General features: G+C 46.6%; 1 protein-coding gene across 1 annotated transcript in view; it reads right to left on the bottom strand.

The window, feature by feature from the left end:
• Nucleotides 1-142,492: 142,492 nt before the first annotated feature.
• Nucleotides 142,493-144,179, bottom strand: part of LOC119955110 (pleckstrin homology-like domain family A member 1) — a 26,082-nt gene continuing 24,395 nt past the window's right edge. The window contains exon 2 of the mRNA XM_038780993.1: nt 142,493-143,985. The gene's annotated coding sequence lies outside the window, so the exon portion shown is untranslated. The remainder of the gene's footprint in view (nt 143,986-144,179) is intronic.

Here is a 144,179-nt window from a genome sequence, read left to right as displayed (position 1 = left end):
CACTTAAGAAATATGAAAGCCGACATAATCTTCCTCCAAGAGACGCACCTGAGAGAGCAGGACTGAATGCGGGTAAGGAAGGGCTGGGTGGGACAAACCTACCATTCCTGCTATGGGACGAGGGCCAGGGGGGTGGCGATCCTGATCAGCAAATGGACGATGTTTAGGGCGACAAAGACGGTTACGGACCCGGGGGGACGGTACGTCATGGTCAGCGGGGCCCTGGATGGGGCACCGGTAGTACTAGTTAACGTGTACGCGCCCAACTGGGACGACACGAGCTTCACCAAGAAGACCATGGCAGAAATCCCGGACATAGCAACGCACCGACTAATCATGGGGGGGGACTTCAACTGTGTACAGGATCCAACGACAGACAGATCAAACCCCAAAACGGGGAAAACCTCAAGCATGGCAAGGGAACTCGGTCACTTTATGGAACAGATGGGAGCAGTGGACCCCTGGAGGTTCACCCACCCAGAGGAGAAGGAATTCTCCTTCTTCTCCCCAGTACACAACATATACACCAGAATTGACTTCTTTGTGGTGGGGAAAACGGTGCTTCCGGGGATAGACAAAATGGAATACTCCACAATGGTGATATCAGACCACGCCCCACATTACATGGACGTGCGGCTAGAGATGGGCAGGGCCCAACGCCCCACAAGGAGGTTGGACGTTGCCCTACTAGCAGACAAGGCCTTCAACGAAAGGGTAGCGCGGGCCATAGCGGAGTACACGGAGAACAACCAGAACGGGGAGGTCTCACCCTTCACGTTCTGGGAAGCACTAAAGGTCATAATAAGAGGGGAAATCATTGCTTTCAAAGCGCGAAGAGATAGGGAGGAAAGGGTGGCTAGGCAGCAGCTGGTCGACTCCATACTGGAGTTAGACCGTAAATACTCCGAGGCCCCGACCGTAGAGCTCCTGGCAGAGAGGAAAGAGCTACAAAGGAACTTCAATTTGCTCTCCACCAGGAAAGCAGTGCATCAACTCCGCCAGACACGTGGGACACTATACGAACACGGAGACAAAGCCAGCCGCCTGCTGCACACCAGCTGAGAAAGCAGGCGGCCACCAGAAAAATTGGGCAAATCAGGGACACTCGGGGCACATTAGAAACGGAACCAGAAAAGATCAACAAAGCATTCAGGGGCTTTTACCAAGGGCTGTACACCTCAGAGCCCCCAAGGGGGAGTCCGGGATGATACAGTTTCTTGATGGACTGGACATACCAGTCGTGGGAGAGGGCAGAAAACGGGGCCTGGAAGCACCACTAGCACTGGGAGAGATCATGGACAGCATTAGCTCCATGCAGGCGGGGAAGGCGCCGGGACCAGACGGATTCCCGGCGGACTTCTACAAAACATTCGCGACAGCGCTGGCCCCGCACCTGTGGGAGATGTTCACAGGCTCGCTAGCTAGGGGCACACTGCCACCCACGTTAGCACAGGCCTCAATCTCGCTGATACCTACGAAGGACAAAGACCCAACGGAATGTGGGTCATACAGACCAATCTCACTTCTTTTTTTTTTTTAAATAATTTTTATTGAAAGAGTTTTTCCATACAAACATTTACCCCTACTAATTTTTAAATTATTTACAACACAATCCCTCTAGGCAAATATCCCTCCCTCGCCCGCCCTCTCGCGCGCACCATTCCTCCCCCCCACCCCCCCCAAGCAACAACTTAACAAACAAGGCAGCCTACAGTTTCAGACATGAGCAGCGAGCAGACTTGCCCGCGTTACAGTCGTGCATGTCCCCCCACGACCATTGCTGCCCCCCCCCTCCCTCCCCCCCCCTCCCCTCCCCTCCCCCCCCCCCCCCCCCCCCCCCGGGTTGCTGCTGTCACGACCCCGAACGCCTATCTCTGATCCAAAAAGTCAAGGAAAGGTTGCCACCGCCTGGAGAATCCCTGTACCGACCCTCTCAGGGCAAATTTGATCCTTTCTAGCTGAATATAGCTAGCCATATCGTTAATCCAAGTTTCAATGCTTGGAGGCCTCGCGTCCTTCCATTGAATTAATATCCTTCGTCGAGCCACTAGGGACGCAAAGGCCAGTATTCCGGCCTCCCTAGCCTCCTGTACCCCCGGTTCTACCCCGACCCCAAAGATCGCAAGCCCCCATCCTGGTTTGACCCTGGACCCCACCACCTTCGACACCGTCCTTGCCACCCCCTTCCAGAACCCTTCCAGCACCGGACCAATCTCACTTCTGAACGCGGATGCCAAAATACTGGCCAAGATCCTTGCCAAAAGGCTGGAAGACTGCGTGCCAGAGATGGTAGCAGAAGACCAGACGGGCTTTGTCAAAGGTAGACAGCTTACTTCGAACATCAGGCGCCTGCTGAACGTGATAATGACCCCCTCCGGGGAGAGAACACAAGAAGTGATCGTCTCCCTAGATGCAGAAAAGGCCTTCGACAGAATTGAATGGAAATACCTCATAGAGGTACTGGAGCGGTTCGGGCTTGGAACAGGATTCACCTCTTGGGTAACGCTCCTATACAACGCTCCCATGGCGAGTGTACGGACCAACAATACCAACTCCCAATACTTCCAGCTGCACAGGGGCACCAGACAAGGATGCCCACTGTCCCCACTGCTGTTCGCTCTAGAGATCGAGCCACTAGCAATTGCGCTCAGAGCGGCAAAAAGCTGGAGGGGGATCCGAAGGGGAGGCAGAGAGCACAGAGCCTCACTCTATGCAGATGACCTGCTCCTGTATATTTCGGACCCACAAAGCAGCATGGACGGAATCATCGCGCTCCTGAAAGAATTTGGTGCCTTCTCGGGCTACAAACTCAACATGAGCAAAAGCGAGATCGTCCCGGTACACCCACAAGTAGGTGGGGCAGCACTAACGGGACTGCCGTTTAAACAAGCCCGACACAAATTCCGCTCCCTGGGGATCCAAATAGCCCATGACTGGAAAGGGATCCACAAATGGAACCTCACCAGCCTGACGGAGGAAGTTAAAAAGGACCTGCAAAGATGGAACACACTCCCGCTCTCCCTCGCGGGGAGGGTCCAGACGATCAAAATGAACGTGCTGCCCAGGTACCTCTTCCTATTCAGATCCATCCCGATCTACATCCCCAAGGCCTTCTTCAAAGCGCTGGACAAACTTATCATGGCGTTAGTATGGCGGGGGGGAAGAATGCTAGGATCCCAAAGAAGGTCTTGCAAAAAAAAAAATCCAGGGGGGGCTAGCCCTCCCAAACCTACAACTCTGCCACTAGGCGACGGCTGAGCGTGTAAGGGGATGGATCCAGGAGCCAGAAGCCGAGTGGGTGCGTGCGGAGGAGGCCTCCTGCGTGGGGACCTCCCTCCGGGGCCCTCGCCACGGCAGCACTCCCATCCCCACCCAAACAACACTCCAGCAGCCCAGTGGTGACAGCCACCCTCCAATCCTGGAACCAACTGCGGCAGCAATTTGGCCTGACCAAAATGTCGGACAAGGCTCCCATCTGCAACAACCATAGGTTCACACCAGCACTGACTGACGCCACCTTCAAAAGGTGGAGGCAGGACGGAGGGTCACTGACAGTCAGGGACCTATACACGGACGGCAGGATCGCAACACTGGACGAACTGACAGAGAAATTTCAGCTAGCTGGGGGGAACGAGCTACGGTACCTGCAATTAAAAAACTTCCTACGAAAGGAGACAAGGACATACCCACAAGCACCATGACAGACACTACTGGAAGAGTTACTAGACACAAGCATATTAGATAAAGGAAACTGTAGCGACATGTACGACCGACTGGTAGAAGGGGCCGACACTGTACTGGACACAACAAGAAGGAAGTGGGAGGAGGACCTGTGGATCAAAATAGGGTGGGGACTCTGGAGTGAAGCACTGCATAGGGTCAACTTCACCTCCACGTACGCAAGGCTCAGCCTGACGCAACTAAAAGTGGTACATAGAGCCCACTTCACAAGAAACCGTATGAGTAGGTTCTTCCCAGAGGTGGGGGACAGATGTGAATGGTGCCAAAGAGGCCTGGCCAACCACGCCCACATGTTCTGGTCTTGCCCCAGACTTGTGGAGTACTGGACAGCCTTCTTCGAGGCTATGTCCAAAGTGGTGGGGGTGAGGGTGAAGCCATGCCCGAAAGTGGCGGTCTTCGGGGTTTCAGACCAGCCAGATCTATTCCTGGGGAGGAGGGCGGACGCCCTTGCCTTTGCCTCCCTGATCGCCCGCCGTAGAATCCTGTTCGGCTGGCGGTCAGCAGCACCGCCCAGAGCTGCAGACTGGCTGTCCGACCTCTCTGAATCTCTTCAAATGGAGAAAGTCAAATTCGCCATCCGAGGGTCAGACGACGGCTTCCACAGAACGTGGGAGCCATTCACGCAAATGTGAGTGCCCCGATGGGAAGGGGTGGGAGGATTGCTGATGTATACTCTATGCGCTATGTTAATGTTCACTAATTTGCTGTGTTAAGATTATTACTATTTAATATGGAAAATTTTGCAAAACCTTCATTTAAAAAAAAACAGCAGCAGCAACCCGGGGGAGGGGGAGTGGGCGATTTCTTTTCTTTTTTGTAAGGGGCGCATGCTCTATCCTGTTTTGAATTGGGTATTAATTTACTAAACTGTTTATCGTTTAGAGGGTTACGTTGTTCTGTTCTGTTGGCATGTTGCCCTTCTTTCTTTGTACTATTTTCCTTTTTGGAGGGTTTTGTAAACTTATTGAAAACTTTGAATAAATACATTTTTTTTTTAAAAGTTAATTATCGAAACTCTATGGGATCTTCACCCTGTGGCCACACAAATGAGGAGATTTGGCCATCCTCCCAAAATGCTTTTACTCCCAATGCACATGATGGACAAGTGTCTCCACCTATTGTGGGCATCAAGAAAAACATTTTACTCTCTTTATGCTGAATGAATGGTCCTAGTTTTTCCTTAATAAAGGATTCCTGGATCATACGTGGCTGTCCTTCAGTATTTTCTTTGAAATCAAAGTGGGTTCTGCTATTCTGACATGACCATCGGGGGAGACTAGAACAAGAGAACAATTAAACCCAGGCCACTAAGGCGTGACATGAGAAAGTACTTCCTCACACAAAGGGCAGTGGAAATCTGGGACTCTATCCTTTGAAAAACTGTTCTATTTGATTATCAATTGAAAATGATCCAACCTGAAATGGATATATATTTGGCAGTAAAAGATATTAAGGGCTACAAATCAAGGTGGGCTTACGGTACCAATCATCCTTGACCTAATTGAATGAAAGGACAGGCTCGAGGGCTAAATGGCACCCTCCTGTTCCTACGTTCCTATGTTCTCCTAAATGCTGCACACGGTGTGCAGTATCCTGCTCAGCAATCCATTGGGCTACATTTTCATTTTCTCGACAGCGATATGAAAAACAGCCCCTATGGCAATCAAGGAAAATTATACAGTTGCAAAGACAAGTAAAATTATAATGTACCCGGGATCAAATAATATTAATAGAAGTAAATCCTTAAAACATATTCTCATAATTATGTGAGTTGATGTTCAAGTGAATGAGATAGGCTATTAACCATCTGCGTAGTTACATTAGATTGCACAGCAAGTGTTTTCAATAGCATTTTCGTAACATAGGAATAGTGATACAAAGACGAGGGTCCACCCTATTCACTTTCTACCATCTTTGTAGTCACATGATATAATGATAATGGAGTTATTGACCAATCATAGTGACCAATCACAGTGATCAATCTCTATCAATGAGTTTACAACACACCAGATATGAGGGGTGGAATCTTCCTTTCAGGAATATAAGTTGAGTAGCAGGAGTGTAAATGAGAGTGACGTCCACTCGAGAGCGAGATAGTTGACCAAATGTAATCTCATGCTGCTCAGCTTGTTACATGTGCAGGTATGAGGAGAATGGCAGGCAGGAACTCGCCATCCCCGCCCTTACCTCATTGGGTCAAAGGTCCTGGCACCATATTTAAAGTGCACCCAGACAACCATCCACCCACTATAGACCAGGAGCTTCAGATTCTGCATCCGTCAGAATGTCACAGAGAAGACAAGGTGTGGCCTCACGGTCCAGTGATGCCTCCCTGCAGGTTCCCCTCCAGGCCACCCAGGAAAGATGGCATAAGGCCCTCCCACCTATTCAAGGTGGCCTGGATGGAGGTCACAGTGAAGATTAATGCCTGTGGACCCCACAAAAGCACTGCCCAACAATACAGGAAAAAGGGTGAATGCCAGGGTAAGTGGCTCCATATACGCACTGAAAAGTGGCACTCATAAGGGTGCTTTGTGTAAATGTATGAGTGCACAGGGATGTTAGTCCTGAGTTAGGGTTGCAGGACTCAGCAGCAGATGGGCCACATGCACTGAATGTGTGACAGCTACTTAATGCTCTATCAGTTGTAGGATATCCATTTATTGGGGTGCGCTTAGGAGATGGCAGAGACATGTATGCTCATGTACCCTTGGGATGGCAATCAATCCTTGGTTCTGCCTGCAGGACAAGGCCATGCACAATGAGAGAGTGAACCCAGACCAGCGGCTGCATGCTTGATATCCGCGTACTCACCACCTTCTGTAAGGGGCTTGACAAACTTGCCAGTGTGGGCCAGGACTGTGCCTGTGCCAAAGGGAGACAGGAATCTACCTGGAAACCAACGAGGGTGCTCCAGGTTGCAGTTGGCAGATGCGTTGTCAGTGAATCACAGAATTGTTATGACACAGAGGGAAGACATTTGCCCCATTGTGTCTGCACTGGCTCTCCAAATGAGCATCATGGATTAGTCTTTTCCACATACTACTGCACATTTTTCCTGTTCAAGTAATCATCCAATGCCTTCTTGAATGCCTCGAGTGTTTCAACAGGAGAACCTACATCAGAATCCAGTAAGTATAGGTGGTCTTCATCCCAGGTACCAGCAAGAAAAGGTGGAGGAAAAGAAGGCAACCAACCCACAGCTCCAGCCCTACCTCTGAGTTCCACAGCTGGTGGAGGAAGTGATGGCCAAGGTCTCTGACACTTGGAAGACGGCTGATCCTCATGCAGATGACGAGCCTCTGGACTAGGCCCTAAGAAACCTGATGAGGATGCAGAAACGGGAAAGGGGCACACAGATAGCCAGCACTGCTGCCTCATGGTACTGAAGACCCGTGTTTCATTCTGGCCCTGGGTCACTGTCCATGTAGAATTAGCAAATTCTCCCTGTGTCTGCGTGGGTCTCACCTCCACAACCCAAAGATGTGCATTGTAGGTGGATTGGCCATGCTAAAGTTGCCCCTTAATAAAAAAGCAAACAGGCAAGGGTCAATCAGGCAGAAATGCCAGAGACCATGTGCAGAATGGACCGTAAGCTAGAGCAGTGTTTCTCAAACGTTTTTTTGCCGGAACCCACTTTTACCAACCAGTCGAACTTCGGGACCCATTCCTGCTGGCCTTCCCAACCCACACCATTTTGCCTTGGTGATCAATGCCTGCCGACCTTCGTAACGTACCATTTTCATGTATCTTTAATGTGACAGGTGAGCCTGCTTAGACCTCACAATCTCACTCCAATCAGGTTCACAGGAGGGAAGGGCAATATCAGGTGTAGCGTTCAGCCAGTTCCTTTCTGCTGTCTTCATCTTTGTGAGGACAGAAAATTGAATTTCACACATTTCGGTCACTGTGAAGGGCAATAGCAACAAAATGCTCATTTTACTCAGCATTGGATACTCCTCGGAAATGGTACTCCAGAATGCTGACAGCCTCATGGACTTGTGGAGTGTCTTTAATGTGCTGTCACAGGTGAGGCACAGACATTCAATCTCTTAATTTGGAGTCAGCTGTAAGATAATAATTGACTCTGGGGCCTCAAACTCAAAAGGATTTTTCATCCACATCTTCTCTCACAAAATCTGAAATTTCTCCTCTGGAAAGTATTTAAAAAATTGTTGATCAATGCAGCTAGATGCGATTGAATAAGGCCTGCCAGTGTATTGACAATTTCCTTTCTAACACTGTTTTCTTCAATGTGTCATAGCAGTGTGGGGAACATGTAGTTGTTTTGGCTTTGTAATTGTACTTGCCAAAATTTTTGAAGGTACCTATTCTTCAAATGCCAAAAGCAATCATCATCCTTCCTTCCTTTGCAGTTGAGGTTCAGTTTGTTTACAATTGAAAAGGTGTCTGCAAGGTAAGACATAGTTAGCATCAAACTTTCATTTGCCAGTACTTCCCTGCATATGACACACATGGGTTTTGCATCCTGATTTGCATTGGCACAATTGACAAAGCCATACCACAAGAAATCAACGTTATACTTCTTTATTCCCGATTTCAGTTTCTTCCGAGTAGGCTTCAGCAGAGGCCCTGGAGCTCTGTATACAGCTCACACTAGCACTGCTTTGTCCTGCCATGGGCTCTCCTGAGCAGCTCGCTCCAGCAGATTTGGTTGCGAGATCCTAGGGATATGGGTACATTAAAGCAAACTTTACTAACACATTATTAATTTCTTTAACATCACACAAGAAAATAGCTTACAATTACGCCAGGCTCAAACCTTGGAGGGTAAAACTGGCACCTGGATACCGTGACGCTGCCAACATGGCATCGTGGGTCTCAGGGGTCTCCGCAATGTTGGTAGGGTTGAGGAGAGTTCGAAAGAGCAGGAGGGGCCTGAAGGGTGGGTGGTGTAAGAATTGGGGCTGACAGACAAATTGGTAGGGTTTCAGCCGGCCAGCAGGACATTCGTCTAAGTGTAGCCTTGGTGGGGAGAAACCCCAAGGCCAATGAAACAGCAAAGTGATGTTAGATTGCAGGATGGTTATCAGCACTGCAGCCACCAAGAAACACCTCGCTAAATGTGTAATTCAGCGGACTTTAACTCGAGTCTGCTGAATTCGCACCCATTGTGTTTCCGCTGGGTGCGACGACGTAACTAATGGGAGGAGATGGAGTACCAGGTATTTTGCAAAAAAGCAGTTTAGTTTTAGATTGGGATGTGAACAGAAGCCAAGTATCTGCTCTCGATACAGTTCAGTTGACGATCTGCCAGTAGCTGGACTAACAGTTTCTTTCCAAGCAGTTCAGTTAGAGTGGGGAGATGGAAGTCAAACTATGGAGTCAAGTTTCTGAAGACTTCAGCTCCAGGTACTGCATTGTTCTGACAGGGTCAGGTCTCTTTCTTTAAAGCAGACTCAAAAGATTTGTCTTTTTCAAAGCGGAATTTCCGCTCATGGCTCTTTGGGTCGCAGGCATTTAAGGGTATGGAACTTGTTCGCCCATCAGAATTCAACAGTGTCTTCTTAAAGATCAACTTCTCTCACCTTATCAACATTGTTATTACTGAATATTTTGACATGAGAAACACTGGCCATCATTTGTAAGTGTGGTGGCCTAGGCATGTGTCATACAATCCATTACTTACTGCTCACTAGGTCGGGAGCTCTGAGATTGATGTGTGTGTTGAATGTGCAGTGAATTCATTGCATCTCCTGCTGCTGTTGCCCTGATGTGAGGTGGACGTAAAGAGTCCTCAAGGGGAGTTAATGAGGCTATGTGAGTGACAAGGAACACTGTAGATGCAATTTGAGAGTTTAAGGACCGAAGCTGTCTACTGTGATCTGCAAAAAGAAAACCAGAGGCTTCCCGTGATGTCAGGAAAGTGTTGGGGGGGGGGGGGGGGGGGGGGGGTGCAGGTCCAAACATTCCTGGCTATAGCTCAAATGCAATATTGAGCTAACATGAAGGTTGCAAGTAAGGAGGCAATGGGCTAATTGGCCTTGATTGCAGAAGCAAGTGAGTGTAGGATTAAAAGGTGTGTTTGCGACTTCGGGTGGCGGCGATGACGTAGGAAGCCGCACATTTGGGAGCTCCCGTTTTAAACTGACTTTTCGGCTCTTTTTAGAGCCCAAAACGGAAATTTTTCGACGTCTCCCGGTGGGAGAGGGTGTGCTGATCGACTTTCCCCGAAGTCCATGACTCGAAGTCGGAGTGGAAAGGGGGAAAAATTGGCAGCAGCTCCCCCAAAAAAACGGGGGAAGGAATTCAAGATGGCGGCCGGCGGAGCTCCAGAGGAGTGGAAGCAGTGGGCCCTGGAGCAACAAGCAGCTCTCCTGCGCTGTTTTGCAGACTTCAAGGCTGAGGTACTGAGCTCTCTGCAGGAAACGAACAGAAGGCTGTCGGAGATTCAGATGACCCAGGGTGCTGCCATCAAGGAGTTGCAGACGCAGGCCACTGAACGAGAGGAGGAGGCCGTGGTCCTCGTGAGTAAGGTGGAGGGACACGAGGCACTCCACAAGAAGTGGCAGGAACGCTTCGAGGAGCTTGATCACCACATGAGGCGGAAGAATCTGACAACCTACGTGGCCACGATGCTGAACTCGCTAGTGGGGGCCGGGTCTTTCCATCTGCGCTTGGAGCTGGAGGGAGCACACAGAGTACTGGCCAGGAGGCCTAAGGAGAATGAACCCCCGCGTTTGGTGCTGGTGAGGTTCCACCGGTTCAGTGATCGGGAGTGTGTGCTGCGCTGGGCCAAGAAGGTGAAGAGCAGCAATTGGAAGAATGGGGTAGTACGGATCTACCAGGATTGGAGAGCGGAGGTGGCTAAGCGGCGGTCCGGATTTAATCGGACGAAAGAGGTGCTTTACAGGAAAAAGATAAAGTTCGGAATGTTGCAGCCCGCGCGCCTGTGGGTAACTTATTCGGACCGGCATTATTATTTTGATTCCCTGGAGGAGGCGTGGGCCTTCGTGCGGACGGAGAAACTGGACTTGAACTAGGGGTTGGGGGTTGCGGGGTCGGTTGTAATACTTTATTGCTGAATTCTGCTGTTGCTGTGTTCTTTTTTTTTGTACTTTTGCAATTTTGATATGGTTATTTATGGGTTGTTCTGTTATTTTTTTTGCTGTGGGGCATTGTTTGAGTTTTGTATCTTGCGGGGAGGGTTGGGGGGGTCTGTTGTATTCTATGTTGGGTTGGAGGTATGGAATGGGGCTGGTATTTGGGAGCTGCGTCAGAAGGGTGTGGTGGGGCAGTGCGAAAGCGTGGGCTCTCCTCTGGTTTCCCGCGCTGCGGGGCTGGGAGGTGGAGACGATAACGGGGGGAGGCGGGGCCTTAACTGGTTCTTCCCCGCGCTGGAGCGGTGCCTGGAGGAGGGATAGATTGGGGGATGATCCCACTTCGGGAGGGGTCGGGCTATTGGCGGGAGTTTCCGGGGTCAGCAGAAGTTAGCTGACCCACGGAAGTACAATGGAGGATGGTTCACGGCTAGGAGGGTTCCTAGCCTGGGGGGGAAGGGAGGGGGGGAAAGGGGAATACCGGGTTGCTGCTGGTAGGGTCAGGAAGGAGCTGGTGGGGGCTGGGGGGACAGAGGTGAGGTGTTGTCGCTGTGGGGACTGGGTCGGGCAGGGGGTGCTGGCCTGGGGCGGGCAGTCGACGGGCTATGGCTAGTCGACGGGGGAGGGGGGGCGGGACGCCCTCTGATCCGGTTGGTCACCTGGAATGCGAGAGGATTGAATGGGCCGATGACGCGGTCGAGGGTACTTGCTCATCTGAAGGGGCTAAAGGCAGATGTGGCAATGCTTCAGGAGACCCACCTGAAGGTGGCGGACCAGGTCCATCTGAGGAAGGGATGGGTGGGGCAGATTTTCCACTCTGGGTTGGATGTAAAGAACCGGGGAGTGGCGATTCTGGTGGGGAAAAATGTGTTGTTTGAGGCATCTGAGGTGGTGGCGGATAAGGGGGGCTAGGTATGTTATGGTTAGGGGCAGGCTACAAGGAGAGAAGGTGGTACTTGCTAGTGTGTATGCCCCAAATTGGGACGATGCGGGCTTTATGAGGAGTATGTTGGGACGGGTCCCAGATCTGGAGGCGGGAGGTCTGATCATGGGGGGGGGACTTCAATACGGTGTTGGATCCTTCACTGGATCGGTCCAGCTCCAGGACGGGTAGGAGGCCGGCGGCGGCCAAGGTACTGAGAGGGTTTATGGACCAGATGGGTGGGGTGGATCCATGGAGATTTGTGAGGCCGAGGGCACACGAGTACTCTTTCTTCTCCCACGTAAATAGAGTCTACTCTCGGATAGACTTCTTCATGGTGAGTAGGGGACTGATTCCGAGAGTGGAGGAGGCCGAGTATTCGGCCATTGCAATCTCCGACCACGCTCCGCATTGGATAGAGTTGGAGATGGGGGAGGTGCAGGACCAGCGCCTGTTGTGGCGGTTGGATGTGGGGTTGTTGGCGGAGGAGGAGGTGTGCAGGAGGTTCCGGGCAAGTATTGAGGGGTACCTCGAGGTGAATGATACGGGGGAGGTTCAGGTGGGGGTGGTCTGGGAAGCCCTGAAGGCAGTGATTCGTGGGGAGCTGATATCCATCCGGGCACACAGGGAGAGGAGCGAGAGGAGTGAGAGGGATAGACTGGTGGGAAAGATGCTGGAGGTGGACAGGAGGTACGCAGAGGCACCAGAGGAGGGACTGTTGGGGGAGAGGCGCAGCCTGCAGGCTAAATTTGATTTGCTGACCACTAGAAAGGCGGAGGCACAGTGGAGGAAGGCACAAGGGGCAGTGTATGAACATGGTGAAAAGGCGAGTAGGATGCTGGCTCATCAGCTGCGTAAGCGGGATGCGGCTAAGGAAATTGCTGGAGTGAGAGACAAGAGTGGGAATGTGGTGCGGAAGGGGGTAGAGGTGACTGAGGTCTTCAAGGACTTTTACGGGGAACTGTACCGGTCGGAGCCAACAGGGGAGAGGAGGGGAATGGAGAGGTTCCTCGATGGGCTTTCTTTCCCGAAGGTGCAGGAGGAGTAGGTGGAGGGGTTGGGTGCGCCGATTGAGCTGGAGGAGCTAGTAAAGGGGATCGGGCAGATGCAGTCAGGAAAGGCACCGGGGCCGGATGGGTTCCCGGTGGAATTTTATGAAAAGTTTGTGGACCTAGTGAGCCCCTTGCTGGTGCGGACACTTAATGAAGCGTGGGAAGGGGGGACGTTGCCCCCGACGATGTCGCGGGCGCTGATCTCGTTAATTTTAAAGAGGGATAAGGACCCCCAGCAGTGTGGTTCATACAGGCCCATATCTCTCCTCAACGTAGATGCCAAGGTGCTGGCAAAAATCCTGGCCACCAGGATAGAGGACTGTGTGCCAGGGGTTGTGCACGAGGACCAGACAGGTTTTGTGAAGGGAAGGCAGCTGAACACGAATGTGCGGAGATTGTTGAATGTCATCATGATGCCGGCGATTGAGGGGGAGGCAGAGATAGTGGTGGCGCTGGATGCGGAGAAGTCCTTCGATAGAGTGGAGTGGGTGTACTTATGGGAGGTGTTGGGGAGGTTTGGATTTGGTGAAGGGTTCATTAGATGGGTAAGGCTGCTATATGAGGCCCCGATGGCGTGCGTGGCCATGAATGGGAGGAGGTCGGAGTACTTCCGGCTTTACCGAGGGACCAGGCAGGGTTGCCCCGTCCCCCTTGTTGTTTGCACTGGCAATCGAGCCGCTGGCGATGGCGTTGAGGGATTCAGAGAGGTGGAGAGGCTTGGTGCGAGGTGGAGAGGGACATAGGGTGTCGTTGTATGCCGATGGGGTCCAATGTGTCAATGGTGTGTAAATGGGTGATGGAGGGGGGAGGGGCAGCATGGAAAAGAATGGAAATGGCGTCATGTAGAGGTACGAGCCTGGGTGCCATGGTAACGGCGCCGTTGCCGCTCTCCCCTAAGAGGTTTACCACGAGCCCGGTGGTGGCGGTGACCCTAAGAATCTGGGGACAGTGGAGACGGCATAGGGGGGAAACAGGGGGCTCGATGGAGGCTCCATTGGGTGGCAATCATCGGTTCATCCCAGGGAACAGGGATGGGGGATTTAGGGGGTGGCAAAGGGTGGGCATCAGTAAATTGAGGGACCTGTTTATTGGCGGGAGGTTTGCGGGCCTGGGGGAACTGGAAGATAAATTTGAGCATCCCCAAGGGAACATGTTCAGATACTTGCAGGTAAAGGCGTTTGCTAGGCGACAGGTAGAGGGATTCCCTTTGCTGCCCTCGCGGGGGACGATGGACAGAGTGCTTTCGGGGGTGTGGGTCGGAGAGGGGAAGGTGTCTGACATCTATAAGGTAATGCAGGAGGTGGAGGAGTCGTCAGTGGAGGAGCTGAAGGCTAAATGGGAGGAGGAGCTCGGGGAGCAGATAGAGGACGGAACTTGGGCGGATGCCTTGGAGAGAGTCAACTCTTCTTCCTCATGTGCGAGGCTTAGTCTCATCCAATTTAAGGTGCTGCACAGTGCCCACATGTCCGGGACTAGGATGAGTAGGTTCTTTGGGGGTGAGGACAGGTGCACCAGATGTTCGGGGAGTCCAACGAACCACGCCCATATGTTCTGGGCATGCCCAGCACTGGAAGAATTCTGGAAGGGGGTGGCGGGGACGGTGTCGAGGGTGGTTGGATCCAGGGTCAAACCAGGGTGGGGACTCGCGATTTTTAGAGTTGTGGTAGAGCCGGGAGTGCAGGAGGCGAAAGAGGCCGGTGTCCCGGCCTTTACGTCCCTAGTAGCCCAACGAAGGATTCTGCTACAGTGGAAGGATGCGAGGCCCCCAAGTGTGGAGACCTGGATCAGTGACATGGTGGGATTTATAAAATTGGAAAGGGTCAAATTTGCCCTGAGAGGATCAATACAAGGGTTCTATAAACGATGGCAGCCTTTTCTGGACTTCCTGGCTCAAAGATAGGTATCTTGGTCAATAGCAGCAGCAACCCGGGGGGTGGGGGGGGGGGGGGGGGGTGTAAGGGGGGGGTGTTCCTTATTGTAGTTTCTATATGTAACTTAATATTGTGTTAATTTGCGTTGTTGTTAAAATGCTGTGTTGTTCATGGAGGTGGGGCAAATGTTTATGATTACTAATATTGTTATTTTTGGTATTTTATTATGGTTCGTTGTTGTTGTATAAATTCAAAATTTTTTAATTAAAATTATTTTTTTTAAAAAAGGTGTGTTTGCAGTTGACTGCAGCCTTTGTGATCTCTCACATGGCGAATTGTTTGCTTGTTCACCTCAGGACCTCACATTAAGAGATTGCTCCCAAAGTGCACCGGATTTGATTAACAACTGGGGGGATGTATTCTCCGATCGCCGGCGCCGGAATTGCGTTCGGCAATCGGCCAAAGAATCCTCGTTTACGCCGGAATCGAGGGTGATGCCCTTTTTGCGATTCTCCGCCCCCTCAGAAGCGGCATACTCCCGACGCTGCACGCCATATGGACGGCCTCAGGACGTCACCTGAGGGCCTCTCCCGAAGCTCCACCCCGATGGGCCGAGTCCCTGACGGCGTCGCTCGCGTGTGCTCACACTGTTCGGGGACTTCGCGTGGCGGCTGTGGACTGAGTCCAGCTCCGCCTCAGTCGGGGAAGGGTGCGCTGGCAGGGGGGAGCTTCGGTGGGGGCTGGACGGACTGGTGGGGGGAGGTCTGGGGGTGGCGAGGATGGTTACAGGAAGGCAGCTTTTGGTAGGCCAGGTCCGCGTGTGGCCGGCGCCATGTTGCACGCAGGTAAAGCCGCTATGCTGCACGGCTGCTAGCCCCCCACTGGACGGAGATTCGGTGCGGGTGCGGCACCGACTTTCTACTCATAAGACCAGACGGATCCTGTGGATCAGAGAATCCAGCCCTGGGTTGTTATCCCTTGAGGTGAGAGTGAGTAGAATGGTCCTAAGTGCTGGACGATGCCAAGGGCTGAGAGGCTATTTATGTGAAACATCAATTTGCAGAGGCTGCAGGGTCCGTGCAGGATAATGTTTAACTTGGCTGTGTCCAGAATGACACATCACAGTCTTGCAGTAATACTAAGGTTATCTAGGACTGGGATGTGTTGGTCTCTCTGCAATTGGAGAGTTGAGAATGGTTAGTCCTCCAGGCCCCCGAGAACATTAAGACATTGTTATTGGGTCGTCTCCAAAGTTACTTTGATACTTTTCGAGTTGATAAAGTTGTCAAGGGATGTGGGGTTACTGAGGGCGATGGGTGATTGCAAATTCGTCACCAGAACTTCTCTGATCAAGGTGCATGGCGAAGCAAACCTGAGGGACCAAATGGTTCCTCCTGGTGCACTCATGTTGTTGTTCCGCCTCAAAGAGCTCTCTGCAAGATCTAACCCCATTGGTGTAGGGGTGACATGAGTGCCGATCTGTCAAGAAAACTAATCATGTTGCTTTCAATGTGCAGTTCATAGACTTTGTGAGGACTTGTGCAAGCCAAGGCAGACAACAATGATCTGGGGCACTCTCTGTGGAGTGCCCTGTTGTGGTGAATGTAACATGGTAATTCACACTGTATCTTTGTAAGCGCAGTAGCGTTATCCGGCCACTAGGGGGAGTAGCTCTGGGAATGCTCAGAAGCTTGGGCAGGGCTCCACCCTTGGCTCCGCCCACAACTCCTCCCCCTTGTGCTGCTGTATAAATCCCCTTGTCCAGAGTCAGGCTGCAGTTCACCGAGAGTTCATCAACGGGTAACAGGCTGGCTCTGTAGTAAGTAGATTAAAGCCTATATTCATATCGGAAAATGCGTGTCTGGTGAATTGATGGTTCCATCACCTGTTCCAACTCTTCTTGATCTCTTCCTAGTCTAGTGCTACATATAGAAGATTATCTAGGATGGGCGTCAGAGGTGGAAGCAGCCTGTTTCTTTCATGCCCTGTGGCCTTTGATGCCATTGGCTGCATTGCCGCGCCACCCTGAACTGCCCACTGCCCTTGAGATGTACCGGTGACCGGAGGGGGGTGTTCTGAAGAGCTGGAGACCGCCGTACTCTTGTTCGTGGCAGGCCCGAGGTTGGCCTCCAGCGCTTCCTCTTCCCTGATAGTGTCTGTAGGGTCCTGGCGAACACGATGGGATGGAGGGGCAGCTGGAGTGAGCTCCAGAGGCCTCTGATTCATCTGGCTGCCAGTCCTGGAGGCCCCCCCGATTGTTTCCACCATGGTGGCGACACCCTCAGCGATGGTCCTCAGTGACTGGGTCATTCTCTGCGGTATCTCAGCAATGTCAACCTGTGTCTGGAGCATGTCCCTCAGCGACTGGGCCATGATGTTGGGGTCCTTAGCCATGGTCGTCACAGATAGAAGCATATCTTAGATACCCACTGCGCAACACAGATGTTGTGCTCCAGGTTTGCACTGCAGTTGCCACCATACCAGTGTTGGACTGGGTGTCATGCATTATCGGCATAATCTCCTGCAGCTGCAGCCTTTGGGATTCCTCCAATCGACCTTGCAGTCGCTGGAATGTTGCATGACACACCTCCTGAATCTCATGGCCTGACCTATCATCTGTATCAGCTGGGAGAACCACGTCCAGAGGCTCAGCACCTGGTTTGGACCCAGCTCAGTCCTGGCATCCAGGCGACCTCCAACTGCTGTCTCCCTTGGATGTTCCATTCTCTCTGAGAAGTTCACCAGATTGTGCACCAAAGCCTGTCCGCTAATCTCGCCCACCAAGGCGTCTGTCTCAGTGCTGGTTGAAGTTGTGCATGCAGCTGTGACGCCTTACTGGTGGTACAATGAAAATATGACCAGTGAGAGGGAACGTGCGATACAATGGAAATGTGGTCAGTGAGAGGGAACGTGCGATACAATGGAAATGTGGGCAGAGAGGAGGAACCTGTGATAAAATGGAAATGTGGTCAGTTAGAGGGAACCTGCGATACAATGGAAATGTGGGCAGTGAGAAGGAATGTGCGATACAATGGAAATGTGGTCAGTGAGTGGGAACCTGTGATACAATGGAAATGTGGTCAGTGAGGGGGAACCTGTGATACAATGGAAATGTGGTCAGTGAGAGGGAACGTGCGATACAATGGAAATGTGGGCAGTGAGGGGGAACCTGTGATACCATGGAAATGTGGTCAGTGAGAGGCAACCTGCGATACAATGGAAATGTGGTCAGTTAGAGGGAACCTGTGATACAATGGAAATGTGGTCAGTGAGAGGGAACCTGTGATACAATGGAAATGTGGTCAGTGAGAGGGAACCTGTGATACAATGGAAATGTGGTCAGTGAGGGGGAACCTGCGATACAATGGAAATGTGGTCAGTTAGAGGGAACCTGCGATACAATGGAAATGTGGTCAGTTAGAGGGAACCTGCGATACAATGGAAATGTGGGCAGTGAGAGGGAACCTGTGATACAATGGAAATGCGGTCAGTGAGGGAACCTGAGATACAATGGAAATGCGGTCAGTGAGGGGGAACCTGTGATACAATGGAAATGTGGGCAGTGAGGGGGAACCTGTGATACAATGGAAATGTGGTCAGTGAGGGGGAACCTGTGATACAATGGAAATGTGGGCAGTGAGGGGGAACCTGTGATACAATGGAAATGTGGTCAGTGAGAGTGAACCTGTGATACAATGGAAATGTGGTCAGTGAGGGGGAACCTGCGATACAATGGAAATGTGGTCAGTGAGAGGGAACCTGTGATACAATGGAAATGTGGTCAGTGAGGGGGAACCTGCGATACAATGGAAATGTGGTCAGTGAGAGGGAACCTGTGATACAATGGAAATGTGGTCAGTGAGGGGGAACCTGTGATACAATGGAAATGTGGTCAGTGAGGGGGAACCTGCGATACAATGGAAATGTGGTCAGTGAGGGGGAACCTGTGATACAATGGAAATGTGGGCAGTGAGAGGGAACCTGTGATACAATGGAAATGTGGTCAGTGAGAGGGAACCTGTGATACAATGGAAATGTGGTCAGAGAGGAGGAACCTGCGATACAATGGAAATGTGGTCAGTTAGAGGGGGAACCTGTGATACAATGGAAATGTGGTCAGTTAGAGGGGGAACCTGCGATACAATGGAAATGTGGTCAGTGAGGGGGAACCTGCGATACAATGGAAATGTGGTCAGTGAGAGGGAACCTGAGATACAATGGAAATGTGGTCAGTGAGGGGGAACCTGCGATACAATGGAAATGTGGTCAGTGAGAGGGAACCTGAGATACAATGGAAATGTGGTCAGTGAGGGGGAATCTGCGATACAATGGAAATGTGGTCAGTGAGGGGGAACCTGTGATACAATGGAAATGTGGTCAGTGAGAGGGAACGTGCGATACAATGGAAATGTGGTCAGTTAGAGGGAACCTGTGATACAATGGAAATGTGGTCAGTGAGAGGGAACCTGCGATACAATGGAAATGTGGTCAGTGAGAGGGAACCTGTGATACAATGGAAATGTGGTCAGTGAGGGGGAACCTGTGATACAATGGAAATGTGGTCAGTGAGGGGGAACCTGCGATACAATGGAAATGTGGTCAGTGAGGGGGAACCTGTGATACAATGGAAATGTGGGCAGTGAGAGGGAACCTGTGATACAATGGAAATGTGGTCAGTGAGAGGGAACCTGTGATACAATGGAAATGTGGTCAGAGAGGAGGAACCTGCGATACAATGGAAATGTGGTCAGTTAGAGGGGGAACCTGTGATACAATGGAAATGTGGTCAGTTAGAGGGGGAACCTGCGATACAATGGAAATGTGGTCAGTGAGGGGGAACCTGCGATACAATGGAAATGTGGTCAGTGAGAGGGAACCTGAGATACAATGGAAATGTGGTCAGTGAGGGGGAACCTGCGATACAATGGAAATGTGGTCAGTGAGAGGGAACCTGAGATACAATGGAAATGTGGTCAGTGAGGGGGAATCTGCGATACAATGGAAATGTGGTCAGTGAGGGGGAACCTGTGATACAATGGAAATGTGGTCAGTGAGAGGGAACGTGCGATACAATGGAAATGTGGTCAGTTAGAGGGAACCTGTGATACAATGGAAATGTGGTCAGTGAGAGGGAACCTGTGATACAATGGAAATGTGGTCAGTGAGAGGGAACCTGTGATACAATGGAAATGTGGTCAGTGAGGGGGAACCTGCGATACAATGGAAATGTGGTCAGTTAGAGGGAACCTGCGATACAATGGAAATGTGGTCAGTTAGAGGGAACCTGCGATACAATGGAAATGTGGGCAGTGAGAGGGAACCTGTGATACAATGGAAATGCGGTCAGTGAGGGAACCTGAGATACAATGGAAATGCGGTCAGTGAGGGGGAACCTGTGATACAATGGAAATGTGGGCAGTGAGGGGGAACCTGTGATACAATGGAAATGTGGTCAGTGAGGGGGAACCTGTGATACAATGGAAATGTGGGCAGTGAGGGGGAACCTGTGATACAATGGAAATGTGGTCAGTGAGAGTGAACCTGTGATACAATGGAAATGTGGGCAGTGAGGGGGAACCTGCGATACAATGGAAATGTGGTCAGTGAGAGGGAACCTGTGATACAATGGAAATGTGGTCAGTGAGGGGGAACCTGCGATACAATGGAAATGTGGTCAGTGAGAGGGAACCTGTGATACAATGGAAATGTGGTCAGTGAGGGGGAACCTGTGATACAATGGAAATGTGGTCAGTGAGGGGGAACCTGCGATACAATGGAAATGTGGTCAGTGAGGGGGAACCTGTGATACAATGGAAATGTGGGCAGTGAGAGGGAACCTGTGATACAATGGAAATGTGGTCAGTGAGAGGGAACCTGTGATACAATGGAAATGTGGTCAGAGAGGAGGAACCTGCGATACAATGGAAATGTGGTCAGTTAGAGGGGGAACCTGTGATACAATGGAAATGTGGTCAGTTAGAGGGGGAACCTGCGATACAATGGAAATGTGGTCAGTGAGGGGGAACCTGTGATACAATGGAAATGTGGTCAGTGAGAGGGAACCTGAGATACAATGGAAATGTGGTCAGTGAGGGGGAACCTGCGATACAATGGAAATGTGGTCAGTGAGAGGGAACCTGAGATACAATGGAAATGTGGTCAGTTAGAGGGAACCTGTGATACAATGGAAATGTGGGCAGTGAGGGGGAACCTGTGATACAATGGAAATGTGGTCAGTGAGGGGGAATCTGCGATACAATGGAAATGTGGCAGTTAGAGGGAACCTGTGATACAATGGAAATGTGGGCAGTGAGGGGGAACCTGTGATACAATGGAAATGTGGTCAGTGAGGGGGAACCTGCGATACAATGGAAATGTGGTCAGTTAGAGGGAACCTGTGATACAATGGAAATGTGGTCAGTGAGGGGGAACCTGTGATACAATGGAAATGTGGGCAGTGAGGGGGAACCTGTGATACAATGGAAATGTGGTCAGTGAGGGGGAACCTGTGATACAATGGAAATGTGGTCAGTGAGAGGGAACGTGCGATACAATGGAAATGTGGTCAGTGAGAGGGAATCTGCGATACAATGGAAATGTGGTCAGTGAGAGGGAACCTGCGATACAATGGAAATGTGGTCAGTGAGAGGGAACGTGTGATACAATGGAAATGTGGTCAGTGAGAGGGAACGTGTGATATAATGGAAATGTGGTCAGTGAGAGGGAACGTGTGATATAATGGAAATGTGGGCAGTGAGTGGGAACCTGTGATACAATGGAAATGTGAGCAGTGAGAGGGAACGTGTGATATAATGGAAATGTGGGCAGTGAGTGGGAACCTGTGATACAATGGAAATGTGGTCAGTGAGTGGGAACCTGCGATACAATGGAAATGTGGTCAGTGAGAGGGAATCTGCGATACATTGGAAATGTGGTCAGTGAGAGGGAACGTGTGATATAATGGAAATGTGGTCAGTGAGAGGGAACGTGTGATACAATGGAAATGTGGTCAGTGAGAGGGAATCTGCGATACAATGGAAATGTGGGCAGTGAGAGAGAATCTGCGATACAATGGAAATGTGGGCAGTTAGAGGGAACCTGCGAGACACTGTAAATGTGATCAGTGAGGGGGAAACTGCGATACAATGGAAATGTGGTCAGTGAGTGGGAACCTGCGATACAATGGAAATGTAGTCAGTGAGGGGGAACCTGTGATACAATGGAAATGTGACCAGTGTGGGGGAACTGTGATACAATAGAAATGCGGTCAGTTAGGGGGAACCTGTGATACAATGGAAATGCGGTCAGTTAGGGGGAACCTGTGATACAATGGAAATGTGGCCAGTTAGAGGGAATCTGCGAGTGGTGGTTGATGGGAAATGCTCTGACTGGTGTCCAGTTACTAGTGGTGTACCACAAGGATCTGTTTTGGGGCCGTTGCTGTTTGTCATTTTTATAAATGACCTGGAGGAGGGCGTAGAAGGATGGGTGAGTAAATTTGCAGATGACACTAAAGTCGGTGGAGTTGTGGACAGTGCAGAAGGATGTTACAAGTTACAGAGGGATATAGATAAGCTGCAGAGCTGGGCTGACATGTGGCAAATGGAGTTTAATGCAGAAAAGTGTGAGGTGATTCATTTTGGAAGGAATAACAGGAAGACAGAGTACTGGGCTAATGGTAAGATTCTTGGTAGTGTGGACGAACAGAGAGATCTCGGTGTCCATGTCCATAGATCCCTGAAATTTGCCACCCAGCTTGAGAGGGTTGTTAAGAAGGCGTACGGTGTGTTAGCTTTTATTGGTAGAGGAATTGAGTTTCGGAGCCATGAGGTCATGTTGCAGTTTTACAAAACTCTGGTGCGGCCGCATTTGGAATATTGCGTGCAGTTCTGGTTGCCGCCATATAGGAAGGATGTGGAAGCATTGGAAAGGGTACAGAGGACATTTACAAGAATGTTGCCTGGTATGGAGGGAAGATCATATGAGGAAAGGCTGAAGGACTTGAGGCTGTTTTCGTTAGAGAGAAGAAGGTTAAGAGGGGACTTAATTGAGGCATACAAAATGATCAGAGGATTAGGTAGGGTAGACATCGAGAGCCTTTTTCCTCAGATGGTGATGTCCAGCACGAGGGGACATAGCTTTAAATTGAGGGGAGATAGATATAGGACAGATGTCAGAGATAGGTTCTTTACTCAGAGAGTAGTAAGAGCGTGGAATGCCCTGCCTGCAACAGTAGTGGACTCGTCAACACTAAACGCATTCAAATGGTCATTGGATAGGCATATGGACGATAAGGGAATAGTGTAGAGGGACTTTAGAAGGGTTTCACAGGATGGTGCAACATCGTGGGCCGAAGGGGCTTGTACTGCGCCGTAATGTTCTATGTTCTATGACTCTTACTATCTCTGTCCTCTTCAATTATGTCTACCACCTGACACAATGGTACCTTTCTATCTTCTTCCCCACAGTGCTATTTCCTCAACATATTTATGTGACATAATTGGTCCTTCTTCCTGCGGTCTGGAGTATCTATTAGTTAAGTCACCTTACTCACCCTCTACATTATAGTGGCCACTGAATTTTGATTTCAGAGGTTCACCCTGCAAAGGCAACAACACCACTACGTCATCTCCAGCTTAGAATGTTCTAGATCTGGCATGTTTATCTGCCCACGTTTTCATTCTTGCTTCTGAAACCTTTCAATGCCCTTGGGCTAGCTGACAAGCTCCTGTGAGTCTTTCCAGAAACGTGGACACATAATCCAACTCTGAGGACCGGTCTTTGTGTTTTAGCAACTTCTCTTTCATCAACTTTAATGACCATTGACCAATTAAAATGGGCTAAATCCAGTAGATTCATTTGGAGAATCCCTGGTGGTGTCAAATAGTAAAAAATGTAATCCATTGTCCCAATCGCTTGGATATTCATGGCAATAGGCTCTAATCATGGTTTGGAGAGTCTGGTGAGATCTCTCCAAAGCTCCCTGAGTTTGCTGTCATAGGCAGGTCGACTTCAGTTGCTTGATACCTAAATTACTAATTATGTCCTGGAAATTATTCCCTGGATCTGTACTCCATCCCACGTAGGGCCAAGGAGGAGCCCCAAGACCAGAGGGGAACCAGGGCTTCATCCACCCATTCTACATCCTGTTGAACGTCAAGACGCCATGGGACCTGTGGCGTACGTGAACCCGGCCAGTGATGGCCAAGACAACAACACGGATTCTGATATGTACATTGGACCACCCGGCGATGATCTGCCAGCACCGATTATACCAGCAGCCTTACCGGTTAGTCCATGCCAGCTACGATATCCTTCGTGGAAGTGATGATCCCCGGTGCTACCCACCTCCTGGGCCAGCTATACCCCTCCTGGAGCTCCGCCCACCACCCAAGTGGCCACAGGGCCCTCCACTTGAGGAGATGGACATTTCTCCAGACCTGGAGGGTGGGGATGGTATTATAACCCCCTACAGGGATGAAACTTGTGCAGCATTCGATTCCCCTCCTGCACCTCAAAGTATGAGCTATTCAGGTGACTAAGGGGCAGAGCTTCCTCCCAACTGAAGGAGCTTTCCACAGGATAAAACCCCCGACCTGGAAGCAGTTCGGCGAAGGAGTCCCTGCGGGAAGTGGAGAGGAGCTGTGGGAAGTGGAGAGGAGTGATTATTATGAAATATCAGTGTCAGCCTGGCCATGTGTGGAGTCTTTGCCGCTGTCTACAACAGGCACCATCTTGGTAAAGGAGCTGTAGCTTGTGTTGGCTTTGTTTCAGTGGGAATCTTTCTGACTAGATGTTAAAGTGAGCCAGAGATTTTGTCCTTAAGACTTTATAGTGTGACTTGAAGTGTCTTTCTCAGAGGCGAGAAAGCTACACACTGAGCCATGACAATCAGTGGTCATACAACCTGCTATTGCAACAGTGATTTGTAACTCAAACTCACTACTCAAGCAGCCACTGTAGAAACTGTCTTGTTTCTCATACAGATCCTTGAAATATGGTTGGACGGCAACATTGTCATTATTTAATCTAAAGCAAGTTTACATCAGACCATATCATTAAGGTTAGTTCAGGATCAGTTGAATCCAGATCAAATTCTGATGAGAATCCATTTACTTGTGTAAAGTGAAAATAAAATGAATTGAACTGGAAAAAGTTCAAAACAAAATCAATCCAGTAAATCTTGGTTTAGGTAAACACTTTGCTATTATGTAAAGCCAAAAGCTGTCACGCAAAATTAATATCCAACTCCGAAACAATATAATCTCCAGGGAGAAGAGTGTGCTGAGATGGATTAATGAATGCAAAGTAAAGCTAAATATCTTGTAACAAAGAGCTGAGAGAACCTGTGCGACAATCAATCTTCATTAACGCACTAGCTCTGTTATGCCTACTTCGATTAAGACCAAGTGTGTTTTTACTGTTAGAACACCCAGGGCCAATGTGCGGTCAATTCTAGCCCACTTGTCTCAGAGTCGCAACACAGTTCGAATTAACTCTTAATTTTAAAAGTACCCAATGACTACAGTGACCAAGTTTGTAAATTTAAACATAATTAACTTTAATTAATAACAATAACTATATTTAAATAGGCAGCAAAAACAACTAGCTAACTATCATTTAATTTCTAACCCCCCCCTTTAACTTCCCCCATTCTCTACATACATACAAGACAGACAAACACAGAGGGAAAAGAGGGGTGAAAAAATAATACTAAAAGTAAAAGTATAAAAGTCCCAGTTTCAGATGGACGTTTTCTAGTTAGATCCTTTCTGTCTAGGCCTCCAGTTGGATGTCTTTGCTTTCACTCTGTAATGGTTTTTGCTGTAGATTCATCAGGATCTCGAGACTTCCCTGCAGACTCGGAAACAGCAGGCAGCAAACATTTGGGAGAAAGAGAGAGAGAGGGCATCATGCAACCTCCCCTCTCAACGTCCAGGAGTTTTCTGCTGGGTCCTCTGAAAGAAAACACTTGGCCAGACCAATCACTGTCTGTTGCCAGGCCGAACGTGATCCTTGACCAATCCCTCAGCCACAAACCAACCAATCTAACCAAATCCCCCCAATCTCCCGGGTGGCATAAAGTCTGAGTCCTTCTTTTCAAAATCCAAATCTTCATAGCACAGTGTACGATTTTGTAACTTTTGAGTTCCTCATTTCCGCCTGCTTGACTTAAAGGTATGTCTCCATTAAAGGTCCATGGACCAAAATCAATAACGGCAAAGTAAAAGAAATAGGAAATAAGGGAATCAACAGGAAGGGCCTTTACATTACTTTTTCTTCCCTTCTTTGCTGCTCCTTTCTGACCTTGTTCATAATTCCAACCTCTCACACATAATGAATGAGTGCTGCATTGTCAAAGGTACCACCTTTTAGATGAGATGTTAATGTCCCATCCTACCTCTCAGGTGGATCTCACAGTTACTATTTCAAAGAGGAGCAGAGGAGCTCCCTCCCCCCCCCCCCCCCCCACCCCCCCAACCCTCAACCAGTATCTCTCAACCAACAGCGCTAAAAAGTAGATTATCTGGCCTTTATCACGTTGCAGTGCGCAAGCTGGCAGCCGTGTTCCCTATGTTACGTTAGTGACTACACTTCAGAAGCATTTCATTAGCTGAAAAACTCTATGGGTCACTCTAAGGTTGTTAAAGGGGCTATATAAATGTAAATCTTGCTTGTCTCCTCTACCCACCTCCCACCTTTCTCTCCTGGCATCATTTTATTGAATCATTTCTGCACCCCTCCCATTACTTCATAGTAGAATGACCAAAACTAGACATAAATGGGGAGAATCAATGTCCACAGGTGTGTCAGAAATTTCTACCAGGGTGGCAGGATTCCTAAAAATGTATAAGCAAAATTCCGCATTTGTTGGAAATCTGAAATAAAAATGGGAAATGCTGGATAAACTCAGCAGGTCTCTCAGCATCCGTGCAGAGAAACAGAGTTATTGTTTTGAATCCAAATGACCGTCTGCAGAGCTGAGGAAAAGTGGGAATGTAATGAACTATCTAACAGGGGAGGATGGTGGAGGAGATGGGGCAGAATCGACCATCAGGGATAGGTCGGGGCAAAGGAGCGATTGACAAATGTGTGATGAACATAAGACAAAGGGGAGTGTTACTGGCGCCACTAAGGCATGAAGAATGTCAATAGTGGCAAAAGGTACGGTAACAGAATATGTTAACGGGAGCAAGACTGAACAACAAGAGACAGTTTGTCTTGAGGGGGAGGGGTGAGGTTATGTTGCAGCAAGCCAAGGGAACTGAAAAATAACAAACTACAAAAAGGTCGGGGTGGGGGCTCAATACTGAAAGAAAATCTCATTTTTTTTAAAATTAAGTGTTTTTATTGGTTTTTCACATTTTGTACTCCACAATACATGTTATTTGTTATACTTTACACGACCGCGTCGGCCAGAGAGAAAAACAAACAAGACAACCGAACAAAAACGAGCAAGAAATAAGAGGAGGTAAATGACAGGCCAATGTCATTATAGAAAAGGCGGCACGGTGGTGCTTTGGTTAGCACTGCTGCCTCATGCTGCTGAGGACCCAGGTTCAATCGGGCCTCCCTGGCACTGTTCACACTTGTCCTCCATCTCTGGAAAGAACCTACTCATTCAGGCTCTGGTTAGGTGTGCTCTGTGCAGTACCTTTAGCTGCGTTAAGCTGAGCCCTGCGCATGTGGAGGTAGAGTTCACCCTGTGCAGTGCTTTGATCCAGAGTCCTCCCCCTATATCTATGCCTAGTTCCTCTTCCCACCTTTCCCTTGTCTCATCTAGCGTACCTCCTCCAACAGTCACAGGTCCCCACAGTTTCCCTTCCCTAGGTCACCCGTGTCCAGCAGTTCTTCAACTAACGAATGTCCTGGTATCTGGGGGATACGTCATCATTTCCTTAAGGAGGAGGTTTTGACCTGTATGTGTCTTAGTTCATTTCCTTTTGGCAATTGGAACATTCCCAACACCAGAAGTCAACACCTTATTTTCTGATTAGATGTTACAGCCTTCTGGATTCAACATTGAGTTGAGCAAATTGAGACTATGAACCTTCCCTTCCATCTTGACCCCGCCTTTTGTAATTTGTTTGCCTCCCCTTTGCCTTATGTCCATGTCACCTTTGACAATCTCTCCTTTTCCCTGACCTACCCCTGTTCTTGTCTTCTGCCCCACCTCCTCCACTCGCCTCTCCTACTATATAATTTATAAAATTTTTATTTTTCTTCAATACTGTAGAAGGATCATTTGCGGCCATACAGACTTACAGCACAGAAAGAGGCCATTCAGCCCATCATGTCTGCTGGCTGTCCAGCACCTATCTATCCCAATCCCATTTTTCAGCACTTGGTCCGTAGTCTTGTATGCTTTGGCTTTTCAAGTGCTCACCTACATGCTTCTTGAATGTTGTGAGGGTTCCCACCTCTAACATTAACCTTCGAAACATTAACTCTGTTTCTGTTCACAGATTGCCAGCCCCCCCCCCCCCCCCCCCCCCCCCCCCCGAGCTTATCCAGCATTTTCAGTTTTTATCCTAGAAAAATATGTTGGGGCATTTCTCCAGGGTTCTCATGATTCCTAGGTTATGTTGGACAAGTGGATTATCCTTGGAAAAATAACATGTCAACCTTTCCAACAATTTGTTTCTCTAAAAGCAAATTATTGCGGATGCTGGAATCTGAAACCAAAGGGTCATCTGCACTCGAAACGTTAGCTCTTTCCTCTCCCTACAGATGCTGCCAGACCTGCTGAGGTTTTCCAGCATTTTCTCTTTGCTCTCTGTTTTTCTGTTCGATATTCATATTTATAAAAACATTTTAACAGCAAAAAGAAACATTTCCACATCTTTAGGGATGCCGGACAGGAGGATATATAAGATCACACATATCACTGTTTTGAAGAATAGAAGAGGAGGTCTCCAGGTTGGTTTGGGCAAATATTTGTCCCTCAAACAACATCATTAACCTGTCATTATCGCATTGCTGTTTGTGGGAGCTTGCTGTGCAACAAATTAGTTGCCATGTTTCCCTACATTACACTTCATTGCAAGCACTTAATTGTTTGTCGAGCACGTGGTACATCCTGACATTGTGAAAGGCCATAGATTCCCTCCAGTGCAGAAGGTGGCTATTTGGCCCAACGAGTCTGCACCAACCCTCAAAAAGAGCACCCCACCCAGATCCACTCTGTCGCACACCCCGCCATAACGCTGTGGACATCCTTGGACACCAAGGGGCAATTTTAGCATAGCCAATCCACCTAACCTTCACATCTTTGGAATGTGGGGGGAAACCGGAGCAGCCTGAGGAAGCCGACACACACACGGGGAGAAAGTGCAAACTCCACACAGAAGTCACCCGAGGTTGGAATTGACGCTGTGAGGCAGCAGTGCTAACCACTGTGCTGCTGTGCTGTATAAATGCAAATCCTTTTTTGAGCTGCTTCTCCCACGTCCACAATTTTGGCAACTGCTTAGATTGTTTTTGCTTCAGTGCAATTCAGTGCAATTGATACACCAATGTCCAACCTAGCTAGAGGTGTGGAAACTCCTGCCCTGGGAATGCCAGCTCTCCAAGCCATGCCTCTCTGTTCACCACAACTCATGTCAATGGTTCAGTTTTGAGGTAGGCAATTGCTCAACTCCTTTCAAGGCCCCAAGGACACATTGGATCTCTTTCCTGTTATATTCTCAGTCCTTAAGGCAATGTGTGGAGGAATTGTTGTGGATTTACAGCTCTTGGTTAGAACAGCTATTCCTTCAGAAGTTATTTCTAATTCCTTTTTTAAGCCAGAAGCGGAAAGGCACAAGATCAAAGGTTAAATCTAATGAAATGATTGTACTAAATAAATATAGCAAAAGAATCAGAGGGCAGGTGAGGGGGAATGTTTTTGCAAAGCCTGAAAGGGCAGACGAAGCAGATTCAGTTGTAATTTTCAAAAGGAATTGGATAAATAATTGGAAAGGAAATAGTTTCAGGACTTGGGGAAAGAGCAGTGGAAATGGGATTCATTGGTTATTGTTCTTCAAAGAACCAGTACAATCTTTGCTGTAAGATTCAATAGGGCAGAGTTTTACAGGCTACCTCTGGTGGATTTGCGGGTGGGGGGGGGCTATGAAATTCTCCAGATGGGTTTCCATCAGCTTCCTCCTCACCCCCAAACTCACCACACTTTTACCGGGAGCAGGCAAGGTCTGGGGCGGCTCTCTGAGATGGGGCCTTCTCCCAAATAAGAAGCGGAAGTCATGCCTTCAGCAAATTAACCTTCCATGGAGCACTAGCTGTGAAATCATTCCATGACAAAGTGGGAAACATCACCATCCAAAAATCCCACCCATTATTATTTTAAAAGAGACAACTGTAGGTGGATAAGGAGATGTTTGCATCGTCCAAGCTTGTTTTACTGATTTTAAACCTCTAGATGGAGCTAGAAGTTTTGGCTTTCCTATCTCATTGAAAGTATGGAGTGTCTGTTGGTCATGACCATATCGGAGGTGAGAATAACATAGAGGGATCATTACTATTTGCTAGACTATTTGCAAAAATGGAGGAGGAGAAGATCAATCATACAGTTACGATGCTGTGAAATTCACTTCCAAGATTAGAAAGATCTGCCAATGTGTAGAGTCCTGATTTTAACCTAACCCACTGATGGACCATAATATTAGGTGGGGCGTAAATTAGGCATCTTGTTTGTACTCACCCCACTGTAATTGGGGCAACAGCCAATGGATGGATGAATGAAGGACATGGAACAGTGCGAGGTTTAAAACCAATAGAACAGGACAAACTGGAAGAAGGCAAACATTCCTTACATAATATGAGTAACTGTGATTACAACAATAACAATTTATGGTGTCATGTGAACAAAACATGGAAATAAATCAAAACTGCATGTATCGAAACTTTATTTTTTTGTCTATTTAAAATGTGTAGACCGAGTGATCACGAGAACACGACGATGTGGCAACAAAAGAGGTTCCATGGCGAGAGCGCAGGAATTATCTGCTGGAGCGCGGACAGGGTGCAGTGTTTAAGTAGTTGCTAAGCTGTTTGTTGAAAGTCCTTGCTGCCAGTTATTCAGGAACCCATTACATTTACATGGTGTCAGGAGTTGGCAGTACGGCACAAGGATTTTGCCACATGGAACCAATCAACGAGTGGTTTCATCAACGATATTGATGAAAATATTGCAGATAGTTGGGAAAAGTTTGAGAAGAAGTGGCATATTTACTGTGGCAAGTCAAAAAGGTACAGTCTTTTACCCGATTAATCCTCGCAGGCCCCAAGGCCATCGATAAATTTGAGTCGTTGTTTTTCAGACAGAGGGGGCAAAAGAGGACCCTGAGATAATCCTAAAAAAATTTGAAAATATCCATCTCCCGGTAAAAAACATAATACTGAGGGATAGGGTTTGTGAACAGCAGCTTTTCCACAGGCTCTGCCGCTACTCATGTTTTAATCCTTCTTTTATCCTGTTTGCATGGCGCATGCTTGTCTACTCCAGGTGTTAATACTCCGCAGGTGATCCCTGGGAACGTTTTGGTTGAGTGTTGGAGAAAAACTGCCGAGGAATCCTCAGAAAGCTGGCAATAAAAGGGAGCAGTCGGATGCAATGGGGGTAGAGCCGTCTTCTCAATATGGCGACATGATCCTCGATCGGGCTCTCCACCTGGTGCTTTCGAAGTCCCTGCAGATGACTGAGAACATCATTAAGTGATAGAGGCCAAACACACCTTGTTGACGTCAAATGTTACTGCTCATGAGGCCGAGCTGCAGAATACTAACAGAAGGCTCAATGAAATGGAGGAAAGAGACCCGATTGTCAAAACGTTTTGCTTCCTCGGCTGAAGCTTACATTCAATCCTTGGAAAACCAGCGGTGTGGTATGTCTGAAATGGGAATGGAGTGTGTGAGGTGGGGCTAAGGGAGTGGGTCAGATGGGGGCGAGTGGTAACAGGGTTCGGGGTAACAATAGATAAGGAGTAAGGATGGGTGGAGTTGCTGAAATTTTCTTTAATTCTTCGTTAAAATGTGGGTGTCACTGGCAAGGCCAAGATTTGTTGCTCAAGCCTAATTGCCTTTTAACAGAATGGCTTGTTAGGTCATTGCAGAGGGCAGATCAGCCACATTGCTCGAATAAAGATGATAAATTTCCTTCACTATAGGGCAGCAGTGAACCGCAGAGGTTTTTTTTTATGACACTCAGTGATGGTTGTTACGGTTACCGTTCAAGCTTTATTTTATTAATTGAATTTACCTGATCCCCTCGTCCCCCTCGACCAAACATTAGCCAGGGCCTCTGGTTTACTATTTACTAGTGCAATGACCTTCACCCCACCATCTTCCTGCTGCTGCCTCCATTCGGGTCGATGTAGGATAGGCGTAACGATGTTATGACCACAGCAGATGTTAATTGCTGAGCAAATTAAATCCCAGAGGGAAACCTGGCTTCCAGACTGTAACCCTTTTTCATATTCAGAAAACAAGAAGAAACCAGGCTGATCTCAGTAACAAAGAACACCTCTGGGATTTTAAAAATTGAAAGTTAGAGATTTATTGACCAGGAGAAAAAAAAGCTTAAGCACACAGATTGCAGTTACACAGTTAAAAATAGTCTTACAAAACATTCCCTCCAAAGACTCCCTACTTGATTGGACTCACAAGTAAACACCCTCCAGCAAACTCTCTCTTATAGATGTTTAACTATAGAAATCTGGTAATATTACCCAAGGCAATACTGCTGCCACTGTAGTCAAGACATACCACATGACTTCTCACTCACTTTCACCCTGTTGTGGAAATTCAAGAAACGTTAGAAGCAAGACTGCTTTCTTTAACGGCAGGCTTTTCTGGCTTGACTGGATGGCTGATTCAAACTTTGCACTTTCTCCTAGTGCAGAGCTGTTCCCAGGATGCCTTTCCTGTATAACCAAAACAATTCAGCTCAACATCGTTTCTTAAGTATCCTTTTACCCTTTCATCTTCAATTCAATCATCCTCAGCACCCCTTTAAACTTACGTTTTCCAAACTATGAAAATCTTTCATGTGTTTCCTTTTGCTTCCCCTTTTGGGTCAAATAAAATGTAATAACCTTCCCTTGTTAATTATGAAACCTTTGCAAGTTGTAAAAGTTCCTTACTCCCCTTTGAAATTTACATCCTGAGTACATCAAAAGTACATCCCTCTCTATCTCCTAATGTAAATTTCTAAACTATACTTATAAACCCACTTTATCATAGCCTCATTACAAATGCATGCATTTAGCACCTCTGCTCCTTTTTATCTCTCAACTCTCCAGACAAATTGTCGTCATTAACCTTTCACCAGCTAAATTAAATCAGTTACGCACACACACATATTGACTTCTTTACAGAAAATTCCTCAAAAATATTTTTTTAAACATCCAACCTTACAAGAAATAAACTCAAAAGGCCCTACAAATTGGGAGATAAGGGACGGTGGAGACTAGGATTTATTGTTTTCATGTTTCAGTCAATCGTGTTCAATTATAAATTGATTCAATTATTCCACTTTCACTTTCTTTTAAATTTTTCCAATTAAGGGGCAATTTAGCGTGGCCATCCACCTACCCTGCACACCTTTGAGTTGTGGGGGTGAGACCCCTGCAGACATGTGGAGAATTGATCCCATCGGTACCCCGACAGAGGGGTCCATCTCCTAAAATTCGACAATTCAAGATCCGTTTATTACAGAGTATATTATACCAAATAAAACCAAGCTTTGGTTTGCTTCACTTGGCACCTGCTTTTTTTTTCATTTTCTTTTGTAAACTTTAATTTGCACATTTTGCTTTGAAATAATGTGTAAACTGCACATGGACAGAGATCCGGGGCCTCGGCGTCTTGAGGCAGCAGTGCTAACAACTACACCCCGTGCTGCCTCCCATTTTCACTTTTTATAGTTGCCTTGTCACAATAATAATTTGGATATTTTTAATAACTAAAACTGTTAAACCAAAATCTTTCTTGTATGATGGTCTTGACTTCCAGTTAGTTTCCGCATTACTTTTAGTATCTTATTCAAGGGTTCAGGAGTCTGATCTCCTTCAGATTAGGTATTGTTTAATTTTGCATTAACTTAGGTTTCTTTCATGCTGTTGGCTAAAAAACAGAATAGAATCAAAGCATGAAGCACAGAAGAAAGTCATTCAGGTCACCGAGTGCACATCAGCTCTCTGCAGGAGCAGTTTTGTGAGTACCATTCTGTGGTCCTTTCCCCGTGGCCTTGCATTGTGCTCCGACCTTTATTTCTATACACACTCACACGTGATACCGGGGCCCATTAATTGCATTGTTAAACTCTCCCGTCATAAACACCCCCAACTCTCTCTCTTCTTTAGTCGTTTTATAATTGTACCATTTAGCACATTGATGGATGAGAATGAAGAGGGGATGGGGGAAGCTTGTGTGAAGCACAAATGCTGGAGTTAATCTGTCAGACTGAAAGCTCTCTTTCTGTGCTGGAGGTGATTGTAAGGCCATGTAAACGGCTTTGATGGCCGCCATGTGACAACTTTCATGACTTTGTGCTGATTATGTAAAATGCATTTCTTCAGCACCCTTCTTGACATCCCAAAGTGCTTCATAACCACTGAAGTGTTTTCTATGAAATGTAAACATTGTTATAATGTCGGGAATCATGGCAGCCAATTAGCACACAACAAAATCCTACAAACAGCAATGAGACAGCGATTTGTGTATTTTCTGGTGTTGTAGTGTTTTTAGTCGAGAAATAAATATTGGCCGGATAAATACCAGGAAGAAAAAACCCTGCACGTCTTTGAAATAGTGACTGTGGGGATATTATGTGACCACAAAGGAGAGCAGATTGGGCTCGGTTTAATGTCTCATCCAGAAGTATCTACAGGAATTCTATTATAATATTGGGGCCCAGAACGAATCCTGAAGTTTTCTGAATGGAATTTCACATACTCCTGGATCTGTAGATGCTGCAGCCAAGTCAATCAGGTAGCAATTACCTTAATAATATTCTATGAGAAAAAAGATAGAAGGAAAATAAACTGCCAGGGAGACTAACATTCACAGAAATTCAGCTGATTAGTCTATCCTGGGCAAATTGCCAGCTAACCTCTGTCTGAGCCCTGCAAAGTTTGCATTGTGTAGGAGTTATTACTATAAAGCTCTACGCAAATATTTATCTCAAAATCTGGCACGGTTGACATTTAAGCATAGAATCAAATCATACTGTATTTCTAGATTTATATTCCAGGCTTGACAGAAATTGTGTTTATTTTTTAGTCCAATTAGGAAAACGCCCACTATTAATTTTGGTCCTCTCTTTTTGTGTGACAGAATGAACAAGGTTTAAAAATGTCTTCTTCACAAAGACCTCTTCCTACTTGCACAGAAATCCACAGGGTGTACAGTACATAAACAGGCCATTCTGCCCGATGGGCACATGCCCACACTACATGAGCCTCCTCCCACCCCTCTTCATCGCATTCTGTAGCAAATCCTTCTATTCTTTCCCTCCACCATGCGTTTATCTATACTGTTCACCTGAACCACTCCCTGTGGTAGTGGGTTCCACATTCTCACAACTCTTCAGGTAAAGAGGTTTCTTCTGAGTTCTCTATTGGATTTACTAGTGACTATCTTACTTATATTTATGGTCCTTATTCTACAAAGGGGAGCTGGTGGTGTGGTAGTAATGTCACTGGATTGGTAATATAGAGGCCCAAACTAATACTGTGGAGTCATGGGTTCAAATCCTAATGCCTGCATCCCATGGGGAAAAAATGGAAACATCAAGCCTGTGCATCAGCACAACCTTGATTAGATCACCCCCTCGGCTTTCTATGTTCTACAGAAAAAAGCTTCAGTTTTTCCGGATATCTGTAACATCTTGGTTTTGCTGATAGTGTCATATGTTCCTGATAATTTAGAGGCAAGCTCTTTCTATCCTGCGTTAGATGTTCCTTTGTATCTCACAATGACCAGTGACCTTGGGTTGGATTGAACTGCACTGGAATCCCAAAAGGCAGGATTGCCCCACACATTAAGGTGTGCGTGTGACACCACTGACAGGTTAACCCACAAAAGGCAAGTCTCCCCAAGGTTGGCCTAGGGGGAGGTTTGTCCTCCAGTTAGGTGGGAGCTGGTTGATAAATACCTAAGCACCAGGCAGGTAGAGGCAGGAATCAATCATTGGGGTGGGGATTGAGAGAAAACATTGAGAGAGGACTGTTGTGACAGGAAAAGGCTGTATCTGTACAAAGAACGCCACCCGAAAAATGCAGAATGCCATTTTTGTAAGAGAAGACATTTTAAATCTCTATGCCATGGTGCAAAAATTCCTAACTCAGAAATTTAAGGAAAAAAACAATTAAAACATATAACATTCAAGAAATTGAAGACGTAAAAGACAATGGCCGGAATCCTCCAGTTGTTGCAATTCACTTTTCCTGGCGGTAATGCCCCGGGAAACCCCGTCTGTGGGTTTCCTAGTGGCATGAGTTGGTGACAGTGGGAAATTCTGGATACTAATGACATCAATGAGGATAGCGCGGGAAGATGGCTTTGAGATAGATGATCAGTCATGATCTAAATGAATAACAGATTAGAATCGATGGGCCAAATGGCCTATTCCCCCTCCTATGCTCCAATGTTCATAGCCTCAAGCGGTAGAATAAGAATGACGTTCAGCCTTGTTGCCGTGTGGGTGGGTTGCTGGTTGTATTTTACGGCTCTAAACATTCCACCCAATCCAAACCTGCCCTGTTTAGCGGTTAAAATCCTCTACTTGTCATTAATATTGTTTAAAATGGTTTTCCGTTGGATGAGAGCAGATATCTTTTAGCGTTGCAGGAGGTTACAGAGATAGTGAGGGGTGAGAGCATTAAGGGACTTAAAAGCAAGGTTGAGAGCACAGGGGCAATAGGGAACAGGTCTTGATATGTGTGGAGGTAAAGGGGCAGGCATTACACCTCCTACAATTGGATGGAAAGGTGCTGCAGGAAGGAGTTGAAGTGTTGGAGGATGATAGTGGAGTTGACCAATAGGTCGCTGAGGGAACGGTCCCTGTTGAATGCTGGCAGGGGAGGTGAGGGGAAGATTGCCAGAAGTTTCTGCTCCAGAGATTAAGTACAGTGGCGGGAAAGATGAACAGCGTGGTTTCCACTAGGCTGCACCCAATTTTACTCTTGGAAACTCATTATTCATGCATCGGTGAGGAGCACTCCAAGTCACATGACACAGCGACCACTGATTCACCTGCCCCACCATCACCTAGTGAGGTCGAAGGTCATATTTAAATGCCACTTGAATACAGATATCCATTGTCTGCAGCCCAGTTGTGTTCTCCACCGACCCTGAGAAGGCCCACAGGACAAAGAGTAGCCCCAATGTTTAGCCATGGCTCTATGGAGGTTTTAATATGAAGTGTCTGGGATGTCCTTTTCCTGAGCAATGGTTCAGAGAGGTCCACCAATCTCACCTCACCAGCCTGGGAAGCAGCCGCAGCGGATCTGCTGAGCAGGCAACTGTCAATCAAATACTATTCAGTGCAGGAAGAGAATTAATTACCTCATCTGCTCCAGTAGGGTAAGTTACCCTTCAGCTCATTTCATTCTCACACTCTCATAGAGGCATCATTCACTCAAAAGCTCAGGGACCTCACACAATAATAGCGGGGGGAGACATCAGCACTGAATGCCTCACAAAAACGTTAACATCACCGGTACTTCGTCTACCATGCTACACAAACTCCATCCTGAGCCCTCACCCAGGAGAGCTCAGCACACTCAGTGGGCATGCATGCTTTCAACCTCGGCTCCGCCCTTTCTCATCACATTCCATCCCTTTGTCTTCATGCAGGGCAAGCTTGCCCACAACAAAGAGGTGGGATCCCAGACCAAGGAAGGGGGCTGACACCCTGGAGCTGAGTAAATTTAAGGAGGCTACCACCAAGTTGGCTGGGCAGGACAGGGATTGGTCCGATGGCAAAGACAAAAGGGACCTTTCCAGCAAGCCAGATGGATGAGCCCTCCTGAGGCATGATATTCTCAATGAGAGACACGCAAAGCTGCATTCTGCCTGATCATGAACTAAATCCATATTTTCTCTCGTACAGCAGCATGCCCAGGTCAACCATCAGGGCTACCATAAGCACTAGCCCCCAGACCAGCTCACAGGAGGATGCTGAGGATGAAGACATGTCACTGCATTCACCTGCACCATCCACCAGGTCAGAGACCCTTCAGGGTAATGAAGTTCAGAGCGTGTCAGGAAGGGGCAGAGAGATAAAACCCAAGAATACATCAACAGTCAAGACTAGATGTTACAAAGATAACAAAACAAACAAAACTTAAGGCTCTGTATCTGAAAGCACGTAGCATTCATAACAGAGTAAATGAATTGATTGTGCACATTGGAAGTAAATGAATATGATCTGATAGCCATTGCGGAGACATGGCTGTTGGATGCCAAGGAATGCATCCTGAATATTGAGGAGTATATGATGTTCAAGAACAGTAGGGAGCTAGGTATAGGTGGAGGGATAGCGCTGTTAACCAAGGGTGACATTGAGCAAACTGATGGATCTGCAGGCTGACAGGTCTTCGGGTCCTGATGGACTTCATCCTAGGGTCATAAAAAAAGTGGCTCATGATGCATTTGAGTTATTTTTCCAAAATTCACTAGATTCTGGAAAGGTTCCATCAGAGTGGAAAGTAGCAAATATAATCCCTTAATTAAAAAGGGCGGGTGACAGAAAGCAAACAACCATAAACCGCTTACGCTTAATATTTATCGTGGGGAAGGATCTAGAATTGGTCATTAAGGAGGTTATAGCTGGGCACTTACAAAAACTCAAGGTGTTTGGGAAGAGTCAGTATGGTTTTGTGAAAAAGAACTCATGCTTAATCAATTTAGACTTGTTTAAAAATTCATTTTTATGTAATGTGGGCTAGGATAGCATTTATTGCCCATCCCTAATTGCCCCTTGAGTAGGTGATTGTGAGCTGCCTTCTTAAACCGCTGTAGTCCATGTGATGTAGGTACACCCACTGTGTTATTAGGGAGGGAGTGCCAGGATTTTGACCCAGCAACAGTGAAGGAACGGTGATATATTTCCAAGTCAGGATGGTGGGTGACTTGGAGGAGAACTGACAGTAAGATCAGCCATGATCTTATTGAATGGCAGAGCAGGCTCACAGGGGTTAAATGGCCTACTCCTGCACCTAAGTTGTATGTTTGTGTGTTCATAAAACCAATCAAATATTGTCAAGTGCTAACACTGTTGCAATGTAAGCAACATGGCAGTCAATTTGTGCACGCTCCCAAGAACATCAGTGAGGTACATGGCCACTTAATCTGTTTTAGTCAGTGATGATTCAGAGAGAGATGTTGGCGAAGACACCTGAATAACCTTTCTGCTCCTCTTCGAATATTGCTATGGTTTAAGAACAGGCAGGCAGGGCCCTCAGTTTGAAAGATGGCACCTCTGCTGGGTACCATACTCCCACAGTGCTATAGTGAAGTTTAGATTATATGCCCATATCTCTGGAATGTAGTTTTAATGCAGGATTTGCTGACTTTGATACAGGACTGCTACCCACTGAGCCATGGTTGACAACTTGTAATTATTCCCCCTTTTTCTGTTATATTAAACATTTAACATTCCGGATCGGCCAAATAAATAAGTAAGATGGATCCAGAATCTAACGATTTTATGGCATATAACTATCTGGAATTTTCTGAGCAGATGATGTGTGAGGAAATCTGGCGCCTGTCTAGTCTCTCAAGAAGTTGAGTAAAACATTGCTCTGTTAGCACTGTCACATCAACGTCAATCTGAAGAGCACAGCTATTTATCATCATTCTGAGAAGTAAACCTCTTCAGAACCTAATGGTTGTTTTCTGTGGCAGTTTTCTTCCTAGCCTGTGTAATGAAGCTATGGTAGCAATGAAATATAGACATGGGGTGAAATTATCCGTTTCAGAGACTAAGCATTGACGCTGGGACTGAATCGGAGGACTTTCTACGACAACAAAATTTACGCCGATCCCGGATCAATTCATGAACCAATAATGGGCTAGCACAGGCGACATGTGGAACACGAGAAATTCCAATGAAAAAGGATGTCAGATTCATCAGGGTCAGGATTGACACTCGAGAGGCTGATAAGCTGCAGCTGCATATTAGCAGCGGAGCGGCAGACACTGGTTGGTAGGCTCAGAGAGAGGGCAGACGCGGAGGTCAGCATCAGGCAAGCAAATGATACCTCGCTGAGTTGCGGTTTCCCATGGCATGTCCATCAACACCCTCACTATTCCCACACCACCATCCAACATGCGATCAGGTCAGGGCGACCGTCACCTTGACGGCCACCGGGAGCAGGTGTCCTCCCACATACCCCACGGTTCCAGGTGTGCCATGATACGGCAGGTCCCCCTGATCAGCCAGAGTCTTCAATGGTACGTCCAGTCCGGCAGGTCCTCAAATGACAGACGCTGTCAGTACACATGAGGCCTGATGCGTCGCCACCTTCCCACCTCTTCCTCTGTCTGTTGGTTGGCCGGCTCTCCATTCCCACCAGCTAGTTTCTCTGGAGCAGGCTCTGTCGCTACAGGGTCCCCCTCGAGCACCTCTTGCTCATTTAGCCTTAGTGCATCCCCAGGGCTGCAGCGGCCAGAATGAAGGTCACCATTGCTGGTTGGATTCCAATAGCCATTGTCTTCAGGGGGTGAAAGGCAGATATGTTAGCATGGTGCAAACCCCTATGCCCAAACAGGTCCAATGGGCTACACAATGGCCACAGCCTGCACTGCAGCCCCTGCCCCCACATGTCCCCCCGTCCCCTCCTTCCCATCCCCACGCCCACCAACAGCTGTTTCCCCTGGCACTCTGTCCTCCACCCTGTATCCCTGGCCCCCATGGTGCCAGCACCACAGGGGCTCTGACCCCGGCATCTGTCCCTGTTGCCAAGCACCCGTCCCTGCCAGCAGAGGTACCAGTGGCTGTCCCTACCCATGCCGGCGGTATGCCCCTTGGCCACATCCGCCGCCCTCCTGTCGGGGCTACTGTGGACATTGCAATTAGGTGGCAGTGTGATGCCCTGCCGGTGGCACCTGGGGGTTGAGGTACAAACCTCCATTGCTGCGGCCTGCAAGGCAGCCATCTTGCTGCACATCCCACTGACCACCCACCGTGGTCCGTTGCGCAGAGTGACACCGCGGTATGAGAGCCCCAATGTTGGAGCCCGAGTGGTGGTGTGCTGGGCTGGCGACTGGGGGGGGGGTGTAGGTGTGGGAGTCCTCAACGCTTATAATGGAGAGGGGGAGGAGGGGGCGGGACTCCCCGATACTGATGGTGCTGGTGAGAGCCTCAATGCTGGGGCTCCAATGGTGGTGGTGGGGTGGAGCCCCCGATGCTGATGGTGGGAGGGGGGGTGGGGGGGGAGGGGGGGGTTGGGGGGGGAAGAGTGCCCAATGCTGATGGTATGGGCGAGGGAGGCTGAGAGAGTCCCCGATGCTGATGGTGGGAGGAGGAGGGGGGGGGGGGGGGGGGGGGGGGGGGGGGGGGGAAGAGTGCCCAATGCTGATGGTATGGGCGAGGGAGGCTGAGAGAGTCCCGATGCTGATGGTGGAGGCAGGGGGCGCTGAGGGAGTCCCGATGCTGATGGTGGGAGGGGGGTAGGGGGAGTGCCCAATGCTGATGGTATGGGCGAGGGAGGCTGAGAGAGTCCCGATGCTGATGGTGGAGGCAGGGGGCGCTGAGGGAGTCCCGATGCTGATGGTGGGAGGGGGGTAGGGGGAGTGCCCAATGCTGATGGTATGGGCGAGGGAGGCTGAGGGAGTCTCCGATGCTGATGGTGGGAGGGGGGGAGGGGGGGGAGTGCCCAATGCTGATGGTATGGCCGAGGGAGGCTGAGAGAGTCCCCGATGCTCATGGCGGGGGGGTCCTCCATGTCCATGTTGAGGGCTAGTGTTGGGGGGGGTGTTGCGGTTATTTTCTGAGCTGATCCGGGTGCTCTTTTTAGAGTCTCTGTGGAGCCGAATTTGCCACGTCTATTTGATGTGTTATGCTGCTACGGATAACACAGGCTGCTACTTGATGCTGCTACTTGATGCAATCTTAACTAAAGGGTGCTCCAGACTCTGAAATGAGTTCAACGTGTTTATTGAACTATTAACACAGTTCTCAAATGAGTTTGACTCTCTGCTAATCTAACTGTAGTAACTCAGTCTAACTGTACCAGCTTGCTCTCAGCCACATGCTGGGATATGATGCAGCTGATCAACCCTGTCTAACTCTCAAGATGTCTGTCTGTGGAAAGAGGCAGGGTGTGAGTGCCTCATCCCTTTCATAGTGTTTATGTCATGCCCCCTTGTGGTGATGCCACCTCTGAGTGTCCTGACTGCCCATAGGTTGGGTCCTATTCTGAGTGTTCATTGGTTGCATGTTTGCATATCATGACATATTAGGCCCTGTCCCACCACAGTAAAATGCACCTGCTGAATTTTATTTTTCAGGAAGGCTCGAAATCTGGACAAAAACCCGGCTGTGTAGCTGGATTTCCGGGTTTCAGTCAGTGCCTGACACACTGAAAAAAAATGGGAAAATTCTACCTCTGTTTCTCTCTCCATTGAGACCTGCTGCATCTTTCCCGAATTTTCTGTTTTTATAGTTCCTGAATGTTTTGGGGATAGTTTCTTAGAATAGCACATTACTGGGCCAACCAGAGAGCAGACTACATTTGACCTAATATTAGTCAATGACCTCATAGTGAAGGCTGGGTCAAAGTCCTGGAATTCCATTCCTAACAGCACTGTGGGTGTACCTACACAATATGGACCGCATGGTAGGGGTGGGGGGCAAGGGAGTTCAAGAAGGCAACTCATCACCACCTTCTCAATTATTAAGAGAGAATAAATGCCGGCCTAGCCAGCGATGCCCACACCATACAAATGAATTGTCCTCTTTCAGTGGGTCGGTGCAGACGCGATGGGCCAATTGGCCTCCTTTTGCACTGTAGGAATTCTCTGATCTATTCTACTTGAAAAAGAAGCAGCATAGACCTAATGGCCTGTTTCTTTGCTGTAAGCTCCATACCTATGCTAGTCAATGATTTGTACCATTGCTCTGTATTGAACGTGAGTACAAATGGAGAACAGAAAGTAAACTTTCTCTCCAGGAACTGCAGGTTGCTGCAGTTTGCATCTGTTTCTATTTCAGTAGTTGATAGCATCTGAAGAAAATGACAAGGATAAATTGTTTCTTTCATGTGTGGAGTGATAGATGTAAGTATGGATGTGGGGGAAGGGAGTGATTTCACTGGATTCCTAATGAACCATGTTTAGCATCAACCGTGGTGACATGTTTGACTTCCTAACAAATCTCAGAAGGCAGATTGTATCAATTTGAAATCTGTCCTGCGTTACTTTCAACATCGTTTTCTTGTAGTCCTGTTTATAATTTTTGTTTTTAATTGAAAACGCTCTTGTATTTAAATTAGTTACTATATGTGCCTTATTCAAATTGGAAAGATTACTGTTCCCAGAATTGAAGGCGGGCCATGTTTGAATTTATAAGATAGGAACTGTCTACTTATTCCATCATTGATGAAAGGTTAATTTTCCCTTTCACAACCTGAGCAGTATCTAACGGATGGGATTACACAGGATTTAAAACCGGGCAGATTCTTCAAAAGGAAGATAATTTTCCCTGGTTACAAAGGTGCAAATTATCTGCTCCAATCGGAAATTCCATGTGGAGTCAAAAGATAATACAGTGGGGCGACATGGTAGCATGGGTGTTAGCACTGCTGCCTCACAGCGCCTGGGACACGGGTTTGATTCCAGCCTCGGGTGACTGTGTGGAGTTTGTATGTTCTCCCCGTGTCTGCGTGGGTTTCCTCCGGGTGCTCCGGTTTCCTCCCACAGTCCAAAGATGTTCAGGTTAGGTAGATTGGTCATGATAATTTGCCACTTAGTGTCCAGCGGTTTGCAGGTTAGGTTAGGGGGAGCGGGCCTAGGTAGACCACTCTTTCGGAGGATCGGTGTAGACTCGATGGGCAGAATGGCCTCTTTCTGCACTGTAGGGATTTTATGATGGTTCATAGTGGGGCAACATTTGGCCCACCATGCCTGTGCTTTCTCTTATAGCTAGCCAATTAATCTGCTCTTTATCCCAGTAATCATTTTTCTTTTTAAATATTTACCCAAATCCCTTTGAAACGTTACTGTTTTATCCACTTCTATCTGCGCTTTCAGACAGCAGATCTTCCCCACAGTTCTTTCACCAATTACCTTCCTGTTCTTCTTCCAGGCTGTCAGGTAGAGTCGCAATGCTGACACCATCTTTGACATTCATAGGCACCTGCCTATATCAAGCAAATGACTCCAATTATTAACCAAGGAAATGAAAATCGCTTATTGTCACGAGTAGGCTTCAAATGAAGTTACTGTGAAAAGCCCCTAGTCGCCACATTCCGGCGTCTGTTCGGGGAGGCTGTTACGGGAATCGAACTGTGCTGCTGGCTTGCCTTGGTCTGCTGTCAAAGCCAGCGATTTAGCCTAGTGAGCTAAACAGCCCCTGGCTGACATCAACAAAGGCAGCATGCATAATGTAAAATACAAACAGGAGGTGCTGGAAACGCTCAGCAGGTCTGGCAGCATCTGTGGAGAGAAAGAAAAACAGAGTTAACGTTTTGGGTCACGAGGACACAAGAAATAGGAGCAGGAAGAGATCAGATGGCTCGTCGAGCCAGCTCCGCCATTCAATATGAGCATGGCTTAGCCTTGGCTTCAAATCTACTTCCCCGCCCACTCCTCATGTCCCCTGATACCCTGAGAGAACAAAAATCTATCTATCCCAACTTGAAATATATTCAGCGATGGAGCATTCACAACCTTCTGGGTATAGAACCCCAAAGATTCACAACCCTTTGAGTGAAGTAACTTCTCATTTTCTTAATGTTTAAAATTAATTTATAGGATGTGGGTGTCGCTGGTTAGGCCAGCATTTATTGCCCATCCCTAGATACCCTTCAGAAGGTGGTGGTGAGTTGCCTTTTTGAACTGCTGCAGTCCCTGAAGTGTAGGTACACTGCTGTTAGGGAGGAAGTTCCAGGATTTTGACCCAGTGAAAGTGATGGAACAGCGACAGATTTCCAAGTTGGACCAGTGAGTGACGTGGAGGGGAACCTCCAAGTGGTGGAGTTCCCCGATATCTGCTGCTCTTGTCCTTCTAGATGGTAATGGTCGTGGGTTTGGATGGGGCTGCGTAAGGAACCTTGGCGAGTTACTGCAGTGCATCTTGTAGATGGTACACCGGGCTGCCTCTGTTCATCGGTGGTGGAGGGTTTGAATGTTTGTGGAAGGAGGAGCAATCAAGCGGCTGCTTTGTCCTGGATAGTGTCGGGCTTCTTGAGTGTTGTTGGAGCTGCACTCATCCAGGCAAGTGGAAAATATTCCATTGCACGCCTGACGTGTGCCTTGTAGATGATGGACAGGCTTTGGGTCAGGAGGTGACTTACTTGCTGTAAGATTCCAAGCCTCTGACCTGCCCTGGTAGCCACAGTGTTAATATGGCTAGTCCAGTTCAGGTTCTGATCAATGGTAACCCCCAGGGTGTTGATTGTGAAGAATTCAGCGATGGTAATGCCATCGAACATCAAGGGGCGATGGTTAGATCCTCTCTTGTAGGAGATGTCATTGCCTGGCACGTGTGTGGCGCGAATGTAACTTTCCACTTGAGAGCCCAAGCCTGGATATGGACATGGACTGCTTCATTATCTGAGGAGTCGAGAATGGTGCTGAACATTGTGCAGTCATCCGTAAACATCCCCACTTCTGACCTTATGATCGAAGGGTGGTCATTATTGAAGCAGCTGAAGGTGGTTGGGCCTAGGGCACTACCCTGAGGAACTTCTGATGCCCTGGAGCTGAGATGATTGACCTCCAACCACCACAATCATCTTCCTTTGTGCCAGGTATGACTCCAACCAGCGGAGAGTTTCCCCCCCTGATTCCCATTGACTCCAGTCTAGATCGTGCTCCTTGATGCCATACTCAGTCAAATGCTGCCTTGATGTCAAGGGAAGTCATTCTCACCTCACTTTTGACATTCAGTTCATTTGTCCATGTTTGAACTAAGGCTGTAAGGAGGTCAGGAGTTAAGTGATCCTGGAGGAACCCAAACCGAGCGTCTGTGACCAGGTTATTGCTGAGTAAGTGCCGTTTGATAGCACAGTTGGTGACTCCTTCCATCATTTTGCTGATGATGGAGAGTAGGCTGATAGGGCAGTAATTGGCTGGATTGGATTTGTCCTGTTTCTTGTGTACAGGACACGACTAGGCAATTATCCACATTGTTGGGGAGATGCCAGTGTTACAGCTGTACTGGAACAGCTTGGCTAGGGGTGCAGCAAGTTCTGGAGCACGTCATCAGTACTTTTGCCAGAATATTGTCAGGGTAAAAAGCCTTTGCAGTATCCAGTGCCTTCAGCCCTTTCTTGATACACATGAAACGAATTGTATTGACTGAAGACTGACATCTGTGATGCTGGGGACTGCCGGGGGAGGCCAAGATGGATCATCCACTCAAAACTTCTGGCTGAAGATCATTGCAAATGCTTCAGCCTTGTCTTTTGCACTGGACTCCTCCATCATTGAGGATGGGGATATTTATGGAGCCTCCTCCTCCAGTGAGTTGTTTAATGTCCACCACCATTCATGGCTGGATGTGGCAGGACTGCAGAGCTTAGACGTGTTTGTTGTGGAATCACTTAGCTCTGTCCATTGCTTGCTGCTTATGCTGTTTGACACACTAGCAGTCCTGTGTTCTAGCTTCCAGCAACCAGGTTGACACCTCATTTTTTAAGTATGCCATGTGTTGCTCCTGGCATGCCCTCCAACACTCTTCATTGAACCAAGGTTGATTCACTGGCTTGGTGGTAATGGTCGAGAGGGGAATATGCCGGGTCATGAGGTTGCAGATTGTAGTTGAATACAATACTGCTGCTGCAGATGGCCCACAGCAGCTTATGGATGCCCAGTCTTGAGTTGCTGGATCTGTTCGAACTTTATCCCATTTAGCAGATGCCTCACAACACAATGGAGGGTATCCTCAATGTGGAGATGGGATTTTGTTTCCACAGGGACTGTGAGGTGGTCACTTCTACCGGTACTGTCATGGACAGCAGGCAGGTTGGTGAGGATGAGGTAAAGTATGTTTTTCCCTCTTGTTGGTTCCCTCACCACCTGCTGTAGACCCAGTCTAGGGTTCTTTAGGACCCGGCCAGCTCGGTCTGTGATGGTACTGCTGAGCCACTCTTGGTGAGGCACATTAAAGTCACCCTCCCAGAGTATGTTTAACCTGAAACTATGAGACTTAATGGGGTCCTGAGTTGATGTTGAGTACTCCCAGGGCAACTCCCTCCTGACTGTATACCACTGTCTTAGGTCTGTGTTGCCAGTGAGACAGGACATACTCAGGAATGGTGATAGTGGTGTCTGGGACATTGTCCGTAAAATATGATTCTGTGAGTATGACTATATCAGGCTGTTGTTTGACTAGTCTGTGAGATAGCTAGTCTATGAGCCAGCTCCCCCAAAATTGGCACAAGCTCCCACATGTTAGTAAGGAGGACTTTGCAGGGTCAATAGCGATAGTTTTGCCATTGTCGTTTCCGGTGCCTGGATTGATGCCAGGCTGTCTGTCCGATTTCATTCCTTTTTCGTGTTTTTCTAGAGGTTGAATACAACTGAGTGGCCTGTTCTCGTTTTCAGAGGACATTTAAGAGTCAACCACATTACTGTGTGTCTGGAGTCACATGTAGGACAGTCCAGGTAAGAATCTCAGTCCTAAATAATTATCCCATTATCCTGACACCGTGTTTTCGACTGCCCAGCTGGTCAAAATAATCTCCCAGTGTCTGCCCGATGAAGTCCACTCAGAATTTTGCAGCTTTCAATGAGATCGTACCTCCTTCTTCTCATGTAGAAACATAGAAAATAGTAGCAGCAGGAGGCCATTCAGCCATTCGAGCCTGTTCCATCATTCAGAGATCATCCAACTCAGCAACCTGTTCCCACTTTCCCCCCAAACCCTTTGATCCCTTTAGCCCCTAGAGCTATATCCAGCTCCTTCTTCGGGGCAGCACGGTAGCATGGTGGTTAGCATAAATGCTTCACAGCTCCAGGGTCCCAGGTTCGGTTCCCGGCTGGGTCACTGTCTGTGCGGAGTCTGCACGTCCTCCCCGTGTGTGCGTGGGTTTCCTCCGGGTGCTCCGGTTTCCTCCCACAGTCCAAAGATGTGCGGGTTAGGTAGATTGGCCATGCTAAATTGCCCGTAGTGCCCTTAAAAGTAAGGTTAAGGGGGGGGGGTTGTTGGGTTACGGGTATAGGGTGGATACGTGGGTTTGAGTAGGGTGATCATTGCTCGGCACAACATCGAGGGCCGAAGGGCCTGTTCTGTGCTGTACTGTTCTATGTTCTATGTTCTTGAGAACATACAGGGCTGGATACTCCATTTGGGAAACTATCTTGTCCCTTCAGAGCTGAATCGCTTGTGGTTTGCACTCGTGCAAGGAGCAGCACCCACAAATTATTCACTCTCTACAGCCATGCAAATTTATGCATTGTGGGGTTCACAAAGGATTCTGTCCTGAATCACACTATCGGGCTGCCATTTTGAGCAGGAAGCCTGATAGTGAGGTTTGGCATCTGGCCTCGTTCCACAGCGCAAATCCCGCCCCTCCCCAACCCTCCCAGTGACAAGTAGGGATATCCTCTCCCAGCACCACCACAGGAATTGCTGGGTCTCCCCCTCCCACCCTCCCCACAGTACACGCACAGTCCAGAGGGTGACCTGACCACCCTCTGGACACCCCAATCAGAGACCCTGCAACAGACCCCCCACCAGAGACCCCACCAGATACCCTCATCAGACCCTAATAAGAGAACCCCCCATAACATCCAACCCCTGCCCCTCACATAACAGAGACCCCTCCATCACTGCTCTCCAATCACTATTTGTTGATGTACCATTTCTCAATGTACTCTGTCAATACTTTTTTTATTTGTCTACTACGTACGTACTGTGTACATTCTCTTGGCCGCAGAAGAATACTTTTCACTGTACTTCGGTACATGTGAGAATAAAATATCAATCAATCCATCCATCAGTCAACCCTTTTTGAAAGGTAAAAAGCAAACAGAACAGAAACATCTACCATGTCTTAGTCCATGTTATAATTTTATAGGTTTCTATGAGATTCCCCCCTGATTCTTCCAAACGCCAGACAATATAATTTTAACCAATCAATCTCTCCTCACACGTCAGTCCCACCATCCAGGAATCAGTCCAGTGAACCTTTGCTGCACTCCCTTCATAGCAATGAACATCCTTCCTCAGATAAGGACACCAAAACTGCACACAATTATCCAGGTGTAGCCTCAACAATGCATTTTACAATTGCAGTAAAATATCTCTATTCCAATACTCAAGTCCTCTTGCGATAAAGGCCAACATACCACTTGCCTTCTTCACTGCCTGTGAGCTTAATTTCAGCGACTGATGCACAAGGACACCAAGGTCTTGCCGAGTATCCACCTCGCTTAATTTACACCTATTCAAATAATAATCTGCCTTCCTATTTTTTCTTCCGATGCAGATAAGCAAACATTTATCCACATTATACGGCATCTGCCATGCATATTCCCATTTACTCAGCCTGTCCAATCCCAGTGAACATCTCTGCATCCTCCTCACAGCTCACCCTCCCACCCAGCTTTGTGTCATCTGCAAATTTGGAGATTTCACATTTAGTTCCCTCATCTAAATTGTGAATATGAATTGCTCGCATGGATCCCCACTGGTCACTGCCTGCCATTTGGAAAAAGACCCTTTATTCATATTCTTTGTTTCCTGTCTGCCAACATGTTTTCTATCCATTTCAATACACTACCCCTAATCCCATGTACTTTAGTTTTACATGCTAATCTCTTTTGTTCTGAAAATCCAAATATCCACATCCACTGGTTCCCCCTCATCCACTTTTAATAGTTCCATCCTCAAAGAATTTCAGTAGATATGCAAAGCATGATTTCCTTTTCATAAATCCACACTGACTCCGTCCGATCCCGCCAATGGTTTCCAAGTGCTCTGCTATTAAATCTTTTATAGTGGATTCGAGCATTTGTTCCCACTGCCGACGTCAGGCTGACTGGTCTATAATTCCCTGTTTTCTCTCTACCTTCCTTTGAAATAGTGGGGTCATATTAGTTACCCTCCAATCTGTAGGACAGTTCCAGGGTCTGTAGAATCTTGGATGGTGACCACTAATACATCCAATATTTGTAAGGACACTTCCTTAAGTATCTGGAATGTAGATTATCAGGCCCCTGGGGATTTAACGGCCTTCAATCCCATCAATTTTCCCAATACCATTTCCATACTAATATTGATTTTTTTTCAGTTCCTCCTCTCACTAAACTCTGTGTTTATTTGTGTCTTCCTTTGTGAAAGTAGAACTAAAGTATGTATTTAGTTACAAGTTCTCCTGTTTCTGACTGTAAGGGACCTACATTTGTCTTCACCAATCTTTTTCTCTTCAGATGCCTATAGAAGCTTTTACAGTCAGTTTTCTTTCCTCAATAACTTACTCTCATATTCTATTTCCCCCTCCTTTATCAATCTCTCTGTCTTCCTTTGTTGAATTCTAAACTGCGCCCAATCTTCAGGACAGCTGTAGAAGGAATGCAGCGAAGGTTTACCAGACTAATGCCTGGGATTGTGTGACTGACGTATGAGGAGAGATTGAGAAGGTTAGGTTTATATTCTCTGGGGGTTCGAAGAGTTAGAGGGGGGCATCTCATTAAAAACCTATAAAATTATAATAGGACTAGACATGTTAGATGCAGGAAGGATGTTCCCGCTGGCAGGGGAGTCCAGAACCAGGGTTCCGAGTGTAAGGATACGGAGTAAACCATTAAGGACAGAAATTAGGAGAAATTTCTTCACCCAGAAAGGGGTGAGCCTGTGGTATTCACTACAACAGAAAGCAGTTGAGGCCAAAATCATTTGTGTTTTCAAGCAGGAGTTAGACATAGCTTTGTGGCTAGAAGGATCAAAGGATGTGTGGGGAAAGCGGGAACAGATTACTGAGTTGGATGATCAGCCCTGATCATAATGAATGGTGGAGCAGACTTGATGGGCTGAATGGCCTACCCCCCACTCCAATTTTCTATTTCTATGTTTAAAAATGTGCTGATGGGAATTCTAGTACAATGGAGTGTTCAATATTATTTGCGTATGACGCATGGAGAGGAATTAGGTGGTGAGCAAATTTTAACTGGAGTTCCATTGAGCAAAACTGTACCACTCTTGCCACTTTGTTATCCTCTGTGCATTCCACTCTATGTTACTTTGTGAGCAGAGGAACAGGAGGAAACCATTCAGCCCCTGAAATCTGTAATGTAGAAAGATGTGGGGTCGACCATTCAGCTCCTTGAGTTTGTTCCACCTTTCAATTAACTCATGGATTATTTGTACTTTAACTTTCTTTACCTGTTTTGGCTCCATATCCCTTCTTGCTTTTACCTACATAAACTATACCCTCTGTTGGAAAAGATTAAATCTACCCCCTTCGCCACAATTAAAAGACTCTTTATTCCTACCTTGATGGCTAGATTTCCAGAGCTATCAGAATCCAGAGTAAAGCATCACAATGCAAATACCAATGAGTCAGTCTGACCGATCACAGAATCATAGAACATACAGTGCAGAGAGCGACCTTCCAGCCCATCGTTCCTAGACTGGCCCTCTGAAAGAGCAGTCGTGCTTCGTCCCTCACCTGTTTATTATACATATCCCAGGATGTTCCTCATATACCAGTCCAACTCCCTTTTTTAAAATAATTACAGAATCAGCTTCCACTGCCTTTTCAGAATGGTGCACATTTCATTTGCACAGAACTGAACCATATTCTGTGACAATAATAAACTTGGCACTTAATAAATCTGAATAAAATTCAACGTGTGTATTAAAGGGAATATTAACACGATTTTTCCAAAACGCCAAACAAACTCTCCCATTCGGACAGTAAGGTAAATGTGATTGTTGCATTGCCCAATTTTCTCCGTAACAAGTAGAATAGCTTAGCCATAATTTATTTGCTCTTTGCATCCTTCCATTAAAGGGCTGCTCATATTCTATACTACAGCCAACACTATAATTTAAATGACAAATATCTGCTGGCACAGCTGTTCTCAGAAAATGAACAGATGCGTTCTCCCCCAGGCCATTGGAAATGTTTGCTGCTTGATATCACTGGGACTTTGGGAAGTTGACAGAAAATAATTCTAATATTTCTTTGTTCAGCCTCTTTGTACCTCCTGTATATATGGATGAGCAGCTAAACCTGCTTTTATTTATTTACTTTCCCTTCTTGTCACTCTTTAGACTGTTACCTCGCTTCTCCCTCATTTCTATTAGCCTTTCTTAAAGGAGAAAAAAAGTACAGATCTGTATTTATATATACCTCTCACAACCTCAGAATGGGATAAAGCACTCTCTAACCACTGAAATACTCAAAGTATCATCATTGTTGCAATGCAAGTTTAAGGGAGATGTGCAGGGTACATTTTTCACGCAGAGTGGTGGGTGCCTGGAACACACTGCCAGAGGATGTGGTGGAAGCAGGCACAATAGCAACATTTAATACTCATCTGGATGGATACATGAATAGGGAGGAAATTGAGGGATATGGACAGAGTAAGGGCAGGTGGGTTTTTTTTGTTCGGGCATCAAGATCGCCCCAAGCTTGGAGGGCCGAAGGGCGTGTTCCTGTGCTGTACTTTTCTTTATTTTTTGTAATGTGTAGTATATGTTGCAATGTAATGTATAGTAAATATTGCAAAGTAATGGGATGTATGTAACGGGTGCAGTATCTGTTGTAATGTAATGGGGTGTAGTATATGTAATGTGTAGTACAAGTTATAATGTGATGGGTGTAGAATATGTTGCAATGCAATGGGGTATGTTTCAATGCCATGGAATTCAGTATTTGTTACAATTTAATGGGATGTAGTATATGTTGCAATGTAATGTGTAGCAGATGTCACATTGTAATGGGGTGTAGTATATGTTGCCATGTACTGTGTTGTACATGTTACAGTGTAATGGGGTGCAGTATATGTTACAATATCATGGAGTGTAGTATATGTTGCAATGTAATGGGATGTACATGTTACAATGTAATGGAGTGCATTATCTGTTGTAATTTAATGGTGTACAGTATATGTTATAATGTAATGTGTAATATTTGTTGCAATGTACTGGGGTGGAGTAAATGTTGTAATGTAATGTGTAGTTTATCACAGACAACATAGTCCGGCAGACAACTGTTTAATTTGCTTGTGTAGTAGGTGTCACTGACAAGGCCAGCATTTAGGGCCTATATCTACTTGCTGCTTGAGAAAGGCGGTGCAGGTTTTCTTTCTTTAACTGTATGTAATATACAAAGCTACTTCAAATAAGTAGGTTAAATCACGATTAATCAAGCTATCTCAGTAATGGTAACCATAAAGGGAAGGACAGTAAGCAAGGAAAGGGTGGTGAGTTAGTTTTGTTAATTAAGGATGATTTAGAACAACAGTGAGAGATTGAGTTTAATTCTAAAGATCAAAGATGTTGGATTAGCTTGTGTATGGTTAAGAAATAGAAAAGCTAAGGACTCGTGGGAGTAGTTTATTAGATAGGTGGGGTATTATAGGAAGAAATAATTTTGTTTTACTCATTCACGAAATGTGGATGACGCTGGCTAGGCCGCATTTATTCCCCATCTCTAATTTCCCTTGGGAAGTGATGGTGAGCTGTCTGCTTCAACCACTGCAGTTCTTGTGATGTAGGTACAGCCACAGTGCTGAAAGGGAGGGATTTGTATGTATTTGTATTGTATGCGATTGGATGTCAATAATAATAATCTTATCTTTATTATTGGCACAAGTAGGCTTACATTAACACTTCAATTAAGTTACTGTGAAAATCCATTAGTCGCCACACTCCGGCACCTGTTCGGGTACACAGGGAGAATTCAGAATGTCCAATTCACCTAACAAGCACGTCTTTTGGGACTTGTGGGAGGAAATCGGAATACTCAGAGGAAACCCATGCAGACACCGGGAGATGCAGACTCCGAACAGACAGTGACCCAAGCCAGGAATCGAACCCAGGTCCCTGGCATTGTGAAGCAACAATGCTAACCACTGTGCTATGGTGCCGCCCGACGGGTTATGGTTAGTTTCTCTCTTGTTGGAGATGGTCATTGCCTGGCACTAGTGTGATACAAATGTTACTTTTCCCACTTGTTAGCCCTAGCCTGGATATTATCCAGGACTTGATGCATTCGAACATGTGCTGCTTAAACGTAGTTAATAAATAAACTCAAATAGCAAAGAAGAATGACACCCCCTCCTTCACCACACTCCAAACATCCCAATTCTACCCCTGCCACCCACCTCCCCAAACTGTCCAACCTGCCCATCACCAAACCTTCCCCACCTTTCCAACACGCCCAATTTCCTCCAACCCCACCACACCTCCAACACTCAGCTAAAACTCCCACCTCTCCAAATCTCCGCACCCTTCAAACACCACCAATTTCCCATCCTACCAACATGCCCTCAAACCCCCCCCCCTCCCAACATCCCCAAACCCCACCCTCCCAACTCCCTATCTCCAAACACCCCTCAACTCCTCCACTGCTTCAACATCCTCCAACCCCCCAAACAACCCCAACCTCCCCGAACCATCTGCCCCACCTCCCCAATATCCTTTTCACTCTAAAATAGAGATTGTTTGCCATTTTTCAAGCAGGAAGGCTCACATTTGCTGCACTGTTTCTGCTGACCTTTGGGTAGTTTTGTGGTTTTCTGGCAGGCAGTTTAAAAAAAGGTCAGAGCCATGAAGCTTCCCGAAGGACGGATGCAGCAGAGCAGCAACTCAGTGAAACTGTTCAGACAGACAGATATTTTGCATGTTTGCAGTTTAGGCTGGGAGACAACGAGAAACACCAGTCACAACAATGAGCCTGGTTCCCCAGTGTTTAACACCATCTTCATCCCCTTCTCCGCCCAATCTACCTGCAGCCCTATTCTCCCATTCATTCTCTCTCATTTTTAAAATGTATTTATGGGATGTGGGTGTCATTGACTAGGCCAGGATTCATTGTTCATCCCTGAGGAAATATAAGAGTCAACCACATTGCTGTGGATATGGAGTTACATGTAGGCCTGACTAGGTAAGGACACCACATTTCCTTCGGTAAAGGACTTTTTTAAATTCCAGATTTTTTTAAAATTCAAATTCCACCATCTGCCATGGTGGGATTTGAATCCAGGTCCCCAGAGCATTACCCTGGCTCTCTGGATTACTAATCCAGCGACAATGCCATTATGCCACTGCCTTCTCAGACTGAGGGGTGCTGCCAGTTAGTTTGACTAGGTTTTCAATTTCCTCCCTGACTCCTAAGCCACCCTCGGGGGCTTCAAGCTGCCCTAGGCTATTGCAACTCAAGCCTTGGATTACCCCTGTTGCTTCCTCCCTCACCTCCTGGCTTCTGGCTACACTCTCCTGCTTGTTAAAGACACTGCTCTGTGCAGGGAGGGGCCCACCAGGGCTATCCAGTTCCCCCACTTGGTGTTTACCCCCCCAACATTGTCTCCTGCTGCCGGAGGTCCCACTACACCAGTGTTTTTCAAACATTTTTTCCGGAGACCTATTTTTACTAACCGACCACCTTTGCTACCCATGCCGCCCGACCTTTGCTACCTACGCCGCCCGACCTTTGGTACCAATGCTGGTTGGCCGACCTTCACGCAACACGCTACCCGAACTTTGCGACCCAGCATTTCCGCTTAACTTTATTGCGACAAGTGAGCTTGCTTGGTCCTCACTATCTCACTTGCTTTGTCATTCAATGTTACATTTCTGTATGGGTTGTTGATCAGAGGTACTGGAGCTCACACCAGCATTGCTTTGTCCTGACATGGACTCTCCTGTGAAGCTCTCTCTAGCCGATTCAGCTGTGAGATCCTCGCCTGTTTGTGTCTCTGGCCCTCACTTCCTTAGTCCAAAAAGATCCATCTTCAGTTCTTCATGCATTCCTGAGGCTTGCTTGCTGGCAGCTACAAATCAGAGGAAGCTCTCATCAGTGATTTCGCCCCACAGAGTAAGTGGTGTCAGTGTATGGGGTGCGTGACCTGCTCTCTACCACCACTTCTGGCAGGAAGACTCCATCGATTTAAAAAAACAAAATCTGCTCCTGGGACAGCATGCTGACATCCAGAGGAGGTGATCTGCCCCACGGGCTCCGGGCCTACGCACTACTACATCCGGCTGAGGGGGCGTGCACGCGAGGAACAGCCGGCATTCTTGAAAGTCGGTCGTGGCTGTTGGACACTTGTTCCCATGACCAATTGCTTCGCAGCCCTCCCGACACCTGCCCGCCACCCACCCACGGATAAGTTTGAAAATGACTGTACTACACAATCAAAATGAATCACTTGACATTTGGCGGCATTAAGTTTCACCTTGCTTTAACTGCGCATACAATCAGTTTGTCTTTGTCCTCCTGAAGTCTATCACTAACCTCCTCACAATTCACAATTCTTCCAAATTTAGAACCATCAGAAATTTCTGAAATTGTGCCCTTCACACTCAAGTCTAAGTCAATAATTTATATCAAGACAAGAATGCAGTACATTGTAAAATGTCCCAAGGCACTTCAGAGGGTCATTAGCTGACACAATATGGACAGCAAGCCACATAAGTAGATCGTACGACTCTTACCCAAAAGCTGAATAAATAAGAAACTTAAAGAAAGAGTGGCAAAGACATTTAGGGGGTAATTACAGAGCATTAGACCCAGGAGAGTGGCAAAGACGTTTAGGGGGTAATTACAGAGCATTCGACCCAGGCAACTGAAGGCAAGGCCACCAAAGCTGGTGGGATGAAAAATCCGGGATGCTGAAAACACCAGAACTGGAAGAACGCAGATACCACGGAGGATTGTAGGGGTTGGAGGAGGGTACAGAGATAGGGAGGGCTGTAGGGGCTGAAGGATATTATAGAAATAAGTCAGTAAGGTTATGGAGCTATTTGAACACAAGAAAGAGAATTTTAAAATCAAGACACTTTGACTTGCTCTGGTTAGAATCACTACAGTGCAGAAGGAGGCCATTCAGCCCTTCGAGTCTGCATCGACCCTCTCAAAGAATACCCTACCTAGGCCCACAACCTACCCTTGTAACCCAATGGCCCCACCCAACCTTTTGAACGCTAAAGCGTAATTTATCTTGGCCAATCCACCTAACCTGCTCATCTTTGGACTGGTTGTCAAGGGGTTAATGAGATATGGGACCAGCTGCCTTTGCAAATTAAATTCTTAGCCTTCAATAGATTGTACACTCATTGGAAAAGATTTTCTGGCCATTCATGCCGGCAGGATCTTACAGTCCTGCCGATGGCACACTCCCGCCCCTCCCACTGGAGGTTCAGGCAGAGATACATCCACGTCCATTTCCACAGGTCACCTGCACTGCCATGTGAACGTACTTCATTCCCAGTGCAAGCTCTGTCCTTTCACACTAGGGGCTGGTTTAGCATAAGGCTAAATCACTGGCTTTGAAAGCAGACCAAGGCAGGCCAGCAGTACGGTTCAATTCCCGTACCAGCCTCCCCGAACAGGTGCCGGAATGTGGCAACTAGGGGCTTTTCACAGTAACTTCATTTGAAGCCTACTTGTGACAATAAGCGATTTTCATTTTTTCATGTTCCATGTTACAGCCGTGCAATTGATATTCTTTCTGATGCAGCTGAACATAGAAACATTCATAGTGATCAATCATGAGAGAATGACTTTGTCATCCTGTCTAGATTTGTTGTTTAATGGATTTCTGGTTGAATGGCAATGCCTCAGGTTAGCTGTCCACCAGTTCACTGGTCAATGGCAGATTGCTCTGTCTTCAATGTCATTAATGCTAATTGACAACTATTTCATTCTTAAAATATCTCAGACGATAGAACCAACAGAAGTCACATATAGTGCATCCTTTATCTCCCACCCTCATCTGTGTATTTTTAACGAAGATGTGATTGAGAATAAACATTGGTTACATCTGACATTCTTAGATGTGCAGGGTAGGTGGATTGGCCACACTAAATTGCCCCTTAATGGGAACCCCCCCCCCCCCCCCCCCCCCCCCCCCCCCAAGCACTGGAGTGGCAAGCCCAGTGTCCCTGGGCTCTTTGCCTGTGAGCAAAGATGGCTACTCACCTCCGCCAAAGTAAGATGACAAGGAGAACAGGTGCATGATTCTCCTGATTGGAGACTGTGGCAATTCTCCGACCACTTCGCGCACTCGTTCGAGCCAAACGAGGCCGGTGAATATGAGGAGAGGCTGAAAACGAGAATCGTGCCAGGTGCCAAATAGTTTGCGATGCAACTGGCCTGCTCCCATAGGCGAAATTCGGATCTTGCCGTACAATGACAAGAAACCAATTATCACCACTTAAGCCCTATTTCCATCCAATTAACAGAATCACCCCATATCCAATGGCCTCCCGTCATTCAGCAGCCTCCCCAGCAAGTGCTCTCGCTGGCGCCAGTTAGTACTCCTTTTGAAAAAAGGGGAACCTTGCAGAAGGACCTCTGCGGGGAGCCGAGGAGGCGAGTAATCATCTTTGCCCACAGGCAAAGAGCCCGGTGACGCTGGGCTTGCCACCCAGTGCCTGGTAGGAGGTGGGGGGTTGGGGTCCCTCAGCTGGGGGATGTGGCCACCCTCCAGAGGGGTGGGCCGCCATGGGAAGGGATGGAAGGGGGAGGGGGAGGCGCAAGGGGGAGAAACTGCTTATGGCATCACCATGTCAACCCCTGGATCATGTGTATCCATTCCTGGCGCAACCCTTGTCCCTGCCTCTTTGTCACGCCGACCACCCATAACCCCACGGACTGTCGAGGCCTCTGGCCGTGTGGCTGAAGGCTATTGCTAATAGGAATTGGCAATCATGGTTAAGTGAGCACTTCACACATCGCAAGTGGATTCCCGTGGTTGGGTGGGCCATGTGGCATATGGGAGTCATTGCCTAACATTCCAATCACACCTTGAACACTCTGTTTGAACACTGCGGGAGGCAACACCACATACTCAGCAGCCAATATCCGAACACCCAGGGGAAGGGGACATGTCCACTGCCAGGGGGTGGGGAGTGCAACAGGGAGGGGGAGATGCCTAGCGAGATGGACCAAGGGTTCATAGGTTGGGCAGTACTGTAGATAGATAGAGATAGAGAAATACAGCACAGAACAGGCCCTTCGGCCCACGATGTTGCGCCGAACTTTTGTCCTAGGTTAATCATAGAATTTTGGACAATTTTTCATGGCCAATCCACCCAACCTGCACATCTTTGGACTGTGGGAGGAAACCGGAGCACCCGGAGGAAACCCACGCAGTCACGGGGAGTATGTGCAGACTCCACACAGACAGGGACCCAAGTCGAAATTGAACTTGGGACCCTGGAGCTGTGAAGCAATTGTGCTATCCACAATGCTGCCGTGCTGCCCTTAAGAAGTTAACCTACACTCCATTATTCTACCCTAATCCATGTAGCTATCCAATAGCCGCTTGAAGGTCCCTAAAGTTTCCGACTCAACTACTTCCACAGGCAGTGCATTCCATGCCCCCACTACTCTCTGGGTAAAGAACCTACCTCTGACATCCCCTCTGTATCTTCCACCATTTATCTTAAATTTATGTCCCCTTGTAATGGTGTGGTCCACCCGGGGGAAAATTCTCTGACTGTCTACTCTATCTATTCCCCTAATCATCTTATAAACCTCTATCAAGTCGCCCCTCATCCTTCTCCGTTCTAATGAGAAAAGGCCTAGCACCCTCAACCTTTCCTCGTATGACCTACTCTCCATTCCAGGCAACATCCTGGTAAATCTCCTTTGCACCTTTTCCAAAGCTTCCACATCCTTCCTAAAATGAGGCGACCAGAACTGCACAAATGAAAGTGACAATGGCATCATACTGGTTGTGATCAAGGGTGTTTATTGTGTTTTGCAATTCCCCACTCTCCCGATGGTGCCGCCTCTCCACCCGCTACCTATCCCACTCTCCCCCCTCCCCTGGTGCCCTCAGTGAAACTTGATGTGCTTTGTCTTTCTTGCTATACCGCTATAGGTGTATCCCAGGATACATATTTGAGGTGGAGAAAGCCAGCTGCTTACCTCATCCCGTGACCTTCAAAGACCCTGGCAGGCATCCTCTGGGGGCTCTGGGGCAGTGCAATGGACCCGGATAGGCTCCACCTTCAGGGTCATGATGCAGTTTAGCTGTATTATATTGTCTTCTTTAGTTGGGGCCACTTGCAAGGCCCTGGCTTGAGGTGACCTCGTCGCCTACCCTGTTCTCTTAACCAGTTCTGTCAGCCCTGGCCACTGTGTGTTCTCTGTACACATATCTGGCAATGTGGTCAGCATTACCCCTCCCCCATGGGGGAGGTATCCCACTGGTCTGCAGTGGCTCCGGAGTATTGGGCCTGCCTGCGGAATTGCACCTTTGGCTGCCTCTTGGGAGATGATCTGGCCATTCAGGCACTGCCCTGTGATGTTGCGGGATTCCGATAAGGAAGTCAGGTCAAACTATGGACCCAATAGTCCATGCACCCCTGCAGTTCCTAAGCCCCTTTCTCTGCATTTCAGCAGGATTGTGACAACTCAGTGGCCCATTTCAAGTCTAACGTGGGCTCTACCAACAGCTTTTGTGTGGCCGTGTTATTTATTCGAAAAACAAGCCTATCCCTCAATATTTCAGAGAGGGGTGGCCCGAACTCGTAGCGCTCCACCAGCTGTCTAAGGTGGGTCAAAACATCAGTTACTGACTCACCTAGAGACCACGCAGCTGTGTTGAACCTATAACGTTGTATTATAACGGAAGGTTTTTGGATCATAATGTTCAGCCACTAGCGCAGCCAACTCATCGAACATTTTGGATTCTGGTGCAGCTGGGTAGCTAAGACTCTTCATAATTCCAAATGTTGGTGCCCCACAGGCCTTCTTCCCCCAAGATACCATTGGCCTGAAAGAAGTACCTCATATGTTCTGTGTATTGGCCCCAATCTGCAGGCCTAGGTCGAAGGCCTCTAGCTTACCAAACAGCTGCATTTTTAAAACTTATATCCTCCTGTTTCTGCACAGTAGTTATCCAGGTGGCACTGGACTCTGCATCCAGGAACTACACAACTATAAACATCCATAGAGGTTTATTTGAGTACACTTGCCTTCCGTTCATGGTCTCATCAGCTCTGACAATCTGCCAAAGGGTAATGGAAGGTATTCTTCATGGACTGCCGAAGGTAGCTGTATACTTAGATTCTGTGATCATCACAGGTGCCACGGACAAGGGGCACATGGAAAACCTGGAGCAAGTGCTCAGACGGTTCTTCCAAGTTGGTGCCCAGCTGAAGAGGAGCAAATGTGTGGTTCAGAGCAAAGGCAGTAACGTACCTGGGGTACAGGGTGGACAGAGATGGCCTACACCCCGTGAAGGAGAAAGTTCAGTTAGAAAAGGGGCCCCAACTCTGAGGAATGCCACCGAACTCCAGTCATTCTTGGGCCTGGTGAATTATTACGGGAGATTAATCTTAAACTTGGTCACCCTGTTCGCAAACCTCCACATAATGCTAAAGAAGAACCAAAAGGGGTTTGGGGTGCCTTAGAGGAAGAAGCATTTGCTGAGGTGAAGAAACATCTATCATCCTTATAGGTCCTCACATATATGACCCAGCTCGCCTGCTGGTCCTGACTTGCGATGCCTCCCCCTAAGGCATCGGTGCGGTGCATGGCACACAGATGGGACGTTGGCACGGAACGCCCTATTGCTTTTGCTTCCAGGACTCTGGGAGATGTGGAACGATGCTGTGCCCAAATAGAGGAGGCGATATTTGTGGTCAAGAAGTTCCATTAAGACACCTGTGACTGATTACATGCCTCTGCTGGGCCTCTTCAAAGAGGATAAGGGGATTCCCCTCCACAGCGTCGACCCGGATTCAGCATTGGGCACTTTTGCTCACAGCATAAGAGTGCTCATTCCAACACTGTCCTGATATGCAGATGGCCCACGTTGACCACGTTGACCCTCTTAGTCATCTTCCGCTACCCGTGAGTCCCACTAATGGCAGATAGAGTAGTGGCGAATTTTATGGATATTCTGCCTGTCATGGCTGTTTATGTGTGAACATGGACTCAATGAGACCCTAAATTGACGAAGTTCCACCATATGCTATTAAATGGCGGACTATGAGGGACCCCCCACCTCCCAACCAGCAGTCCTATATCCAGAAACTCCAAGAGCTAACTATGGAGGATGGTATCATACTGTGGAGAATTCACGTGCTCATCCCACCACAGGGTCAGCAATCACAGAATTACACACCTCCTAGGCAGTGCGATCCAGGCTGTCCATACCCTCTGGGTAAAAAGATTATTCCTCACCCCTAAACCACTTACCCCTCACCTTGAACTTGTGTCCCCTCGTGATTGACCCTCAACTAAGGGGAACAGCTGCTCCCTATCCATCCTGTCCATGCCCCTCAAAATTGTATATACCTCAATCACGTTACCCCTCCGGCTTCACTGCTCCCACAAAAACAATCCAAGTTTATCCAACCAAAGAGGTTCCTCCATTCAACCCTATCGCTTTTTCTGAATCCAATGACACAATTATCTCGGGCTCCTGCCCAACTGCTGGGGCGCGAACCACATTCAGCAGTCACCTCACGCTGGACAATAATCTTCGGGCCCTTTACAAATCCTGTCTGGTCCTCCTCAACTATCTCCAGGAAATATGTCCCAGCCACAGTGCTAGAGCCTGAGCCAATAGCTTTGAGTCTGCACTAAGCAATGAAATTGGACGATGCAATCTGTGTGATCCTTATCCTTTTTCAGGAGAAGAGAGATAGATGCCTGCTCAAGGGTCTCAGGGAGTGAACCCCATGCCAGAGAATTCCACTGGGAATACATACGGCCCCGGTGCCTTCCCCATCTGCATCTATCCCAATGCTATTCAAACCTCCTCCAGACCATAAGACCATAAGACCATAAGACATAGGAATGGAAGTAAGGCCATTCGGCCCATCGAGTCCACTCCGCCATTCAATCATGGCTGATGGGCATTTCAACTCCACCTACCAACCTACCAGCATTCTCCCCGTAGCCCTTAATTCCTCGCGACATCAAGAATTTATCTATCTCTGCCTTGAAGCCATTTAGCGTCCCGGCCTCCACTGCACTCCGCGGCAATGAATTCCACAGGCCCACCACTCTCTGGCTGAAGAAATGTCTCCGCATTTCTGTTCTGAATTTACCCCCTCTAATTCTAAGGCTGTGCCCACGGGTCCTCGTCTCCTCGCCTAACGGAAACAGTTTCTTTGCGTCCACCCTTTCTAAGCCATGTATTATCTTGTAAGTTTCTATTAGATCTCCCCTTAACCTTCTAAACTCCAATGAATACAATCCCAGGATCCTCAGCCGTTCATCATATGTTAGACCCGCCATTCCAGGGATCATCCGTGTGAATCTCCGCTGGACACGCTCCAGTGCCAGTATGTCCTTTCTGAGATGTGGGGCCCAAAACTGGACACAGTACTCCAAATGGGGCCTAACCAGAGCCTTATAAAGGCTCAGTAGCACATCGCTGCTTTTATATTCCAACCCTCTTGAGATAAATGACAACATTGCATTCGCTTTCTTAATCACAGATTCAACCTGCATGTTTACCTTTAGGGAATCCTCGACTAGCACTCCCAGATCCCTTTGTACTTTGGCATTATGAATTTTCTCACCGTTTAGAAAGTAGTCTATGCTTGGATTCTTTTTTCCAAAGTGCAAGACCTCACATTTTCTCACGTTGAATTGCATCAGCCATTTCCTGCACCACTCTCCCAAACTGTCTAGATCCTTCTGCAGCCTCCCCACTTCCACAGCACTACCTGCCTGACCACCTAACTTTGTATCATCGGCAAACTTCGCTAGAATGCCCCCAGTCCCTTCATCCAGATCATTAATATATATGGTGAACAGCTGCGGCCCCAACACTGAACCCTGTGGGACACCGCTGGTCACCGGCTGCCATTCCGAAAAAGAACCTTTTATCCCAACTCTCTGCCTTCTGTCAGACAGCCAATCCTCAACCCATGCCAGTAGCTCACCTCGAACACCATGGGCCCTCACCTTACTCAGCAGCCTCCTGTGTGGCACCTTATCAAAGGCCTTTTGGAAATCCAGATAGACCACATCCACTGGGTTTCCCTGGTCTAACCTACTTGTCACCTCCTCAAAGAATTCTAACAGGTTCGTCAGGCACGACCTCCCCTTACTAAATCCATGTTGACTTGTTCTAATCCGACCCTGCTCTTCCAAGAATTTAGAAATCTCATCCTTAACGATGGATTCTAGAATTTTACCAACAACCGAGGTTAGGCTAATTGGCCTATAATTTTCCATCTTTTGTCTTGATCCTTTCTTGAACAAGGGGGTTACAACAGCGATCTTCCAATCGTTCGGGACTTTCCCTGACTCCAGTGATTTTTGAAAGATCTCAACCAACGCTTCCGCTATTTCTTCAGCCACCTCCCTCAGAACTCTAGGGTGTAGCCCATCGGGGCCAGGAGATTTGTCAATTTTAAAACCTTTTAGCTTTTTTAGCACCATCTCTTTTGTAATGGCAACCATACTCAACTCAGCCCCCTGACCCTCTATAATTTTTGGGATATTACTCATGTCTTCCACTGTGAAGACAGACGCAAAGTACTTATTAAGTTCTCCAGCCATTTCCTCGTCTCCCATCACTAGCCTTCCGGAATCAGTTTGAATTGGCCCAATGTCTACTTTGGCCTGTCGTTTGTTTCTTATGTATTGAAAGAAACTTTTACTATCATTTCTTATATTACTGGCTAGCCTGCCTTCATATTTGATCCTCTCCTTCCTTATTTGTCTCTTTGTTAACCTCTGTTTGTTTTTGTAGCCTTCCTAATCTTCTGATTTCCCAGTGCTTTTGGCCACTTTATAGGATCTCTCTTTTTCTTTGATACATTTCCTGACCTCCTTTGTCAGCCATGGCTGTCTAATCCCTCCCCGGATAATCTTTCTTTTCTTGGGGATGAACCTCTGTACAGTGTCCTCAATTATGCATACAAACTCCTGCAATTTTTGCTCTGCTGTCTTCCCCACTAGGGTCTGCTTCCAGTCGATTTTCGCCAGTTCCTCTCTCATGCCCTCGTAATTACCTTTATTTAACTGTAACACCATTACATCCGATTTTGCCTTCTCTCTTTCAAACTGCAGACTGAACTCAACCATATTATGATCACTGCTTCCTAAGTGTTCCCTTACTTTAAGATCTTTTATAAAGTCTGGTTCATTACATAGCACTAGGTCCAGAATAGCCTGCTCCCTTGTGGGCTCCATGACAAGCTGTTCCAAAAAGCCATCTTGTAAGCATTCCATGAATTCCTTTTCTTTGGATCCACTGGCTACGTTATTTACCCAATCCACCTGCATATTGAAGTCCCCCATGATCACCGTGACCTTGCCTTTCTGACATGCCTTTTCTATTTCCCGGTACATGTTGCGCCCCTGGTCCTGACCACTGTTAGGAGGTCTGTACATAACTCCCATTATGGTTTTTTTGCCTTTGTGGTTCCTCAATTCTACCCACACAGACTCCACATCATCCGACCCTATGTCGTTTAGTGCCATAGATTTAATTTTGTTCTTAACTAACAAGGCAACCCCACCACCTCGGCCCACCTCCCTGTCTTTTCGATAGGTTGTATATCCTTGGATGTTTAACTGCCAGTCCTGAACCCCCTGCAGCCATGTCTCTGTGATGCCTACCACATCATAATCATTCACGACGATCTGTGCCATTAGTTCGTCTACTTTGTTACAAATGCTACGAGCATTCAGGTAAAGTGCCTTAATGCTAACTTTCTTATCATTACAGATATTGGAAGTCCTAAGATGTCCAAAGTTATCCTTCCTTTTTGTTAAATTCCATGTCTGCCTCAAGCTTAAATCCACCTGCCTACATGTTATCCTCCTGCGTATCTTGCCATTTAACTCTATGCTCCCTGTCGCTTTCACTTTCCCTTCCCCCCTAAGGGTGCTTTCAGCCCTTCGCGCAATTCTTCCCCCACCTTGGGGAATTCTAGGCCCTCTAAAAGCTCTGCCATTCCCGACTCGCCCTCTGGCATCTCCGACCTATAAAGCCTCTCATAAAAGGCTTGAAATATCCCATTCACCTTGTTCGGGGTGGAAACCGGCCTACCTCTCGTGTCCCTAACCTGATAATCTCCCTAGAGGCCACCTGCTGCCTTAGCTGGTGGGCCAAGAGACTGGCCTACTCTCCATACTGCGTTGATATTTCCTAAGGGAGCTATTATCACATCCTTGAAAATGGACTCAAATATTTTCCCCGCTACAGATGTTAGGATAACGGTCTGTAATTCCATGTTTTCTCACTTCCTCCTTTTTTAAATAATGGGGCTACATTTACCACACTCCAATCTGCTGGGACTGTTCCAGAACCTACAGAATTTTGGAAGGTGACAACCAACGTATCCAATATTTCCAAGGCCACCTCCCTTAGTACCCTGGGATATAAAGTATTTGGCCCAGGGGATTTATTAGCTTCATTAATTTCTCCAACACTACTTTTCTAGGAATACTAATTTCCTTCCATTCCTCCTTCTCACTACTGTATATGTTGTATTTTACAGCTGTTGCAGTAAGGTTTTTAAAAGCCTGGCTTAAGGTATATATTTGTTGCAGTAATATTATTAAATAACCTAGGTTCAGGTGTCCAGACTGTGTGTCTGCTAATACTGTAATTAAGAAGTCGCAAAATGGGAAGCCATGATTGATTCTAACCATTTACTTGTTTACATATAGAGGGCTAATGGAACATTGTTATGATTGCCGGAGATTCCCTGGGACTGGTGTTTAGTCCTAGCTAAGCAGGTCATGGAACTTAGTGGGATGTAGATGATATAATTAATGGGATGAGCCAGGTCTGTCTGTAGTTTTGCAGTTTGCCATAAGATTTGAGTCTGACAAGGCAGAGGGATTTTAAGTTTAACATCAGTTTTGCCAAATGCACTCGGTTGAGCAGAATCCAACTGCTTCTGCTCCTGAGAGGGCTTCTCTCTCTCAAAGGCTCTACATAACTAAGCAGAAATCTGTTTGTTAACTTTATTTATAAGTGGCATTTCAACCATAGTGAGTTGCTTAATTAGAGTTAATAATGGGTATAGAGAGTAAGTTTAGGTTTTTCCTTGTCAGAGGTATACAGCATGGAAATGGGATCTTCAGCCCAACTTGTCCATGCCACCCAGTCTTTACCACTAAGCTCATCCCAATTGCCTGAATTTGGCTCAAACCCCTCTATAACCATCTTACCCGTATAACTGTCTAAATGCTCTTTAAAAGAAAAAATTGTACCCGCTCTACTACTGCCTCTGGCAGCTTGTTCCAGACACTCACCACCTTCTGTGTGAAACAATTGCCCCTCTGGATCCTTTTGTATTTCTCCCCTCTCACCGTGAACCTGTGCCCTCTAGTTTTAGACTCCCCTACCTTTGGGAAAAGATGTTGACTATCTACCTTATCTATGCTCTTCATTATTTTATACACCTCAATAAGATCACCCCTAAGCCTCCTACGCTCCAGGGAAAAAATTCTCAGTTTATCCACCTCTCCTTGTAACTCAAACCATCAAGTCCTGGTAGCATCCTAGTAAATATTTTCTGCTCTCTTTCTAGTTTAACAATATACTTTCTATAACAGGGTGACGAGAACTGTACACAGTATTCCAAGTGTGGCCTTACTAATGTCTTGTACAACTTCAACAAGACGTCCCAACTCCTGCATTCAATGTTCTGACCAATGAAACCAAGCATGCAGAAAGCCGCCTTCACCACCCTGCCCACCTGTGACTCCACTTTCAAGCAGCTATGCACCTGTACTCCTAGATCTCTGTTCTATAACTCTCTCCAACGTCCTACCATTAACTGAGTAGGTCCTGCTCCAATTCGATCTATTAAAATGCATCACCTCACATTTATCTAAATTAAACTCCATCTGCCATTCATCAGCCCACAGGCCCAATTGATCAAGATCCCATTGCAATCCTAGATAATTTTCTTCACTATCCACTATGCCACAAATATTGATGTCATTTGCAAACGTACTAACCATGCCTCCTAAATTCTCGTCCAAATCACTAATATAAATAATAAATAACAGTGGACCCAGCACTTACCCCTGAGGACATCGCTGGTCACAGGCCTCCAGTTTGAAAAATAACCCTCTACAGCCACCCTTTGTCTTTTGTCGCCAAGCCAATTTTGTATCCAATTGGCTACCTCACCCTGGATCCCATGAGATTTAACCTTATGCAGCAACCTACGATGCGTTACCTTGTCAAAGGCCTTACTAAAGTCCGTGTAGATAATGTTGACTGCAGTGCCCTCATCTACCTTCTTGGTTACCCCTATAAAAAACTCAATCAAATTTGTGAGACATGATTTTCCACTCACAAAGTCATGCTGACTGTCCCTAATCGGTTCATGCCTCTCTAAATGCCTGTAGATCCTGTCTCTCAGAAAACCTTCTAACAACTTACCCACCACAGACATTAGGCTCACTGGTCTGTAGTTCCCAAGCTTTTCCCTGCAGCCCTTCTTAAACAAGGGCACAACATTTGCTCCCCTTCAATCTTCAGTCACCTCACCTGTGGCTGTCAACAATTCAAATATCTTGGCTAGGGGACCCGCAATTTCCTCCCTCGCCTCCCACAATGTTCTAGGATACATTTCATCAGGTCCCTAGGATTAATCTACCTTGATGCATTTTCCAGCACTCTTAAGACTTCCAGCACCTCCTTCCCTGTAATATGCACACTTCACTATTTACTTCCCCAAGTTCCCGAACATCCAAGCCGTTCTCAACTGTAAATACTGATGAGAAATATTAATTTAGGATCTCATCCATCTCTTGTGGATCTGCACATAGATGACCTTGTAGATCTTTAAGAGGCTCTACTCTCTCCCTAGTTACTCTTTTTCCCTTTATGTATTTGTAGAAGCTCTTTAGATTCTCCTTACTTTATCTGCCAAAGCAATCTCATGTCCCTTTTTTCCCCCTCCTGATTTCTCTCTTAACTCTACTCAACCTCTATACTCTCCAAGGGACCCACTCGATCCCAGCTGCCTATGCATGTTATATGCCTCCTTCTTCTTTTTGACCAGGGCCTCAATATCCTGAGTCATTCAGGGTCCCTTACTTTTACCAGCCTTGTCCTTCCATCTAAAAGGAATATGCTTAACCTGAACCTTGGTGAACACAATTTTGAAAGCCCCCCACTTACCAGCCGTCCCTTTGCCTGCCAACAGGCTCTCCCGATCAACTTTTGAAAGTTCTTGTCTAATACCATCACAACTGGCCTTGCCACAATTTAGAATTTCGACTTTTGGGCCAGACCTATCATTCTTCATAGCTATCTTAAAACTAATGGAATTATGGTCACTGGTCCCAAAGTGATCCCTCACTAACACTTCTGTCACCTGCCCTTGCTTATTTCCCAAGAAGAGGTCAAGTTTTACCTCCTCTCTAGTCGGGCCATCCACATATTGAATGAGAAATTCCTCCTGGATACACTCAACAAATTTCTCTCCATCCAAACCCCTAATGCTATGGCTGTCCCAGTCAATGTTGGGAAAGTTAAAATCCCCAACGATTACCACCCTATTTTTCTTGCAGCTATCTGTAATCTCCTTACATATTTGCTCCTCAATTGCCCCCTGACTATTGGGGGCCTGTAGTAAAATCCTATCAAAGTGATCTCCCCCTTCTTATTTTTCAGTTCTACCCATATAGACTCAGCGGGAGAACCCTTGGATATATCCCCTCTCAGTACTGCTGTGATAATCTCCTTCATCAAAAACACAACTCCCCCTCCTCTCTTACCTTCTATTCTATCTTTCCTATAGCATCTGTACCCTGAAACATTGAGCTGTCAGTCCTGCCCCTCCCTTAGCCATGGTTCAGTAATAGCTATAATATCCCCGTCCCATGTACCCATCCGTACCCTGAGTTCATCTGCCTTGCCCGTCAGGCCTCTTGCATTGAAATAAATGCAGTTTAATCTCAACTTCCCTTGCTCTCTGCCCTGCTTTCTCAGACCATCTGTCTGGTTATGTTTTGCACACTCTCCCTGTGTTTTATTTCTCTTAGCCTTACTGGACACATTCACTGCATTCTCCACAGTCAATGTACTCTGTACTGTGACCCATTTTGATTTTTGACTTTGGTTTCTCTGCCTACTATTCCCCTTACTGCCTTTTGTTTCTGTCCTCACTTTACTTCCCTCCAACTTCCTGCATCAGTTCCCACCCTCTGCTACATTAGTTTCAACCCTCCCCAACAGCATTATGAACTGCTCCCACCTCCCCCAGAACCGGTTCCAATGTCCCAGGAATTTGAATCTCTCCAACTTGTACTATCCCTCTAGCCACGTATTCATCTTATTTATCCTGACATTCCTATTCTGACTAGCACGTGACACTGGTAGCAATCCTGAGATTATTACCTTTGAGATCCTATTTTTTAGTTTAACTCCTAACTACCTAAATTCTGTTTGTGGGACCTCATCACATTTTATACCTATACCGTTGGTGCCTGTATCACCACAACAGCTGGCTGTTCACCCTCCCCCTTTAGAATGTCCTGCAGCCGCTCCGAGACATCCTTGACTCTTGCACCAGGGAGGCAACATACCATCCTGAAGTCTTGTTTGTGTCCGCAGAAATGCCTGTCTATTCCCCTTTACAATTCAGTCCCCTATCACCATAGCTCTGCCAGTCTTTTTCCTGGCCTCCTGTGCAGGAAGGATAGCCATGGGGCAATGAACCTGGCTGCTGCCACCTTCCCCTGGTGAGCCATCTCCCCCAATTATGGCTTCCCAGATGGCAAGCTTGCAGTCCAAACTGCATTATCCAAAATGGTATATCTGTTTTGGAAGGAGATGAGTGCAGGGGCTCCTGCACTGCCTTCCTACTCTTCCTCTGTCTGGTGGTCACCTATTTCCGATCTCCCTCAGTCATTTTTAACTGCGCTGTGACCAACCCACTGAACGTGCTATCCACAACGTCCTCAGCATCATGGATGCTCCAAACTGAATCTATCCGCAGCTCCAGAGCCATCAAGCGGTCTAAAAGGAGCTGCAGTTGGACATATGTGAAGGTGCCAGGGACACTAGAAGGGTCCCTGTATTCCTACATCACATAAGAGGAGCATGACGCGGGTCTTGGATGTCCTGCCATGACTGAATCCTTAAGTTAACTTCAACAACAACTACAATGCCAAGGGAAAAATGGAAAAAAGAAAAGAAAAACTACTTACCAGTCACCAGACGATCACTGACCTGCTGGCTGTGGCATCACGGTTTGATTTCTTTCCACCTCTCACTTGCCCTCGAGTCTCCCTCATAGGTCCACCTCTCCACTCCTCCCAATGATCAGTACCTCATTCCCCTCAGCACCGAATTCCCATTCAGCTCCAAATTCTCAAAACCCTCACTCTGGCTGAAATCTCACTCCGACTGACTGGTTGTGTGCAAGCTCTTTGGTCATGCGCTTGCTTAACCTACTGTGTTCAAGAACTGTTTAACTGATAATTGTAAAGTTATTTTCTTTGATGTTAATGCAGTTATTTCTGTGTTGTTTTAACAAATAAGATACGTATTGATCAGAGTCATCACTTCGAGGGGTGAACTGGTTAGCACTGTTGCTTCACAGCACCAGGGACTTGGGTTTGATTCCCAGCTTGGGTCTGTGCGGAGACTGCATATTCTTCCCATGTCTGCGTGGGTGTCCCCCGGGTGCTCCAGTTTCCTCCCACAAGTCCCGAAAGATGTGCTTGTTAGGTGAATTGGAGATTCTGAATTCTCCCTCCGTGTACCCAAACAGGCGCCAGAGTGTGGCGACTAGGGGATTTTCACAGTAACTTCATTGCAGTGTTAATGTAAGCCTACTTGTGACACTAATAAAGATTATTATTATAATTTTAAAAAACATTTGGTATTCTTGTTCAGTGTCCAAACAAATGCTGGGGTCTGGTCCGGGATCTTTAAATTAGACCTTTGATTCCTGAACATTTATGGAAAGTTATTTGTATCTTCCTCTAAAGTAGCTGTCTAATAGCCCTGCCATTTTCTTATTCTTGATTATCACTTGGACCGTAAGGGACCTTTGAGGTAAAGCCAATGCTTCCTTCACTCTTCTTTTCCTCATAAACCACCTATTTATCCTAACTATTGCAGTGTTTATTCAGGGATGCCCAGTAAGCAGAGCTAGAATTTCATTCTGCAACAATTTAATTATGTAATATTATTCATATTATTTTACTGGCGCACCGTGGCACACATTGGCAGGATGCAATTTTGTAATTATGACTTCCCAGGTGGCGAGTTTGCAGTCCAAATTGCGTTATCCAAGAAAGTGAGATCAACACCCTTCACAGCGCGAAGATTAGGGGACATGAAAAGGAGTGCTCCTGTCAAACTTCACTCTTGCAAATTACCTCAGCTGAGCCTCAGCGAAGGCCAGGAATCTTCAGTATTCCATGCTCTTGAGGGGGAAGGGGTTTGATATATATTTGTGAATGGGGGGAAAGGAGTTAGAGGGCGGGATAGAAGGTGTGGGATGAAGTCGGCTCTGGATCAGAGGTGGCCACTAGAACTGCCGAGTACAGTCACTGTAAACATGGCAGCCAATCTTTATTCAGCAAATCTCCCCAAATAACAATGTGATAGTGATCAGATCATCTGGTTTAGTGATGTTGCCTAATAGAAAAACATTGATCAAAACACAAAGGAATAACTCCCCTGCACTGAAATAGTGCAATGGAATCTTTTACATCCACCTGAGAGAGAAGACAGGGCCTCAGTTTAACGTTCCAACTGAAAGACAGCACTCCATCAGTACCACTTTTAGCGTCAGTCTTGACTTTGTGACCAAGTCTCTGAAGTAGAACTTGTAGCCACAACCCTTCTGCAGATAAAGACATTTATTCAGACCATCATTGTCCAGTTGTTTGAGTTCATTTACCATTCTTCCTAATTTTCAGCAAATCTTCTATCCAATTCACCCCAGATATGTCATCTGAGCTAATGGCTGAAGCAATGCGCGGAACTTTCCAGACCCCCACCCCGAATGGTGTGTTTTCCGCTAGCGAAGACAACTCGCCATTGGCTGCCAATGGGAACTTCCGGCCCCGTCGATGTCACGCCGTTTTGGGTGGCTCGCACACTCTGCCGCGAGGGGGGTCATCACTGGAAGGGAACGTTCAGTTGTACTGTTAATATATTCAAGAGTGGGTCAAATGGTCTCCTTCTGCACCGTAACAATTCCGTGATTCCATTTAATCTTCTGCTTGACAAGATTCAGTTTGCCTGACATTGATGAATTTTGTTTTGTTAATGGCGATGAAAAGAAACCAGCAATTTTCAGAATTACAGTTGCAATTATAATTAAACACTATAAATAGCTCTCCTAGTAGGACCTCGGCAAATTCTGTAAACTCAGGAGGCTTTAAACTTCAGAGAAAATGAAGGCAATGAATAATCTGAGTGTCTTGGCAGGAAATTCATGAAAGAAAAATTGTCGGCGGGATTCTTTGTCTGCGGGACCCTCCACTTGGCCGGCAGCGCACCCACGCCCGCGGGTTTCCTGACGGTGTGGGGGCGGCCAGATGGGAAGCCTCACTGGCTGGCTGTTGGAAACCTGCGGGCACGCCGTGTGAGAAAACGGGGCTGTTGAGACGGAGAATCCATCCCTGTGTTTTTGTTTAATAGTTTCAAAAATATGGAGAAACATTTGCAGTACATGTGATGGTTTTCTTTTCCAGCAGTTTGGCTCGTTCACTAGGTTGTTTCAGAGGACAGTTAAAGGTTGGCCAAATTTCAATGGGCCTGGAGTCACACAGAGGGCAGCATATTTCCTTCTCTGAAGGACATTTGTGAACCAGGTGGGGTTTTTTGGAACATCTGTTAGCTTCATGGTCACCATGCGAGCAGCTTCTTATTCCAAATTTATTTAATCAGCTAAAAACAAATTTGCAAACTGCCAGTGGGATTTGAGCTCACAGCTCCAGATTATTAGCCCAGTAACATGACCATTTTGTTAACATACCCAACGTGGTGAAACCTGCAGAAATGCACCCAATTAGAGTTACCAATCCTACTTGGGCTGTGAGAACACTTCACTGAAGGTGGCGGCACAGACTAAGAACGGAATTCTCCGGCCCTTGCAGTCAGCGGGATCTTCCGCTCGCACTGCAGTCGGCCCCCGCCACAGATTCCCCATCGGCAGCACGGGCGAGGAATGTAAATGGCCATCGGCTTTGGCAGATCAGAAATACTGCTGACAGCTGATGATCAGCAGCTTCCTCCCATGTGAAAGCCAAGACGGGAGAGGGGTTGGAGAATTCTGCCCTAAATCTTTTATCAATTGTTTGCTTATCCAACAGAGTAACAAGGTAGAAGAATCATGTGCAGTTCATGGGAAAACAAAGAGGAATTTATTTGCCAAGGTTCAAATTAGTTCACTTTTTCCCTGGTTGATTTGCTGTCATGTTGTTCACAGACAAAAATAAAAATTTTAAATTGCGTTTTCCTTTTTTTTTGTCTTCTATTCTCCAATTCTTCCTATCATCCCATTTAAACTCTATTTGATCTTCTGCTCTCAGTCTAGCTCTCAAACACTTTGCACTGTTCTGTCTCCATTCAGTGTCTGTTTTTTTTATCACTTTCTTTCTCTCGCTTTCTGGCGGCCTTCTCTTGCCTCTAACTCTTTTTATTAAGCTCTCTCTGTCCATGTTCGGCCCTTACACAAGTGATCCTTTAGCTGTGTACTGAATCTTCCCCATGATTTATTTTAAACAGGCTTGTAAACTGCTGGCCACATTGTCTACATTGTCTGCAAATAAGTGCAGCCCAGAGGGCTGTTTTGTTTGGGGTGTTGAAGTAATAATGAGTTTTAAAGCATTCAGTGAGTCCTGGAAGCCTATGTCATTACGAAGTTGATGGAACTTAAGAAGGTTCTAGGGTTTCAATTTATCTGTGTTTGCAGAGGGATTGAGTTGATCATACCAAAAAGGTGCTGCTATTAACAGCCTTCAAGCAGCAGCAGTGTTGCTGTTAGCGGGCTTTGTGTGATTGAGGGGTCAGGAGAACTCCCAGGAACTGTTTGATAGCTCCATGCACTTATGGCTGATGAGAACTTCTGGGAAGCTGAGAAGATGGCAGAAGTCACTGGCTCTTTGCTGAAGAGAGTTAGGGCTCAGAAGAAGCACTGGGAACCATTTATAGCATTGTGTAGCTAGGGGGATTCCAGCTTGATGAAATCCAGGGGTAGTGCCAAGCCAGTGAAGTTAGCTGGCTATTAAAGGGCTGGTATTCCACCAGAAAGTGGAGACTAGAGTGCAGACCTGGAAATTCAGGGGAGCAGAGTATCAAAGAACAAAGAACAAAGAAAATGACAGCACAGGAACAGGCCCTTCGGCCCTCCCAGCCTTCGCCGATCCAGATCCTTTATCTAAACCTGTCTCCTATTTTCCAAGGTCTACTTCCCTCTGTTGCCGCCAGTTCATATACCTGTCTAGATGCCTCTTAAATGATGCTATCGTGCCCGCCTCTACCACCTCCGCTGGTAAAGCGTTCCAGGCACCCACCACCCACTGAGTAAAAAACTTTCCATGCACATCTCCCTTAAACTTTCCCCCTCTCACCTTGAAATCGTGACCCCTTGTAACTGACACCCCCACTCTTGGAAAAAGCTTGTTGCTATCCACCCTGTCCATACCTCTCATAATTTTGTATACCTCAATCAGGTCCCCCCTCAACCTCCGTCTTTCCAACGAAAACAATCCTAATCTACTCAACCTTTCTTCATAGCTAGCACCCTCCGTACCAGGCAACATCCTGGTGAACTTCCTCTGCACCCTCTCCAAAGCATCTACATCCTTCTGGTAATGTGGCGACCAGAACTGCACGCAGTATTCCAAATGTGGCCGAACCAAAGTCCTATACAACTGTAACATGACCTGCCTACTCTTGTACTCAATACCCCGTCCGATGAAGGCAAGCATGCTGTATGCCTTCTTGACCACTCTATCGACCTGCGTTGCCACCTTCAGGGTACAATGGACCTGAACTCCCAGATCTCTCTGTACATCAATTTTCCCCATCGTCAGATAAGATTTAGACTTTGAGAGGTGCACAGTCATCGAGCCAATTTGAGTTGGAGTGGCTTTGTGAGAAGTCAGAGGCTTGACCTTTGAAAGCCAAAGGTTTGGAGTCCCTTGTGAGAAAGACAGTTTTAACAAGAGTTGTTGACTTACAGGGTTTACTGATGACTGAATGGGCTGCTGAGAAATCCACAGGGATCTGTCTTGGTCACACCTGTCATTGTACAGTGCAATGGTTCAACCGCAGTTTGCTTGTTAATTCACGTGTACTTCATAGTAACCCTGAGTGTCAAAGTATAAGATAGATATTGTAATTTTTAAAAAACCTTTACTAACTTTTAAAATCCTTTTATGTTTGAAACGTTTAAAATCTTAAAGTTGTATCTGGAGTTGTATGCTTTTGGGGTCAGTACCACTTCCTCCTCATTTTCAAAATACCAAAAAATGTTTTCTGATCAGTTGGACAGGTTTCTCTCTGGGATTTGTGTGCTCAACAAATAATATCTGCCGTGGTCATAATACATGGGCCTTCATTGTGACTGAACAGGCCGTTTCTCAACCCGCAGATCTTCGGGGCATGGGGAAGGATGTCCATGGTAGTTGTCCATGGTAGTTATTCTTCATGACAGTGAAATAAAAGAATGTACCAAACCAATCCAATTGCGCAACTTCAACCATGTATGCGTTCTGGTCCTTGTACATGTATGTTGTGCTATCCATGATTAGAGTAGATGTGCAGGTAGCCAGCTTGCTTCTGCGCTCTGGCAAATGCCCGTTATGCTCAACCTCTGTGTTGTGGATCCTGTGAGGACCCTGTCACACTTTATCATGCCTATCATTCATAGTTGGATGATGATCCTGGAATTCACTTCCTAATTGGATCTACTTTCTGAAAGATTGCACTACAAGTCGTTCCAAATGGAAGACCAGGTTTAGGATCCGGAAATTTCCAGCGGAATTTTCCAGCCCCACCAGAGTCAAAGGACATATGAGTAGTTTGCTGCATTTTCCAGCTCTAATGCCATCGTGGCTGGACTGTAAAATTCCACCCTAAGTCAACAAGATTTCTTCCATCTTCACTCTGTCTACAAATCCTGCAGAATTTTAAAGGCCTCTCTCTCGGATCATCCATCAGGCTTCTACTTTCCAATGAAAAGAAACTCTGCCTGTTCAGCTTTACTGAATTGTTCCAAACCTCTCAATTGTGCCATCATCTATGTTAATCTTTTTTTACACTTTCTCCAATATCTTTGTATCCTTTTTATAACATGGGGATCAGAACTGGTTACAATTCTCCAAGTGTAATCTAGCCAAGTTTAAAATTCTTTATTTTTTTTGTATTTATCAACATGCAGACCAATGTATTCTTGCACGTTTAACAATTTTGTGAAATTGCTCTGCTACATTTTATGATTTTGGGATATGTAACTCTCTTTGCTCGTCAAACCCATTTCAGCTTTTTTTTATTCATGGATGAGGGACTAGAAAGATGGAGAGAATGTGATGCTTCTCCTTACAGCAGAGAAGGTTAAGGGGAGGTTAGAAAGAGAAGTTAAAATGCATGAACGATTTTGATCGAGGAAATAGAGCGAAGCGTTTTCCGTCGGTAAGCAGAGGAAACAGGCAAAACTGACATAAGAACCAGAAGCAACACAAGGAAAGAAAAATGACACAGCAAGGTATCATGATTCTGAAATGTGCTGCCTGAAAGAGCGGAAGAAGCAGATTGGTTTGTCAATTTCAAAAGGAGAATTGGTTAAATACTTGAAGGAGAAGATTTTGCAGGTCAGTGGAGAATGAAGCCAATAGGATACATTAACCAAAGAACCAGCACAGGCACAATGTGCCAAATGTGTAAAACCTTTTGGCTTCTTGCCAGCAGCATTTCCTCTTTAAATGCCTGAGCTTTTTTACGGCTTAAATCAGACAATCTCGTCTTACACATGGCTAGTTTAAATAGACAGCTCTGTTCAAGCTGGGTTAGATTTATACTTCCTCCTTTAGCTGTAGCAAGTGAGGTTTGATTACTGAAGGCATTGTAAGAGTCCTTCCTGTTAATTTCCTTTGTTCCAATCCCTTTTATGTTATTTATTATTTTGGTCCATGGACCCATAATCGGAATGTGCCTTTAAGCAGAAGACGCAAGGTTGAAACTGCCTGCTTCTCAGAACACTGTGTTCCCAGGTTTTATTTTTAGTCAGACTCTTCAGCACTGAATAGATCTTAGGAACCAGGTTTGGAGGGAGTCAGGTCGATAGGGGTGGCATGGCGGCACAGTGGTTAGCTCTGCTGCCTCACAGCACCAGGGTCCCAGTTCAATTCTGGCCTTGGGTGACTGTGTGGAGTTTACATGTTCTCTGCATGGGTTTCCTCCAGGTTCTCTGGTTTCCTCCCAAAGATGTGCAGGTTAGGTGGGGTTACAAGGATAGGGCAGTGGTATGGTGCTCTTTTGGAGGGTCAGTACAGAATCAATGGGCTGAATGGCCTCCTTCTGCACTGTAGGAATTCTATAGATTGGTTGACTGGCAGCCGGTGGGTTGGCCAGGGACAGTGTTCTGCCCGACAACAGTTAGTGATTTGTTCCTGCGAGATGCTTTCAGAAAGAACTGGGCAAGCGTGTTTAGACCTTGGAAGTGAAACAAATGCTCGCTATCTCTCTCTCTCTTTCCTGCTTGCTGAAGTGAAAGAACTGGCTTATTGTTCTGAAAGCAGTGAGTGCCTGGCACATTCTTTGCTGTGAACCTGAAATGATGCTGAGTCTGCAGAGAAGGTAGACAACCTTGCCAGAGAAAAACCATCTCAAGCCGAGAAGAAAGAAGTACCAAAACAAAATTTGAATTTCTGAAAGGCACTAACTAGAAGTCATCCCAGTTCATTAAAGATCCTGATAATTTGTTTTTGAATATTTTCTTTCCCTTGCCACCACCCTTTCCCCTCTGTAGTTTGTGTGCATCTGTAGAGAGTGGGGGTAGTTAGGAAGGGGGAGGGTGGAGGAGTTGGGAAAGAGGTATTTGGTAGTCAGTTACATTTTTGGTCTGTTTAGTTTTAATACAGTACATAATAAAATGTTACTTGTGTTAAAGTTAGAAATATGGTGACTGCTGTTAATTGGGCTCAGTCAAGGACCTCGGGTATTTCCAATAAAATCCACTTTACCTGTGTTACAACTTCGGGCCAAGTGAGGCTGGAATTGACTACGCAATAGCCCAGGGTGCCATGACAACATCAATAAACTCATTTATGTGCCTTTGCTCATGGTTGCCCCTGTGGTACGCTATGTAGGTGGAATTTCATATCTGTAACTATAGCAACTAGCTACCAGAAAACTGCTGTTGTGACTAGCAGGTGTGATCCAGAGCGACTGTGAGAAACAGCAGCTCCCTAATTCAGGTTATTAAGAGAAACTAAACTATTCGATCATTTTACTGTTTTGTGCATTCTTTCAGCGCAAGCTTTCTCAGGCAAAGTTAATACTTTGTGCACTGGAGCACTGATAAATCTGGTGTAGCTTTGCAAACGGGAGGAAAAGCAATTTTGCCTTGCTCTAAGGTTCAAAGAATCAGCACCACCTCTGGGAATATGAGTCGTTGCGATAACACCAGCGAAGGAAACATTGAAAATGTATCTAAATATATATTTTGTGAAAATTCATCTGCCATCACTGGGTGACCTGATTAGTCCTATAATCAGAACATTGCACAGCACTGCAGGAGATTGTTCAGCCCATCATGCCTGTGCTAGAATGGAGGAATGAAACAGAGCTGGCATGACCTCAGGAAGATGCGTGTGTGAGCGCCTGGAGTTTTGTCTGCCGTGGGCTCGGAATATTTTGTTCAGTAGTTTGCAGTCTGGTGTACAGGCATTGGGTGTTTTACATGTAGCATTGTTTTGTGAGTCCCGTTGCACACTAGCAAACAAATCCTGTATTCTTTGGAAGCACGTTGTTCAGATCCAGCGCAATGCTCCGTTGATCCGGGTTTAAATGATTCAAAGATCCACATATTCATAGAATTTACCGTGCAGAAGGAGGCCATTCAGCCCATCATGTCTGCACCGGCTCTTGGAAAGAGCACCCTACTCAATCCACACCTCCACCCTATCCCATAACCTAGTAACCCCACCCAACACTGAGGGCAATTTTGGACACTAATGACAATTTAGCATGGCCAATCCATCTAACCTGCACATCTTTGAACTGTGGGAGGAAATGGCACCCGGAGGAAATCCACGCACACACGGGGAGGATGTGCAGACTCCGCACAGACAGTGACCCAAGCCGGGAATCGAACCTGGGACCCTGGAGTTGCAAAGCAATTGTGCTAACCACTATGCTACCGTGCTGCCCAGTCTAATGATGGCCATAAAACCATTGTTGATTGTCACAAAAACCCATCTGGTTCCCTAACATCCTATAGGGAGGGAAATCTGTCATCCTTACCTGGTCTGGCCTCAATGTGACTCCAGACCCATAGCAATATGATTCTAAATGGCCTCTAAAAATGGCCAGCCAGCCACTCCGTTGTGTTCAATAAAGGGAATGAAAATGAACGGACCACCCAGCATTGACCAAGGTACCGGAAATGGCAAAGGCAAACCCAGCCCTGAGGACCCTGCAAAGTACTTCTTACTAACATCTAGGGGCATGTACTAAAATTGGGAGAGCTGTGCCACAGACTAGTCAAGCATCAGCCTCACATAGTCAAACTAAAAGAATCATACCTTATAGGTAATTTACCAGACACCACCATCACCATTCCTGGGTATGTCCTGTTCCACTGCAGGATAGACCCAGCAGAGGTGGCAGCACAGTGGTATACAGTCGGGAGGGAGTTTCTCTGGGAGTCCTCAACATCAAACCTGGACCCCATGAAATCTCATGGCATCAGGTCAAACATGGGCAAGGAAACCTCCTGCTGATTACCACGTACCGGCCACCATCAGCTGATGAATCAGTACTCCTCCATGTTGAACACCACTTGGAGGAAGCACCGAGGATGGCTAGGGATCAAAATGTACTCTGGATGGGGGAATTCAATGTCCATCACCAAGAGTGGCTCAGTAGCACCACCACAGACCGAGCTGGCTGGGTCCTAATGGATATAGCTGCTAGATTGGGACTGCAGCAGATGGTGAGGGAACCAACAAGAGGGAAAAACATACTTGACCTCATCCTCATCAACCTGCCTGTCGCAGATACATCTGTCCATGACAATATCAGTAGGAATGACCACTGCGCAGTCCTCATGGGGACAAAGTCTTTACATTGAAGAAAACCTCCACCATGTTGTGTGGCACTACCACCATGCTAAGTGGGATAAACTTCCCATGATCTAAACTAATTTGGCAGGAGGGTGGGTTACGGAGTGCAAGTACAATAGCAGATAATGCACAGCCAAAGATAAACCAAGTCAGTCTGGAAGGCAGAACAAAGATAGACACGTTAAGGCACAGGGGAATATGGCAGGGCTGGATGGCATTTACTTTAATGCATGAACTCTTATGAGTAAGGCAGATGAATTGAGGGTGTTGATTAACACATGGGAGTATGATATTATTGCGATCACAGAGACATGGTTGAGGGAGGGGCAGGACTGGCAGATGAATATTCCAGGGTATAATATCTTCAGGTGAGACAGTGTATGTGTGGGGAGGAAGGGGGGTAGTGAGGAGAGCTGCTCTTTTTCAGCCGGCTCCCCAACTTAGAATATGGGTGACCATCTGTCTTGTGGCAGATACCAGGGGACTCCAAAACAGTAGATGCCCTGAAGGAGTACAGAAAGTGCAAGGGGTTACTTAAAAAAGAAATTTGGAGAGCAAAGATGCATGAAAAAACACTGGCAGACAAAATAAATGAAAATCACAAGGTGATTCATAAATATATCAAGGGCAAGAGGTTAACCAGGAAAAGAGTAGGGCCCATTAGTAGCCAAAGTGGTAATCTGTGTTTGGAGCCTGAAGACTGGGCGAGGTTTTAGATGAGTTTTTTGCATATGTGTTTGCTATTGAGAGGGACAATGTAGGTATAGAAATCAAGGAGGGGGACTGTGATATAAATGAACAGATTAGTATTGAGAGGGAGGGGGTTTTAGAGATTATAGCAGACTTAAAAGAGGATAAAACCCAGGCCAAGATGAGATGTATCCCGTGCTGTACGAGGCAAGGGAGGAGATTGCAGGATCTCTGACACAAATTTCAAGTCTTCCCTGGCCACAGAAGAGGACTGGAGGACAGCTAATGTGGTACCATTATTCAAGATGGGAAGTAGGGATAAACCAGGGAATACAGGCCAGTGAGTCTAACATCAGTGATAGGAAAATGATTGTCAAAATTCTGAGTGAAAGAATTAATCTCCACTTTGATAGGCCAGGATTAATCAGGAATAGTTAGCATGGCTTTGTCAAGGGGCGACTCATGTCTAACAATTGTCATAATCATTTTTGAGGAGCTAACTAGGTGTGAACATAAGGGTAGTGCAGTTAATGTTGTCTACATGGACTTCAGTAAGGCTTTTACAGGGTCCCCTTCTTATCAAGAAGGTAAGAGCCCATTGGAATCCAGGGCAATTTGACAAATTGAATCCAAAATTGGCTTTGTGGCAGGAGGATGTTGGTCAAAGATTGTTTTTGTGACTGGAAACCTGTGTCCAGTGGTATACCGCAGGGATTGGTGCTGGGCCCCTTGTTGTTTATACTGTACATTAATGATCTGGACAAGAGTGTAGGAGGTAACTGGAGGACAGGTTATTCCAGATCTAGTGTTATGTAATGAAAAAAGGCTTATTAATAATCTTGTCATAAAGAGTCCTTTAAGGATGAGTGACAACAATCTGATAGAATTTTACATTATGTTTGGAAGTGAGGAAGTTTAATCTGACGACTGTCACAGTCACCAGACCAGATTCCAACACTGGCTAAGATACTGTACCAGAACCGTAACGTTTTTAAAATTGTTTTTACGAAAGATTGATTCACTCCAGCGGCACAACTGTGAGCACACTATAGCGATACTGGACACCTTCCGTACCCTCTGCCCCAGCAGCCACGCCGCATGTTTCCTGACTTTTGAAACCACAAGAGAACCTCGCCATCAGTATTTCCTCCTGGCAGAGGCAGAGAATCGCGGAGGCCCCAGAAAATACCGGGTCAGGCCATCTAACGATTTGCCAACAGTGTTTACTGCACATGTGGAGTAGAATGCATTGACGCCGCTGTCGAGGCACCGGAGCATGGCATTCTGGCGGGCGCCAAGTGCCAGTCATGGCTTTGCCCTCGCGATTGATTCTCCGCCCAATTGCCTTTCCTGATTTTACCATCAGCCAATGGAGAACTCTACCTCTTATCTTTGCATCAATGGTTGGGAAAATACTAGATTCTATTGTAAACTTTCAAACATAGGAGCAGGAGTAGGCCATTTTGTCCTTTGAGCTTGTTCCACCATTTATTCTATTTACTATGATCATAGCTGATTATCCAAATTTGTAACCTGTTCCTTCTTTTCCCCCATATACTTTGATACCGTTGGCCACAAGAGCTACATCTAACTATATCTAATCATAGAATTTACAGTGTAGAAAGAGGCCATTCGGCCCATTGAGTCTTCACTGGCCCTTAGAATGAGCACCCTTCTTAAGGCCACGTCTCCACCCTATTCCCATAACCCAGTAACCCCACCTAACCTTTTGGACACTAAGGGTCAATTTCCCATGGCCAATTCACCTAACTTGCACGTCTTTGGACTGTGGGAGGAAACTGCAGCACCCAGAGGAAACCCACGCAGATATGGGGAGAAAGTGCAAACGCCACACAAACAGTCACCCAAGGCCGGAATTGAACCCAGGTCGCTGGAGCTGTGAGGATGCAGTGCTAACCACTGTGCCACCATGCCGCCCTAATGTTTTGGCTTCAACTGCATTCTGTGAGAGTAAACTCCACACTCAGGCTGAAGAAATTTCTCCTTTTCTCAGTCCTAAATGGCTTACCCTGTACCCTTAGACTGTGACCTCTGGTTCTGGACTCCCTCACCATTAGGAACCTCTCTTTTCTCTCCCTACAGAAGCTGCCAGACCTGCTGAGATTTTCCAGCATTTTCTCTGTCGATTAGGAACATCCTTCCTGCATCAACCCCATCTTGTCCTGTTAGAATTTTGTAGATTTCTATGAGATCCCCTCATTCTTCTAAGCTCCGGCTCAATCTCTCCTCATGCGTCAGACCTGCCATCCCAGGAATCAGTGTAGTAAACCTCTTTAGCAAGAACATCCTTCCACAGAAAATGAGACCAAAACTACACACAGTACCCAGAGGTGGTCTCACTAAGGCCCTGTATAATTGCAGCTAGACATCCCTGCTCTTTTACTCGAATCTACTCGTCCATTGAGCCTGCTCCATCATTGCTATGACTTATCTGATTATGGCCTTAATTTCACTTTCCTGTCAGTCCACCCATAATCTTCGATTCGCTTGTTGAAGAAAAATCTGACCAACCCAGTCTTGAATACATTTAGTGAACCAGCCTCCATTGCTCTCTGTGGAAATGAATTCTAGATGACCCTTTGACAGATGAAATTCCTCCTGCTTAGAACATCCACCACATCCACCCTGTTGAGGCCCCTCAAGGTCTTAAAAGTTTCTTACTCTTCTGAACTCCAATGGGTACTAACCCAGCCTGTCCAACCTTTCCTGAACAGACAACCCACACATTTCTGATAGTAGACTTGTAAACCTTTTCTGTTTCCAATGCATTTACATCCTTCCTTGAATAAGGAGACTAATATTGTACAGATGTGGTCGCACCAGTGCCCTGTACAACTGAAGCATAACCTTCTTACTTTTGTATTCAATTCCCCGCACAATAAATTAAAACATTTGGCTTTCGGGGCAGCACGGTGGCCTAGTGGTTAGCACAACCGCCTCACGGCGCTGAGGTCCCAGGTTCGATCCCGGCTCTGGGTCACTGTCTGTGTGGAGTTTGCACATTCTCCCCGTGACTGCGTGGGTTTCGCCCCCACAACCCAAAAATGTGCAGAGTAGGTGGATTGGCCAAGCTAAATTGCCCCTTAATTGGAAAAAATAATTGGGTAATCCAAATTTATAAAAAAAAAAAAAAAACATTTGGCTTTCCTATTTGGTTGTTGTACCTGGATACCAGTTTTTTGTGATTCATGCACTAGGACATCTCTCCAGATCCCTCTGAGTCTCAGAGCTCTGCAATCTCTCACCATTGAGATAATATGCTTCCTTTTCATTCTTCCTGCCAAAATGTACAATTTCACATTTTCCTTCATGTTAGGAAAACAAAGGTAGCTTAAAGGGAATATTATTTGTTTTGGTAAATATTAAAAATGATAGTTTTAGGTGAGTATAATTTAATGTCTGTGTAAGGAAAGGCAACATTTATTATTAGATTCATGCTGGACCAAGGTATTTGTATGTGTGGGGTTTGGTTCAATTCAAACTGAGCTTCAATTGTGCTCAGAATAACAGCAAAAAGGATTATTATTTGAATGATAAAATATTAAAGCATGCTGCCGTGCAGAGGGACCTGGGTGTCTTAGTGCATGAGTCGCAAAAAGTTGGTTTACAGGTGCAACAGGTGATTAAGAAAGCAAATGGAGTTTTGTCCTTCATGGCTAGAGGGGTGGAGTTTAAGACTAGGTTATTCTGCAACTGTATAAGGTTTTAGTGAGGCCACACCGGGAGTATTGTGCTCAGTTTGGTCTCCTTACCTGAGAAAGGATGTACTGGCGCTGGAGGGTATGCAGAGGAGATTCACTAGGTTAATCCCAGAGCTGAAGGGGTTAGATTATGAGGAGAGGTTGAGTAGACTGGGACTGTACATGTTGGAATTTAGAAGGATGAGGAGGGATCTTATAGAAACATTTAAAATTGTGAAGGGAATAGATAGGATAGATGGGGGCAGGTTGTTTCCACTGGCGGGTGAAAGCAGAACTAGGGGCAAAGGGATAGGGAGGAAAGGTAGGCTAGGCAGCAGCTGGTAGACTCCATACTGGAGGTAGACCGTAAATACTCCGAGGCCCCGACCATAGAGCTCCTGGTGGAGAGGAAAGAACTACAAAGGAACTTGACCTGCTCTCCACCAGCAAAGCAGTGCACCAACTCCGCCAGGCACGCGAGACCCTGTACGAACACGGAGACAAAGCCAGCCGCCTGTTGGCACACCAGCTGAGAAAGCAGGCAGCTACCAGAGAAATTGCGCAAATCAGGGGTACCGGAGGCACGTTGGAAACAGAACCAGAGAGGATTAACAAAACCTTCAAGGCCTTCTACCAAGAGCTGTACACCTCAGAGCCCCTGGCTGGGATGAACCGGTTCCTTGATGGACTGGACATACCAGTCGTGGGAGAGGGCAGAAAACAGGACCTGGAAGTACCACTAGCACTGGGAGAGATCATGGACAGCATTAGCTCCATGCAGACGGGGAAGGCGCCGGGACCGGACGGATTCCCGGCGGACTTCTACAAAGAATTCGCGACAGCGCTGGCCCCGCACCTGTGGGAGATGTTCACAGACTTGCTAGCTAGGGGCACACTGCCACCCACGTTAGCACAGGCCTCAATCTCGCTGATACCTAAGAAAGACAAAGACCCAACGGAATGTGGGTCATACAGACCCATATCTCTGCTGAACGCAGACGCCAGAATACTGGCCAAAATCCTAGCCAAAAGGCTAGAAGCAGCGCCGGCTCTAGGGTTGCTGGCGCCCCGGGCAAACTGAACTTCGGCGCCCTTGGGGGGGGCGGGGGCGGGGGGGGGGGGGGGGGCGGGGGGGGGGCAGAGGGGCGGGGGCGGGGAGGGTGGGGCGGGGCGGGGGTGGGGGGCGGGGCGGGGGGGCGGGGTCGAGGGGGGGCGGGGTCGGGGGGGCGAGGCCAAGGGGGGGGCGGGGCCGAGGCCGAGGGGGCCGAGGAGGGGGGGCGGTGTGGGGGGGGCGGTGTGGGGTGGCCGAGGAGGTGCGGACCCGAGGGGGGGGCGGGGCCGAGGAGGGGCAGACCCGGGGGGGGGGCCGAGGAGGGGCGGACCCGAGGGGGGCGGGGGGGGGGAACACGCGGGGGGGCGGCGGACGCGGGGGGGGCGGGCGGACGCGGGGGGCGGGCGGATCCGAGGGCGGGGCGGGGGGCAGACCCGAGGGGGGCGGACCCGAGGGGGCGGGGGGGGGAACCGAGCGGGTGGGGCGGACCGAGCCGGGGGGCCGCCCTGGGGGCTGGCGGCCACCGCGCATGCGCTGGTTGGCACCGGACCATCTGCGCATGCGCGGGACCCGAGTCTGGCGCCCCCGAGCACATGGCGCCCCGGGCAACAGCCCAAGTTGCCGGTGCCTTGAGCCGGCCCTGGCTAGAAGACTGTGTACCTGAGGTGGTCACAGAGGACCAGACGGGCTTCGTCAAAGGTAGACAGCTTACCTCGAACATCAGGCGCCTGCTGAACGTGATAATGACCCCCTCTGGGGAGAGAACACAAGAGATGATCATCTCCCTGGACGCAGAAAAGGCCTTCGACAGAGTCAAATGGAAATACCTCATAGAGGTACTGGAGCGGTTCAGGCTTGGAACAGGGTTCACCTCTTGGGTAACGCTCCTATACAACGCTCCCATGGCGAGCGTACGGACCAACAATACCAACTCCCAAAACTTACAGCTGCACAGGGGCACCAGACAAGGATGCTCACTGTCCCCACTGCTGTTCGCACTAGCAATCGAGCTGCTAGCAATCACGCTCAGGGCAGCAAAAAATTGGAGGGGGATCCGAAGGGGAGGCAGAGAGCACAGAGCCTCACTCTATGCAGATGATCTGCTCCTCTACATCTCGGACCCACAAAGCAGCATGGACGGAATCATTGCGCTCCTGAAAGAGTTTGGAGCCTTCTCGGGCTACAAACTCAACATGAGCAAAAGCAAGATCTTACCAGTACACCCGCAAGGGGAGGTGGGGGGGGGGGGGGGGGGCAGCACTAAAGGGGCTGCCGTTCAAACACGCCCGACACAAATTCCACTACCTGGGGATCCAAATAGCCCATGACTGGAAAGGGATCCACAAATGGAACCTCACCAGCCTGACGGAGGAAGTAAAAAAGGACGTGCAAAGATGGAACACACTCCCACTCTCCCTCGCGGGGAGAGTCCAGACGATCAAAATGAACGTACTGCCCAGGTTCCTCTTCCTGTTTAGATCCATTCCGATCTACATCCCCAAGGCCTTTTTCAAAGCGCTGGACAAACTTATCATGGCGTTCGTATGGGGGGGTAAAAATGCTAGGATCCCAAAGAAGGTCCTACAAAAAACAAAATCCAGGGCGGAGGCTAGCCCTCCCGAACCTACAATTCTACCACTGGGCGGCAACAGCCGAGCGAGTAAGGGGATGGATCCAGGAGCCAGAAGCTGAGTGGGTGCATGCGGAGGAGGCCTCCTGCATGGGGACCTCCCTCCGGACCCTCACCATGGCAGCACTCCCATCTCCACCCAAAAAACACTCCAGCAGCCCAGTGGTGACAGCCACCCTCCAATCCTGGAACCAACTGCGGCAGCAATTTGGCCTGACCAAAATGTCGGACAAAGCTCTCATCTGCAACAACCATAGGTTCACACCAGCACTGACTGACACCACCTTCAAAAGGTGGAGGCAGGATGGGGGGACACTAACAGTCATGGACCTATACACGGATGACAGGATCGCAACACTGGACGAACTGACAGAGAAATTTCGGCTAGCCGTGGGGAACGAGCTACGGTACCTGCAGCTCAAAAACGTCTTACGAAAGGAGACAAGGACGTACCCACAACCACCACGTCAGACACTACTGGAAGACCTACTGGATGCAAGTATCCTAGAGAAAGGGAACTGTAGCGGCATGTATGACCGACTGGTAAAAAGGGACGACACCGTACTGGACGCAACAAGAAAGAAATGGGAGGATGACTTGGGGATTGAGATAGGGTGGGGACTCTGGAGCGAAGCACTGCATAGGGTCAACTCCACCGCCACGTGCGCAAGGCTCAGCCTGACGCAACTAAAAGTGGTACATGGAGCCCACTTAACAAGAAACCGTATGAGTAGGTTCTTCCCGGAGGTGGAGGACAGATGTGAACGGTGCCAAAGAGGCCCGGCCAACCACGCCCACATGTTCTGGTCTTGCCCCAGACTTGTGGAGTATTGGACAGCCTTCTTCGAGGCTATGTCCAAAGTGGTGGGTGAGGGTGGAGCCATGCCCGATAGTGGCGGTCTTCGGGGTTTCAGACCAGCCAGATCTATTCCTGGGGAGGAGGGGGGACGCCCTTGCCTTTGCCTCCCTGATCGCCCGCCGTTGAATCCTGTTTGGCTGGCGGTCAGCAGCACCACCCAGAGCTGCAGACTGGCTGTCCGACCTCTCGGATTCTCTCCAAATGGAGAAAATCAAATTCGCCATCCGAGGGTCAGATGACGGCTTCCACAGAACGTGGGAGGCATTCACGCAATTGTTCCGGGACCTGTTTGTGGCCAACGAACAAGAGGAAGAATAGTCGGGTGGCCAAGAATCAGGGGAAAATGGATGGGAATCGGAGGAAGGTAGCCGGGGGGGGGGGGGGGGGGGGGGGGGAGGGCTACATGTTTGTTATGGGGGTTTGTTCGCATGGTTTTACGCTTATTTCTTTTTCCTGTTAATTTATTTTTTTGTATTGGAGGGGAGGGGTTACTGTTTTTCTCTGTTGTGATAAAATTTGTTGTTGAAAACTTGAATAAAAATTATTCCAAAAAGAAACAAAGCCGCAAGCGACAGTCCGATGGCAAGCTGAGGCCCAAAACCAAATTGTTAATAAATGCCTACAAACATGTGCCTCGGCCATATTGGGGAATGTAAAATATGTATGCCGGTTAAAGGGGGCAGCCACAGTTGTTATTATGAAACTGCTTACCTGTAAATATACATGTTAATTTTTGCGTGTTTTTTTTCTAATAATTTGTAATTTGTTGGATATAAAATATGAAAACTCAATAAAAAACATTTCTTAAAAAAAAAAATGTGGGGAAGTAGATTTAGGACTGAGTTTAGGAGGAACTTCTTCACCCAAAGGGTTGTGAAAGGGTTGTGAATCTATGGAATTCCCTGCCCAGTGAAGCAGTTGAGGCTCCTTCATTAAATGTTTTTAAGATAAAGATAGATAGTTTTTTGAAGAATAAAGGAATAAAAGGTTATGGTGTTTGGGCCGGAAAGTGGAGCTGAGTCCACAAAAGATCAGCCATGATCTCATTGAATAGCGGAGCAGGCTCAAGGGGCCAGATGGCCTACTCCTGCTCCTAGTTCTTATGTTCTTATGTTCTTATGTTAGAAAGCATTACGATGTGAAGAGTAAATACACTAACAAAAGCATTTGATCATTGTTTAGCAGCTGAGGGGCCTTTTAAGGTAGAAAGGCTTTTTGAGTTTAGTTTTTAGCTGAAATGGTTTGCAGTTGAAGATAGGGCACCAGGGAGTGGGGAGTGAACATCTCTCAACTCTGCCAGAAGAAAGACTGGACAGGACAAGGGAACTGCAAAGAGGCGGAATTCCCAAAGAACCAGATACAGTTCAGATAACGAGGAGAGAAAGAATGTCTTAAGCAAACTGAAGTAAATAGAACAGAGACCCAGGTATTTCAGAGGATAACGCAAGGGAAATCAGACTTTGTATCATGAGTGAAAGAGACAGTTCTGTAACCAGAATTAAAGTGTAAAAGTAGACTTCAGAGGTAAATCAAAAGTTTGATGCCATTTTAATAGAGTCTGGGAATCGAGAGTTAAAGCAATTGTTTGTGTAGTTTGTACACTAGTCAAGACAAAGAAATCCTGAAAGGCGAGTTGTAAAACCTGGATACTGGATTCATTGTTAGAAGTTGAGGGAGCTTTGTTTGAAAGAGTAATTGGGGTTAGTTTTTAACCATGGATCAGAATCCACTCTTCCAGGTCAATGTGAACTTGTCCAAGGCCCAAATTAATCACATAATTGGGGAATTTGGAGGAAAGCATCTTTGGCTACGTAATTGCTTGAGGTCTGGATAAAATGTCTGGATAATGTTTGTATACTCTTTCCCTTCCTGCCACACTCTGGGTGTCATTACATAAATAGCTGCCCTGTAATGCTGTCATATCCTTTTGCTCTGTCAACCTATGTGTCCCGTTTCCAGAACTATCCCCCCTTCTATTTAATTTAAAGCCCACTCTACTTCACTATTTATGCAGTTTGCAAGAACATTGGTCCCAATATGCATGAGATGTTGGCCAAACCGATGGTACCGTGCCCACTTGCCCCACTACTGGTGCCAGTACCCCACGAACCAAACCCCACTTCTCCCATACCATTTTTGAGCCACATATTCGTTTCTCTGATTTTATGTACCCTGTGTGAATTTAATCATGGTTTAGGTAATTATAATCCTGGAAGATTATAATCTTGGAAGTTCTGTTGTTTCATTTAGTGCCTAGCTCCTCAAATTCTCTGGGTAAAACCTCTTTCCTTGTTCTGTATATTCCGTTGGTCCCTACATGGACCTTGACAATGGGATCCTCCCCCTCCCAATGCAAATTCCTCTCCAGCCCGATCCCTGGCAGTGGGCAGGCACTACAGCCATCTGGGTCTCGCTCATTGCCACAGAGAACAATGTCAATTCCCCTCACTATCCTGGCCCCTACCACCACTACATTCTAATATTCTCCCCTTTACTTGAATGGCTTCCTGAAACACGGTACCATGATCAGTCAGCTCATCCATCCTGCAGTCCCATTCTCATCCAAACAAGCAGAAAGAAGTTTAAACCTGTCGGACACTTGCAGAGGCTGACTTTCCTACCCTCCGTGTCCCCATGCTTGCCTCAGCTGCAACCACACACCCCTGTCCCAGACCACGTTCCAAACCAGAAGACTCCATCATAACGGGTGTGACTGCCTCCTGAAACAGTGTCCTGATAACTCTCACCCTCCCTGATGTGTCGCAGTGTGTACAGCTCAGCCTCCAGCTCAAAGACTCCCAGCCAAAGCTCCTCAAGCTCAAAGACTCCCCCATTCGCGCCCCACATCCTCTCCCCATATCCCCCCTTCACCCCACATCCCCCCTCCCCCACTGCTCTACATCCCCCCCACATCTCCCACCCTAAATTCCCCACCCCCACATCCACCACCCCCACATCCCTCCCAAATCCCACCCCACATCCCCCCAACCCCCTCCCACCCCACATCCCCCCAACCCCCTCCCACCACAGATTCCCCCCACCTCACATTCCTCCCCCCTACATTCCTCCCCCCCATATTCTCCCCCTCCATATTCCCCCCCCACATCCCACCTCCCTCCCCCACACCCCCCAACCCCCTAACCCTCAACCCCCCAACCCCCAAATTTCCACACCCTGTCCGAAGCTGTTTGTTGTAGTGCGCAGTATGAATAAACTCTTTTTGCTGAGCAAGTAGATTTTGTTTGCTGCAAGCTAGACGGTCTGATGCAAGTGCTGCCCTGCCTCCAGCCTACAGGGCCGAATTTAATGGTCATGGTGGTGGGCCTGTCGTCCACCAGCTTGACAGCTGCCAGTAATTCTACTACTGTCATTCCAGGCTCTCATGACTGATTCAACGTTAATCCCGCACTTAATCTTCTTGGAGCAGGGCCCACAGAGTCTTCAAGATAGATGTCCCGCCTCTGAGAGCCACCAGTCAATCAATGGCTGGATGCTTTCCTGTACCTGCAGTGCCACTAGAGCTGGTGGCCACTACCGGTACTACAGTAGGCCCAACTGAAGAGTGTCACTGGAATCCTGGAGAACATATAGGTCAGCTGAGATCACCGGGAACAATATGTAAGGCCCAGCAAGGTGGTGGAATGGGTCAGTTTAAAGGCATGCAGGGGTCTTCATGCATTTGGTGACCTTTGCCACCAAAAGGTCCCTGCATTGGGCACAGGCTATCCGGGTAGCAGGGGACGTAACACCCCCACCCCATCACCGCCAGACTACAGGGCATATCTTGTGGGTTGCTCATATGGCATAGTCCCTGTCAGTCACTGGTAGATTACCAACTGCAGCAAGGTAAGGTACAGAAGTGGTCATTAAATTGTCAGTTAGTGGCTTTATTTGGCCTCCAGGCAGGAAGGCTGTCCTGAACCCAGCCCCCTAACTCCCACCATCATGATAGGAGCGAGGCATGAAGGCAATGGGGTTTCCACCTTCCTACTAGAAGGAAGTCTGAAACTGCACAACCAATTCATTCCTTCAGGCAACTTTCTGGGCTGTTCAGAATGTTCAGATTCGTCAGGAGCACAGCAACAGTTTATAGTTTACATTACACATTCTGCAAGATTCAGAATATGTGGAAATAGGATTCAGATGGACAGGAGTTTATGGCTATAATTGTTCAATTAACAAGAATGAATGTAGTGGGTGTAGATAATAAATGGTTTGCTTTTGAATTTCCGTTTACTTTACACAATATGCTAAATAGATATTCACCCACGTACACTGATCTGTGATTGGAATTTTTTTCTAATGGTCCATGAACTCCCTGTTTTCATGCAATTTAAATTGTCACACTGTGACTCAGTGTGTAGTGTTCTTGCTTCTAAATGAAATGGTTGTTGGTTCAAGTCCCACTCCGGAGAGTGATGCAAAACTCAGCTAGTTTTCCCCCTGTAGCACTGATGGAGGTTCACTGTTATGGTTAATTATGGATTATGAGACTAGAGGGGACCTCCTGCTGATTATGTGCGAGATGGACTAGTAAATAAATTTATTGTCATTGATATTGTTAGGATACCAGACCAGACCCCAACATTTGTTAGAATACTGGACGAACACTCCAAACAATGTTTCTATTTGTAAAACTGTGAGGAAAGGATACTTCACAACAGGAGCGATAACTCTGACCAATAGGTATCTTTACAGTTGAAGCAAACTTTAATTTAAACACAGAATTAACCACATTAACATCAAAGAAATAGCTTTATTATTGTCAGTTAAACAATTCTTAAACAGAAGGAAAAACTTCAACTTACTATCTATACCCGCTACTAACTCCAATTAAGCAACAGTTCAAATGCCATTTATAAATAAAGTTAACAAAATGGGTAACTTGTTTAGCTGCACAGAGACTTTTGGAGGGTGATCCTTTCAAAAGTTGATCCAGTCTGTCATGTCATCCTCAAATCTTATGGCAAACTGCTGTTCAACTTAAAATCTTAAAATCTTAGAACAGACAGCAAAACTACAGAGAGACCCGGTTCCTCCCATTAATTACATCATCTGTATCCCACTAGGTTCCATGACCTCTTAGCTGGGGCTAAATACAATCCCTCATAAATGATCCACACTCCAGGGGACCATCCAAAATAAAAACAATGTTCCATTAACCCTTTATCTGCAACAAAGTAAGTGGTTGGAATGAATGATTACCTCACCATTTACAACTCTTTAATTATAGCTCTAGTAGACATACTACTTCTATGTATTTTAAACCAAGGTTTTAAATAACATTACTGCCACAAATCTAAAAAATGATATTGAACAATTTCTACATTCATCACAATATATAGCACAGTTTAGTCATCATAAAGAAGAATTTAGACGCATAAATGGCATGAATCATTGTTTATTCATGAATGGTTTACTGTGCAATTACAGGGGGAGCCAGTTATGTATTTTACAGAAATTAATCATTAATTGCTAGGCGAGTTTAATATTGTTTGATGGAATTTTTTTTAAAATTTAGAGTACCCAATTATTTTTTTCCAATTAAGGGGCAATTTAACATGGCCAATCCACCTATCTTTGTGATGTGGGGGTGAAAACCCACGCAGACACGTGGAGAATGTGCACGCTCCACACGGACATTGACCCAGGGCCAGAATCGAACCGGATCCTCAACGCCATAGGCAGCAGTGCTAAATACTGTGCCACCCCGGATAGAATTGAAGCATTCTGAACTAACATCTTTTCAGAAACAGGTACAGATATTTGTAAAGTTTTACTTGAAATGTAGCCATCAGATCTATTGTTTGCTGATGGATTTTAAACCTTCTGCACACTTTCTGCTTCAAACCTCTCTCTGTAATCGCCTCATATTCAGGTTTCAATCTGTAGACAGCGAGTACATTTCTCTTTAACACTTTGTCAGCTTTATTGTCTCAACTTACTTGTAATTTTTAAATAGACTAAAATATTGCGCAGTTGCATGATGAAGGTATGGATGGAAACTTTGGTAATTTTACAATTTGATTGCATGGGAGCCCATTCGATCGTCTTTGCATCAGCAATAAGTAATTGATATTTTGTAGCTGATGAACCTCGGTCCAGAATTAATTGGGGTAATACCAAAGCTTTACATTTCGCAATTTCACGCACTGTTACATTAAAGCCTGTGATGCAAGATGCTCCTAAGTTATTACTTGTGTCGAGGAATGGGATCCCATAATGAGATATCAGCCTTTCTTAATTCATCTCATTATAATATAGCGCTGGATTGAAACATTCAATTGAACATCAAAGGCTACATCCCATTGCAATAATACCTTAACCGGCAATGGAGGGCTGATTTCCCACACATTGTAGAATACACTCTGTGCAAACAATTCTGTGCAAATCAGTGGAACTAAAAGTAGGTTCTGTAAAGAACAGGCTTGATTCCCGGCTGGGTCACTGTCTGTGTGGAGTCTGCACGTCCTCCCCGTGTGTGCGTGGGTTTCCTCCGGGTGCTCCGGTTTCCTCCCACAGTCCAAAGATGTGCGGGTTAGGTGGATTGGCCATGCTAAATTGCCCGTAGTGTAAGGTTAATGGGGGGATTGTTGGGTTACGGGTATACGGGTTACGTGGGTTTAAGTAGGGTGATCATTGCTCGGCACAACATTGAGGGCCGAAGGGCCTGTTCTGTGCTGTACTGTTCTATTCTATAAAATAAGTTAGAGCTCAGTCTGGCGAGTTTGAAAATGTCTTCCTCTGTATTGATTGCAACTGATAATGGAGAACATTGTAAGTTTCCACGAGGCCTTACACATAAAGGTTGTGTGTTTAATCAAGTAGAGGTTCAGTAAACATCTCAAAAGTGATATTATAGATGTGCTAATACGAGAACTTGCTTTTAAAAGAAAGACCTTGCATTTGTTTTAGCACCGTCACATTCTCAGGCTGTCCTAAATACTTTTACATCACTATTGTGATGTAAGGAAAGTGACAGCCACATTGTGTATAGCAAGATCCCACAAACAGCAATAAGATAAAATACAGATAATCTACTTTAATGGTGTTGACTAAAAGATAAATATTAGCCCAGGATACCAGGGAGAATTCCCCTGCTCTTCTTCAAAACAGCGCAATGAGATCCGTGGGGTGCCGAGACATACACTGGAGGCTTCCAGTAGTAAACAAAACGGGTTTATTGATGAAAGGCAAAGGCAGATAGATAACAGGCACAGAACATTAGACAACAGGTCTTAACTCAACAGCTCCATGGTCCACAGTGCCCGGGTTCCTGCTCCCTGGGGCCCCACGCAAACTCCCAATTGGTCGGGGTTCGCGCACTCCCACGCAATTGGCCCCGAGTCGGTCATGTGGTCGGTGGAGCTTAAAGTGACCACACTACTTCAGATCCTTTACACGTAGCTGATGTTGTGTTTGGTTTTCTATACTTTACAAAGGAATCCACCAAACACCTCGACTTGTTCAAACCAGGATCTTTATTGAGTCTCACGTGGTAAGGTAGCAATCTGTTACAGAGCACGCTATTATGGAGTCTGCTTGTTACTTCTCTGGAACTGTACCTAGCACCTCTCAATCTTCTGATGATGGCCGGATGTGTCTCCTCTTATGTGGGAGTCACTAGTCACATGACCTTGGTCTTGGGACCACATGGTGTGTCTGCAACGCCGCCTGCTGGTTGGAGGTCGAACACCATCCATCTATGACATAGCGCATAGGCATATCACCGCAGCTGAGAGAGTAGACATGGCCTGGTTTGATGTCTTATCCACACTTCAGCGCCTTCAACTGTCATGATATGCAGACAGACACATAATGATATACAGACAAGCAGCTAATGGACACAGAGAACAGGACATGACCAATAAGCAGGCAGGACACTCAGGAGTGGGATCTGACTATAAAGGACACAAGGCACTGACATTCCGCCTCTTTCCACTGATGAACATCTAGAGAGTCAGTCAAGGGTGTTGTTACAATCTCACACCTCTGCCACGTGGCTAAGAGCTAGTCGGGTTCAGTCAGACAGAGTAACCACACTTAAGTTAGCAGAGAGTCGAACTCACAGAGAACTGTGCTAACTGTGCTATTAGTTCAATAAACCTGATTGAACTAACTTCAAGGTCTGGAGTATCTTTCTAATCTAAACTGCATCCAGTGTTAGACCAGTGTACCTAACACAACATGATACCAGGAGACTACTAATTTAAGGTGGTTTACCTCAGTCCTTTCCGTGACGACCAGCAAATGTATCCCGGAATCCAGGCTCCTCACCAGCTCAGGACCTCCGACAATCTCAGTGCCAATTGGCGGATATTCAAACAAAAGTTTCTGCAGTACATCGAAGCCTCAGAACTCGAGGGTGCGTCTGATGCAAGAAAGATCACCCTTCTCTTCTCAACAGCGGGTGATCAAGCCATCGAACTCTTCAACTCATTTAACTTCACAGAAGGCCCGGCAAGACAAAGTTTCAGACCATCCTGGACAAGTTCGATAGTCACTGTGAAGTGGACACCAATGAAATCATCGAGCGCTACATATTCAAACAATGTCTTCAAAGTAAAGATTAATCTTTCAATGCCTTCTTAACTAATCTCCGTGTACTAGCGCTGTCCTGCAACTTTGGTGATATTGCTGACTCCATAATCAGAGACCAAATCGTTTTTGGAGTTCACTCTGATCCTCTGAGAGAGCAGCTACTGAAAAAGAAAGCATATGACCTTGCCAGTTGTGATTTAAACATGTACAGTGCAAGAGCACGCAAAAAATAGGTATTCCCAATACAAATCGGCTGAAAATGAGAAACGTGCCTCCCTCGAGGCAGTGAGTGTACAGGCTACCTCCTGGATGCAGAGCCTCAGCATTGAAGACAGCGGCCATCTCGCACGCTTTTCCCGGAGCCCACGCAAGCACGACACAAACGGGATAACGAAGCAGCCGACACCCTTACTGCGCAGGTGCAGACGTCTGCCGACCGCACTGCGCATGTGCGACGACGTACACCGCATCATGACGCCGATGTCATGACATGCCTGAACTGTGGCAACGCCCACTTAAAGGGACACTGCCCTGCAAGTGGTAGGTCATGTTTAAACTTCGGGAAGCCTGGTCACTATGCAGCCTTGTGCAGGTCTGCACCACCAATCAGGGGCCAGCGCTCCCAATTCCGACGACGGTGCGTCCAGAATTACGTCAATTACAGGATTCTGATCCTGGCAGTACAACGGATCCAGAGGACGAGTGCCTGGAGTCCACCTACCGAGTGGGCATCATCACCACACGTGAACATGCCACACCTAACTCATCTCGCATTCAGTCCATCCTCGCCGTGGGTTCGGAGGACGAATGGCGTGCGGTGATGCAGGTCAACCGCTGATCCATCCAGTTCAAGCTGGACACAGGTGCTTCTGCCAACCTCCTCTCACAGGCAGACTTCAAACGCATCAAGAAGCCCTCCAAGGTCCTTCCAGCAGCCTGCCAGCTCCTGAACTATAGCGGCAATGCCATCGCGGCACTGGGGTCCTGCCATCTACTCGTCTCCAACAGGAGCACCCATGCACGGCTAAGGTTTGAAATCATCAAGCCGGACAGGGCATCCCTACTGGGCGCGCATGCCGGCAAAAAGCTAAACCTGCTGTGGCGGGTTTATTCAACGACATCCTCCAATGTGGATCTTCGGGCCGGCATTGACGACATCCTTGCTCAGTATCAAGATGTGTTTGACGGGATGGGCACTTTGCCATATCGGTAGAAGATCCTACTGCGGCCTGATGCCAAGCCAATGGTCCATGCACCACAGCGGGTCCCGGCTCCGCTGAAGGAGCACCTGAAGGAACAGCTCAAGGAGCTGCAGCAGCAGGGGATCATCTCCAGGGTAACCGAACCGACTAACTGGGTCAGCTTGATGGTGGTGGTTATAAAATCCTCTGGAGACCTGCATAGCTGCATTGATCCCAAGGATCTCAACCAGAATATAATGTGAACACTACCCCATCCCGAAGCGGGAGGAACTCACCAGTGCGATGGCACATGCACGGTTTTTTCATGAAGTTAGGTGCGTCACATGGATTTTGGCAAATCCAGCTGGATGAGTCCAGCAGAAGGCTCTGCACCTTCAACACACCGTTTGGCAGGTACAGCTATAACCATAAGCTGTTCGGCATCGTCTCGGCATCGAAGATATTTCTTCGCATCATGGAGCAGATGATGGAGGGCATCGAAGGGGTTCGTGCGTATGTGGACGACGTCAGCATATGGCCCACGACCCCTGAGGAGCATGTTTCCCGTCTCCAGCAGGTATTCCGCCAATGGCCTGAAGCTGAACAGGGCCAAATGTTGCTTTGGCATGTCGACACTCAAGTTCCTAGGTGACCAGATCTCTCAGCAGGGCGTGTGCCCCGACACAGACAAGGTCAAGGCCATCGCAACCATGAAGGTCCCGGAAGATAAGAAGGAGGTATTGCGCTTCCTGGGCATGGTCAATTTTCTGGGCAAGTTCATCCCAAACATGGCCTCACACAGCACGGCCCCACGATACCTAGTGAAGAAGTCCACTGCCTTCGAGTGGAAGGCGGCCCATCAGGCAGAGTGTTTGGAGCTGAAAGTCAAGCTCACCACTGCACCCGTATTGGCATTTTTCAACCCAGACAGGGAAACGAAAATCTCGACAGATGTGAGCCAGGATGGGATCAGTGCGGTCCTGCTGCAACGCGATGACACTTCATCCTGGGCACCAGTTGCCTACGTATCAAGGGCAATGACGCCCACCGAACAAAGGTATGTACAAATCGAGAAAGAATGCCTGGGCCTTCTCACTGGCACTCTCAAGTTACACGAGTATGTCTATGGCCTGCCAACATTCACAGTCGAGACGGATCACAGGTCTCTGGTCCACATTATCCACAAAGACCTTAATGACATGACGCCTCGGTTACAGCACGTCTTCCTCAAACTCAGAAGGTACAACTTTGACCTGGTCTACACGCCTGGCAAGGAGCTCATCATTGCCAATGCACTGTCCCGCTCCATCACCATCATTGCCGATGCACTGTCCCGCTCCATCACCATCATTGCCGATGCACTGTCCCGCTCCATCACCATCATTGCCGATGCACTGTCCCGCTCCATCACCATCATTGCCGATGCACTGTCCCGCTCCATCACCATCATTGCCGATGCACTGTCCCGCTCCATCACCATCATTGCCGATACACTGTCCCGCTCCATCACCATCATTGCCAATGCACTGTCCCGCTCCATCACCATCATTGCCGATACACTGTCCCGCTCCATCACCATCATTGCCGATACACTGTCCCGCTCCATCACAATCATTGCCGATGCACTGTCCCGCTCCATCACCATCATTGCCCATACACTGTCCCGCTCCATCACCATCATTGCCGATACACTGTCCCGCTCCATCACAATCATTGCCGATACACTGTCCCGCTCCATCACCATCATTGCCGATACACTGTCCCGCTCCATTACCATCATTGCCGATACACTGTCCCGCTCCATCACCATCATTGCCGATGCACTGTCCCGCTCCATCACCATCATTGCCCATACACTGTCCCGCTCCATCACCATCATTGCCGATACACTGTCCCGCTCCATCACCATCATTGCCGATACACTGTCCCGCTCCATCACCATCATTGCCGATACACTGTCCCGCTCCATTACCATCATTGCCGATACACTGTCCCGCTCCATTACCATCATTGCCGATACACTGTCCCGCTCCATCACCATCATTGCCGATACACTGTCCCGCTCCATCACCATCATTGCCGATACACTGTCCCGCTCCATCACCATCATTGCCGATACACTGTCCCGCTCCATTACCATCATTGCCGATACACTGTCCCGCTCCATCACCATCATTGCCGATACACTGTCCCGCTCCATTACCATCATTGCCGATACACTGTCCCGCTCCATCACCATCATTGCCGATGCACTGTCCCGCTCCATCACCATCATTGCCGATACACTGTCCCGCTCCATCACCATCATTGCCGATACACTGTCCCGCTCCATTACCATCATTGCCGATACACTGTCCCGCTCCATCACCATCATTGTCGATACACTGTCCCGCTCCATCACCATCATTGCCGATACACTGTCCCGCTCCATCACCGTGCCTAGTGAACCACTGAACGTCATCCAGCAAATTGAGTCACAAGTTGAGTCACAGGTGCAGCTGTGTGCTAGCACCCGAGCTGATGAGAAGGTGATTCGTATCCGTGAGGAATCAGCCAAAGACCCCCCTCTTGCAGCGTGTTATGCAACACCCAGCCAATGGCTGGCAAAAAGGGCAGTGCCCTCAATTTTTCAATGTAAAGGACGACCTGACGGTGGTTGATGGTATCCTCCTCAAACTGGACCGGAGTGTAATTCCACAGCCTCCAGAGCTTATTGCTCCATCAAATCCATGAGGTGTGGAAAAGAGCAGACGCAGAGCCAGACAGGCTGTCTACTGGCCCGGGATAAGCCAGGACATCGCGAACATGGTCCTTAACTGTGCGACCTGTCAACGCTTCCAGCCAGCGCAGAGCAAGGAGACGCTCCAGCAGCATGAAATCGAAACCTCTCCGTGGTCCAAGGTTGGCATCGACCTCTTTCATGCAAATGGTCGTGATTACGTGTTAATCGTTGATTACTTTTCCAATTAACCTGAAGTCGTGAAGCTCTCAGATCTCACATCTCGGACCGTCATCAAGGCCTGTAAGGAGACGTTCTCCAGGCATGGTGTCCCACTGACTATCATGAGTGACAATGGCCTGTGCTTCAGCAGCCATGAATGGTCTCTGTTTGCTCAGTCGTATCAGTTCAAACATGTCACTTCCAGCCCACACTATCTGCAGTCAAGGGTGCACATAGTGAAACAGCTCATCTGCGAGGCCGCGGATTCTGTGTCTGACATTCACCTCGCGCTGCTTGCGTACAGGACGACCCCACTGTCCACTGGCATGTCGCCGGCTCAACTCCTGATGAACAGGGACCTGCGAACGACACTTCCAGCCATACACGTGCCCAATCTGGATCACTTCCCGGTGCTGCAGAAGGTGCAGCAACTCCGAGACTGGCAGAAACAGGGCTATGATGCTCAGCCACCGATTTGCCCGTGTTATCCCCGTCAGACACTATTCGGGTCAAGATCCCTGATGGAGGCTGGTCAGCTCCAGCTGTTATTGTTCAACAGGCTGCCCCTCACTCGTATGTTGTGCGTCTGGCTGATGGTTCTGTTGTGCGAGGAAACAGACTATACAGCGCAAAGTTGCCTCTCCGCAACCACATTCTTCTCCTTTTCCTTCTGTTGTTTTGCCACCTCCTGATACCTCGACTCACGAGGCCACCAGTCAGGTTTCCATCCCGCCCATCAAGGCACTGTCGTCCCCACCACCACCTCTCCGCCGGTCGACCAGGATCAGACGCAAGCCACAGAGACTGGACTTATGAACATTTGTTCTGTTTGCTATGTTCTGTGTTCTTGCATTAGACAGCTGTTTTCACATGTACATATGTTCACATCCACTGCATGTATATATGTTAATATTGGCCCATTCTTGTAAATACGTTCACATATGTCATCCAAACATTAAAAAAGGGGAGATGTCATGATATGCAGACACACACATAATGATATACAGACAAGTAGTTAATGGACACAGAGAACAGGACATGACCAATAAGCAGGCAGGACACTCAGGGGTGGGGTCTGACTATAAAAGACATAAGGCACTCACACTTCCTGCTTTTTCCACTGATGAACATCTGGAGAGTCAGCCAAGTGCGTTGTTACAATCTCACACCTCCACCACGTGGCTAAGAGCTAGTCTGGTTCAGTCAGACAGTGTAACCACACTTAAGTTAGCAGAGAGTCGAACTCACAGAGAACTGTGCTAACTGTGCTATTAGTTCATAAACCTGATTGAACTAACTTCAAGGTCTGGAGCATCTTTCTGATCTAAACTGCATCCAATTGCAGCCAGTGTTAGACCAGTGTACCTAACACGACATTAACAATATGACAATCCGTCAATGCTGCACCTGGAATCTCTGGTGGAACTTGAAGCCATAACCTTTTGATTCAGACATAAAAGTGTAACTTATTGAGACATGGAATAGTAGCAGATCTATTTGTCATCTGATAACAAAATAAATTGAAAAAATATATAATTGGTAAAAAGAGGAAATCTATCACTACTTCACCAGGTCTGGTTTAAACCTGCAAAGTGCTGAGAGAATAGGATTCGATGGGAGCTACTTGAAGGATTCTTTCCTCTCTTGCACATTCCCTGTCCTCGTGGTGCAGATGTGAGATTGCTTTTAAAACTGCCTCCATTTCCACTTCCTTGGAAGTTAGTGGAATTAGGAAAGAGATGTAATGAGCAGCTGGTTAGATATCAGATAGTTTAAGACTATTCTCTCAGGGTGCAATTATCCCCATTGTCTGTTGTATTGTACAGTACTTTGCTACCACCAACATTTGAGTCAGTGATATCATAGGAGGAAATAATAAATAATTCACGGTAAGTTTGGGGCGAAAGTTGTGAACCCAAGTTAAGTATTATAACACTGTATGGAATTTAAATGCTTTGAATTTTCAATATTAATGATTTCCATTACTAATCAATCTTCATAACTAGGTCATGCTGCATCGCATTGGTGATGATTCCTTCCATCCTTTTGCTGATGATGGAGAGTAGACTGATGTGGTGGTAATTGGCTGAGTTGGATTTGTCCTGTCTCTTGTGTACAGGACACACCTGGGCAATTTTCCACATTGCCGGGTAGATGCCAGGTTTGCAGCTGTACTGGAGGTCCCTGATTCAATCCAGGCGTCAACACTTAGTTTCTGGCAAGGAGAATTCTGCCACAGATGGAGAAACAGAATGGCAGAGTAATATTTAAATGGTGATAGATTGGGGAATGTTGACATACAAAGGGACCTTGATGTCCTATTACACCAGTGACTGAAGGCAGGCATATACATGCCAGGGGCTGGTTTAGCACAGTGGGCTAAGCAGCTGGCTTGTAATGCAGAACAAGGCCAGCAGCGCGGGTTCAATTGCTGTACCGGCCTCCCCAACAGGTGCTGGAACATGGCGACTAGGGGCTTTTCACAGTAACTTCATTGAAGCCAACTTGTGACAATAAGCGATTATTATAAGACCATAAGATATCGGAGCAATCTGTGTTCAAGCCAGAGGTATGGTATTAAATGAGTACATCATATCCGTCTTCACTCAGGAGAAAGAGGATATAGGTACAGAATTCAGGGAGAGGGACTGTGAGATTCTTGAACAGCTTGACAGAGGGAGTGAGGAGGTATGGAAGGTTTTGCCGGTCTCAAAAGTGGACAAATCCCCAGGTTTGGGTGAATGGTATCCCAGGCTGTTGGAGAAGGCAAGGAAATTACAGGAACTCTGACCCAAATTTTTAATTCCTCTCTGGATACAGAGGATTGGAGGATGGTAGAGATAATTGAGGGAATTATAGACCAGTGAGTCTCACATCAGTGGTAGGGAAGGTATTGAAGAAAATTCTGAAGCAGAGAAATAGGTGACTCGGGTGACTGTCTATGTGGAGTTTGCACTTTCTCCCTGTTTCCTGCGGGTGCTCTAGTTTCCAAAGGTGTACAGGTTAGGTGGATTGGCTATGAAACAATTGCCTCTTAGTGTCCAACGATGTGCAGGTTAGGTTGGGTTACGAGGATAGGGTGGGAGTGGGCCTAAGCATGGTGCTCTTTCAGGGTGCCAGTGCAGACTCAATAGGCTGAATGGCCTCCATCTGCACTGTGGGGATTCTATGGATTCTGGTTTGTTTCAGAGTTAGTGGGCGACAAAGGGTGCTGTCACCGTGAATTCCCGTTGACTGCAGCGGGGACGGTAGCTCCGCTGGTGGGCCGCCTCTGCCACCGAAAAACACGCAGCGGGATGGTCAGTAAATCCCACCCAATATTTTGAGTCGACTACACTCAGATCGCAGTTTCTGGAAAAACAACTTGAAGGGCAATATGGGATCATGGGCATGATTGAACTACCTCATTGCGCCCAGTGCCACTCCCGGCAAGCCATGAGAATAGTGGGAAAGGCCAAAATCGAGATTCAAGCCGAACGCAAACTATTTTGAAATTCATCTGGCCCACTCCCAATGGCAAGTTCTGGATCTCGCCCAGAAATGGTCAAAATGTCTTTAAGCTTAAGTAATATTCTCTTCAATATCATGAGCTGGCATGCCGGCACCTATACTAGCCGCCTTGGCTGGGTGCCCGGGCCACTGTAGCCACCAGCTACCCCCTGCGTTGGACTGTCTAACACAATACATTTTCTGTTTCTCCCCCCCCATCCCGCCCCCCCCCCCCCCCCCCATCCCCCCCCCCCCCCCCCAACCGCAGGGGAAGGTCACACATAACTACCGAGAGAAGGAGTAGACTGGAGGGGGACTGTCGGACCTGTGGCCCCTCCCCACAGCAGAACAGAGGGCATTGGACATAGTCAGAGGGCCCAAAGAAAGGGCAGTCGCCAGGGCGGAGGCTGGGGTCGGACGAGAAGTGAGACTCTGCTGAATTGCCCATGGCATATGTGTCACTCCCCCAACCCCCCCCCCCAAAACCACCACACTTACACCCACACCACCACAATCCCAGACCTCCGTTCCCCTCCCCACAGATCCCTTCAACCCCCCACCCCCCCACCCCCCACCCCCCCACACCCCCCAACCCCCACACCCCCCACACAACCACCCCTCCCACACCCCACCCCCTCACACTCCACCCCCCACCCCCCACACCCCCTCCCACACATCCCTACACCCTCCCCACACCCCCCATACTCCCCACACCCCCCCACCCCCCACACCCCAACCCCCACTCACACCCCACACCCCCCCTCCCCACCCCCCCAACCCCCCATCCCTCCACCCGCACCCCCCCACCCTCCCACCACCCACCCCACCCCACCACCCCCCACCCCACCCACCACCCCCCAACCCCACCCCCCCCACCCCCCCACCCCCCCACCACCCACCCCACCCCCCATCCCCAACCCCACCCCCCCCCACCACCCACCCCACCCCCCATCCCCAACCCCCCCCCCCCCCCCACCCCCCTGGGACACCCAAGCAGCAGTCAGGCCCATCCAGGCCTCGTCACCCCAGAAGACGACCGCCAAAGGGGACCCAGGTCAGGGGCGGGAATCGCAGCAGGCCGCCTCCACATCCAATGTACCGCCTGGGGGTCCCCCTAAGGGTAGCACTAGGACCTATAAGGCCAGAAAAATAGACACCAGTTAAGTTGGTACGGTTACAGGGGCTAAAGCACAAAATTTGTTCACATTAAACACCTCTGCACAAAGTTACAACATGCCTCGGTGCTCTGTCAGATGAGTGTGAGGGATAGGCTGGTCTGGGCTGGCCACAGTTGAGGGGGTTGAGGGGGCGGGAGAGGAATGGTCAGCTGTTGTGGGTTGGCTTTGCTCAGGGATTGCAGTTCAGCCAGTGCTCACTGTTCTGGTGTCCCATCCCATTTTCCCCACCACCACCACCGTTCCCACCTTAGCACCCATTCGATGGGACCGTGCGATGGAATGGTCAGCTCACATACAGGGATCATCCAGGTGGATGGTGGAAAGTGCCACCGTGTACAGGAGTCAGACGTTGCTGAATGATGCGGAGCACCAGATCTCATCGCAGAGCGGGTTGTCATCATCCTCCATCCCATTGGCCAGACCCGCTGTTACTGCCAACCCAGGGCCCGCACCCTGCAATGAGGCAGGTAGGAACCATGGAGGAGGGTTGCAAGGGAGGGTGTTCATGGGAACAGGTGGCTGGAGTGAGGGGGGGGGAGGCGGGGGTGGGATGAGATGTCCCTGTCCCTCGCCAGTGAACCTGGAGGTGGTCAAAGCGTCTCGTGAGCATCGGCCCTGGCACCCACATTGAGCGGCCTCTCATGTCTGTCCGAGCCCCATGTCCTGTCATCCTTGCCCTCCCCACATTCTACTTTTCTGAAAAGTACTGCCGTCCATCCTCCTCCTCGAACACATTGCCCCACTGCTGTTGTAGAGGACAGAGCAGGCCTCCATGATGTGGGAGGCTCTCCCAGTTCTATATTGGAGGGTCCCTCCAAAACGGTCCAGGCACCTGGACCACATCTTCAGGATGCCAAAGCCCCACTCGATCAAATCCATGGTCACTGTGTGGGCATCATTCTAGCGGGTCCCACATCGGTCTGTGGTCTTCGGATAGGCGCCATCAGCCACGACTGCAACGGATAACCCCTGTCAATCAGGCGCCAGCTCCCCAGCTGGTGGTGTGCCTCGAAGGCCAGGAACCGTCAAGTGTGCCAGGATGAAGGCATCATGCACACTGCCCCCTTAGCGGGTGCATACTTGCATGATAAGCATTTCATGGTCACACACCAGCTGCTTGTTCATCAAGCGGAACCCCTTTCGGTTTGTGCAGACCGGCCTGTCATCTGCAGGTGCTCGTAGGGGGACACGCTTCCCATAGTCACTCCCTGGACCCGGGGCATCTCGGCTAGTGTGGCATATCCCCCTGGCCAGGAATCCTGGTGGTCTCGGTCCACATTGTAATGGATGTGTTGTGCTGAATGAGCATATAGGGCCTTTGTGACGGCCCCATGTTACCTCCCCCTTGTTAGCAGCGAGCAGCTGAGGCGTGAGTCGGACGAATTAGATGGCGATGGAGCCAGGCGTGGTGAAGTTCACATGGGGACTTGTTTTGGAACAAAGTGCGGGTGAATACAGGCCATGATCTCGCCATTGCTGCCGACGTGAAAGGCCCCGCCAAACTCGCACAAATTGATGCTGAAGTATTTTGGTTGAATCCTGCCCCATATGTTCTCCTCCTGCTTCTGTTCCCTGATAATGCAGCCTCAATCAGAGCTGTTCTGAAGCATCAGCCTGGACTCTTCCCACAATCCGTTCATGCAAGGGGGAACGAACCCATGACCATGTGATTCAGAGATGCGAGTGCTATCTACTGAGGTACAGCTGACATCACAGACCTGTCACGAGCAGATCCATTTTAACGTGACAGTAACACGGTTATTATTGCTTTGAAATGATGTTAGATGAATGGCAGAGTCAGCAGCTGACCTGTCACACAACATGAGTTACGTTATTTCTTGCTTCAGATTTTCTTATTAATGGATTTGATTTAACACGGCCTGTGTTAGTCACTGATCACTATCTCAGCCTCAATATAGCCTCCTTTCCTGAGCCCAGGCTTCAGCCCTTGTGACTTCTGAAATTACACATACAGTACTCTATTATGCAATAGAATACTGTGGCCTTTCACGATTCATTCTAATGCCACGTCCTGGCTACATAAAACCAACTCCAATTCTCAAAATTGCACTTCAGAAATAAATTGGTGTTTACAACAAACAATTTGCAAACATTCAACACTCCCACCATAATCTCACCAGGAATTCTGTGCATTCATGATCAGGAAATGCCTCAAGGACATTGTCAACATTCAGCCGACACAGATATTATAACTGCAAATGCAAAACAGGTCCAGAACAAAGAAAACAGTCATTTTTCTTCATTTTATTTGCAATGTAGGCATTGCTCCACGTCCCATTCAACCTGTCCTGTCCTATATCCTGTCTGCCAATGCTTCAATTTTAAAGTTAGCATCCTTGTTTTCAAACCCTTCCATAGCTTTGACCATATATCCAAAACCTACTCCCACCCTCTGAGATGTCTGCCCTCCCCGAATTCTCACCTCCTGAAAATTCCCAAATGTCATTGTTCCAACTTTTGTTCCACCTCATGCCTTCAGCTGCCTGAACCTTAAATTCAGGAATTCCTATGATAATTGTTTTACTGTCAGGTTAAAATTGATGTGCTAATGACGGGTTGGTGGTGTTCAGTGGCCAGTCAGGAGACAGCACAATGATATTTGAATCCGAAGGTCATTTGTTCATCCCTCTACGAGACAAGGCTGATGCTCCAGATCAGTTCTGACTGTGGCTGCAATCTTCCTTTCAGATGCTCTGTGAAACCTGCCTCTTTGAGCAAGCTTCTGTCACCAGACCTAATGACACTGTGGGCAAGATTCTTTGGCCTCCCCTTGGCTGCCCGCCATTGGCTGATAGTGGGATTTTCTGGTTCCGCTGCTGTCAATTGCACTTGCCACTGTATCCACCACACACCGCCAGGAAACCCGTGGCTAGTGTGTGTCATCGTCGGGACCGGACGTTCCCACCAGTGTGAACAGCCAGAGGATCCCTCCCCATATGTGGGTCATGATGTGACCATCAATTCACTCGGACCACGATTGGAAGTAAACTGTGGTTTTAATAGTCTTACAACTGAGCCTGCCTGCGACCAGAAGAACTAAGGGCAGGCTCACAGCTGCAGCACTTTATACTTCCGGTAGTGGGAGGGGCCATGGGCAGAGCCAAGGGTGGAGCCCTGTACAAGCTGCTCATCTCCCCCTATGGGCAGAGCCGCGCAACAGCTCACAGACAGAGCCCACAAGGACATAATACTATACAATACAATACAGTGTGAATTACAATACAGTATGAATTCACCACAGGTCATAGACAATGTTTGTTTAATAATATTCCTGTGGAGTGCCTTGGGACATTTGGGAAATTTAGGCGCAATTCACGAAAACATTTTGAAGTGTGATCTTGGGCACGTTTGGCGGGGTGCTTCGTGAAGCTGCAATATAGGTCGAACAGTTCGGATGGGGCAGTTTTTGTACAGTGTGTGCAGGAGGGTTTCCTGACACAATATGTGGATAGGCCGACAAGAGGGGGGCCACATTGGATTTGGTACCGGGTAATGAACCGGGCCAAGTGTTAGATTTGTTTATGGGAGAGCACTTTGGAGATAGTGACCACAATTCGGTGTCTTTTACTATTGCAATGGAGAGGGATAGGGCCATACGGCAAGGCAAGGTTTATAATTGGGGGAGGAGTAATTATGATGCGATTAGACATTAGGGAGCATAAGATGGGAACAGAAACTGTCAGGGAAAGGCACAAATGAAAAGTGGAGCTTGTTCAAGGAACAAATACTGTGTGTCCTTGATAGGTATGTCCCTGTCAGGCAAGGAGGAAATGGCTGTGTGAGGGAACCACGGTTCACAAAAAAGGTTGAATGTCTTGTCAAGAGGAAAAAGGAAGAGTATGTAAGGATGAGAAAACAAGGTTCAGTTGGGTCGCTTGAGGGTTACAAGGTAGCAAGGAATGAGCTAAAAAAAAGGGCTTAGGAGAGCTAGGATGGGGCATGAGAAGTCCTTGGCGGGTTGGATCAAGGAAACCCCCAAGGCTTTTACTCTTATGTGAGAAATAAAAGAATGACCAGGGTGAGGGTAGGGACGGTCAAGGACAGCAGTGGGAACTTGTGCATGGAGTCAGAAGAAATAGGAGAGGCATTGAATGAATACTTTTCAGTGTTCACCAAGGAGAGGGGCCACGTTTTTAAGGATGAGAATGTGATACAGGCGGGTAGGCTGGAGGAGGTAGATGTTCTGAAGAAGGATGTATTAGCAATTTTTAAAAACCTGAGGGTCGATAAGTTCCCTGGGCCAGATGGGATATATCCAAGGATTCTTTGGGAGGCAAGGGATGAGATTGCAGAGCCTTTGGCTTTGATCTTTGGGTCCTCACTGTCCACGGGGATAGTGCCAGAGGACTGGAGAGTGGCGAATGTTGTTCCTCTGTTCAAGAAAGGGAATAGGAATGACCCTGGTAATTATAGGCCAGTTAGTCTTACTTCAGAGGTTGGTAAGTTAATGGAAAAGGTCCTGAAGGATAGGATTTATGACCATTTGGAAAGATGCAGCTTAATCCGGGATAGTCAACACGGATTCGTGTGGCCGATCGGTGGGCCCCGATCGCGGGCCAGGCCACCGTGGGGGCACCCCCCGGGGTCAGACCACCCGCCCCCCCCCCCCCCCCCCCACAGGACCCCGGCGCCCACCCGCGCCGCCAATCCCGCTGGCCAGGTGGGTAGTTTAATCCATGTGGGACAGTCCTGTCAGCGGCGGGACCAGCACAGCTCTATTCAAAGCTGTGCTGGTGCTCTGGTCAATATTTACTTCTCAATCTACATCATCCAAGTATCACATTTCTGAGTGTGGAGCCATGGAATATAGAAAGTGCCGACTAGTTTTGCTTGCATAACAGCAGTGACATATTAAAAAATTAATCAATTAATTTGCAGTCTGTAGCAACAAGACCTGGACAACATTTGGGCCTGGGCTGATACGTGGCAAATAACATTTATGACGTACAAGTTCCAGGCTGGATGGGCCGAATGGCCTACTGTTTCTATTTTCAATGTTGCTCCAGGAAGAGAGGAACTAACCACCTTCCCTTGGCATTCAAAGGCATTACAATCGCTGAATCCTCCATCACCAACATCCTGCCAGGATAATTGCCGTTCCAAAGGCACTCAAGAAGTTTTATGCCATCCAGAGAAAAGCAGCCTGCTTGACTGGCACCCCATCCAGAGGAAAACACAACCATCGGTCTCAGGAGACAGCCATTCGGCCCCTCGAGCCTGCTCCACCATTCAATAAGATCATGGCTGATCTGGTCATTGTCTCAACTCCACTTTCCTTTCTGCCACTCGGCCTTGAATAAATCTAATGACCCAGTCTCCACTGCTCTCTGAGGAGGAGGAATCCGCAGACTCACAACCCTTTGAGAGAGAAAAAGTCTCTTCATCTCATTCTTAAATGGGGGACATCTTGGGCTGGATTCTCTGATACTGGGGCTATGTCCCCATGCCGGCGTGGGAAGTGGCATTTTACCCCAGGAAAACTGGTGCAAAACGGGTACCGATTCCCCGTTTTCCTGGAGGCCAGCAGGATGGTAGCGTAGAGCACCCGGCTCTAGCTGCTGATATGCCCCGAAGATTTGCCGTTATCATGCGCACTGCGGATTCCTGCAGCGGCCACGTCGTGCTACATGGCGTCAGCCGCTCATGTTTCCGGCCCACAAAATAGACTAGAAATAGACCCTCCCCCCCTTCGCGCGCCCCTGACTACCCCCCACAGTGACCTCAGCCCTGAATAATGTTTCCCCCCTGCCCGCAGATGCCCTCCCCCGACTGTGGCGGTGCTGGACTGAGTCCGCAGCAGCCACACCGAGTTCCCGATGGGTGAGACTTTGAGACCCACGCACTCGGGAAATCGGCCATCGGGGCGGAGCATCGGAGAACGGGCCTCAGGCAATGTCCTGAAGCCATTGAAGCTTTGACAAAGGGTCATCTGGACTCGAAATGTCAGCTCTTTTCTCTCCTTACAGATGCTGCCAGACCTGCTGAGATTTTCCAGCATTTTCTCTTTGGTTTCAGATTCCAGCATCCGCAGTAATTTGCTTTTATTTTATAAAAGATTACAGATTGACTAAAACTATGATTCTAATTGCAGAGCTGCTGATAACACGACTATTCTCTACCTCGCCAAACAACCTTCTCCCCAAATCAAGAGTATCACATGATCCACGTTTATGCGCTTGATCTCCATCTTGTGGTTGGAGGCAGTTACAGTAAATTGTTAACTCTTCATTATTCGTACAATACACATATTGTCACAAGTACAGATGAAATGAAATGAAATGAAAATCGCTTATTGTCACGAGTAGGCTTCAAATAAAGTTACTGTGAAAAGCCCCTAGTCGCCACATTCCGGTGCCTGTTCGGGGAGGCTGTTGCGGGAATCGCACCGTGCTGCTGGCCTGCTTGGTCTGCTTTCAAAGCCAGCGAATTAGCCCTGTGCTAAACAGCCCCACCTTCAGATCCGCCTTCCAATCTTTCCTTGTAAGATAGGAAGGGAGGCAGTGGCGCAGTGGTACTATCACTGGAGTAATAATCCAGAATCCCAGGAGACCCAGGGTTCGAATCCCACCAGGGCACATGGTGAAATTTGAATTCAATAAAAATCTGGAATTAAATTCAAATGATATCCATGAAACTGTTGTCTTAAAAACTCATCTGGCTCACTAATGAAGGAAATCTGTCATCCTTACCTGGTCTGGCCTACATGTGACCACAACAATGCCCTCAGGGATGGGACCCAGCCAGGGACATTAACGTCCCATGAATGAATAAAAAGAAAAGCCCCCCTCATCTCAGGAATCAGAGGCGGGATTCTCCCCTACCCGGCGGGGCGGGGTTCCCGGCGGGATGGAGTGGCGTGAACCACTCTGGCGTCGGGCCGCCCCAAAGGTGCGGAATCCTCCGCACCTTTAGGGGCCAAACCCTCACCTTTAGGGGCTAGGCCCGTGCCGGACTGGTTTGCGCCCCACCGGCCTGCGTGGAAGGCCTTTGGCGCTATGCCAGCCGGGGCCGAAGGGACTCCGCTGGCCGGCAGAAGTCCAGCATGCGCGGGGATGATGCTGGGGGGTCACCTCCGCGTCAGCCATCGCGGAGGCTGACACGGCCGACGCGGACGGGAAAGAGTGCCCTCACAGCACAGGCCCTCCCACGGATCGGTTGGACACTTTCCGTACTCCCTCTTTCCCCCTCAGCAGCCGCGGCGACTGTTGGACGATTTTTGAAAGCACAAGTGAACCTCGCCATCAGGAATTCCTCCCGGTGGGGGCGCAGAATGGCAGAGACCCCGGAGAACACCAGGCCAGGCCCGCTAATGATATGCCAATGGCGGTTCCTGTACGTGCGGAGTGGAACACATTGACATCGCTGCCGAGCCACCGGAGAATTGTGATTTGATGCACACCCGCCACGATTTCGGCATCAAAACCGATTCTCTGCCCAATCATTTCTGATTTCAGCGTCGGCCGACAGAGAATCCCGCCCCTGAGTTTTTGAAAGCCAATCTGTCAGGTCAATTTAGCTGAGTTGCTAATTTGCTGCTTCAGTCTTTCAGGCTGCTTTGTTGTTCAGCTAGAAAACCACCAAAGGCAGCAGCGTAGCATGAGGATCCCTGCTTGGAAAATTGAACATGCAAACTCTATTTTCAAGGCAATTGAATGCTGGGGGATGGTGGAAATGGTCGGGGGGGAGGGGGGGGGGGGGGGGGGGGAGTTTGGGGGGGGGGGGGGGGTGTTGGGGGGGTGGAAGGTCCAGGATTGTTGGGGGGTTAAGAAAGGTTTGGGGGTGGATGTTGTAGGGTGGGGTTGAGGGAGTTGGAGCGGTGGCAAAGGTATTATTGGGGAGGTGTGGGGGTGTTATGGGGTGGGGACATCACTCTTTTTTTTGCTGCTTGTGTTTCTTATTTATTGATTACATTTTTCGATTTGAGCTGTAAATTCACAATGTACAACACAATTGTATGACAGCCTCTGGAGGAAGGGTCAACAATCCAGTTAGTGTGGTTACGGTTATTCTGAATTTATGTACCATGTATCATTGTCTTCTCTGAAAAATTCAGACCAACAATTCAGTCATATCTTTCCTGAGCTACTGGTAAATGTGTGATTGGCGAATCCTGGGGATAGAGTCATTAGTGGAAAAAAGGAGCAGATGCTATTCATGGTACATTGTGGGCTGGTGCCAGAGAAGTCAGAATGGAAAGGTTGTATTAGTTACAGAGTTGAATTGTTTTGTAATGGCAGTGATTTATTTGTAGCCACTGTCTTAACATCAGCTGGATCCTCTGTGATTAATTATCCTGACAGAATCAGCATTGGGCCTCCAATTTCAGCACCACTGCAGTCACTCTGTCTACTGCCTGTCTGCAGATCGAATGGAAGAAAGATAAAACCTATATTTATGCAGCACCTTTCATGATGTCTCAGATTGCTTTACAGCCAATTAAATACTTTTGACTTGCAGTCACTGATATAATGTAGGTGATGTTATCAAATGCTGGAGCAGGCACAGGGGGTTGAATAACTTATTCCTGCTCCTAATACGCATGTTGATGTATCTTTCTGGATGGATGAGGTGAATGGAACGAGATGGCCTTTGTCATCCACAATTATCTTGTAAATAGAGGACGGACTCATGACTGGAGTTCTGTTTATTTTGTTGGTGAAGGTTTACTGTGAGTAGGCTTTGTGGGGTAGAGATTACCAGACAAGATTGCGTAATGGGCTCACAATGAATCAGTAACCTGTTTACATAAGAACATAAGAACATAAGAACATAAGAACTAGGAGCAGGAGTAGGCCATCTGGCCCCTCGAGCCTGCTCCGCCATTCAATTAGATCATGGCTGATCTTTTGTGGACTCAGCTCCACTTTCCGGCCCGAACACCATAACCCTTAATCCCTTTATTCTTCAAAAAACTATCTATCTTTACCTTAAAAACATGTAATGAAGGAGCCTCAACTGCTTCACTGGGCAAGGAATTCCATAGATTCACAACCCTTTGGGTGAAGAAGTTCCTCCTAAACTCAGTTCTAAATCTACTTCCCCTTATTTTGAGGCTATGCCCCCTAGTTCTGCTGTCACCCCCCAGTGGAAACAACCTGCCCGCATCTATCCTATCTATTCCCTTCATAATTTTAAATGTTTCTATAAGATCCCCCCTCATCCTTCTAAATTCCAACGAGTACAGTCCCAGTCTACTCAACCTCTCCTCATAATCCAACCCTTCAGCTCTGGGATTAACCTAGTGAATCGCCTCTGCACACCCTCCAGCGCCAGTACGTCCTTTCTCAAGTAAGGAGACCAAAACTGAACACAATACTCCAGGTGTGGCCGCACTAACACCTTATACAATTGCAACATAACCTCCCTAGTCTTAAACTCCATCCCTCTAGCAATGAAGGACAAAATTCCATTTGCCTTCTTAATCACCTGTTGCACTTGTAAACCAACCTTCTGTGACTCATGCACTAGCACACCCAAGTCTCTCTGAACAGCGGCATGCTTTAATATTTTATCGTTTAAATAATAATCCCGTTTGCTGTTATTCCTACCAAAATGGATAACCTCACATTTGTCAACATTGTATTCCATCTGCCAGACCCGAGCCCATTCACTTAACCTATCCAAATCCCTCTGCAGACTTCCAGTATCCTCTGCACTTTTCGCTTTACCACTCATCTTAGTGTCATCTGCAAACTTGGACACATTGCCCTTGGTCCCCAACTCCAAATCATCAATGTAAATTGTGAACAATTGTGGGCCCAACACGGATCCCTGAGGGACACCACTAGCTACTGATTGCCAACCAGAGAAACACCCATTTATCCCAACTCTTTGCTTTCTATTAATTAACCAATCCTCTATCCATGCTACTACTTTACCCTTAATGCCATGCATCTTTATCTTATGCAGCAACCTTTTGTGTGGCACCTTGTCAAAGGCTTTCTGGAAATCCAGATATACCACATCCATCGGCTCCCCGTTATCTACTGCACTGGTAATGTCCTCAAAAAATTCCACTAAATTAGTTAGGCACGACCTGCCTTTTACGAACCCATGCTGCGTCTGCCCAATGGGACAATTTCTATCCAGATGCCTCGCAATTTCTTCCTTGATGATAGATTCCAGCATCTTCCCTATTACCGAAGTTAAACTCACTGGCCTATAATTTCCTGCTTTCTGCCTACCTCCTTTTTTAAACAGTGGCGTCACGTTTGCTAATTTCCAATCCACCGGGACCACCCCAGAGTCTAGTGAATTTCGGTAAATTATCACTAGTGCATCTGCAATTTCCCTGGCCATCTCTTTTAGCACTCTGGGATGCATTCCATCAGGGCCAGGAGACTTGTCTACCTTTAGCCCCATTAGCTTGCACATCACTCCCTCCTTAGTGATAACAATCGTCTCAAGGTCCTCACCTGTCATAGCCTCATTTCTATCAGTCACTGGCATGTTATTTGTGTCTTCCACTGTGAAGACCGACCCAAAAAACCTGTTCAGTTCCTCAGCCATTTCCTCATTTCCCATTATTAAAACTCCCTTCTCATCCTCTAAAGGACCAATATTTACCTTAGCCACTCTTTTTTGTCTTATATATTTGTAAAAACTTTCACTGTCTGTTTTTATATTCTGAGCAAGTTTACTCTCATACTCTATCTTACTCTTCTTTATAGCTTTTTTAGTAGCTTTCTGTTGCCCCCTAAAGATTTCCCAGTCCTCTAATCTCCCAGCAATCTTTGCCACTTTATATGCTTTTTCCTTCAATTTGATACTCTCCCTTATTTCCTTAGATATCCACGGTCGATTTTCCCTCTTTCTTCCGTCCTTCCTTTTTGTTGGTATAAACCTTTGCTGAGCACTGTGAAAAATCGCTTGGAAGGTTCTCCACTGTTCCTCAACTGTTCCACCATAAAGTCTTAGCTCCCAGTCTACCTTAGCTAGTTCTTCTCTCATCCCCTTGTAATCTTTGTTTAAACACAAAACACTAGTATTTGATTTTACTTTCTCACCCTCCATCTGTATTTTAAATTCCACCATATTGTGATCGCTCCTTCTGAGAGGATCCCTAACTATGAGATCATGAATCAATCCTGTCTCATTACACAGGACAAGATCTAGGACCGCTTGTTCCCTCGTAGGTTCCATTACATACTGTTCTAGGAAACTATCGCGGATACATTCTATAAACTCCTCCTCACGGTTGCCTTGACCGACCTGGTTAAACCAATCGACATGTAGATTAAAATCCCCCATGATAACTGCTGTACCATTTCTACATGCATCAGTTATTTCTTTGTTTATTGCCTGCCCCACCATCTCGTTACTATTTGGTGGCCGATAGACTACTCCTATCAGTGACTTTTTCGCCTTACTATTCCTGATTTCCACCCAAATGGATTCAACCTTATCCTCCATAGCACCGATGTCATCCCTTACTATTGCCCGGATGTCATCCTTAAATAACAGAGCAACACCACCTCCCTTACCATCCACTCTGTCCTTCCGAATAGTTTGATACCCTCGGATATTTAACTCCCAGTCGTGACCATCCTTTAACCATGTTTCAGTAATGGCCACTAAATCATAGTCATTTACGATGATTTGTGCCACCAACTCATTTACTTTATTCCGAATACTACGAGCATTCAGGTAAAGTACACTTATGTTGGTTTTTTTACCTCTGTTTTGAATCTTAACATCTCCAGTTTTATTCCTTTTGTTATTACTGGGCCTATTCACTGTGCTCCCCTCAGTCACTGTACCTTGTACTGTCGCCCTTATGGATTTCTGACTATGTCTTCTCTGCCTTGCACTTTTCCCCTTACTTCCTTTTGTTTCTGTCCCTGTTTTACTACCTTCCAACTTCCAGCATTGGTTCCCATCCCCCTGCCACATTAGTTTAAACCCTCCCCAACAGCTCTAGAAAACACCCCCCCTAGGACATCGGTTCCAGTCCTGCCCAAGTGCAGACCGTCCGGTTTGTACTGGTCCCACCTCCCCCAGAACCGGTCCCAATACCCCAGGAATTTGAATCCCTCCCTCTTGCATCATCTCTCGAGCCACGCATTCATCCTATCTATCCTGACATTCCTACTCTGACTAGCTCGTGGCACTGGTAGCAATCCTGAGATTACTACCTTTGAGGTCCTACTTTTTAGTTTAACTCCTAACTCCCTGAATTCCGCTTGTAGGACCTCATCCCGTTTTTTACCTATATCGTTGGTGCCTATGTGCACCACGACAGCTGGCTGTTCACCCTCCCCCCCAGAATGTCCTGCAGCCGCTCCGAGACATCCTTGACCCTTGCACCAGGGAGGCAACATACCATCCTGGAGTCTCGATTGCGTCCACAGAACCGCCTGTCTATTCCCCTTACGATCGAGTCCCCTATCACTATAGCCCTGCCATTTTTCTTCCTGCCCTGCTGTGCAGCAGAGCCAGCCACGGTGCCATGAACCTGGCTGCTGCTGCCTTCCCCTGGTGAGCCATCTCCCTCAACAGTATCCCTCAAACAGTATCTGTTTTGCAGGGAGATGACCGCAGGGGACACCTGCACTGCCTTCCTACTCTTGCTCTTTCTTTTGGTCACCCATTTTCTATCTCCCTCAGTAACCTTCACCTGCGGTGTGACCAACTCGCTAAACGTGCTATCCACGACCTCCTCAGCATCGCGGATGCTCCAAAGTGAGTCCATCCGCAGCTCCAGAGCCGTCAAGCGGTCTAACAAGAGCTGCAACTGAACACACTTCTTGCACGTGAAGGAGCCAGGGACAGTGGACGTGTCCCTGAGCTCTCACATCACACACGAGGAGCATGACACGGGTCTGGGAGCTCCTGCCATGTCTTAAACCCTTGGTAAACTTAAAACAACTACAATTTCAAAATAAAAATAAATAAATTAGACAATGAAAAGAAAAAGAGAGACTACTTACCAGTCACTTACCAGGGTTAAAAAGCACCTCCTCACACTCTGCACCGAATTACCTCACTGCACCAAATTACCAAATTTCAATCCTCCACTCTGTATGAGTCTCACTCCGGATGAGTCTCCTGGAAAGTGCTCGTTTACATCGCATATGATTCTCAAGAGTCTTTCCTGTTGACTTCCCACTTGTCCTTTTGTCTACTTACCTACTACACCACTCTATCACAGCTCTTTTATGAGATTTCCCGAGGAATGAAATATTGTGATAAAGTTGCGTTGCAGAATAGATATTGAAAATATATTGTAGTGGGAAGCAGCAATCAGCAGAGTTTTTGAGAAAACACAGGTACAGTTGTGAACCACAATGCTGATGAAGTAAAATTTGTACTCTCTGCTCTCACAGTCGTGGTGGGGTCACCTGTAAGGTGCACACGAGCTGATACTGCACTATGTTGTTATGTCATTATGGTTCTTAACATTAATGACCCATACTTCCTGTGCATGACTGAAGGCAGGCAGCGGAGGGAGGGGGGGACGCAAAGTGGTGGTGGGAGGGGTGGGGCCAGGAAAGAGGAGAAGCACCAGGGTCCATGATTTCTCTCTGTGGTCCTGCTTAGTCCCACCCCACTGTGTACTTGGGGAGTTCCACTGTCAGTTGCCCCCCTATCCTTGTCATCCTTGCCAGATTTGGGATACTTTTGTACGTTGAAGTTTATTGTGGGACATTAATTTAAGGTGGCGAGGATGGGGGGGGGGGGGGGGGGGGGGGGGGGGGGGGGGGGGTCCGGTGCTGCGTGAAGACAGGGGTAAAAGAGGGAGAAACGTGCTGTGGTATCTCAACTGGTTTTTAAAACGGCAAGCCTTTTAATTTAGCTATTTGAAATATAGCATAGATCTCTCTTTTTATCCTCAATTATCTAAGCCTCAAACAGAAAGTGTTGCCTCTAGGAAGCTGTTTCCTCGTTAATGTGCTGCCTCCCCTACTCTCCCCGAAATTCCCAGATTCTAGTCTTTTTCCATCAATAGCGTGTTAAATCACCCAACCATGTGATATTGCTGTAGCCTGAACAAGGTTCAGAAATGGGTCAGAGTTCTGTCATCATCCAAAACGAACCGAAAAATATCAATTCCACAAAAGTTCAAATATTAATTTGCTTTCAGCATTCATTACGCTGATGACTGAAAATATTTAAATACTTGGCTTAATTACTCTGAAAGCTTAATTCGTTTTGGGAATCTTTTTCGTGAGTGAAATTAATATTTCCGTTTCATTGAATGACTTATTTTTGTGAAATAATTGTCTCAAACAGGGTTTAACGCAGCAACACGAACAGGTTTAGTTCTTAATTATATGCTTATTGGCTTTTCCCCCTCTGAGACCAGTGTGAAAAATACACTGAAGTCAATGTTGCATAATAAATAGAATGCTGCTAACTGAGCACAAATGAATTCCCAGTTTAATTTTTTTCTCAGGCACAAAATAAATTGCTCTATAAATTAGACAGTCCATGACTGGGCACACTTTACGGGGAAATCGGTGCTAACCATTACTATATCATCGCACAAGAATTCAGTCTGTTGAGTCTGTTCTGGCTCTCCAAAGGTGGAATAGAGTCAATTCAAATGAGAATCGGATAACTACTTGGAAGGAAAATATTCACAAGGCTTTGGGGAAAGAACAGTGAGGTGAAATTATTTTTAAAAATTCTTCCATGGGGTCTGAGCATCGCTGGCAAGGCCATCATTTGTTACCCATCCCTAATTCTCCCTTCAAAAGCTGGTCGTGAGCCTAGACGGCACGGTGGCCCACTGGTTAGCACTGCTGCCTCAGGGCACCGAAGGACCCGGGGTTCGATCCGGGTCACTGTCCGTGTGGAGTTTGCACATTCTCCCCGTGTCTGCGTGGGTCTTACCCTCACAAACCCAAAGATGTGCAGGGTAGGTGGATTGGCCACGCTAAATTGCCCTTCAATTGGAAAAAGAAAAAAAATTGGGTACTCTAAATTTATTTTAAAAAATAAGCTGGTGGTGAGCCGCTTTTTTTTGAAGAGCTGAAGTCCATCTGCTGTGGGTCCACCCATAGTGCCAAACTTGAAAGCTATCGCTTTTTAAAATTCCTCTCTGGCCACAGGGAAGGTGCCAGAGAATTGGAGGACAGCTTTTCAAAAGGTTGGAATTAAAGACCAGTGGGAGGGAAATTATTGGAGAAAATTCTGAACTAGAGAATTTGTCTTCACTTAGAGAGGCAGGATTTGAGCAGAGATAGTCAGCATGGCTAGGTCCCTTATTGTTTGTGATATATATATATTACAAGCAATTGTTTTTATATATATAGATTGGCAGAGTGGTTAAAAGTGAGTAATAAGATCTTGGGTTGCAGGAAGCTATCGACAGGTTGACCAGATGGGCAGCCTAGTGGCAGATGGAATTTAACCCTGAAAAGTGTGAGGTGATATACTTTGGAAGGAGTAACAAGACAAGGGAGTACTCAATGAATGGCAGGACACTGAGAAGCTCAGCGGAACAGAGGTACCTTGTGCTGCTTGTCCACAGATGCCTAAAGGCGGTAGGACAGATTAGTAGAGTAGTTACAAAAATATACGGTCACTTGCCTTTATCAGTTGTGACATAGATTATAAGAGCAGGGACGTTATGTTGGCGCTGTACAAAACCTTGGTTAGGCCACAGTTGAGGTACTGCGTGCAGTCTGGTCACCTCACTATAGGAAGGATGTGAATGCACTGAAGAGGGATGCAGAGGAGATTCACCAGGATGTTGCCTAGGATGGAGCATTTGAGCAATGAAGAGGCAGGATAGGCTCGGGAGTGGCAGAGAAGGCTGAGAGGGGACGTGATTTAGTTAGGTTTATCCTGTCTATATGTAGATAGAATTCCCCCATGATTACTGTATTACCCGTGTTACATATGCCTTTAATTTCCTGATTTATACCAGGCCCTATTGTTTGGTTATCACGACAGTTTGGTGGCCTGCAAACTGCTGCTACCAGAATCTCCTGCCGCTAGCTGTTTCTTAGTTTGACACTATCCAGGGGAAAGCAGCCCGCTTGATTGGCATCACTGTCAACTTTCAATCCTTCCACCCCCGCCGCACAATGGCAGCAGTGTGTACCATCTACAAGAAGCACTGTAGCAATTTACCAAGGCTCCTTCGGCAGCATCTTCCAAAGAAATGACCTCCACCACCTTGAAAGACAGAGGCAGCAGACACATGGGAACACCACCACCATTCCCCTCCAAGCTACACATCATCCTGACTTGAAACAGTATCACTGTCGCTGGGTCAAAATCCTGGAACTCCCTCCCTAACATCACTATGAATGTACCTGCACTACAGCAACTGGGGTCTGTAGCGGTTCCAGAAGGCAGCTCACCACCACCTTCTCAAGAGTAAATAAGGAGGAATCTACATAATGTGAAAGAATACATTTATTTAAAATAATCACCTACTTGTTTCCCCGTGATATCGCATCTTGGTGATTTTTTAGAATGTGGTTTTTAACTGCTCCTGAGTGCAGAATAGCCTCGCTATTTTCTAAAGTGCAAGTCTCACTCTCTCCACCCTTCTTAAAATCCTGCTGCTCTTGCTGTTTCCTGAAGGCAGGAGAACAGTTTCCACCTTTGCTATCTCAGATATATCCTCAGTATCTCTCGGCAGGACCAGCTTATCAACTCAGAGGTCCTGTTGAGTGTTAATTCCAGCAACATACGCTCATTGCTAAGCTGATGATGTCTGCACTGGATTGGCCAGGTTCACTGATTGGATGATGACTGTACACTCAAAGACCTTCTATTGGTGAACTAGCCACTGGCTCATGACCACCTGGGTATCTGTTGTGGTGGAATTTCATGAATTGAATACAGGAGGCTCAGGTTAAGGTTTTGACTGATTTATTCTTCCTGCTGTTCTTTCACAGAGCTCTGAAATGGCATACTGCCAAGCCACAAATTTCCACTACATTTATACATTTCAAGCCATGTATACAGACCATTGCTTGAATTCCAAACTTGTCCACATTTAGGTTTATCTTGTATGAAATTCACCCAGCTAGCACTATCCGTCTTTTCCCTTATCTCCCAGAGGCTAATTAATCTTTCTATCTCCATGTCTGTCCTTCTGTTCTGACTCGATGCCCATCCTTCCACTGACCAAGGCCTTTGAGGAATGCAAGGTCCATTTAGATAACCCATCCTATTTATATGGGCCCTGGAGGCATACAACCTTCACTGGTGTCAGGTTTGCTGTCCATATAAGCATTTAATTTCTGGGATGTTAGTTATAATGTAATCTAATAGACATGTGAGTTCCCTGTTAATACATTTACCTTATTTTATGTCCATACCTCCACTACAAGGATACCGGCAAATGAGATATTGAGATGGCGGACTTTGACGCTAACAAATGAGAGAGAGTGGCTGACAGCTGTGACCTCTGGAGTTTGACTGTATGAAAAGGACATTGGAAGAGGCAAACAGGAGTGAAAAGCTCAGCTGGCCAAGGTGAGGGCCCAGACAAACCAGAGGCCAGTAAATTGTGCACCATCTCACCAAATTCCTCTGCAGAAAATGTGGGAGAGACTGCCATGCCAGAGTGAAATGCCTGAGCCACATTGGATGCTTAACACAGGATGGACAAGATGGAAAGCCCCCATTGTATAAGGAGATGATGGTGCTGTATTAATGTCACTGGCTAGTAATTTAGTGGCCCAGCCGAATACTTTGAGGACACGGGTTCAAATCATAGATTATCATAGAATTTACAGTGAAGAAGGAGGCCATTCGGCCCATCGAGTTTGCACCAGCTCTTGGAAAGAGCACCCTTCCCAAGGTCAACACCTCCACCCTATCCCCACAACCCAGTAACCCCACCCAATACTAAGGGCAATTTTGGACACTAAGGGCAATTTATCATGGCCAATCCACCTAAGCTGCACATCAGGGTAGCTGGTGGAATTTCAATCTGAAATTAAAAGCTAGTCTCAATAATAGTGACAATGAAACTATCATTAAATGTCGTAAAAATCCATCTGGTTCACTAATGTCCATTAGGGAAGGAAATCTGCCGTCCTTACCCAGCCTGACCTAATGTGGTTGACTCTTAACTGCGCTCTGAAATGACCTAGCAAGCTACTCAGTTGGAGGATGATTAGGGATGGGCTACAAATGCTGGCCCAGCCAGCGACGTCCATGACCCGTGAACAATTTTTTTAAAGTACTTAACTGTCTGCAAAGTTCTTTGAAATGTCCAATGATTGCCCAAATTGTTTTATTAATGCCAGTTTTTGTTTTAACTTGCATTATTGATTCCATTTCCACCTCTGCTTCTGAAAGAGCACACTGGCCTAGAAGTTCAGGTGCTCCTATTTTTAGTAGCATTGAGGAACTGATCCGTGATATTGGACCTGAGGCCTCATTTCCATTGCGACTGTGAGATGCCAAGAGTCAGAGGCAACGTGAGACGTAACTGAAGATCCAATCAATGAACATTATACTGTAAAGTGTGGAGCGGTGGCCCAGTGGCGTCATTCATAGAGCACAGAAAGTGGCATTTGGCATATTGTGCCTGCATGGCCTATTAGCCCCTCTACACCCCCACCCCTACTGTTTCCCCACAGCGCTGCACATTTGTCCCATAAAGACTTTATCCAATTCCCTTTTAAAGGTCACTATTGAATCCTTTCAGATAATACATTCTAGATTCTAATTGGTTATCACTAATTAAATTTGGGTCAGCAGTGCAGTAATATAGTTAATTAACACTAACTAACTAATTTTTTAAAAAGTTAAACAAATAATGAGAACCAAACATCTCAATGAGTTGCTTTACTCGTGGTTGTATTGGGATTGCTACATCCTACAAATGACATTTTACGCAACTGAGAAAAATGTCAACTGCCACCAAGCTAATTTTCTAAAATGCACAAATATTTTCTACCACATGTTCTAATTGGATACTTTGTCCTGACCTACTGCTTAAAAACCTGGGGCGGGATTCTCCCCTACCCGGCGGGGCGGGTAGTCCCGCGCCGAGGAATGAACCACTCTGGATTCGGGCCACCCGGAAGGTGCAGAATTCACTTCCCTCGCCTAAGTCATGTGGGTCAGCGATGCCCACATAGTGTAAATGAATACAAAATTAATACCCCCAACACCATAGGCTCTTATCTTATTAAGTAGTCTTTTGTGCGGTAGCCTTAAACGGTTTTTGGGGAAATCCAAGTATATTTTACCTACTGATTCTCATTTATCTACCCTGCTCATTATCACCTCAAATAAATTGAATAAATCTATTAGGCATGATTTCCCCTTCATGAAGCCGTGCTGACTCTGCTTGATTATATTATGTATTTCTAAATGTTCTGCTATTATATATTTTAAATTGGACTCTCCCTCCCTTTTTGAACAAGGGTGTTACATTGGCAGTTTTCCAATCATTTGGGACTTTCCCAGAATTTAAGGATTCTTGCATCCAATATCTCTGTAGCTACTTCCTTTAATATCCTTGGATGAAATCCATCAAATCTAGGGGACATATCGTTCTTTAGCCCCAATACTTCCCCTAGTACGTCTTCTCTCATGGTAGTTATTGTATTCATTTCCTCCCCACTATTATCTCTTGATTATTTAGTATTTTTGGAATGTTATCTTCTACCATGAATACTGACGCAAAGTATTTATTTAATTCCTCAATTTCCTCGGTCCCCCATTATTATTTCCGCAGTCTCATTCTAAGGGGTTTATGTCCACTTTGGCCTCTCTCTTTTTTAGGTATTTAGAGAAGCTCTCACAGTCTGTTTTATATTACTTGCTAATTTACCCTTATGTTCTAATTTCTCCCTTTTTTTGGTCATCTTTAGTTGGTTTCTTAAACTTTCCCAATTCTCTGGTTTACTAATAATCTTTTCTACGTTGTATGTTTTTTTTCTTTCAGTTTAATATGATTCTTAACTTCCTTGGTTAACCATGATTGCTTTCTCCTCTTCCTAGAATCCTCTTTCCTCACTGGGTTTGTTGTGAGTCAGGAACTATTTTCATAAACGTCTACCATTGTTGGTCAACAGTATTTTCGGCTAAACTCCTTTTCCAGTCCACTCCAGCCAACTCTTCCCTCATTTCTTTTAATTGCCCTTATTTAAGTTTAGAACAGTTGTTTCTGACCCACGTTTCTCACTCTAAAACTGAATGCTAAATTCTACCACATCTCCTTCTGCACTGTAGGAATTCTATGGCTCTTTGGTGTTTAAATTATGTGCTAACTTCCTAGTTATTGATAATGGTAGCACAGTGGGTAGCACTGTTGCTTCACAGCTCCGGTGTCCCAGGTTCCATTCCCGGCTTGGGTCACTGCCTGTGTGGAGTCTGCACGTTCTCCCCGTATCTGCGTGGTATTCCGCTTTCCTCCCACAAGTCCCAAAAGACGTGCTGTTAGGTAATTTGGACATTCTGAGTTCTCCCTCTGTGTACCCGAACAGGCGCTGGAATGTGGCGACGAGTGGTTTATCACAGTAACTTCATTGCTGTGTTAATATAAGCCTACTTGTGACAATAAAGATTATTATTTTTTAAAAACACCTTCACTGGCCTGAAAAGTTAATTTTAGGTTTGTGGGATTTCTCCATTAGGTTATGTAAAAATTACACACGTTAATTTTTTTTAAAGTTTGATTAATCAAATCAAACTGACCTATTTTGCTATCTGAAACTTTAAAATAAAATTTTAGTATAAATGCCGTTAATTTCCAGCTTTGCTGTCTGTGAGAATACTTAACTGTGATTGACTGCTTTCTCTAATTGCTAATATCACTGTTGCTGCTCCCAAGCTATGGCATCAGGTTTAAACTACAATCAGGAAGCGAGAAATCAACACCACAAAGATCACTCGAACTTTGTGGGTAGATTTCTTCAAGGTCAGCGGTGAGCAGCACTGTTTTGCCATTGAGTCCAAAATCTAGCCCTATCAAAAAGTAAGCAGTAAGTCACTTTAAGGAGACTGTGGAAATGGGTGTGATTCATTCAAATGAAAAATAAAAAGATTCCTTTCGGAAAAGAATATTCTGTGAGCAAGTATCTAAGGGGTTTGAGACATGACATGTGGTGAGTGGAGCAGGTTTGGGAGGAACAGGCAACTTTGGGATATGGTTTCCAAATCACTTCCCCAATGGGAGTTTTCCTCACCCCATGTCTGGCTCTATTGTCAAATTATAGAATTTACAGTGCAGAAGGAGGCCATTCGACCCATCGAGTCTGCACCGGCTCTTGGAAAGAGCACCCTACTTAAGCCCCACACCTCCACCCTATCCCTGTAACCCAGTAACCCCACCTAACCTTTTTCTTTGGACACTAAAGGCAATTTAGCGCGGCCAATTCACCTAACTTGCACATTTTTGGACTGTTGGAGGAAACCTGAGCACCCGGAAGAAACTCACACAGACACGGGGAGAACGTGTGGACTCCGCGCAGGCGGTGACCCAAGCTGCGAATCGAACCTGGGATCCTGGAGCTGTAAAGCAACTGTGCTAACCACTGTGCTACCATGCTGCCCATTGATGATTCGGCAATAACCTTATCATCATTATATCATGTGACTGATGGGATGGAAGAAGGTGAACTGGGTGGCCCTTAGTCTCTGTTCATCCAGTAATTCCTATGTTTCTAATGAGAAAATGAATTTAAAGCTAGTATGAGCTCTCTCCTCTAAGCCTTTATACTATGCACCTCCATATGCAAAGACAACTGTTTGGACACCCTTAGTTTTGAAGATCCATGATGAATTGTAACTTGTGAGGACCTGGAAGACTTAAATCACATTATTTTTCAGTCACAGGATAAAGCACTTACACAGAAATTGACACAGTTGAGTTCATGTATTGAAATCTATTTTCAGGATTCACTTTAAAACATTCCTGCATTTATTTCAAACATCTCAGGGAACTGCACAGCGCAGGAGTTGCGCAATAAGGCAATTATACAAATCTCAAAACCAAAATATATAGATTATGTTCTGCAGGGTGCATCAGTTAAAATAATCCTCTAGCTGAATGCTTTCTCAACATTTCGCACAACAAGATCAAAGCAAAATACTGGAAATCTAAAATAAAAACGGAAAATGCTGGAAAGACTCAGCAGGTCCGGCAGTATCTGTGGAGAGAGAAACAGGGTTAACGTTACTGCTCTGTAGAAACAAAGAAAATAGCAGCTGGAGTATTGTAAACTGTGAGGGTAATGTAGAAACTCCAAAGGACAAAGGCCAGTTGGTGGATTGGGCAGGTAGATGGCAGACGAATTTCAATTTGGTGAAGTGTGGGTGATGCCTTTTGATAAGAAGAACATGGAGATACAATATGAAATAAGGGGTAGAATATTTAAAGGGGTGCAGGAGCAGAGGGGCCTGGCTGCAGATGCTCATAGATCATTGAAATTGGCAGGATAGGTGGAGAGGACAGTTGATAAAGCAGATAGTGTCCTGGGCTTTATAAATAGGGTTATAGAGTACAAGGGAAAAGTGGTTGTGTTGACTTATACAAGGCAATACTTAGAGCTCAGCTGCAATGTAGAGGGTGATTTTGAGCCCTCCCTCACTGTGACAAACTCGCCGTGGGTTCAATATCCGGACAGAATTGAGAAATGGCATTCTCTCCGGGTGTGATTGGCTTTTGGAAATCCCCGTGAGCGCCCGGGAACCTCATTTTAATGCATTAGCATGTCATTAGCGAGCACTTGCTCTGGGCCTTTGCACCTCACAGGATATTCACCGGGCACCAACATAAGTAACAACAGTAAGCGTGCAACTGGTGGCTTCACCGCCTAGGTGGATATCGGAGGTGGGCACTGAGGCAGCCATGAATCTCCATCCAGGCTCTTCACTGCTCAGGATTCACCGGAGAGGATGTAGGGGACACAGATAAGTTCAACTCGGGGCCGGGACTGGGAGTTAAGTCCCTCAATTGCGTGGGGGGAGAGATCGCTAGCAGGTCTTACCTTTGTTGTTTGCGCTACCCAGAAACACCAAATGTAGTCTGTAAATTATCAGACAGTTCAACCAGTTCATTATTAAAACATTTTATCCAGGTGCCCTTATTTGCAGGGAAAAAAAATGAAAATCGCTTATTGTCATGAGTAGGCTTCAAATGAAGTTACTGTGAAAAGCCCCTAGTCGCCACATTCCGGCACCTGTTCGGGGAGGCTAGTACGGGAATTGAACCGTGCTGCTGGCCTGCCTTGGTCTGCTTTAAAAGCCAGCGATTTAGCCCAGTGTCCTAAACCAGCCCCTGCTAAACCAGCCCCTGGTGAATAAAGGACAAGCAAAGGTTCATGGTTTAACCCAATTTTAATCACAATTCTCTCATTCACACAAAATATGACTCAGACTCACAGCTGAGCTCTAGGTCTTACCCACACTTAGTGAAGGAGGATGGCCAGGTTGCAATCACTCGATGTGGATGTCTTTTCTGGGCTGGGAACCCAGGGCTCCTTCTTCTTGTGATGGTTGTGCCTGGGGGACTCCCAGGTTATCGCTGAAGATCTGTTCCGATGTTCCTTCTTTTATACTTTTATATCTGCACTGAGTCACAGGTATACGCCCACACCTGGTCTGAGTTCCAACGTCCCAGGCAGATTTAAACTCATTAATGGGAAGAAACAGGATACTCCTGTTCAGTCAGGGCGATTCAATCAAGATCTATTATGCTCTGAAACACTTGTCTGATCAGCTATTAGCCCATTATGGAGTCTGATAGCCTCTTTGTTTGTCCTGCTACAAAGTTGATCACTTGTGTCTGGAAGTTCATTAAATATTCATAGTATGGTCTTGTTATTTTGTGTAAACATGAGTGGATAGTTACAAAGTCCATATAGCAATAATTAATTTATGTGTTGACTTGAGTGCTCTTGCAGATGGCCAGTATCAATTCCAGCCAGGGCCACATTTGACAGTTTCTGGACCAGTGGGCTTTGTCACCATGTTCCCAGTACCACACCTTCCATTCACTTTGGGGCATCCCTTCCTTTAAGGGAGTCTGGAGATTGGCATGCAGGGATCAATTCCTATGTCCTCCTAGTTGGGCATGTCGTCAATTCACTGCTGAGGGCATGCCCATCCTTTGTGGGAGCTGGAAAGTGGGTGGGAAGAGGTGAATGCTGAGGGTAAGTACTGGGGAGGTGACTGTGGGGTAACTGGTTGGGGTCCTTGAGATGCCAGGCTACAAGGGAACCTCAGGAATAGCTTACATCCCTACCGCATGAGTAATGAAGACACTCTCACTTGGGGAAGCACAATTAAACCATGCATAGAACCCCACAGTCAGGCAGAACTCTGTGTGCCAATCGTTTGAGCTCTATTGAATATCAATTGCACTTGTCTCTCAGGAATAAGTGTATAGGGTTGTGAAATGGGAGAATAAGGGTAGCCTCCAGATGTGTACTTGCTTATTTTATGCTTTATTCTAATTAGTTGTGCCTCATCTGTCACAAGAGGAATTTAATTGATTGGAAAGCAATTTCATTTGCAACTCAACAGTGCCAATGAGATATGCAAAGCCGAAGAGAACTGCCACTGATTTGAGTCCCAAGAATTGAACCCCAATGCTCAATCAAGAGGTTACATCACACAGGATGCATTGCTCTGACCCCTAAAGCAAGGATTCATGCAATGGTGTCATCACTCACCCCATTACATGACATGATAGGCAGATTCTTTAAGGTGCCCCGTGATGATGCAGATGCAGGTCCCATGCACCCACTCAATAACCCAGTCACCCACCGCAAGGAATGGGGGAGGGGAGGTTGGAATGGCCATGAGAAATTGTCCAGTGGAACTTTCAAGTGTCCAGGTGAGTGATCCTGTTGGACGTGAGAGGGGCATGAGTGATGATATGCCAGTGTGAGTGGGGAGGTGTGGGGCTCAGCGGAGAGGACTTACTAAGGGGGAAGCACATGGTGGAGGTCCCAGAGGAGTGGAGGGCCAGGGCTTTGTCAGGAATCCTCACTGCTCACTTGGATGTTATTATCTTTTCCGTGCATGATTCTGGAGAATCATGGAGCCTGTCGAGTTGGCGTTTCTACTCATAGTGATAGAGCAGCAGCAGAGACAAAGATGTTCCATTGCACCCTGGACCAGCATCCTGCTGAGGAGGGGGAGGCTGGGACCACTGTTGTCCTGGGAGCAGCATCACAAAGGGAACAGCCCCGTTTGAGACAGTACCGACAATGGGTCTTCAGACATTGGACTTCCTATCTACAGAGCTCCTACAGAGAAGGCCTCCACAGGTTCACCACCCTCTGAGTGAGGAATTTCCAAAACAAGCCCTAAATGGCCTACCCATAATCCTGAGACTGTGATGCTCTCTCAATTGTCTAAACTCCAGTGAATAGAGGCCTAGTCGACACAATTTCTCCTCATATGACAATCCTACCATACCAGGAATCAGTCTGGTGAACCTTTGCAGGACTCCCTCTGTGTCAAGTATATATTTTCCTCGGTAAGGAGACCAAAACCACACACAATACTCCAGGTGTGTCTACCAAGGTCCTGTACAACTGCAATAATACATCCTTGCTCCAGCACTCAAACCCTCTTGCAATGAAGGCCATTTCCTTTTTCTCCATTATAAATTCTATAATTTCAGACATGTAAGACATGTGCCTTCACTAATGTTTTTTCTTTTTATGTACTCGTGGACGGCAGGGAAGCTTCACAGCGCCAGGGTCCCGGGTTCGATTCCTGCTTGGACCACTGTCTGTGTAGATCATAGAATCATAGAATTTACAATGCAGAAAGAGGCTATTTGGCCCATCGAGTCCACACCAGCCCTTGAATGAGCACCCTACACCTTGTACCCAAACAGGTGCCGGAATGTGGCGACTAGGGGCTTTTCACAGTAACTTCATTGCAGTGTTAATGTAAGCCTACTTGTCACAATAATAAAGATTATTATTACTTTTATAGGCTTTTACAGTCCCCTTTTAGGTTCCTTGCAATTTTACTCGCAAACATCTTAATCAATTTCTTGGCCCTGCTTTCTTGAATTCGAAACTGCTCCCAATCCTCAGGGTTCCTTCTTTTTCTAATAATTTTACATGACTTATTTTTGGAGCTAACACTAGCATTAATTTATTTTGTTAGCCGTACTTGGATTGCTTTTCCAGTCTGGTTTTGTGCCAGAAGGGAATTTATAACTGTTGTAATCCATACATTCAATCCTTAAATATTAACCATTGCCTATCTACCATCATGCCTTTTCATGAATTTCCCCAATCTATCTGAACCGACTCACACCTCATACCTTTGTAGTTTTCCTTTCTTTAGATTTTGGACCTTAGTTTTGGATTGGAAAAATTCACTTTCTATCTTGATGCAGAATTCTATCATATTATGATCACTGTTCCCTGAAGGCCCTCGCTCAACAAGTTCATTAATTAACCCCCTTATCATTGCACAATACCAAATCTAGGATAGAAAGTTGCGTAGTTGGTTCCTTAATGCCCTGGTCTAAAAAAACCACCGTGTACAGTCTTAAACACTGAAACTCCCAAAACGCCGCAAAAGAAATACAAAAGAGTCATATGGATTTGATTCTGTTTCTCTCTCCACAGACGCTGCCAGGCCTGCTGCGTCTTTCCAGCACTTTCTGTTTTCATTTCTCACAACAAGGTTTGATCCCATTTGTGACCTTCTTCTGCACAATTATTACATTCCAAATCATGATATAAACTTGGATGGATGTTTCCATTTTCCTCAGTCTATTTTCACCAAGCTCCAAACTACAGGATAATATGTTCCTTCAATTGAATGGATTTGACTAATTGTGTAATATATAGATCCTAGGAAATCAGTTGATTACATATGCATTGATGAGACAGAATTACATCGGAAAATCTGACCAATTATGTCGCAGCAGCTTCACAGAATGGGAAATTTTGCTTTGCAATTTGTTTACTCAAAAATATCCTCCAACAATTTTTCGCTCCATCTCCATTGGCATTTTGTTGGTGAACTACTTTCCCATATCCCACCCACTCTTGAATTATATGTCAAAATTTGACAGTGAATGTTGGCAAATCTGCTTAATCCCTGTTTAATCCCCAGACCACTGCACTTCCACTCAATCTTGTCCTTGACCATTGGCCATGATGTCAGGGTGTTTGAGGCTAGCTCAACCTATCTGAACATCAGCCAACCCTGAGCCAGGGTGGCAGGTCTAGCTCAGAATCTCCAAGTCAGGATATCATGAATTCAAACCCCACTCCAGGGACTTGAGCATATAATGTAGGTTTATGCTGCAGTGCAGTCAGGGGCGTGAAGTGATCTGTATATTGGCTGGTATGTAAGGGGTTAACATCTGTATCATAGTGCTGGACAACCACTAGATGGCAGCACTAGATCTATGTATATAAACTACACAGTAGAAATTCCCGACTCTTCATATCAGGAGTGACTAGAGAGCAGAGTGTTAGAGATATAGCTTAATTGGCACGTGTAGTTAACCATTATATATACTTATTCTTATTTACTTAATCATCAGTTATAGTTGTAGAAGAGTGAACAAACTTATAGATATTTATATTCGTTATTCAATAAATGTTATTTGCTTAATTTGAAGACAGACCATTCTGGAAGTAAGCAAAAGAGTAACATCATATTACTATCACACAATATAACAAGGTGGAGTCCTTCCTTCATAACCGGAGATCGACTTACTCAGTGATTGAAATTCAGACCTTCCTTCTGTGTAAGAATGAGTATCTTCCTGGACAAACTTGCTCAACTATCAGAATAGATTTTATTGTCAATCTTCCTGCCCTTTCCATGCTGCCCATTGCACTTCTTTAATGTTGAACTGTATGAAATATAAATTGTGTATGTCAATAAAAAGAGTGAGACAATGTGGAGTTTCTATTAGTGACCAGTAATTTCTTTGGAACTTATGGTTTAAAACAGAGAACAGAGCTGGGAGTTTCAAACAGCAATAGAAGAGGGGGCTTGAGTTTAAGAGCCGTGGGGTTATGCTGCAACTATACATGACCATGGTGAGACCACATTTGGAGTATTGTGTGCAGCTCTGGTCACCTCACTATAGGAAGGATGTGGAAGCATTAGAAAGGGTGCAAAGGAGATTTACCAGGATGCTGCCTGGTTTACAGGATGAGTCTTATGAGGAAAGGTTGAGGGAGCTAGGGCTTTTCTCTTTGGAGCGGAGAAGGATGAGAGGTGACTTAATAGAGGTTTATAAGATGATGAGGGGGATAGAGATAGTATTATTTCCTCCATTGGATGTAGCTGTTACAAGGGGGCATAACTATAAGATTCAGGGTGGGAGATATAGGAGGGATATCCAAGGTGGGTTCTTTACTCAGAGAGTGGTTAGGGTGCAGAATGGACTGCCTGCTGTGAACGTGGAGTCGGACACTTTAGGAACTTTCAAGCGGTTATTGGATAGGCACATGGAGCACACCAGAATGACAGGGAGTGGGATAGTTTGATCTTGGTTTCGGACAATGCTCGGCACAACATCGAGGGCCGAAGGGCCTGTTCTGTGCTGTACTGTTCTATATTCTATGTAGAAGAGGCAGCTGAGAGCGTGAGAACAGCACAAGTTGAGGCGTAGTCAGGAATGTGATAACAGCACGAGTGGAGACGTAGTCAGGAATGTGAAAACAACGTGAGAAAATAAATAGTGATTTCACAGCAAAACTACAATTTGATAGGTTAAAAGGAGCTAACTGTTTGGAGTTAGGAGCCCGGAAGAGAAAAATGAGCAACACAGAGAGCAACAAGACTTCAAAAAGAGACCTCAGGAGGAGAGGAGATAATTGGTGAATGACAGGTGTGTAAACACTTATATGAAGTTTAAAGGATGCTAGTGCAGCTTGGCTCTGTGGAATGTGCATCCTGCGGAACGTGGGAAGTTTTGCAGGCAAAAGGTGCCCTGTGCTCTGGCACAAAGTGCTAGTCTGATTCCTGGGATGGCGGGACTGTCATATGAGGAGAGACTAAGTTGGATAGAATTATATTCATTGGACTTTAGAAAAGTGAGAGATCTCATAGAAACATAACACATTTTTGTTTTTTATTTTTTTTCCAGTTAAGGAGCAATTTAGCGTGACCAATCCACCTACCCTACACATCTTCGGGTTGCAGACATGGGGAGAATATGACAACTTCACACGGATAGTGACCTGGGGATGGAAGCTCTTGGGGCGAAAGCGATCAAGGGATTTGGGGGGAAGGCGGAATCAGGGTCTTGAACTTGATGATCAGCCATGATGATAATGAATGGCGGAGAGGCTCGAAGGGCCGAATGGCCTCCTCCTACTTCTATTTTCTATGTACGTTTTTATGATTACATCTGCAGGAAATATCATCAGCTGCAAAAACCTGAGCTCCGTGTTACAGAACTTAAGTGTCGGCTGGAGTCACTGTGGTGCATCCATAAAGCTGAGGAGTACAAGGATACCACATTTAGAGCCAGGATCTAGGGAGGTGGTGGTGTAGTGGTATTTTTAGAATTAGAACAGTACAGCACAGAACAGGCCCTTCGGCCCTCGATGTTGTGCCGAGCAATGATCACCCTACTCAAGCCCACGTATCCACCCTATACCAGTAACCCAACAACCCCCATTAACCTTATTTTTTAGGACACTAAGGGCAATTTAGCCTGGCCAATCCACCTAACCCGCACATCTTTGGACTGTGGGAGGAAACCGGAGCACCCGGAGGAAACCCACGCACACACGGGGAGGACGTGCAGACTCCGCACAGACAGTGACCCAGCCGAGAATTGAACCTGGGACCCTGGAGCTGTGAAGCATTTATGCTAACCACCATGCTACCGTAATCCAGAGACCCAGGGTATTGCTCTGGGGATCAGGGTTTGAATCCCACCACGGCAGATGGTGAAATTTGAATTCAATAAACATCTGGAATTAAAGGTCTAAATTATGACCATGAAACCATTGTCAATAGTTGTAAAAATCCATCTGGTTCACTAATGTCTTTCAGGGAAAGTAATTTGCCATCCTTACCTAGTCTGGCTTACATGTGACTCCAGACCCACAGTAATGTGGTTACTCTTAAATGCCCTCAGCAATGGGCAGTACATGCTAGGCCAACCAGCAACGCACACATCCCATGAACAATCTTTTTTAAAAATCACACTCCAGCTGGGAAAGACACAGGCAGGGAGGGAATGGGCAACTTTCAGAGTATCTAACAGAAACAGGCAGGTATCACAGGAATCTCCCGAGGCTACCACGTTCTCCGACAACTTTTCCATTTTGGATCCTGCTGAGCGAGATGGTTCTTCTGAGGATTGTAGCAAGAGCCAAGTTCTTGGCACCATGAGTGGTGCAGCGGCACAGGAGGAGAGGAGGAAGAGTGGAAGTGCTATATTGGCAGGGGATTCCACAGTTAGAGGAGCAGACAGACATTGTTGCAGCTGTAGATGTGACTCCAGGATTGTGTTGCCTCCCTGGTGCCAGGGTCAAGGATGTCACAGAATGGCTGTAGGACATTCTTCTGAGGAGAGTGAGCAGCCAAGGTTGTGGTCCACAGTGACACCACTAAAATAGGCAGGAAAAAGGACGAGGTCCTGAGAGTAGATTTTAGTGAGTTCGGAAGGGAATTCAAAAGCAGGACCTCAAGAGCAGTAATCTCAGGATTACTCCCAGTGCCACTTGTTACTGAGCATAAGAATAGTAAAATTGAACAGTTCAATAGATGGCTGGAGAAATGGAGTACAGGGAAGGGCTTTAGATTTCAGAGGCCTGGGACCAGTTCTGGGGCAGTGAAACGTGTACATGAAGTACGGGTTACACCTTTACAGGACTGGGATTACTTGTCTCCGACTGGGACATATGCTAGTGCTGTTGGGGAGGGTTTAAAGTAGATGAACATGGATGGGAATGAGGGGAAATTCGGAGAGTGAGGAGAAAACTGGAAGTGGGAAATAGAGAAGTATCAACTGATAAGGAGGATATATCAGAGGATAGTATCAAGGTATGGTAGCACAGTGGTTAGTTGTGTTGCTTCACAGCTCCAGGGTCCCAGGTTCGATTACCGGCTTGGGTCACTGTCTGTGTGGAGTCTGCATGTTCTCCCTGTCTGCGTAAGTTTCCTCCCACAAGTCCTGAAAGACGTGCTGTTAGGTCATTTGGACATTCTGAATTCTCCCTCTGTGTATCCGAACAGGCGCCAGAATGTGCCGACTAGGGGCCTTTCACAGTAAGGGGCTGTTTAGCACAGGGCTAAACCGCTGGCTTTGAAAGCAGACCAAGCAGGCCAGCAGCACGGTTCGATTCCCATAACAGGCGCCGGAATGTGGCGACTAGGGGCTTGTCACAGTAACTTCATTTGAAGCCTACTCGTGACAATAAATGATTTTCATTTAATTTCAACTTCATTGCAGTGTTAATGTAAGCCTATTTGTGACAATAAAGATTATTATTATTATTAAATAGAATACTTGAAGAATTTCATAGAACTAGAGTTGGTAATAGCAGGTAATTAGATGGAGTCAGAGTAAAGGGGAAAGTTAAAAAGCCTAAACAGGGTTAATATGTGTATATGTGAATGCAGAGTGTGATTAATTAGGCTGGTGAACTTCCGGCAGATGTTAACAAATGGAATTATGATATTGTTGCTATAGCAGAGACCTGGCTCAAAGATGTACAGGACTGGGTGCTAAATATTCCTGGGTACAAAGTATTTAGGAGATACGAAAGGAAAAAAATGGAAGGGGGCGGTAGTAGCCATATTGAGTACAAATGGTATTACAGTGATGGAAAAAAGATGTTCCAGAGAGGTCAAGAACAGAATCTCTCTGGCTGGAGGTAAAGAACAAAAAAGGTGCAATAACATTGATTGATGTAGTATATAGGCCATCAACTAATGGAAGGGATGTACAGAAACAAATTTGGAAAGAAATTACAGAGAGGTGCAAACATTACAGAGTAATTATAATGTGGAACTTCAATTATTCAAAATATCCTCGGATAGGAAGAGTGCCCTTGAGGGGCGAGAGCTCCATGAATGTGTTTTGCTGCAAGATATTTCAAGTCCAACGAGAGGGCAGGCACTGTGGGCCCAATTCTGGGAAATGAATTGGCCCAAGTGGAGACCATTTTGGTGACAGTTATCATAATCAGTATCATAAAGTTTTGGTTGGTCTTGGAAAAGGACAAAGAACAATCCAGAGCAGGGATAATTAACTGGGGGAAATCCAACTTCGATGGGATGAGAATGCATCTAAGTCGGGTGAATTAGAATCAAACGTTGGCAGAAAAGACGGTGGCTGAACAATGGGCTACCTTCAAAGAGACAGTATTGCGGGCAAAGCGCGCATATTCCCTTGAAAGGGAAAGGTAGGATAAATAAATCCAGAGTGTCCTGGATGACGAGAGAGATAGAGGTGAAGATGAAGAGGAAGAAGTGTGTGTACAACAGATACCAGGTAGAAAATAGAATGGAGAATCAGGCTGAATATAGGATCAAAGTGAAAATGAAAACACAAATTAAAAAAACGAGAGAGGGTGCAAAGAGACTGGCAGCTAACATAAAAAGGAATTCCAAGGTCTTTGATAAACATAAATAATAAAAGGGTATTAAAAAAATGAGTGGTGCCAATTAGGGATACAAAAGGAGACTTGCATGTGGAGGCAAGAGAAACAGCGGAGGTATAAACAAATACTTTGCATCTGTCTTTACAAAGGAAGAAGATGTTACCCAAGCCGAAGTGAGAGAGGAGGTAACTGTTACACTAGAGGAATTTATAATTGAGAAGTAAGAGGTGTTAGAAAGGCTCTCTATACATACAATAGATAAGTTATCAGCACCGGATTAAGTGCATCCAAGGATACTGGATGAGGTGAGAGTGGCAATTGCAGACACATTAGTGATAATCTTCCAGTCTTCCTTAGACACAGAGGTGGCAGAGGACTGGAGAATTGTGAATGTTACACCTTTGTTCAAAAAGGGGTGCAAATATAAAGCCAGCAATTACAGACCAATCAGTTTCACCGCAGAAGTATAGAAATATCTGGAACAAAAGCTATAGTTATTTAGACAATTGCAAGTTAATTCAGGAAAACCATCACGGATTAATTAAGGGAAAATCACATTTAACGAACTTTCTGGAGTTTTTTCATTAGGTAACAGAGAAGGTTGATAAGGGCAGTGTTGCTGATGTGGTATATATGGATTTTCAAAAGGCATTGGATACAGTCACACAACAGACTGGAGAGCAGAATTCAAGCTCATGAAATAAAAGGGAAAGGAGGCACTTGGATAGGACATTGGCTAAGTGACAGGAAGCGGGGAGTAGTGGTAAATAGTTGTTTTTCAGATTGGAGAAAGGTTTGTAGGGGAGTTCCCCAGGGGTCAATGTTGGGACCCTTGCTATATATGACTCTTCTTGCTATATATTAATGACCGAGACTGTGGTGTGCAGGGCATGATTTAAAATTCTGCAGATTATACAAAGATTGAAAGCATTGCCAACTGTGATCAGGATAGTCTTGAACTTCAAAAGGACATAGATATGTTGGTGGATTGGGCGGACAAGTGGCACATGAAGATCAATGCAGAGAAGTATAAACTGATTCATATTGGCAGGAAGAATAGGGAGAGATAGTATAAAATAAAGAGAAAACTCTAAAGGCGGTGCAGTAACTGAGGGACCTCGGTGTTTATGTATATAAGTCATTGAAAATGGCAGGGCAAGTTGAGAGAACAGTTAATAAAGCATATAGTACCTTAGGCTTTATTAATAGCGGCATTGAGTATAGGAGTAAGGAGGCTATGTTGAACTTGTACGAGACAGTAGTTCAGCCTCATCTGGAGTACTGCATCTAGTTCTAGCTGCCGTACTTGAGGAAGGATGTGAAGGCATTGTGGAGAGTACAGAGGAGATTCACAAGAATGATTCTAGGGATAAAGAATTGGAGCTATGAGGCTAGATTGGTGAGGTTGTATCTGTCTTCCTCGGAGAAAAGAAGGCTGAGAGGAGACTTAATAGAGATATTCAAGATCCTGAGGGGTATGGACAGGGTAAATAATGTGAAACGGTTTCCTTTCAAGAATACATCAAGACCTAAAGGGCACAGATTCAAAATAATGGGCAAAAGGAGTAAAAGTGAGGTGAGGAAAGGTTTTTCCACTCAGAGGGTGATTGGAGTCGGGAACAAACTTCCTGGAAGGGTGGTGGAGGCAAGTTTGATCGAGGTATTCAAAAGGGAATTCGACTGCTATCTGAAGAGAAAGAATGTGCAAGATTACGGGGATAAGGCAGGGGAGTGGAGTAGGTAGAATGCTCTTTCAGAGAGTCAGTGCAGACTCGATGGGCTGAATGGCTTCTTTCTGCACTGTGAAGATTCTGTGATTCCGTGAATCATTCCTCTCACTTTCTCCCAGCTACTATTAAAATGTTTGTTTTTCACAATTACATCACCAAAGACATGTTTGAGGAGAGAACTTACATTATACCTAAAGCACCTTCTCATGCCTGTTAGAAATTTCACAAAGTGTTACACACTTAATAGATTACATTGTTGTATTTTACGTGAGTTAAATACACAACCAGATCCACCACACAATGAAATAATTTTTTTTCATATTGTACATGATTGCTGTGTTGCAATGTTCAACTCCTAACTTCATTAATGGGCCAATCAAACAACCAATTATTGCAACTATATGAAGTCTATGACCCATGGTTTTTGAACTCTCTGCCAAGGGAAACAGGTTCCTCCTGTCTACTCTATCTCTGCCCCTCACAATTTTGTGTACAAAAGTTAACTTTGTTTGACATAGGACACCTTATTTTCATGCCAAACTGTGTTGGCTTTCTCAAGATTGGAAATAGTTACAAGATAAAGGCACAAACAATTTGCATTGCATCTCATTTGACATGTATCTCCAGTATAAAGCATGAAGCTGTATGAAGACTCTGAAAATTGGATTATTTATAAATACAATTATACATTTCTGAAATATACTCAGTCAACTTTATAAAGAGAAAGGTTTTGTGCTTTTAAGCATTACAGTTTAATGCAATGTTTGTAAAATATATGGAAAGGGTTAACAGACAACAAAAGACTATCAATGCATTCCAACAAAAAAATGAAAGATACCTCAGTGAACAGTGTCTGCATTATGTTCTTATTGAGTCTTCTAGTAACTTATAAATATGCAATAAGAAATTTGACCTCCTCTTATTCAGAACAGCAGGCAATACCTATCATATAATTACTCCAAACAGCTGCAGATTGCTTCCTGTAGATGTGTGGTGTGCTTTATGATATAATTATGAATTAGATTTCAGTCTATCAAACCTTGCTTAGACCACACTTGAAGTACTATGTGCAGCTCGTGTCGCCATCTTGGAAAAGAGATATTGGGATTTAGGAAAAGTTCAAATAAAATCTGCAAGGATGAGATTGAAGTGCCAAGTTATACCATCAAGAAAGGATAAACAGGTTGGGTTTCTCTTCTCTTAAAAAGAGAAACCTGATGAATGCCCTAACAAATTTATTTATAATAATGTATGGATTAGATAGAGTAGACACAGAGAGTGTTTCCAGTCATGGGGAAGGTCACATATAAAGCGATCAATATAAGATAGTCACCAAGAAATCAAATAGGGCGCTTCCCTGAGTTTGGTGAGAATATGGAACTCCCTACCACATGGACAGTTGAGGTGAATGCATTTCAGGGCAAGTTGGGTAAGTACAGAGAGCTGAAGGGAGTAGAGTTTTGTTAATAGAGTTAGATGAGGAAGGATGGGTGGAGGCTCGAGTGAAGCATAACCTCCAGAGTGGACTGGTTGGGTCAGGCAGCACTGTAGCCGGTAGTGGTTCGCACTGTTGCTTCACAGCGCCAGGGACCCGGGTTCGTTTCCTGGCTTGGGTCAATGTCTGTGCGGAGTCTGCACGCTCTCCCCATGTGTGCTTGGGTTTCCTACGGGTGCTCTGGTTTCCTCCCACAAGTCCCGAGGGACGTGCTTGTTAGGTGAATTGGACATTCTGAATTCTCCTTCAGTGTATCTGAACAGGTGCCGGTGTGTGGCGACTAGGGGATTTTCACAGTAACTTCATCTCAGTGTTAATGTAAGCCTACTTGTGACATTTAAAAATTATTATAAAATAGCCTGTTTTTCTGCTCTATATCCTCTGTCATGTTATGTGATAATTGTATGGAGTTAAAACCAGCTGCTTACATAAACATGTGGTGCTGTCATTGGGACTTTTTACAACAATGAATGACTTAATTGTGCTCCAAGAAATAGAGAACTCATAGTATAAAATGATTGACTGAAAAATGAATAAACATCCTGTAATGATAGGACATCCCATTTCACTAAACCAAGGAAACATCAATTAATACACGCAAAGAATAAACATTGAAGAAAATGAAACCTCTCATTACAGACAGGGAATTTTAAATCATTTGTGAAATATAGGAGGGTAGAGTGGAAAAAAGCTTCCCCGCATTGAATCACTAAATCTGGGATATATTTACATAATATGTTGGCAGTTCCATAATATTTTGTATTTGGACAATTCTGTCACCATAACTGCAAAATAGCTAAATGATACAAGGCTTATGTTAGTAAGTTGCTTCTGGACCCTTGACCCCTTTACAGTACAAATGACATCAGAAATAGAAGCAGTAAATTGCAGTCCCCCGAGCCTTTTCTGCCATTCAATGAGATCATGGCTGAACCTCTCCTTCAACTCCATCTTTTTGCACATCCCCTGATTCCCTGAGTACCCCAAAATCTATACATTTCTGTCTTGAATGTACTCAGTATGAGTATCCACACAGTTGTGAATTTCAAAGATTCACAACCTTCTAAGTGAAGACATTTCTCCTCATCTCTGTTCTAAATGACCAACCCCTTATTCTGAGACTAAGCCCCTATGTTTTAGCTTCCCCAGCCAGGGGGAAACAGACTTTCAGTATCTACCATGTTAAACCTTTGAAGAATCCTATATATTTCAATGAGTTCACCGCCTATTCTTCCAAACTCCACGGACTATAGGTGCATTCTGCGAAATGCACTGTTACAAAATAAAGGTGCTATTTATTTTCATCTGCACCATTTAAGTTTCTGCTCCAGTTTCCCTTGTCTTCTATCATGATGTTACCGATACATTCAAAAACATCAGGCAGAAAAATATAATAAATTAAGGAAAACAAAAAAAAACAAAGCAATAATTTATAATTACATATTTTGCAGCATTTACCATTTCATAAAAAAAAGCAACAGAACGGTTATAAATAATGTTCAAAAAAATCCACGCCAAGTTGCTTGGTAATAAAATTCATTAAAGTCTCTTCCTGGAGAAGATTGAGTGCTCCTTTTTGGATTCAGTCTGATGGGTTTACAGCTCTTGTCGTTCCAGCTTCTAATGAACTAATCTCTTAACTGCAATGGGATAGAGAATCTAATTTGCTTCTCCATTTATGCACACCAGATCTCAGATTGTATAAGTGCTCTCCTTTTCAACCTAAATAGAATCAACAATAAAATGCATTATTCAAAGTAAATGATTTGATGCATAATTTCTTGTGTTATTAATGGCATATTACTCCAATTATATTTTAAGATTACAGGGTATTGAGAGACACCAGCGTGGGAGAGCCAACTGCTGTGGTCAAAGATAGCATAATAAAAGTGTCTCGAAATATTTAACGCAAAATT

This window comes from Scyliorhinus canicula, chromosome 20 (genome assembly GCF_902713615.1).
Source record: "Scyliorhinus canicula chromosome 20, sScyCan1.1, whole genome shotgun sequence".
NCBI lineage: Eukaryota > Metazoa > Chordata > Chondrichthyes > Carcharhiniformes > Scyliorhinidae > Scyliorhinus > Scyliorhinus canicula.
The sequence above is the reverse complement of the archived record's forward strand: the minus strand, read 5'-3'. Positions and strand labels throughout refer to the sequence as shown.